The sequence below is a fragment of the Blennius ocellaris genome (genome assembly GCF_963422515.1).
Source record: "Blennius ocellaris genome assembly, chromosome: 2".
NCBI classification, from domain to species: Eukaryota; Metazoa; Chordata; class Actinopteri; order Blenniiformes; family Blenniidae; genus Blennius; species Blennius ocellaris.
The window spans coordinates 17,305,037-17,448,026 of record NC_137651.1 but is presented as its reverse complement, the minus strand read 5'-3'; the positions used below and the strand labels follow the sequence as shown (position 1 = coordinate 17,448,026).

The following is a 142,990-nucleotide window of genomic DNA, read 5'->3' as shown; positions in this document are numbered from 1 at the left end:
TCTCTCTCTCTCCTCTCTCTCCTCTCTCTCTCTCTCTCTCTCTCTCTCTCTCTCTCTCTCTCTCTCTCTCTCTCTCTCTCTCTCTCTCTCTCTCTCTCTCTCTCTCTCTCTCTCTCTCTCTCTCTCTCTCTCTCTCTCTCTCTCTCTCTCTCTCTCTCTCTCTCTCTCTCTCTCTGCCTAATGCGCCAGTCTTCCTGGCTGTTCACATGCATCAGATTTGACATGCTCATTCGTTGTCTGCAAGGACAGAACAACCGGGGACTACTTTTCAGGCTCATCCTCATCCCTGGAAAGTCATTTGTGCATCAACACAGTCGAGTGTGTGGGAGGACCGAGCAACATAGACAGGCAGGAAAGAAATTTGTGTGAAAAAGTGGCACAGAGAGTGGAACAACAAAAATGGCAAAATCGTTAAAACACGGCAATGCAAGACAAAGGAAAACGATGGCACAAGGAGGACAAGGATGAACACTGTGCCATGTAGGTCACGGTGAAGAGGGAGGGATAAGTTGGGCCTGTGTTTTGGAAGAATGACACCTGGGAGAGAGAGAGTGCAGAAGAATAGCACGAAGGAGAGAAAATGGCTCGAGGGCACCATACAAAAGAGGGACTAATAATGAAACTATGGAGAGATGCTGCACAGTCTTTTCTACAGGGAGTGATTCAGGCAGTTAACACACATTTACTGCGAGCCAAAGTGTGCCACACTGAGAGCTCACCTCGCACTACTGTGCGGATGTCTCATTCTGTCGTCCTAACTAAGCAGACAATGACTCTGCACTGGCTGGTACAAGTGGGACGCTGACCTAAAGCACGTAGTGTAAAAGGACGTTTTGGAGGTAGTCTGAGGAGGAAAACCACAAATTACAAATATTTTGTATGAAAGACTTTCCAAGCTATGGTACTTTTTTGATGATTTTACTCACCAGATTTATTTGATGTTTTTTTTCTCTTAACTGTAATTTATTACCCTGTGTGGAATGTCACTATTAAAAAATGTCCCTCTGTGATTATCAAATGTCTTTTCAATGAATATACTTTTCATTCGTCATAAGAAGAAATGTTTTTTTTTTTTTTTTACTGTGGTTTAACCTCTACGGATGACATTCAGAGACGTAAAAACACACGGAAGGGAGGTCAACCACAGAGAGAGGGCATTTAGCTGAGTGACTGAACTTCCTGAGTATCAAAATAAAATGTTGGTACACAGGCATGTGTTCTTATAGCCCTTGGAGGTCGCTTTATATCTGTTTACACATCCTCATTACATTTAATTTATTATCATATGTTTTCAAACAAGAGACAAGGTTTTTCAGTGATTTCTATGCAGTGCAGATTGATTACTCCCTGTGCATTTAGAAAGTGACAAAATAATAGACACAAGTTATACCACAGGTTCAATTAAGATCCGTGCTATTGCCACCTCTTAAGTAAGCTATTAAGCAGTTGACTTAATTCCTTATGTTCCTCCAGCCACTACATTTCCAGAGCACAAGTGTATAACTGCTCTCGACTTATTTTCCTTGAATTGGCTCTCTTCATTGCTTATGTTTGCACTTTACCCACAAAAGCTCCTGCTTGGGTTTGAAAAGAGGGGTGAATGGCAAGGGTTACACCACACCAGTAATTGATGAGCCGGTGAAGCATCAGAGCGGCATGATGTACAATTGGATAAAGATCAAGCCTTCTTTGCAAGTAAAACGAAACAAAGAGTCCAATCTGTCTCAGTCAGGTGAGAAATAGGTTTGTATTTCCCAGATGGAACTGCATCATTGATGGCGCTTGCAGGGTTACAAGTTCAAGCCTCAACTCTGCATCACGCGGTCTGAAGTGTCCTTGGATGAGACAATGAAGTTTAAATTGCTCCCACAGGTTACTGTAAAGCGCTTTGGTGAAAGCGCTGCAGAAATGTAGTCACTGGGAGATTTCCACCGGGAAAAGAGTTCAATAAAAAATTTATGTCTGTTTCAAACATAACTAAGTTTTAAAAAAAAATGCCAGAAAGAAATCATCTTATTATTTTATGGGTTTTTTTTCCTCTAGTTTTCATATTCAGATGGTATATCTCATCTTGTCAGGCTGTTGAGGGATTAATTAATTTCATTTGTGTGTGAAGTCTGCATGGTCTGTCATGGATTTAGCTTATTCCCATAGTATAAATGCATTTCTGTTCATTAAAGACAACTACACTTGTCGTACACCTCTCTGTATTTGATGAACTGTCGACTGAGCCAGAGATGAGGAAGATGGATGAATATAATAACAAAGTGGAGCCCGGTTCTCAGATCTGTAATTCAATTGACCCCCCCCCCCCAAAAAAAAAAAAAAACTAAACAAATTTAAGACATTTAAAGCCTTTAAAAGTCTGTCAATTTTGACTACACTAGTTACTGTAACTGAACACTGTAATACTGCAAGCAGTGAAATTGAACTTGAGAAAACCCCTCAAATAAAAAACAGCAAGTGTTTTAGCCCGACAGCAAGTTTATAAATTACCTATGGCTGTGAAAAGCCCTGGGCATATTTAATGCAGGAGAATCTGTCCCATTTTCACTTTGTTCCCCTCTGTTCTCTTTCTCTTTGCAGTATTCTCCTTTTTTTCACCCCTTTAGCAGCAAAACATCATCGAGTATCGAGCCCAGTTTATCTGCTCAAACTGACCATAGTGGGGGGGGTTTCCCAAAGAGGCAAAATGAAAGAGAAAGGCAGCAGAAGATTTCACTGAACTGCCATGAATCGGAGGTATAAACTGCATGTGATACACTGCTGAGGTATACACAGCTTTCAATCTTTTCTGAAAATACATCATGTTCAAGACTTTTGACCCTCGAAAGCTTTTAAAAAAACTCATAGGGAGAGAAATGATTTCTGGAGGCGCTCTCAGGTGGGTGGCTAACATTAGAGGTGGCCATTACAGGAAACCACGGATAACCCACTGAGTGTAACACTATGCAATTTCTAAAATTATATTCACGAAGAACTAGAAATTATCCACGGTGTATTATTGGATGCTGGTCAAGACGACTGAATGGACCACCACACACTCGTAGCTGCTCTCGGGGTCGTCATTATCTCACAGTGCGACACCCACCCTTTCGCCCTCTGGGTTCATCAAGTGCTGTAAGGTCATTTAGCCTCTGTGTGGATCAATTAACAATCAATTTCAAATTAGGGATGCAATGCCAGTGTGCCGCAGTGTACAGTTGGGAAAAAAAAAAATCCTATATATAGTCCTTGCTTTAGGACACACTTGTGTAAGGAGACTCTGACCCAAAATCCCCCACAGCTGAATCTCCATTCTTGATCCTCAGACTGATGTAAACGCAGATCCTCAAGTATGTCAGCACTTCCACCACCTGTCCGTCACCACGACCTGAGAGGGAAACTGCCCGATACCCCGAGGCAGATGTGCATTTTCTTTTTTTTTCCAGTTCTGCTCAGCATATTTGTGAAAGGTCAAAATAATACATCATCCTATATCAGAATCACTCCCGTCATACGGTAGGTCTTGATGTTACCTATAGCCAGTTAAAGGGGGGGTCTGGTTACTGTCAAGATAAATTCATCCACATTATTATGGTGTTGTGCTTTCACACAGTTATCGGGTGAATGAGAAAATGTCACAACAAACTAATGAATAACGTCCTGATATAAGAAGACATTCTATTGTTTAATGGAAATATCCAAAAACATCTGAGCAGCAGTTGAATCACAATTAAGGTTGGGACAAAAAACAAAAAACTGGAAACTGGTTTGACAAACATGAACCTGCTTCTATGAACTGAACCAAAGTGAACCCATAGTGGGATCTTGGGAGCCCACAGCTCGTAGTAATGACTTGAAACTGAAGTCATACAGTCTCAAATTGCGTACTTACACAATCACACAAGCCATTTTGAGTTCTGAAGTGTGCTCACGCTGTAAACAAGTCAACAGGCCCTGTGAGTACCTGGGTAGCAAAGAGAAAGGTCAGAAGGTTAAGTGGAAGTGAAGCAAGGCATGTTTCCTACACTCACCATCATGGTGACACGGAGGAGGCTAAGTTTACTGTGGCGCCACAGTAAACTCGTCACAGTACAGACACCGGTATTTAAATAAAGCAAAGTAAATAAGGCTGGACGATATTTATCTGATATTATCTATCAGACACCCATTAATAAGGAGAAAGTTCATGAACAGTGATCGAAGTATTTAAACAAAAGCTTCAAACCTTCTTCTCAGTTTGGTCTTGTGCTTTATAATGACATTCAACGAGATAGTTTATATGTTCCGTTTCAAATGTAGTTTTTTTTGGCTTAACTTTCCTTTGCCATTTTAAAATCCATCTTGTTTGAGCTGCACAAGTAATTTTTACTTTAGTTTTTAATTTCTTTTTTTCCCAATCATGTCTCAGATTTACTTATTACATATTTCTTTCTGACAACACTTGTGTCAAAGCCATGACACAAATATAGTCTGAATCTTTAACTTTCGATCCAGGCAGCCATAGGTTCAGGCATCGTATAGATAAGGGCACTAATATGTGGTCAATGTTGTGTAAGTTTATCAACTTAATCATAATGAATTACAGTTACTTGTGTTTTTTTGTTTTGTTATAATGTGCACACAATATGTTTTGCTGTGTTTTAGTTAATCAGTCATTATTTAAGTCCTATATTTTTAACCTCATCATATCCTTCCTTTTAAGAAACCGATTAACAAACTACTGAAAGTGAGAAGATGTCTCGAATGTTAATGTTAATAGTGTTACAGAAAAGCATCAATTTATAACATTATGTAATTATTGCCAACACTGTTAATATTATGGGATTGACAACTCCTAACTATAATCTGCACGTAAAACTAGCAGAAAAATCGACAGAATTAATAACTTATTAAAGCCCCACCTGTAAGAAATGTAACTGTTTCAGTTCAGCTGCAACAAAAAGTGAATAAATAATGTTTTTATAGGACAGTGAGGCTCTTGGAGCTGGCGTAAGCATATTATCCATGTAATCTTATTTGCTTTGCTTCATTTCCTCATTCTTACAATTTAATAATTTAAAACAGTATCCATCCAGCTTAATCAACAATACTTGAAATTTGATCTGAAACACATTGTAGTTCTTCACCTCTATCTACTGGCACCACTTCTAATGATTATGATTATACTTGATTGACGATACATGATTAAGCCAATGTCAACGGGAAATAGACATTATTGAAAGGTCAACAATAAGCAACTGGCGCCTACAAGGCTAATCTCAATGTACCTATGTAAACTGTTTTTTTTAAAACCACCCTGTTTCAGTTTATTTTAAAATGCATTTACAAATCTCTGCAAGTAGAAAGAAAATCAACATGCAAAGATGAAAACAAGCAAACAGAGGAGCTGGAATCCCCCCTTATGAAGCAACATTTGTGAGGAGATTTGTGATCGGTGGATCAAACTGAGAAGGATTGTACAGTCAAGGGGAAACTTTGCTGCTTTGGGACCAACTGTAATTTATTTGCCATGGGAATAAGAGGATCCGAGCACAAACACCCGGCCTGTTAGCGCACACCTGTGGGAATATGTGCACATGCAGGGGCATTTTCTTCTGCATTGATCTGAGCTCATAAAGGCTCACAATGATAAACATGGCAACTATTCTTGGTAATTCCACAGAGCAACTTAACGATCCTGAAGCATTCACCGAGTGGAAACCATCATATATCAGGAATGAAACATATCGGAGGGCTTTTCTCATTTGTAACTCAATCAATATTGATAGTGATGACATGAATGATGCAAAAAGGGCTTATTTTATGAAGGAAAAAGAAGTAACACAACGCGTTTTTTGAGAGACAAACTATTGCTTTGTTAAAATGTCGTTCTTTTTCCTTTAAATGTGTGGACGTAAATATTTACCATTGTTTAAAAACATGTTTGAAATTATATCTTAGTGATAAATGGCTGATATTGTACTATGTCAAAGCCTGCAGGGACACAATAGTTATTCTGTTCAATCACTTCCTGTGGAAAGCCCCTGTTCAAGGCTTGAGCTGGGTGCTGACTTTCACACATGACTTTACGTTGATTAAAATGTACTGAAGGGGCTTCTTTTTTTCCACTGCTTTCTTGAACAATCACAGACAACAAGTGACATCAAAAATGACGTCCGTGGAACAGTAAGTGCACTCATGAATGTGAAGGATTAATTTGTTGTACAAGTAGCGAGATCTATTCAAAAAAAGTTAATAAATGAATAAATTGTTACATGAATGGTGTTTTCTCATGTGCTCCGTCAGCGCAGGTCTCGGTCAAACCTCAAGAACCAGCAAAGCAAAACTGAGTGGATCTTCGGGGGTGCCAGGACATGAAGAAGACATCTGCTTTAAATATATATAAGCCCAGGCCTCGTCACACACACACTCGCACACACTCGCACGCACGCACTCGCACACACACACACACACACACACACACACACACACACACACACACACACACACACACACACACACACACACACACACACACACACACACACACACACACACACACACACACACACACACACACACACACACACACACACACACACACACAGGAAAGAGAGAGAGGAAAATCGAGCTAAAAGATACTCTCATTCAAACGTATCCAACCTGTCACAGTATGTTACAGAGGGAGATCCTGGTATATTCACCTTCAGCATGTAGAGTCAATTACGTTCTTTGGACTAGCCATGGATTTTTCTTTTAGCTTTGTGCATTATACCACAGCCTCTGCACCTGTTAATAAATGCACAAAGCACTATTGCGGGACTGTAATGAGTGATGTTGCCTTTCGTAGTTTCTGAACAAACATCCACTCTTGCAATCATGCAATTATCAAAGTGAAGACACAGAGGAATTATATACTGCTTCTTAAGGCACACTGAGATAAAGCTGGTTACTGTTCAAACCGCAGCGCAGACTTCTGGTTTGATTCACCGATAAAAGGTTTTTGAAATGCTTACAACTTGTAAAATTGCTTAAAATACTCCAGCTGCTCTTTGTTTGCATGGCGTGTTGTAGAAGTACTTCTCCTCTGAATGGAACCGGTGAGCAAAGCCAAGACAAAGCAAAGCGCTATAGATAAGCTCCTGTCTTAGACAAGCGACACCCTGTTTCTTCACCAAACCCAAACGATGTACCGACAGCATCACCCTCGTGACTCACTCATGTTTCTCTCATTTGCCACTCTGATTAAAGGTACAACCAAACCCCAAAAAACCTCAAAGCCCCAAACCTCCAAGCCCCCGAACCTCTGTGAACTGACCGCATCAGATGTTTGCCCCAGATGCTTGGCCAACTGCCGCGCAGCAGGGCAGCCTGTGTGGACTCTTTGGGGCCTGGTTTTAATGTGTGCTTAAGAGACCGAGGGACCAGGCAAATGTCTCTCTCTCTCTCTCTCTCTCTCTCTCTCCCTTGCTCTCTCTCTCTCCTCCAAATATCTGCCCATCATTTATTCATTTACACTCCCAGGATGGCCGCTGCTGCCATCATCTGAGGACCGCGTCGTCTGAAGTTCTCGCCGCCTCCGTCGCTCAAACCCACGAACACGGGCGCATGCACTTTGCGAGCGGTCCCAGAGGTCTTTTAATTTTTTTGAGGGGCTATATTTAGTATGAAAAATAATCGAGGTGGAAAGTTCCATCTGTCCGACACTCTTGTTCCAGCTGCTCCTTTTTAGCAGCAGGCGGAAAGAAGAGGGGGCAAAAAACAAAAAACAAATCGCTGCTTATCAGATGAGTCGAACACATGACGTGTTTTTTTTTTTGTTTTTTTTTTATCGTATGCATTCTGCATTAGCAGGAAGAGAGGAACAGTGGACTGAGTTAGATGACAAATGAACTGAGCAGGCAAAAAAAAACTTGTTTAAAAAAAAAAAAAAAAAAAGACAGATTCATCAGCAATGTGCCATTTTTGCATTTTTGTCTTTCAAATCGAATATCGAATTTATGTGCTGCAAAAGAAAGCAACTAAATGGGATTTCTGCTTTCAAGCAGACATTGAATTAACTGAAAATAAGCATAAATAAGTACTTGGTGTGGGCCTTTTCGTGTGGTCTAGCTTGCATTTTTGCCACACAGCAAGTAGATTCCCAGTGTGAGGGGGTTTCCATGTTCTTCCTGTGCGTGCATCGGTGATCAAATCATGTTCTCTTTGCAATCCTATCAATTGGTGACAGTAAATCAGCCCTAAGTGTGAGTGAGTGTGTGCGGTTGCTTGTCGTTCTGTATTTGCTGTGTTATGGACTGATGACCCGTCCATGTACCCTGCTTTTTACCCATTGTCAGCAGATCATTTCCACTATAAGAGATAGATGGATCACTTGGACAGGTTATTGTCACTTTCCCACATTGATGATGCAAGTTTTCATCCTGATAGTTGCATACGTTTTCCTCTGAAACCCGCAAAAAACATTCTAACACTATTGTATACCCAGTGTACTTCAAAGTGCTTGAGAGAATAAACATGCAAACGAGAAATACGTGAATGTAAATAACAGACAAACCAGGATTTCTCGGTAATTTCATACCAGGACTTTCAGCCGAGCCTCAAAGGTTAACACGCTCACAGGAAAAGTAGGGAGAAGAATTGGTCTAAGTTCAGCTTTGAAGCAGACATGAATGCCTTGAATGTCAATGAGCTTGAGGAACACTGCATGTTGTCCATTTTTTTTCCCCCCTCCTTTATGCTCGATTGCTCCTTGTTCTCACTGGACTCCTCATTCCAAAACACTCGGAGAGTGAGATTGAAGCCCGGAGGCTAATCTGAACATTTCTGCGTATGCAAATTGAAATGTTCTATAAGATGTGTTGTGCAGACAGCCAAAACAAACAAAAAGCGGTTGAAAAGTTCAGAGCAACCACTTCCGCTCAGATTTTTAATTCACTGAATTGATTGAACCTCCGGATCGCTGCCACACCCCTTGAGGGTTGTTCCGGGATCATTATACCGAGGCATCGCAAACAGAGCGGATCTATGTTGGTCTCACGAGGGCCGATCATTGTGACAGCAGTTGAACCAATCAGCTGATTAGCATAAAGCTTCCACTGTTTACACTTTCAACTTTTGGAAACTTTCTTTAAACAGTTTAAGTAACAGAAGATCAAAACAAACACATTTTTGATCACAGCAGTAGTAAAATGGCCACTTCAAACTGAGAAAAGCCATTAGGATATGTGCGTGTAACTCGGGAGCACTGATGAAAAACATGCCTTCTATGTCTGGCCTTTGTCGTCACATCTCGAGCCACAGTGTTACTGAAAGAAAAAATAGACCTGCAAAGGAAAAGAAATCACTTCAATCTCTCTGTATAACAACCTAAACCAGTCTGGTGTCTGTTAACATGGATCCAAACAGATCAATCGAGTCACAGTGTCTGACACGCAAAACGTGGAGGTCAGTTCACACAGCCAAAACAAGCAACCACAATCAATACCAACTTTGCTGCATTGAAACGTATTTTTAGTAACTCACAACCAAGATGGAAGGCGATGGGGTGCGATAAAGAAAAAACAATTGTGCCGCTTCCTTCTGAACAAGTTTGCTTGTTAACAGAGTTGCTGAACTCACACTCTTCCAGAAGTCATGTGAAGATGAACTTTCGACAAAAGCCAAACAAAGCTATACTCTTTTATACCAAACAACCATGTAGATACTCATTTGAGGAGAAACTCAGATGATGTGCTACCCCGTGTGTGTGTGTGTGTGTGTGTGTGTGTGTGTGTGTGTGTGTGTGTGTGTGTGTGTGTGTGTGTGTGTGTGTGTGTGTGTGTGTGTGTGTGTGTGTGTGTGTGTGTGTGTGTGTGTAACCTTGAGTAAACCTGACAAGACACCATGCATCCAATCTCTGCAGGGGTAATGGATTCAACTAAATAAGCAAGCAGCAGACTGAAACAGTGGGACAATCAGGAGGAAATTCAATCCCATACAATTGTTCTGTCTAAATTGACATGTCAACCCAGTGCATGTGTTTGTATGGTCCACTGGAGGTGTGCTGACATGAAGCTCCAGGGAGGGTGATGCTGTACTTGAGAGTTTTCCTTGCTCGCTATTTTGCAATCAGAATGTTTATCTCAGTGGCGGAAAGAAGTTAAAATACTATTTTGATTTAAAAGTGATTCTATTTGAGAGTGTTTGGAAATATATAGAAAAGAAACATTTAGTCTTATTCATTACTATGTACATTCAGCCAACCATTTGGCTTTAATTATTAATAAAATTGTTCCTGCTAATCTTATATATGGATTTTTATTTTTTTTTATAAAATCACATTACAAAACACAAAATGACTCGTTAAATTGTGTTTCCCACATTATCTGCAACATGCCAACAACAAAGTATTACAATCCACTAAACTTTCTTTCTTGGAAGGTTGGAAGAAATACAAACGCACCTGAGCAAAAGAGCAGTTTGAACGTTTTAAATACGGTAAAGAAAAAGATAAATAAGATACACACACAGTACTATCTCCGTGGAGTGAATTGTGGGAAAACACACCGGTTGTTATCCGTTCGCCTGTGCTGCCTGGTCATTACATTCGTTAATCGGACGGATTACAGACGCAGGCTCCCTCCAACGTCTGCTCCGTTTCTATTTCAAAAACACAGCCACTCCTCCGCCGCTTTACTATCTTCCAGCGCGTATCAGTGAAAGTAAAAACGGACAATGGACACATTTTACACCTTGTTTTGTGTAAAACGCGCGCAAACAAATCAAATCGCGTCAGCGCGCGTCGTGAATGTAATGCGCACAATCAAAAAGAAGTGATCTGGGCAGAGAAAAGACAAGGCGACGCGTAATGGGAGAAAAGCCATCCTAAATCAGTGCTGTGAGGTTTTTTCTTTCTTTTCTTTTGGGGGGGGGGGGGATGTCGGGGATTTGTCGGCCTGATCCAAACATGCAGTATTAAAGAAGGGTGGGATCAAATGGCTGTGGCACGCGCTCCTGGAGAGGTTGAGTCCGTGGTACAATTTAATTCCGGATACATCTGCTTTTGCATTACTGATGCAGATGTATTGTAACGATGACATGCCCACGTGACACAACATCCGTAAGCCGTTTGAAACGGTCTTTGGACTCCTATCATCAGTATCACTGTGAAGAACGCGTGTCGTACGCTGCTTGCTTGCAAGTTGGCGGAGGCAGCAACACAAGTTTTCAGGAGACATGAACTTACCCTCCATGCAGAACATGACCATCCAGGCTATCCATAGGTCTGAGTTGTGAAACTTCACCATGATTCCGAACTGTTCAGTGAGCAACTCTCACTTTCAGTCTTTTTTTTTTGTCCCCTTCTATCCAAGAACCTCAGCTCCACTCAGCTTCCGAAAAGTAAAGTGTCCCTCGTAATTGCGCGATAGTAGTAAAACAAACCCGAGACTTTACGCAGCACACATCGGCGGCATATTTCAACAAGAAAAGAAAAGAAAAAAACTACGTGAAATGTCCAGATGTCTCATGGGAAAAAACACACATCATGTCTATCCAGTGGGGGTTTGTGTCTCCTTCCAGCGCGTTGGAGCAAACTCCCTTATCCTCGTTCTTTGGGAGCTGCCGCTCACTCCAAGTCCAATTTCTTTCTCAGACCTCTCCAGACATTTTACGCACGCCTGAAATTAAAAAGTACGTCCACTGGCTGCTGTTCCAGAATCTGCACACTCTCACTGACAGTGACTTATAAACAGAACAGAAACTGGCACAATTTCCGTCCGCTTGGTGAGTCTCTCCGACGCGTCTTGTTGCGCTCCATGATTTCTCATCTGTTCTGCTGCAGCCGCGCGGACCTCAGGGCAAGTCAGACAGCACGGGGAGCGACGCCACTTCCTCATAGAGGTTTTCACGATAAAACAAATAAAATAATAAAGGAGAGAAAATGTGCAAACCGCGCAAATTTAATGTATGCGCGGTGCGTAAAAGTGGATAAAATGCGTGATGGTTGTGCAAGTGGGATGGCAACCAATTAAGCGGTTAATTGTCTCTTATAAACTCTGCATGAATGGAGCATGTGCAACGAAAAAAAATCCAAGAAACCCGCAAAAAATGTGCCAACATCACACCACAGCTTAGGAGGTCTATAGTGTTTTTTGGGCGATCAATCTATGGCTCGCTCTTATTTTTTATGCTTTGAATAACATAGATTTCCTACTTCAATCCCAATAGATCAAACAAGTACGCACTGAAGGGCCACAACAATTCACCCTTACTCTCAAATTCCAAAACGTGACCAGGTACATTTCGTAAAACTATTCGAGTTATAATCAATTAAAATGACAAACTGCACAACTCTAATTTTAATCAACGCGGTTGTATTTCATATTCAACACCTTGAAATAAATCCAGACTTGTACATATGTGGCTAAAATGAACATCATCCAGCCATCACCTGGGAAATCAAATATTTAATACGACACTGGCTTGCATGTGGTTCCACGTTCACGGGGGATTATTATAGTATGCTGTCATCCAGGAACGGGACGACAGGATTCGGCGAGTCTATATTTTCTCAGTAGGAGTCTACGTTTCCTGTTTGAGACTGTGTGGGTGTGTGCAGCTTGACGAAGCTCAGCAGCGGATGATTGAGGTGAGCTCGAGCCCGGCTGTTGCTGGGAGACCGCTGACGCCAGACGAGAGAGAGACGCGCGTGCCCTCCTGCGACGCGTGCACGGAACGACGGACAGGAATAGAATAGAATACCTGTGGATATTATTTATAGTACCAATATACAATATTAAATTCCAGGCATGCTCAAAGAAGCCTATAAATAATGCGAAACAACAACACAGCATGATAAATCACGAGGAGAACATGATCCTGGCATAAAACATTTTCTTTTTTCTGCAATAATGTCTGAAATCATCAGCCTCTTTGATGATTGCTGCTATATCAGGCCCCACATTCTGAGTCATGTTCAAAATTTGTAATGTAAACCTCAGCATGTCACGGCGGCAGAAATAGCTTACACTGGTATTTGCACACAGGTGAGTTACCAACTTCAAAACACATCATTGAAACAAGACAGGAATTTAAGAGAGAGAGAAAAAAGTCCTCCAGACAAGCCTAAGAGCTGTGTGCATGAGCCAAAAGTTATAACTCAGAAGATATAACAAGTGGCTTGTTAAATTGGGGGAGTGAAGTGTGGCTTTGTGAAGATGAAACTTGAAGTCAAGGATTTAGACAAAGAGCTGATTTTGGCTGTGATTGGAAGAATATACTGAAGAGGCAGCATCAAACAGCGAACATTGAATCTTCTGATCACACTTGGCTCACCTCAGCACTAAATAGCTGCTCTGTCTTTCTTACCTCAGGGGACTCGTGGTTTTAGCAAATATCTGCAGCCTTCCAACATCAAAAGAGCAACATTATGACTGAAATAGCTTCTTTTTTTTCTCATTTTATTTTTTTATTTTCCAAATAAAGGGAAAAAAAATCAAAGGCAAAGACAACATGGTGGCAGAACCTTAGTCATCCCCTCATCATTTCTTCTTCCACTGAGCGGAATTCAAACATTTAGCCATCACGGTAGACAAATAAGGTGCACGCTACAGGCTCATAAGAATTCCCCAAGGCTTTTCAATCACATCCTCCATTTATCCATTCTTCTGCTTGAACTTTAAACTTTTTTTTACACATGCACCCTTACTCCTCTCATTTAAAAAAAAGAAAAGAAAAGAAGGGATGATGATTTTGTTGTGGCTTTCATGCAAGTAACATGCAGGGAAACAAATTCCCGATGCTTTTGTGATGCAAGGCACTGATTATGCATTCTTGTAAATTAACTTTACATCATAGTTGCCTCTGAAGTTCGGCTTCAATTACGCTTTCCATGTAGAGTATACAATTTCATTTATTCAACCTATAGTTATAAAGCACATTTCATGTCATAACGTTCAACACAAAGTGATTTACTTGTTTGAAACAGAGGCCTTCCCTTCCCCCACAGACACACAGCAATATTTGAGTCTGTCTGTTGACAGACCATAATAAATGTGGCAAGAAAAGTGTCCCCCATACAGCTCAAGCAAAATCTAGAAATTGCTTTAGGTTGTTGGTTGAAGACCGATCAAAACATCCTTCAAATGACCATGCAGTCTGTTCAGGTGCTCACTTTTTACATGGGCTCTCACAGCAAGTCACAGCTCAGATTGTTTTTTTGTCAGATGCCCTGCCCACTATGAATGGGATTCAAACCTGCGGTTTCTCCTCACTCAAAGGACTGACTAAAGCCAATGCACCACCAAGGGGGATACACAAACAGCAAACCAAATAGTTACTCCATATAATGCAATACTCATCCAGACAAAGGTCAGAGTCCATCATCAGTCAAACATATGTCTGGACTGTGGGAGGAAGTCAGAAGAAAACCTTTGCAGGTACAAAAACAAACACCCTGGTCTAGAATGAACCCAGGTCTGAACTGTGACTCCAAACTGCTGGTGCAACATGCCTCACTGATTTGAAAAAAAAAAAGAAAAAAAAAAAGTGGATAACGAGTTCATATAGGTCCTAGTGGTCTTGATGTATGAAAGGTTCAGGACAAATGTGTGTGTAGATGATAAGCAGGACATGCTAGCTTAGAATATGAGGGATGAACACTCTTCCTCTCCCTCAGCATATAATCTGTTCCACACAGGCGGTATTTGAAGTCAAGCGACACTGTATCAGCCGCAGAAACATTGCCTCTTTCACTGAAGGTGCATAAAGCAAGACAGTGGATGAAAGGTGTTGCAAATGGTCCAGTGTGAATGCAACTCCGGGTCTATGTGGAAACGAACGCTTCAGACAGCTGTGGAGTTCGATGTGATCAGGAAAAACATAAGACCAAATAAGATACTGATTCAGCAGTATTGGATCATGTCTAATCTAATGCTCACAAAACATGTGATTTTTTTTTTTTTTTCAAATTCAGCAATAATTAGTTAGAGTTTAAAATCAGCTCAAAATGGCTTTCGAATTGTTTTTTTTTAAAGGAGGATTTGATGCAAACTAAATACAATTAAGAGAGTTCATGTGGGCAATTATGCAAAGCCGATGAGGTTGGAAATGATAAAGAGAAATAAAATCCCAATGTTATCATGACAAAGAACTCAATTCGCAGCAGAAATGTTTTTTTTTGTTCAGGGAATTGCTGAATATCATATACAAACTAATAATCAAAGCGAGCGTTCGGTCATCTCACTGTGTGCATTTTCATGGTGTGTGTAAATCACACTCTACAAAATACTATTTTAACCTCGTCAAAGATTTCAGTGCCATCCAGCATTGAATTAAAACAATCAGTGAGCCCGAAATCATTGAAGAGAAAGACTCAGCTCAGAAAAATCACACTTTCTCCCTCTGCTATAAAAACTACCTTTTCATTAGACTTTGGCAGTTCAACCTCGAATAAAAGTATTTTTTATTCTGAGGTTTTGGTCAAAATATGAGATATAATATATTACATATTAATCTATAGCCAGTAGTCATGGTTGAGACTCTATAGGAGCCTGATAAGGACCTGGACCCGTCTATGAGGTGTAACGACACTGAGGAATTTGCATGCAGGGCAGCTCCAAAACCAAGGTTAAACTATACAGGTGTGGAGAAATCCAGAATGACATGGCAGGGAACCTGACATAAACAAAACCTAAATCAACAACAGTAAGGAAATGAGGGATATGACAAAATATGCAAATATAATACATTTCTTCTCTGAATCTGCTCCTACATGCCAGATCAATACATCAGGACAAATGTTCATCTGATTTCGCTCTTCAATATTCCCTTCCAGCTTAAAATAAGACATGTTTCACCATGATGGATGGGTTAAATTGGGCTTCTTCAGCAGCCCCAGAAAGATGCATGCTTGATTTATTATTGATTCCTTTCTGAAACTGCTTCATTTTACTCCCCCCCCCTACATCTCTATAAAAGATTCAAAACACCTGAAGGAGATCCTCAATGCTAAACGTTGTAATTCTCCCCGCCTGGCAGTCCAGGATAGAGTTCACAAGTAACTTTAATATTGATAACAAATAAACGTCTGATCCTTTGTTTATGTATTCTTTGAGTTGTTGGGAACGTGACGTATTCGCCTTTGCCCCTGGTTATTTTCTGCTGGTTCAAGCCGAGTATATTTCATCTGTATCTCACTAAGAAGGAATTTATTCAGGCTACACATCACTGAGGAATAAACAGCATGACATGATTTACACATTTTCCGCACAGCATAAGGTAAATTAAAAGAAAATGAAAGTTAAATTTTTATTCTGAAAAAAAGGTAGAATGTAAATCAACACATTTTAATAGAATACATTTGATTGAATTGATCAGTGATGTTTATAATTTCAGATTAAAACATTTGACAAATGGACACAAAACAAAATTAATCATATATTGTGTGTGATAAGTCACAATTGACTTAACTGAGGGAATTTGCAGAAGGTTTTGTATTTATTTACTCAAAATGCTGCATGAGGAGAGTTTGACAATATAATTGGCAATAAACCACCACAGTGTCAGAGATTTTGAAAAACTTTAAATCAATTTGGGGCCTTGGTGTAACATTGTCCACAGTAAGACATGAACGGAAAGAAAGTTCAATCTCTGCATAGATTTATGTATTTCCACTTAAGAAAAAAAAATCCCATGTACCATAATACAGTCCTCATAGGTTCCTGGGTTATCCCTGCATAATCCTACCGTTTTTAGAATCAGGGTTCCTGCCTTCCTCAGTTGAAGAAACGGACTCTTGTGTTCCTGAAGATGGCAGTGTACTGCGAGGTTTCAGTCGTTCTCCGTTTCCACCCACCTGGTCTGAAGCTGGGATCATTATTCTGCAGAAAACCTGAAGAAGTCCTTAAGCAGGGTCAAGTCAAAACCACCCAGGAATGCACGTCGTTCCTCATGACATTTTTTTTTTTTTTTTTAGCATTTTTAATACATTTGTGGGTTTGAGCTGCACCCAATATGTTTAATAATCCAAATCTAATTCATTTCACACAATCCATCTCCATCTGCTGAGGAATATGGTGCTTTTAATATGTATGGCATCGTTACACAAGCCTCACTCTCATCTATAAAGCAAGGTTTTGTATTTCTTCAGGAGATAGAAAGCTTCTTAATTATGTTTTCTTTTCATCTGTAAAGCTTCTTTGAGCTGGGTAGAGATGCCCGACTAACAAAATGTTTTTTTAATTCGGTAATGATTCTATTTCAATCAAGTCCTTTATCTGTGCCTACAGTATCAAAATGCCTATTTTAAACATAACGGAACAACAATATGTATTTTAAGCTTTTTCATTAAAAAATAAAATAAAAGCCGGTTATTTCCCACTCCTGACGGTCACGTCGATTGAACTCTGAGGGAGACTGCTGCCATCTAGTGGTAGAAAAACGCAAAAGCCCTTTCAAGGATAAACAATACTGCAGGTACTTCATTTGTTTTCAAAACGTTTACTTCAGTTAAGGTCAACATTTTACACAAGACCACGACATTTCTGTGACAAAATAAAAGGACAGGAGGAAATGTTTCATACACATCCGTTTTTCCATTGCATCCAAGGTAGGACAGAATATTGGGAAAGTGAGAAACTCCAGGAGGCTTCAGTCCTGAAAAAAACCAAAAAACAAATAAACTACAATGCAGTTACAACCAAAAAGGACACATCACTGAACAAAGTGATTTGTATGTGGAAGAAGTAAATTCAGTTTTGAACTGAGTCTTTTTGCTGCACAGTGAGGGGCCAAAACAAGTGACTATGCAGATCTGCAGGAGAACAGTTTGACTAAATATAGTACAAACACACACAGCAGGGCATGTTGTGCCCAGTTTGACTGAAAGAAGTATTGCTGGTAAAACCTGCTGAGGAATCTCTGTTCAAACCGACTTTGTCTGCTTTTAAACCGAGGCGTGACAAGTATGCAACCTGTTGAGCTGCATTTCATGACGTCAGGCATTCACACTCCCGAAGACTGAGACACTCAAATCTGCACGAAAAAAAAACCCTCAAAATAAACCCAACAATAATCTAATGACACGGTGAAGTCGCTGAAGTAGCAGCAGAAGTGGACCTACCTCGTCACTGCTGGAGCACGAAGAGGAAGAGGAGGAGGAGGAGGAAGAAGAGCCTCCACCTCCATCTTTCTTCTCCCCCTTCTTCTCGTCTTTGCTCTTGGATTTGTCTTTGCCGTCCTTATGACTAGACTTGTCTTTGCCGTCCTTATGACTAGACTTGTCTTTGCCGTCCTTATGACCAGACTTGTCACCCTGAATATATATACACATATAAAACGTAAACAAATCATTGACCAACTGAGCAAATGTATAACTGCACAGGGGGGGGGGAGCCCAAATCGCTGATATAATGTCCTTTAAGTGTCTTTGTGAGATTGTATACAATGCAACGCTTTTGACCACCTACCTTCTTGTCTTTATCCCTATTCCAGGGGAAAGAAAATTCGTCTTTCGACGCCTTCTCTTTCGTTACTTGGTCTTCACCTCCACAAGCTACAAACAAACGAGACAGACATGCAAAGGCATTAACAAGTCAGGTTGCACACTGGAGGCAGGGAAAGCAAAACTCGTTTTCTACGTGTCAAAGTCGCTTCCCTGAGGTTTGAATCACTGACACACATTAAGCTTCAGAGAAAGGAACACGACACAATAACTGTGAGCATACCGTCGCCAAGATTGAACGACATCTTGTTGACTTGAGTCTTGCAGGTCCTCTCTCACAAGGGCAATCAGCAAACGCCACACCTGTCCGGTGTTTCGGATCACCTGGTGTCCCTTTTAACTGGTGACCGACTTCCTTTATCTTCCGCCGATGCTGCAAACGACTGCAAACGACCGCACACGTTCAAAGCGGGACATAAACCCGTAGTCGTCCAAACGAATGACGTTCAACCACATATACAACGATATTTAAATTGTCGGATCTTTTGTGTCAGATCGTGACTGACAGCTGAAGCCACGCCCCCTGGTACCACCCTCCTGATAGTTCACGCATGTGATAGGTCAACTGCATGGCTCATAAGTCTTAAGAAATGCAGCATGTAAGCTACAAAAAAATAAATAAACTAAATTCCATTAATAAATCCGACGCTCCTAAGATACTCAAACACATATTTAACAAGTCTATGATCATGGCTTAGTCAATTTGTTTTGCAAACTGAAGATCTCCCGCAAGTCCTCCACCCTGTTTCTTAAAAAATTTCTTTCCCTGTCGAAGGCCATGCACTTGGTCAGAACGTTCTCCACCGTCTCAGCTTCATGACAGGCGTCACACTCTCCAGATTGATGTTTTCCCATCAACTGCAGCATTATATTTAATCCTGTATGTCCTATTCTTAATCTTGTGAATATTGTTTCTTCCGTTCTGCATGGACTACCTGAACACTCCATCCCCACCTGGGGATTCACATGATAAAAGACCCTCCACTTAGTTCCTCCATCCCATTTACCCTGCCGTACCTTTTTCACATATTTCTTAATTAATGACTTAGCAATCTTACTGACGGAAGCGAGGCTGCCATCGGCCCCTCCAACCAACTGCCGTCAAGTGAGCCGGCACTCAATTTTAACTGCGCTTTTATTGACACCTTTACGGCAAAACACAGGCCAGCGTACGTAATTCTTAATAGGTTAATGCCTGATTCCACTTCAGTGCAATACTAGATATAGTCCTTTACCAGAACCAGTAATATCAAAGAATATTACTGTAGAAATTTGGAGAAAAGTAATGTCAAACTTGGATCTGTTGGTCGAAAATAATGGTCTCGCCTTCATTAATTTGCTCCAAGTTTAAAAGTATTTTTCTCCGAATTCCTACAGTGATATTCTTTGATGCTGCTTGTAGTAGTAAAGGAGTATGTCTAGTACTGCCTGAAGTGGAATCAGGCATTAACCTATTAAGAATTCCATTTTATTGCAATTTGAAAATAGATGAGACCATCATTTTCGATCAACACATCCACGTTTAAGAGTACTTTTCTCCAAATTTCTACAGTAATATTCTTTCATATTTCTTGTAGTAACAAAGGAGTATGCCTAGTATTGCACTGAAGTGAAATTGGGTGAAAACCTATGAAGGATTCCGTTTTATTGCATTTTGAAATCAGACCATCTGTCTTTCTGTCAGCATTGTGGCCGTACGCTGACCTGTGTTTTACCGTCAAGTGAGTGCCGGCTCACATGACGGCAGTTTAATAACGCGTGGCCACGACTTATTTATCTCGTTCCCACGCCTTAATAACGCGTGGCCACGCGTTATTACGCAGTAATATTTTTTTCACCAATGTCACCAGAGGGGCTCCGTAAGAGGGGCTCCGTACATACTGTACCTTTTAAACTTTTTTTTATAGCAGTCACAGCAAAAAATCATAAAATTAACCTTTAAAGGAAATTGAGTGATGTGCTGCAGATATACTTGAATCACACAATTTTGCAATTCAAGATTACACCACAAGATGGTGTCATGACTGACTCACCATTTGATATTGAATCCAATCTCGCCCACTGCTACTATCAACCAAGACCATTACATAACAATGCCAAAGACGAAAAGGCTACCACAAATATACACTGCAGTGACAAAAAAATACACTGAACAAAAATATAAACGAATCACTTTAGTTTTTGCTCCAATTATTCATGAGCTGAACTCAGAGACCTAAGCCTTTTTCAATATACACGTAAGGCCGAGTTCTGTAAGATGTTGTTCACAAATCTAAAAATCTCAATGGGTGTTGGTGAGCACTCCTCTTTTGCCGCGATAATCCATCCATCTCACTTGTTGTGTGGCATATCACAACGCTGATTAGACAGCAGGATTATTGCATTGGTGTGCCTCAGGTTGACCGAGATTGACCTCGACGAAGTGTTATAAAACAACCACAATAATAGACGGCCTACTAATACAGACACATAACAATAAAAACAGCACCCATCAGAGAAACTGAACATCTCAACAACAAAAAATCCAGTAATAAAAAAAGTTATCAGGTTTCAAAGACTGGTGGTGCAAATTCTTAATGTTTGTTTTTTCCATTCAACATTCTCTTTTTGTTTGTGAGAAGCATATCCTCCAAGAGAAATAAGTTGATAGAAAGTACTTTACATATTTAGTATATTGTAGACAACCGCAGCTATTGTTTACCAGATCCAGATTTAAGGTCCTTGTCATTTCTTTGGAGTGCCTGTTTCAGTCTTGAAAGGTCATAATTACTGTTGTCATGATATAAGAGTCTGATCTGGTACTTAAAACAATGAAATAAGATTTTTTTTTTTAAATCGATGTAAAATATGCAACATTCCATTATTCATATATATATATATATATATATATGCAGGTAGACAAGAAACAAATGAGGACAATTGGAATTTTATGTTTTATTCCCTTTGAGCAAACCTTTCATGCGATTTGACACCCCCCTCCATAAATGGACATGTCATTTAGAAAACTTTCAGGTTCATTCATCATATAATCATCTCCCTCATTAAGCACATTTTCATCAATACCCAGTAACCTCTCTGTTCCATCAGCAGCAACACAGAAAAAGTCCTTGTACCATCTCGCACTCAGTGAAAACAAGCTGTTTAAAAAGTTTCTTATCATAATTATTTTCAACTGTTTCCAATATCACAAACAAACCATTGTTTTTCTTTTGTTATATTTTTTCCAATCAGCAACTACTTTTTAAATGTGCACCCTCTCATTGCTGGTAGGGCCTGGGGCCTTTGAGCAGCTCACTGGACGAGAGGTGGCTGGAGGTGCGGCTCGTCGGCTCGCCGTACCTCTTCAGTGGGGTCCCCATCAGTTTTTCCATGGGGCTGGGAGGCCGGCGATTGAATTGCCTGTCGCCCATATTCAGCGAGGAGCTATAGAGGGTGTCGGCCTGAGGCGAGGCACTTGAGGAGTGAAATAAGGTACCAGATGGGAGAGATGAAGTACCTGAGGAAAGAGATGGAGTACCGGAGGAGAAAGATGAAGTACCTGAGGAAAGAGATGGAGTACCCGAAGAGAAAGATGATATTCCCGGGGAGAAAGACGATGTACCTGATGTCAGAGACGATTTACCCGGAGAGTATGATGAAGCGCCCGATAAGAAAGATGGAGTACCGGAGGGGAGAGAGGAAGAGCCCGAGTAAAGAGAGGATATACCCGAGGAGAAGGATGGAGAGCTCGGGGAGTATGACGAAATGCCGGAGGAGTACGACGAAGTGCCCGAAGAGAGGCTTGGAGTGCTCGAGGGATCCTGCTTTATGACGGGTTTGGAGGGGAGGGGTAAGATGGGGACGAGAGGAATTCCACCGGGCCTCGAGCTGCTGCTGCTACTGCTGCTAGCAGAGAGTCCGCCAGGTACGGAGCCTGAAACTTGCATTTCGGGCTCACTTTTTGGCTCTGCTTCAGACCGATCCTGCAACAAACACCAATTAAGACTGCACATTATGCATAGTGTACATGAAAAACAAGGTTAAGTCAAATCTTTACATAATGATGTATCACATAATGGATACTAGAATGAGACTTACACTCTTTGACTCCTTTTCAGTTTCACTTCCAGATGAGCCTGAATGCTAAAAAGATAAACATCAGAAAAACAGTTTTATTTTGTCTGGGGTTTTTTTCCCCCCCCCACCAGGGAACTCCTCCGATAAGAATCTTATCACATGATTAATTTACCTCTTTCTTTTTCTTGTCCTTCTCGTCTTTGTTCTCTTTGTCGCTGTCCCTGTCAGAGGAGCTTGAAGAACCTGAGTCCTGATAAAATGAAAAAACATGCAGACTCCATTAATCTGCTTTGTCCAACTATATCTTGAGCAAATATTGTGTTTGTCTTGATAACATGCTAAACTACCTTCTTTTTGTCCTTCTTCTTTTTCTTCTTCTTGTCTTTTTTCTTTTTCTTCTTCTTCTTGTCCTCGTCACTGCTAGAATCCGAGTCCTTGGACATAGATTCAAAAATTGTGTTACGACTTCATAGTTTCCCACTTTACTACAAAAGTAATGCATCTTAACTTAAAGTCTCACACCTTGTTTGCTATGCTACTTCCTGTCACTAAACACTGTTTCATGTCAACTGACAATTCATCATTACCTTTTTCTTGTCTTTCTTTTTCTTCTTTTTCTTCTTGTCATCATCGCTAGAGGAATCAGAAGAGGAGGAAGAGGAATCCTGAAAAGAAAGGGGGAAAATATTGTAAATAGCATGACACACAATCATAAAAACAAACAGAAGATAGGATTATATGTTTTCACCTTCTTTTTCTTCTTCTTCTCCTTTTTCTTCTTCTTTTTCTTCTTGTCATCATCACTGGATGAATCCGAAGAAGAAGACGAAGAAGAATCCTAGATAGAAAAAGAAATGGATGGACTTTCAAAGTACCGTATGTACACCTTTTAAGCTGTTAATTTAATTCTGATAGATTTTTTTGTACTTCTGAAGCATTATGTCCCTTTCAATAAATAAAAACTCATAAACTGACAGCATCAAACAAAATCCAGGAAATGAAAAAAACTGAAGGTTAATTTCTCACCTTTTTCTTCTTCTTCTTCTTCGTCTTCTTCTTCTTCTTCTTATCATCCTCACTTGAAGAATCACTGGATGAGGAGGAAGAACAATCCTGGACAATAAAAAAGACAAAAGCTCTTATTTCTGTAAAAGTTTTCTTTTTTCAACATTCATTTATAATAATCTCACAGCAGAAAACAAAAATCAGACCTTTTCATTTTCAGATTTTACCAGTGTTCGAGTGTTTTGAAGATTGAAACATTATGGACCACCTTCAAAAGTTACAACCAAATTGATGCAAAGAGGACCTGTCCCCACCTTCTTTTTCTTCTTCTTCTTTTCCTTCTTCTTCTTCTTCTTCTTGTCATCTTCACTGGAAGAATCGCTGGAGGAGGAACAAGAATCCTGTACAGAAAAAAGAAGGATTGCGAATTTGTTTAAGCTTCTTACTCACAAATCTCTCAAAACAGGAACGAACTCAAACGCAACAGCAGAATAAACTATTTGGTATTTGGCAGCAGAGATTGAACATCATTATCATGAGCACAACTCACGACAGAAATAAACTTTCCAACATTATACCATTTCATGCCAGGAAACATTGTCATAACAAATCATCTAATAAACACAAATGTCACTACTTTTTGTGCCCCTTTTACAACTAATCGGTGACGTCACCTTTTTCTTGTCTTTCTTTTTCTTCTTCTTCTTCTTATCGTCGTCACTTGAAGAATCGCTGGAGGATGAAGAAGAATCCTGCACAGAAAAAGAGGAATAGTAAATTTGTTTAAGTTTCTTACTCATTAATTCTTCACAACAGGAAAATGCAATTTTTATATATAAGAAATCGAAAGCAACAGCAGAGTAAACTAATAACACAATAATCGGTGACGTTACCTTTTTCTTGTCTTTCTTTTTCTTCTTCTTCTTCTTCTTATCGTCGTCACTTGAAGAATCGCTGGAGGATGAAGAAGAATCCTGCACAGAAAAAGAGGAATAGTAAATTTGTTTAAGTTTCTTACTCATTAATTCTTCACAACAGGAAAACGCAATTTTTATATATAAGAAATCGAAAGCAACAGCAGAGTAAACTAATAATACAATAATCGGTGACGTTACCTTTTTCTTGTCTTTCTTTTTCTTCTTCTTCTTCTTCTTATCGTCGTCACTTGAAGAATCGCTGGAAGATGAAGAAGAATCCTGCACAAAAAAAGAGGAATAGTAAATTTGTTTAAGTTTCTTACTCATTAATTCTTCACAACAGGAAAACGCAATTTTTATATATAAGAAATCGAAAGCAACAGCAGAATAAACTAATAATACAACTCATCAGTGACCGTCACCTTTTTCTTGTCTTTCTTTTTCTTCTTCTTCTTCTTCTTATCGTCGTCACTTGAAGAATCGCTGGAGGATGATGACGAGGAATCCTTGACAAAAATAATTATACAATGAGTATAATCAAAAATATTCATGTCATCCAAAACCATGGTGTTGATTTAAGGGATTAGTCTGTCTCACCTTTTTCTTCTTCTTTTTCTTTTTCTTCTTGTCATCATCACTTGAGGAATCACTGGAGGAGGAAGAAGAATCCTGGACAGAAAAAACAGAAAATATATTAAATGAAAACAAACTACAAAAAAACCCAAACCTTAAAAGTTAATAAGAAAGAAAATTTCCACCTTCTTCTTCTTCTTCTTTTTCTTCTTGTCATCATCACTTGAAGAATCACTGGAGGAGGAAGAAGAATCCTGGACAGAAAAAAAAGATAATATATATAATGAAAACGAACTACAAAAAAACAACAAAAAAAACCCACAAACCTTAAAAGTTACTAAGTAAGAAAATTCTCACCTTCTTCTTTTTCTTCTTCTTTTTCTTCTTGTCATCATCACTATCAGAGGAGGAAGAGCTGGAATCCTGTAAAAGAGGAGCACAAGAGATACTTTAATAACCATTCAATGCAAAAACAAAATTTTGTCTGCAAAATGTTTTTCAAATTGTTTGCAAACCTTCTTCTTTTTCTTCTTTTTCTTTTTGTCATCTTCACTGTCTGAGCTATCGGATGAAGAGGAGCCGGAGTCCTGAGAATCAAACCAAACACAGTGTGCCAGGCATGCTCATCATCATTTTATTTTCAAAACTTTTAACAACAATCAAACTCAAAGAACGAGTGATATGGTTGGGATGTATCTCCCCTTCAATCATTGGTTACCTTTTTGTCCTTCTTTTTCTTAAGCTTCTTCTTCTTCTTCTTCCCACTCTCTTCCCCTCCCTCCCCTTCATCATCAGTCAAGTTGCCATCCTCAATACCTTCGGGGTCCTCTGCTGCCCCTGCTGGCCAGAACGCCCCATGAACGCTGACGATAATCACAGTTTGATGCGTGCAAGTCTGAAAAGCTCATATACCTGAAAGTGTAGAGGAGACTTTGCCCTCTTCTGCTCCCTTGAGTACTTTTGCTTGTGCCTGCCGTGAGAAATTCAAAGAAATTACTTTACTTTGTGTCTGTGCATGGCATGCAAATGTGTGTATGTCTGTTTCATACCGTGTCGCTATCTTTCTTTGCATCGCCATCAGGAGTTGGTCCTGCAGCCTCACCACCTGCAGAAATTGAGACAGTTCAACAACACTTCACTGTGAAACACCAAACAAGTGTATGGCTGCAGCTCTGATGGCGTTTCCATGTGGTAATCTGCTTTTCCTTTTATTCAGAATGAAGAATCCAAAACATTTACCTGCCGCTACAAGTGTACAAATGTTACTGAGCTCCTCCTGTTCTTCATCCTGTGAAAAACACACACGGAATCCCAATCAAAATAAAAGAGGTGCTGAGACACAAAGGTCAGGTCTTTTTTTTTTTTGTGAAGGTACAATGAAAGAAATGACCGTAATGACATTTAATGTGACTACAAGTGGATTAATTTCTCCTTCAACCATCTTAAAGGAGGTGGAGCTGCACCAGAGCACAATAGAAATACTGATGACCAGTGTTTGATATCTTTGGAGCCTCCATCATCTTATGGAAATAGCGCATGCGCGCAACCTGGTTTAAGACTAATTTCTACTACATTTCTCATTTCTAGTCTAAGCTTTCCTGCCATTCTTTAACAGGCCCTGACAAGCGAACCAGTTCACACCCATCGTTTGCGGCTGGTGAGTGAACTGCTGTGGAATCTGTTTCTTGTAGAAATGAGCACAAGCCTCCCTATAGTCATGAGTTAGAAACAGTTTCACCCAGATAATGATCACACATGCTGCAAAACTTACTAACACAGATGCAAAATATATCTCAAATGCAGCTGTAAGATGAAGGCTCAATAAAAATTACTTTTCTTAGTTGTGTAAAAAAACTGCATTTCACCTTTTTCTTCTTCTTTTTCTTCTTCTTGTCTTTTTCACTGTCAGACGATGATGATGACGACGATGAAGATGATGAAGAGCTGGAGTCCTAGGAAAATCCAAAAATCTATTTTAATGTCAATCTAGGTAATCTTCTGTAACACAAGAATCCCTGGTTCTATAAAATATATTTATCTGGTTACATTTGTAATAAAGAAATGTGTATTTTCATGATCAACCCGACTTCTTCATTGTGGAACTGTCTATTCTTAAACAGATTCCCCAATTTTATACACATAGAAAATGATTAAAAAAAAAAAAAAACAGCTCCAGTTGCATTAAGATAAACGATTGTAGGGTTAGTTTGAAATATCCACCTTTTTCTTGTCCTTCTTTTTCTTCTTCTTTTTGTCTTTTTTCTTCCCACCATCGCTGTCGGATGAAGAAGATGATGAAGAAGAGGAGCTATCAGATGAAGAGGAGCTGGAATCCTGCAAAAAAAAAAGAAATCAGTTGGTATATTAGTCAAAACCACTGATATGAGAATAAGATGATTTAGATTCTTTTGTAATGATGTTTATCTGAACCAATTCTAAAAGTTAATATGTCAAAACCTTGTTTTTCATCCATATAAATACCTTAAAATAACAAGATACCATACCATGGTCTTTGCAAGTCAAATTAATGGTGAGAATATTTGAATTATGTGCGCTATAAAGCAAAGTACAGCATCCGTTATAAGACATCAAATAAAGTCGTCTTCAGACAGTTTACTAAATAAATTTTCCTCTGATCATAACCATAGTAAGAATATGTCTGACTTTCACCTTATTTTTATTACATAATGAGGTAAAAGTTGGGTTAAACAAATCCTACCTTCTTTTTCTTCTTCTTCTTGTCTTTCTTTTTCTTCTTCTTTTTCTTCTTCTCATCTTCACTGTCCGAGGAAGAACTATCAGATGAAGAGGAAGACGACTCCTGGGGAAGAGAGGAAGTGCATATGCAAAATCAACAATAAAAAGTGTCAATCACGTAGTTTACACTGGATCAGTCCATCTGTTGTTCAGGAACATGTGCCATACCTTTTTCTTCTTCTTTTCCTTTTTCTTCTTCTTTTTCTTCTTCTCATCTTCACTGTCCGAGGAAGAACTATCAGATGAAGAGGAAGACGACTCCTGGGGAAGAGAGGAAGTGCATATGCAAAATCAACAATAAAAAGTGTCAATCACGTAGTTTACACTGGATCAGTGCATCTGTTGTTCAGGAACATGTGCCATACTTTCTTCTTCTTCTTCTTCTTTTCCTTTTTCTTCTTCTTTTTCTTGTCACCCTCCTCATCTGATATGCTGTACTCCTGAAATACGTATTTTTAAACAATTAAACAAGTTTTACAACAGAAATATTGTGTGTTGGGTCATCTTGTCTCACCGAGTTCATCTGCTGACAGTCGGCAGGCAGACTTTCCTGTTGTTCATCAAGACCTGGGAACGTTTAGTAAAGTGATCCGTTGACATTAAAGCCACATTACAATCACAAGACAGTCAGGTGGGTTCATATGTCATCATTTCAGTTCATCAGTAACCATTGAAAGTTTTGAAATTGTTCATTGGAAGTCTGTCAATTTTCAATTTAAGTGAACATCATTACACCACATCAACTACATGGCTACATTTCATCAAAAAGCTTGAAAATAAAGCGATCTATTGATCAGCCATAATGTTATGAATGCCTACCCTGACCAGATTACATTTTGTGATCAAAGCAGATCCATGAAGGTGTGGATGTAACGAGACCTCTAAAGGTGTGCACTGCCATCACAAAATATGTTACTGTAATTTGCAAGATGGGAGCTCTATGGGATTTTGTGCATAAATGAGCTTCAGCTGCACAAGATTGTATCATTCATTTGCAACTTTTTCTTTTGATAGATATAATCCACTGTAGACTAGGAAAGCCACACAAGAGCTGCAGTTCTGGAGCAGCGCTGACATTTTCAACATGACCAAACCCATTGAAATCCTTATGTTTGCCTATTTTATCCAGTTTCCAATAAACGTGAGAACAAAATATCCACACACCGACCAATATCACTCACACACTTACTTCTGTCATGGTAAATACATACCTCAGGCCATTCACCTCACCTGACTATGGGTAATGTTACCTGATTTTGCATATCATATCAATTTGGACAATATTTGCCACACATGACTTTGTAATAAAGCCAGAAGCCATTTAAAAAAAACAAGCCATGAAGGTCTTTCTACATTACAAGTGGGAAACACTGTATTCCTCTTACCCTCTTGACATATGACGACATTGTTGTAGATGTACTCTTTGCCGTCAACCTTTTTCTTCTCCTTCTCATCCTTCTTCTTCTTCTTCTTTTTCTTCTTCTTTTTATCATCCTGCAGGAAAATATTCAAAAAGAACACTCAACTCTTCTATTATTTGTACAAATATGTGTGCAAGTGATAAAGTGACATACAGATGGATCTGCTGCCTCCCAGTTATGTGTGACCCTATTTTATTCTGTGAATAATCCTTCATCTACTGCGGACAAGCAGATAATACAAAACACACAAAGGTAATATATCATAGTGCAGTTACAGTTTTGCTGATGCAGGAGCAACAGCTGCTTTTTTTCAATGCAACCATGCATGCAAGTATGCATGCGCCCAAACCCACAGATACATTCGGGTGTATTATGACTTCAGGGGTGTTGTCACTGCAAACAAAGCAGCAAGAATAACTTGTGACTTCACACACACACACACACATTCTTACAGGGTGTGTTCCCTGCCGTCAGATACCGAGTGCTATCAGGGAATCAAGACATCAGCTCTACCGCCGCCGCCACCGCCTATTGCTCAGGGCAAAATGCATTCCTTTGCTTTTGGTGGTGTTCTTTTTTAATAGATCTAGTTTTCTTCTTTACAGCTACTTTACAACCAGTCAGTTGTGACTCCAACCCCAGAGAGGAGTCACTCACTTTCCTGATTATCCAACCACACCCCCAGAAAATGAAGACGCAGTGTCTTTTTATGAGTGCAGTCACATGAAGTCAGGTAATATAGAACTAGACAAAATTCTTTGTATGCTATATGACTTATTCAAATTCAAAGAATGAAGTTGTTGAACCAACATACTTCCCGAAAGCATAACCATCCCCAGTTGAAGCTAAAGAAATGACAAGGTGACTTTATTGGATTTTTTTTCCCCCCACCTTGATTCTATCAAAGCCTGACTGTGTTGTTACTGTATGTCCCCACATGACGTCTTCCTTACTTTCATAAGAGTTCAGGTAAATTGTGCTTGTAACCACGAACTAAATGTAGCATTTCTGGAGTAAAGATTCAGTGTGGACAAAACTACTATCTTTTTTGCCTAATTTCTAATGTATTGTTGGATCAAATACAAACAACAAGTGTGAGAGAGGTGCAATGAATAGATCTGAGGGATTAAAAGGTATGTGATATATGCAGCTCGTGTAACAACAACAACATGTAACAACAAGATCACACATCTTGGGAAGAAGTGTTTCATAATGCCATCGTGAGACAAAAAGGGTTCATATACCCATGGTGAAGAATTCAGTGGAAAACAGCTGAGTCCAACCAACTTATATGAACTAGTAAGTACTTCATCGTACTCATAATAGGACCAGTTAGTGCAGATTTTTTTTTTTAACTGTGTGTTCCATGAAAAAGCAAGTAAAACACAGGCAATTCCAGATAAGATGATAAAGATTAGTAACGTGTTTATTTCGAGAGTTATTTATAGGATGAAGCCATTTTATCTAGACCTCTGCCCTTTCAGATCTGCTGAGCTCTTAGTTCAGTGCAGTTTGGATGATTTGCTGAGTTTCTAAGAATAAGAGAGTTGAAAACTGTGATTTTATAAATCCAACAAATATTCAAATGATTAGCATTTTCATCGACAGAGCCAGGGGTGTCAAACTTAAGGCCCATGAGGGGCTCCTATCTGACCCATGAGATCACCAAAGAAATTACAAAAACAAACATTAATTTCATTTTAAAAATGCTTTACAGTAGCAGAGAAAACGTAGCACTGAGACCCGAGCTGAGAAATCATGAAAGCTGGCTACCTCGTTGCTCGAAACCGTGCTGTCAGGGTGAGTTTTTAAAAATGCCCATAATGCAACAGCTAAAGCAGATCTGTTTTGGACATCTCACTGTATTTTGCACCAGAAGGTGTCAATTAGCTTTATGTTGAGATTGTAAGTCATTTTTGGTTGTAGTATTTGTGAAAATGTTGACTTTAAAACTTTAAAGTTTAAATACAAGTCTGGTCCGAGACTAAAATCTGTTTGACACCCCTGATCCATACTTTAATGCAGGTTGTCTCAGCTGATGGGAGAATAGCAGAATGAATCCAAGGCAGGTTGCCTTTCAAACGCATGGCTAAAATAAAGCAATTAACCCAGTCAAACATGTGTGCCTTTGGACTGGAGGGAAAGAAAAGGCCTGCAGAAAACACTGTGATTGCACAGGGAAAACATGTAAACTCCACTATATTGTGGTGTTACCCTGTATTTTGGTGTCTCAAATAATTGCAGATTCATTCAGAACTGGTCGTCATTGCAAATGTATGGTGAAACTTAAGGTTGAACCTAAAACCCAGCTTTTCAACAGACCTGGAAGCCAAAGCACAGAGAAAAAGAAATAACGGCCTGTGGGATTGATGAGGCAAAGGTAATAAATCCCAGGTTTGTTCCACATTGACATGTCATGGGAGGGCTTAAGAGAGAAAGTGCACACATAAAAACCTATGAATTTGTTAGACTGGAGGAATTCTAGATGGTAAATAAGTCCAAAATTCTTTGCGAGCAGGTGTCTGAAATGGATAAAAAGAGGAACTCGGTGTTGTGTCTGTTGAGTCAGACAGAACCAGCTCTGACACAGAAGATGTATTTTGCTATTTCCCACTATTCAAGTAAATTTTCCGGATTGTAGATAAACACAATGTAGCTTCCCTTGTTGAACAAATACATATTTGCTTGCCCAAGAGAATATTCTTTTCAACTAGCATATGATGATGGGAGTCAAATACATGTGAACGTCCTACTTACCTCACTGTCACTATCTGAGGAGCTGCTTGATGAAGAGGAGGATGAAGATGAGGAGGAGGAGGAGGAGGAGCTTGAATCCTGTTCAAACACAGGGAGGGAAGTTATTGTTCACCTGCTTACACCTCACATGGGTTCACTTGTGCTCTCCTTTGTTGGCGAGAGTGGAAAATAAGAATCTAAGCGAATGAGTCACTCCTAACACACCAAACATCCAGTCATCTGCACCGAAACAAGGCAGCGGTAGGGAGGGAGGGGCTCCACAAACACTTAACACACAAAAGAAAACTACACACACACACACACACTCACACACATAGCCAAATGCACACCTTTTCCAGCAATGTCAGTGAAGCAATCACTTCTGAAACTGACAGTTGATCCACGTGATAACCAAATAATTCCCAGTTGCCTCTTGTTTGACTGGCGGTAGTTAGGCGGAGGCGGCCCTGCCCTGTCCTTCCCTGCCAGAGGTCAGCAGAGCAAAGCAGCCTCACATGCGTAGCTACAAATCCAGACCTATAGTAGCCATAGGGCCGGACAGATTGTATATTGGTGGCATTTCCTCTGATTGCTCACGGGGAAGGCTGCAGCTCGACTGAACCATTTATGATTATGATATTTACTTTTTTCTTCTTCTTCTTCTTTATCTTCTTCTTCTTCTTCTTCTTTTTCTTTTTCCCATCATCCTCATCGTCACTGTCCGGAGAGCTGTCAAAGGAATACATCTCCTGGTAGACCGAGAAAGCAAACGTTACTTCACCCGACTTCTTGCTGGGAAGGACTAAATACCTCTGAACTTATTTTGTAGGTATTTGGCAAGAGTGGATTCTGCTGCTCCAGGGGAACAGAGTATTAGTAATTTCTTTGAATAACAAAGACCAATACGGTCAGATGAGTTTAATGCTATGGGTCTTCTTCTCATCCTCACCATGTCTTGTGCTTTTCCTGCAGGTTTCTCAGACTCCCCTATTGGCTCTGCCTCTTCAGGAAGGGGCTGCAAACCACCGAGGGAAACTGCTCCTGGCAGCTGGACAGCTGCATGGTCCACTCCACCTGGAGCTAGACCTAAACAGTTCAAGGTGATGGTATTAAGTGGCCAACAAGCTCACACTACAAGGATGTCTCTCTTTTTATCTTTAAATTTAAATACAGACAGAGTATCTGCAAAGCAATGCCAGTAAAAAAAAAAAAGAAAAAAAAAAGGTTGTACTACCAACTTATACCCTGCATGTTAAAGAGAAACAAATGAGGCTGTTGCTGTGTGCCTACACTTCCTTACTTTCCCACTTCCTTAAATGAACAGCCTGAACCGCTCACACAGGGATTAAAAAGAACAAACACTAAGGGCGAAATCAACAAAACATTGCATGCAGTTTGGTTACTATCATGTACCTGGTAACAAATATAGAGGATATAACATTTAGAATTCAGAAAAGTGCCACACCCTCGAACGTAAATGAGGGGGGGTGAAAAACTGTCTAATCTGTGATCGGATTGGAGAAAGGTTTAAAACTGCATCAATGGCTTTCTCTCTGAAATCATTGCACTTTTGCCAATTTTGCAGCACAATTCGAAGTGTAGAAAGTTAGGCAAACCTGAGGAGATGATGGACGACATTTAGGTCCAGACTTCTCCTGTCCAGGAGGCCAGCGGTCCTCTGACAAACCCACCTGGACTGCTTTCCACTGAGGTGTGTGTGTTTCGGTGTGGGTGTGTGTGGACTGTGGAGCTTTGGGGTGGGGCGAGTGTGTCAGTGTCAAGGTGACGAAAAAGCAAAGACACTTCCATAGGTTTTCTTCCAAAACAAAACAAAACTTAAAAGGAAAAAATAAATAAATCAATGCGTAGAAAAATGACCCTCTAATCTCCCGATGCTTTTATATATGTGACTATTTTCAATGTGATCACTGATTTGGAGCTTTTTACGTTTAAACAGCCATATGATTTATTTTATTTTGAAATCATTTAGTTGGTTGGCACAACTTTCTGACTGGGGTGGTTTTCATAGTTCCTGTTTTACCTGCACCAACAGGTAATGCCTGTTTCGCTGCTTTTACAATGGCAGGATTGTGAGAATGTTTGAGTAAAACGTCTGTCAGCTCGATATCAGTCCAGCTTTTAAGTGTGCAGAAGAAAACCATGTGTTTATCGACAATGAAAATACCAGGATAGCAAATGTGGTTGGCTTCGTTTGTTGTGCATTAAAAGATATCCATTATGTTTGTAGTCATTATAAGAGATTTAGAAAATTGTATTCTGCTGATGTGTCGCCACTTAGAGGATACTCGCAGTTATATCACTGTATTTTGCAGCAGATGGTATCATCAAAATTGTCTTCATGTTGAGATTGTAGTTAATTTCTAAAGCAATTTTTTTGTTGTGTGAAAATATAGACATCACCTGTGCTCAGTACCATAATAAAGAAGTTTAAAGTTTAAATTCCCAGGTTATCGTGGATTTTGCCTCATCAAGAAAATCAATAAAATTGGATGTGTCTGTGTCCTGAACTAAAATGTGTTTGACACTCCTGCTCTGAAAGGCAATTAACCAATTTTGATTTTAATGTTAAACACTACAAAGGTGTATTCCCAATAGGAATATTATAGTAATTTCGGATAATATTTATCTCTTCTTTAGAGAAAAAAACCCATCTTAGTTGGAAATGGTTGTTTTTGTTAATAGAGCAGGTCAAATTTAGGCGTGTTTTTAATTTTCTTGCATTTTGTGTTTTCACGGCTTCCGTCGATAAACTTTTCTGTAAAGCTGGATGTGAATGCAAACCGGAAACGGAAATCAGATTCCCCTAAACAAACAAAAATGTGTTAATGTGCGTTACATCAGTGAGGACCAAAAAATAATTAAAATATGTATGAATATTTATACTTGTCTGTCGAATAAGTGACCAATGAAGTTGTTAAAAAATTTAATGATATTATACTCGCTAATAAATCCAAGTCTCATTGCTGTCGTATTATTCTGAAAGTCTTCATGTAGATGTTATATTTATAAAATGACTTCAACTTGAAAGTTTTGTGTGAGTTATGAAAAACGCTGTTACTTTTCTTTTTAAGAAAACAATCTAATATGTGGCGTTTTTGTCGTTCCGTTTCGCTTTATGACGCGTCGGAATAACGTCGTTTTGGCTCGTGGAGGAAAGCATGTCACTTTCGATGGACGTTTTGTGTTGTTAACATTATGAACGGTGGCGTCGTTCTTCTCCCGGGCTGCTGCTCTTTAATTAAAGTAGTGCCAGTTATTTTAATGTTGCTCCGTTCAGAATTGAATGACTGAGTGGTTATCGCCACCATGCCAGGCCGAGCGACGTCCCGGCGGGGGACGGTGGCTCTCACCAGGCCGGGTCCAGCCGCCTCCTGCCGGGGGACGGTGGCTCTCGTGGCCGCGCTGTGGCTCGCCCTGGTTCAGTGCGAGTCTCCGAGATGTGACAACGGAAAGGTGGGGGTATTTCTGTTGTGTGTTTTTATTGCTATGTGGGTTATAATCAGTTATTACAGAGGCATTTCGTCCTCGCCTGTGTGTGACAGCTGTACTTGGAGAAGGACCTGACTCCGGATGCTATCTCCTGGGACTGTGCAGAGTCTCCACAGGTACCAGACCTGCTGCCAGCATCACTCATCACCTACACACAGATGTTTGGGAAAAAAATTAAATAAATGAAGTACTTAGCTCACCCCCTTAATAACATCCTGACCTACATCCTTCACACGATGCCTGTTGTCCATTGTTGTGTCAATGATCTTACTGTCCTCCTTATCAGCAGAGACTTCCCAGCATTGACTCTGTTTACGATCCTGAGGTATGTAAGTGCTCTAGTTCACAATTTGCTATCTTTATTGAGCTTTCAGTGATCTTTGACTCCCTAAACTGCACTTAAAAAGGAAATGTGATAACCCACTGACATCAGCAAATGTGTAGTTGATCGTAGCGTTGGCTTGACTTGGGCGATGGAATCTTGTTTGATGATTTTATTTTTTCACTGCAGCCTGCCAGGCAAATATGCATGGATGAGCCAATCTTCTACAATCGCACTCTTCCAAGCAGGTGAGTAGACACACATCTGCGACAGAAGGCTCACTTTTCTATGAAGTGGTATAAAAGAGTCTAGCCTTGAGTTATGACACATTGGATTTGCTTACTTTGCAGTTGTGACCTTTGTTATCTTTTATGTTGTTGTTTTGCAGTGGAGCATACAGACCAGTAATGGCGGAGAGTGGGGAGTACTTGTATTGCCCTCCTCAGCGTTGGCTCAATAACCTGCATGTGAGTCACAAAAACAAATATGTTTATTCTACATCTGATTCCACTCTTGTGTGTTTTTCAACTTTTTTTTTTCTTTTTTTAAATCTTCTTAGCAAAATGGCACATTTGTGTTTCTTGAAATTTTGACATGGAGGTTTGTTTATAAGCGTGACAAACAGATGATAAGAACACACAGTTTATGTTGTAGCAAACGTTTAATTACTAAGTATTATAAATGTCGGTGAGACTTTGAGGATGGTGATCATTACATATATTTGTGTCCATCGTTTCCAGCATGGATCTACGGTTCTGCTCTATCACCCGTGTGCGCCACGTCGCGAGCGCCTCCTCCTGTCTGGACTGGCTCGCTCCTGTCTGCCAGACTTCATCATGACGCCACATCAGCACCTCAGTGAACGCACTGTGAGAAGCGCTCACGTTTTTTTTCTGCAAATTCTGCCAGAATGTTTTGTCACCTGTGGTTTTATTGGCTTTCAAAAGACGCAGTAAGACAATTAGTGCATGACGGAATGTTCTGTTAACATGAAATAACCTTGAGTTTACTCTTGAGAACATTTCAATTTGAAATAGATTTGGATCCGTATAAATAGATTCATCAACTTCAACTCTGAAACGAAGTCACGCAACTTAGGACGTAATGCAGTCCTCCAGAAATTGACCTTTTAGATACAGACTAAATTGGGTATCCGTTAATCTACCATTTAGGATGAAACACTTTGCATGTAGGTTTTAGTCCTGTTGCCGTTTATTATAGAATCACAGAAAACAACAGCAAGGTTCGGTTTTCATTGAGCATGCCGTTCAACAGGTAAACGTTTGCAAGTTGCAGTCCATCAGGATTTTCATTAATTTTTCATTTTTTAAAGCTTCTTTATCGTGACAAAACCGAACAAATTGAGGCTTAAAATCATGCTTGACTTTAAAATATCAAAAGTGATCACTTAAGACTCATAGAATAATTAGATCTATACTGTATGAGATACATTATTTAGTTTTTATTGAATTTAATTGTTTTCTTTCATCATTGACCTACTTTTTTGACACTGAGTCTTTGCACAGAGACTGTTAATACTCATTACATGGTTCGGTGTTGTTATCTGCATAAAGCAGTAGAAATACTGCTGCTTTTTGATTCCAGGATGAGTTTCTTGCCTCAGAGTTGTTCTGTTCACTATTTCTTCAGCCAATAGCCTTGGTGTCCTGGGGACGCACTCTGGAGCTTCCTACCGTCACCTCCTCGGGCGTCTGTGATTGGCTGGCGACGACACAGACAACGGGAAATGTGTTTGACGGTGCGGCGCAAAACATGAAGTACAACCTGTTTCTGACGTGGTCAGCCTCGCTGCACCGGCCCACAAAAAGAAAGGTGTGGAGACTTCGTAATTCATGATCACACCCATTGTGTTCATTCAAATAGTTCTTCCCAGGAATAATATACACTCGTTTCAGTCGGATATTTTGTTGTGAATCCATAGGAATCCCTTAAGGAATGCTGTGAAGAGACCATCTTGGCTCTGCTGCGCGGCTTTAAGAGTGAAGGCCTGAATCTAATGGAAGAAGGAAGCCGAAGCAGACTGAGAAGAGCTGCTGATGGAGAGAAGCTGGAGAGTGTTGAAGTGAAGGACAGTGAAGGATTCAACACAAGAAACTCCTCCAATGTTTTGACCAATAACTCTAGTGAGACTTCCTCTCAGAGGACGGGAGATACAAAGAACGATAGCAGCATGCCTGAACGTCTTTCAGATCTACACGGTCCAAGGAGAACCCCTCAGCAGAGAATCCAAAACAATAGCCAGAGTGTTATAGCCAGACCTGCTCCTCCTTTTTCATCAAACATATCTGCCACTACACTGAGAACTGGTTTGTCAGGGTTTGGGACTTTCCACTCTGAGGGAAATAAGTCTGCGGCCGTGCAGCCCGGTTCTGAACAGACTGACCTCAGGAAACCCGAAACCTCTGCTGGGATGCCTGCTCTCACAACGAGTGTGAAGAATGGACAAAACCAGACCGCCAGGCCTAAAACTCAGAGTGTCACTTCTAAACATGAAGGTACGGGTTCAATTAGACACAGAGGTAAAGACTCGAGTAAGCACGGTACGAAGCTCAATGACTCAAAAGAGAAAGTGTTCAATAAGGATCACACAGCGGGTCCTACCGCGAAGGATAATGAAGTAGTAGACGTCAGAGAAAGAGAAGCGGAGCATCGGCCAATCCACAGGCCTCCGCACTCCCATCGACAAGGTCAGAACACAGACTTTGATTCTCAGCCGCAGCAGCGTCCGCGGTCAGAAAGCCGCGGCCAGACGGGCAGCGGCGAATGCGACGGCTGCGGCGCCGGCGAGCCCTGCGACTGCACGCACGCCTCGGGGGTCACACGCCTGCAGAGGACCCCCAGGAACGACGAGGCCGTGTGGGCGGCGGCGGCCCTGGGCTTCCTGCTCATCCTCCTCACGCTCTCCGTGCTTCACACCCGCCTCTACCGCCACTGGAGGACCACGCCCAGCCTCTACTGGCGAGACCCCCGGCAGGACTATGACAGTGTCGCAGGTGGAGTCCTTTTTTTTTTCTTTTCTTTTTTTTTCGATCTATTGTGTTTGATTAGGTTCAACTGAGAGTCTTCGAGTTACCTTGGTCTTATTTCTGTAACAAGTTCCTCTCTTTGTTTTATCCCCATTCATCATCTCATTTTGCTTGAATGTGTGTTTTCGTAGATGTGATCCGCAGGAGGTTGCGGATAGCCAAGAGGAGGAGGAAGAGGAGCCGGAGACAGGAATGTGTTCTCCTGCCGAGCTCCTCAAGCTCAGATGAACATGCATAGGATGACATACTAAACCTTTATACGGCTGCCGGGAAAGAGCCTGGACCGTGCGGAGAAGCGTGTATCCAAAGCCGGAAAAAGAAGAGTAATTTATGTCAAAAGAACAGTGTTTGTCTTTATTTGACAAAGCTGGACAAGAAAAACTGAGATGCTGTGCTGATTTATCATGTGCTGTTGCAGCGAAGAGGTCTGTTACATTTTGTTGTTAGAATGCAAAGTAATCTGAGATTACCCCCCCCCCCCCCCAATATTGCTGCTCAATCAAGCTTTCTACTTGTAAATATCCATTTTTCCTCATTTGTTTTTTTTACAAGCGGTTTTATAGAAATGTCATGATTCTTGTGGAGGTTTAGTCTGTAAAAATGTAGGCTGCTGTTGTAGGCAACAAGGTATGCTTTTATGAATGAATGTGCGCAAGATTCTAGTAAAGAATGCAGATCAATTCACTGTGGGGTGACTTTTACATTTATATCATCGATACCGTTTACTGTGGGAGAAAACTAGATATTTTCTCACCGAGGTGGGAGTATCAACCACTTGAGTGCCATGTGGCCCTCGCTCCAGTAACAAACCTACAACATAAGCGTTGTGAAACGACAATGAAGAGCAAGTGTCTTCATACCGATCAGGAATGTGCCCATAAAGACATTCAAACCCCAAAAATATAACAGTCAATATGTAACATTTGCGTATCTATTGTAACCCTATTGTGATGCTGTCAACGTCTAATGGTTTGATAATATTAGGGAATGTGCGCGGTGCACCCAGGTCGTCTGATTTCAGGCCGGCATTGTACCATATTTAAAAAAAAAAGAGAGAAAAAAATCAGTTTCCACCCAGGTCAGAATAGAAGCAGTGTGTCTTCATATTTGCAGGCAAGTGATGTGAATGGTGTTTCAATTTGAAACGGATACAAAGTGCATCAAGAGAGGTGAACTAAAGCCACATAGAGTGTACACACACGCGCACGCACACACACACACACGGAATGGCAAACATTACAAGTTATAATAATCAACCACATGGAGACAGACCAAGGACAATTAAATTGTTTTATTATTTTATTACAAATGTACAGCTTATGAGTTTCCATTACGACTGACCTTTTTAAGTCATTGTTTTCTCTACTTTATACAGTTTTTAACGTCTTCTGTTAAAAGATAACTCTCCCGTCACCCATCTCCCAAAGTCTGAAGAGACACAGGAACAGCGACAGTACAGGCCACAGTGTACTGCCGTGGATAAGAATCAGAAGTGTGTATGCTTGTTATTTTGGCTGTAAGTTTGATGTTTGTACTTGTGCATGGCTTGGTCCGACTGATAAGTTCAAGGTGTGTGTGTGTGTGTGTGTATATATATATGCATATGTGTGTGTCTGATGTGCTAAATCCGGGACATATTTCGAGTGTAAAGTCTTTCGAGGGTGGGTAGAAGCATTAAACATTCACGCTAGAGGCACCCTACGTAGTGTCTACTACCTCGGGGAAGGGGGGCCGGGGCCGTGTGCGTTTGAGACCCCCCCCCCCCCCCCCCTCTCCCCGTCCTGCCACTTTGAGATGACTGTAGTGCTGAGCCAAAGTGTGCTTCAGACTGTTCTCCCAGTTTTACCTCCCCCATCCCAAATCAAATCCTGCATCCTGCCCATAATGTACTTTAGCTGAGGCCTTTGGAGAGAGTGCGGTTCGTAACAAAGATCCTACTTCACCTAGCTGGTGTTTGGAAATAGTGCAACTGAAACCACGCTGTCGAGTAACCACCTGGACTGATGGATTCCAGTAGGATCATTAATATGTACAATATGACCGCCTACATACGAAGGGAATACCACAGCGCAACCGTACTCCCGACACTTGAAAACTTCAACAAGTACATCGGGGGTCAGGACTTGAGAGCTGAATGAAGATTTGGTGAGCAGGCGAGCCTGAAGCCCAGTTCGGCCAACAAATCGACATAAATATCTTGCGAACATAACCTTAACATATAGCTTCAACATAGCATGAAAATATATGATCATATATGGCTCTATACTAAAAACTTGGGCTACCATGATTGAAGGGGCGAGCTTTTCTACTGGCCCATGCGTACGTCTGTGTGTGTATACAAGTGTGTGTATCAAGTATTTCAGCAGTCAAACAGGAGATGATGATGATGTGCAAAGGCATTCGATATCAAACCACGATACATTTCAAGAGTCTTCTAGACACAACTCCACGCACAATCCCAACTTTGTCCGCCCCACCCAATGGCGACGTGTGCAACTACGTGTAAAAACTGAGGACAAGCCGGAGAGCTCAAGCCGTGATCGGGGGCCAAAACATGGAGAAAGTGTCAAAGGTGGTCTTTTATCAGCACATAGTGAACTGTTGTGCTTCTTGCTCCAAAAAGAAAAGAAGAAAAAAGGCATTGAAAGAAGGCAAAAGACTGACATCCAACTGCTGTTTGTTCTCAACCTTCATCGGTAGTGTGTGCAGAAACCCTCCAAATACAATTACAGAATCAAATATTAAAGCCGCAAGAAGAAAAAACAGATTTAGAATTACGGGAGGAGCGAATTCAAACGAGAACGCATTAAGATTGCGCTCTGGGACAACGACAAGCTTGAAGTGTTCGGGAGGCGATAACTGCGCCAGCTTTTTAATAGAGACAAAAGCAACTTTGTTCCTGAAGCTGTCGAACGCTGGCAGAGGTTCGAGACTGAACTAGAAGTGGCGACTCGCTCTGAGGCCCAAGATCAGCAGGCCGTGAAGGAGAAGGGGGGGGGGGTAAAAAAAAAAAAAAAAAAGCACATTGGTTTGATTGTGCTTGCCAGACAAGCCTGAGAGGAGAAAGTGATGCATAACTCAAGCACACTCGAGGCGGCAAAAAAAAAAAAAATAATAATAATAATAAAGTGATGGGAATATTTGACCATGTTCCAGGTTGACAGGCCTGGTGTTTACCACAGATCCACTTGGTTCGGCTCAGTATCTGCGAGCATGCATGCAGTCAATAGCTAATAGTCATTAAACCACCCGAGTCACGTGAAGTACACATCACTCCTGAGCAAAGACTTGGGGAATTGAACCCTCCTCACAGCCACACTGGGAACTAAAGTTTGCATTATGTTGATTGGCACTATAAATCTGAGATGACTCCACTGGCTCTGATAAATGAGGCAAATGGTACGATAAATCAAGCGTTTAAAAGAAGAAAAGAAAAAGAAACAACTGAGGACTCACGTAGAGAGGATTTTGATCCGAGGGGGCTTCCGTTCAGACGGCAACAAATCCCCCACTTCCTTTTGGCAAACGATCAACCCCTTGGCCAGATGACATATCAAAACATGAAAAACAACTCCTTCACCAAGTGTTTGAGAAATGTCGAGGACCGCTTCACAGGTTGGCTTCGTGTGTAAATACGTGTGTGCACTTGAATCCCAGTAAGAGGTTGGCGCGTCGTCCCACCCGATTCCCTATTCTGCCAAATGAGAATCAGAGAATTTGCATCCCAACCACAATTGAAACAAACATCAACAGTTAAATCAACAGTCAGTAAAATTATCAATACAAAAAAAAAAAACAACTAAACAATTGGCATGATAAACAATAATAAATCACAATTATTCCAGTGTAAGTGTTTCGTTTGTTTTAAGTCAGTAAAAAAAAAAAAAAAAAAAAAAAAGTGTTTTCTGTCCTCAGGAGGTGCAAATCACACTGATCTACAGATTCAAAAAAAGAAGAAAAGAAAAGAGAAAACATGCCAGATCATGCTGTGTACCACCATTGACAGATTGGGGGGGGGGGGGGGGGGGGGGGGGGGTAGCCAGCTCAGAGGACAGAGGTGGGGTGCGTCCTGGATCCATGCAGGACAGAGGGATGGAGGGGATGTCGTGGTTGGTCTGACCTCTCTCGAAGCATACCCCCCTCCCCCAACCCTCACCCACTCTTTTCCTCTACGTGGTTAAATTAAAACAGGAAGGCTGTAAATAAATAGAGCAGGAACGGTTCAGGATCCAGTTGACTGTACATTGCCATCGTATCTGTTGTGCGCTTTGCCAAAGTCAGAGCGCCTTATTATACAAATCTGATTCCACCACTTTGGGCTGCAGTTCCCACGATGGATCCTCCCACTCGTCCTCCCCCTCGCTCTCTTTTCTCTGTAGTGTTTCCATCAAAACAATTACATTTTGTTTGCGTTCTGATTCTCTCCCATGCATATTCCAAACTTGTCTTTGTTTCTTCGTGGCAGGAGTCGTCACCCCCCCCCCCCCCCCCCCCCCCCCCCACCCCCGTTTCAGTCAGATGTTGTGTCCACATATCCCACCCCGGACTCTATCCCTCTTTCTCCGCACTCGCCCGTCTCATCGGTTGTAAACCCGGCCATGCACCTCTCTCCCTCCTCCCCCTCCAGAACTTCTCGTGTCACTGCTTCTTCTCACGAGTGGTGATGGTGACCAGCTGCTTGGCGGCCTTGGCGATGTCGTAGGCGCACTGGATGACCTGCTGCGTGAGGAGCTGGTAGTCCACTGCGGGGGCCCCGGGCTCCGAGGGCGCCGCCTTACGGCACTCCACCTGCAGCCGGGAGGCACTGGAGGCCAGCAGACGGAGGGAGCAGTGCACGGCGTCCAATGCTGGGCGCTGCAGAAACACAGAGGCGACCGCAGGTTACCGCGAGGAGCACGACTTCCGCCACACAGAAAAGAGGCGAGAGGTGCACAAAATGAGAAGGGAACTCTTACTTTGGGGAAGAGCGAGGCCATCTCGGTCACAGCAGAGTGGATCTTCTCAGAACATGGGACAAAGCTAAGAAGAGAAATCAAACCTTGCGTGAAAACCAGCACATGAAGGACATTCTGAATGGGGGCTTTGACGGTATTGAAGTAAAGCAGAGAGGTAGATTTCATATTTTGGAAGTCTGACTGACACAATAAAAACAAATCCGAGTTTCTTTTGAATGACAACGACTGGGAGGAAGTATTCAAAATACAGCCTTTTGAGGAAAAAAGTGACAAGATGAGAACATCTATTGTGCTGATCCTCTTTACCCAGCAACCTGCCTCCACATACTGCTTGTGTTGCAACATACATCAGTGACAAGAGATGGATGATGGCAATGGCCTTGATCTAATCAATAGATTTCCAACATTAAAGGTTCATTGTGAAATACACAAGAACCATTGTTTATTGAATTGAATAAACAAAGTAAACGGCTTACTATATTATCATCACGTTAGAAATAAATGATCTCCATAAGTGAATGCAAGCAGCTGATTTCATGGCAAAATATATCAAAATGATGTATTTGTTTGTTACATTATAGTCACATCATTGCTGTTTTCAACAACTGGTCCCAACTTTCATGGGAAACATTCAGAAGTTGTTTGATACAATAAACTAATTGAGTTTCCGGTTCCACTTAAAGAGAAAAAGCTGTAAATGTAACAATTCTAACCTCATTTCATTTACTGTTTTCTGAAGTACAATTTCAACTTATTTCTTTGTCGCTCTTACCCAACAGTTTAATAATAATTTATGATCATTATAGCTGTTCTATATTTCTGGGGTTTTGCAATTAGCAGAGTCATCACTAATAATATTATTGGTCATTCTTTTCTTTGAAAGAAATTGTCTCGGTGCTGGGCTCCACCTACCTGTCGTGTTTGAACTCCTGAGCGGCTCTGAGAAGCTCCTGGATGTTCTTGGTCACCTGCTCCGTCTTCAGGATGACATCTTCTGTGCACGGTAGGGTGGGGTCCGGCTCCCCCGGATCCCCACCCCCTCCATCCTCAGACTCTCCACGGCCCTCCTCCTCACTGCTGCGGCCCATACTGGAAGAGGCAAGACAGAAACAGTTTCATTAACACCTCGCATCAGATGCGACAGTCACAACTGGACTCACACTGTCTCGGCACTGCATGTGTTTAGCACTTTATGGAGTACCTGCTCACCTTTACTCTCTCATTAATAAGTGCGAAAGGAGATCAGTAACCTCCTTTGTTTTGAAGAGAAAAAAACTGATCGTATCACTGATCTGAAAATGAAATTCTTATTTAACATAAGCAGGAAATGGGCACGCTTGTGTGTTACCTTAGTGAAAAGTCGTACGTTTGTGTGTTGTCATAGTCACTGTCTGTGCCACTGCCGTGCTTCTCTGCTTTATGGCCCTGTAGAGAACAGCACAGCACCAATCAGTACAATGATCACACACCTGAAACAGCCTCATAGATACATACATCCAAAAAACATTTGTTTCCGGCCACATATACTCCTGGTTGAGAGCTGCTATGAGCATAGCAAACCTGTAGGGGCCAGTGTAACAGGAGGCGTGAAGCCATGATAGCCAATCAGAATCCTAGAAAAACTTACATTGTCAGTAATTGTGATGTAAATATCCTCCGACCCGTGTTAGACGCAAACAGGGACAGTTTTTCCAGATCTCTACTGTGGCCGGAGTTTTCAGGAATCATCGTTTATAATGACTCATAGCTGCATTTATGTGTAAACGCGAGGCCCAAATGCAGAGAAATATCAGTTTTTAAATACCAAAGAAAAAAACCTTGGTATGAGTAAATGTGGGCCGGCACTACTGCTGTTTTATAAAGCTCTGAACTATTAAGACAGAATATACAGTATTCTGTCTTAATATCACATCTTCTGGACTAAAATTTCTTTCCGTTCCCAGAGAATAATGTTGAAGCTCGTTTAGTTAGAAAGCTTGAAATAAAATAAAAAAATATAATATATTTTTATCTCTCCTTGTTTTTATTCACCTTCTACCTTTGTTGATGTTAAGTGTTATTGTTGTAAAGTGTTAATCATGGCATTGATGGAATGAATGAAGAAGTTTGTCCATATCAGGTTGTGGCAGAGAGAGCACGTGGTGCGAATCAGGTGACTGCCACACTTAAAAGTTTACCATGCAGGCACAGTTAAGAGTTAGATTTCTGAACTGTGAATACAGAAACCAAAAGATTGTATGCAGGATACGGGGTTATTGGGGGCTCTTCAGATTTTCTGCGACACTTTTTGACAAACATTGAAACAAATAATCTCAATTTCCCGAATGAACTTTATGAAAACCTGGAGCAGCTCACCATGTATCTGCCCATCTCGGTGGATCCGGACAGATGCTGACCACCATATGGCGCCGGACCACCCTTCCTTACCTGGGGGGGAAGGGATGGAGGAGGAAAAAGGCAGAGGATGGGGAAGTAGTTGTAACAGAAAGGGATGGATCATGAAATGATCAGGGAAATAACAAGAGAGTGGGGAACAAAGAGAAGAAATGCTTTGGTAAACTGCAGAAACAGAAGATGAACAAGCCAGTGAAGTGTTTCCAGTCTGACTCAGCAGGTCACCCATCATCCCATCAAGACTACACGCCTCTGGTCATCTTACAAGAAAACCAAGAAAACTGCCAACTAAACTATATGGAGATTACCTTGTAAATATTAAAGCAGCTAAAATAGTCACTACTCACAGACTTGACACTATTGCTGATCTGGTACACTACAGCGCATAGTAAGCAGGAGTGATCAAGTGTGGCAACATCGAAGCTGAAATGGCAATGCAATGACAGACAGAATGCTTACATCCAGAGGATGCACGGCTGCACTGCAGTGAGCAAAGGACGGACAGGTGAAGACACAGACGGAAAGAGAACAGACAAACGGGTAAATCTTTGAATGGAGATGAGTGACTGGACACTGAATCCTCTGCAGGAGGTCTTCATGATGTGTTTGGACACCGCAGCTCTACGTCCCTGCTGAAGGCTAAAACACAGCTGAACTGGCCACCTGGTTGTCTGCCATAAACGAAACCTTACTATAAAAACATGTTCATGTACATCCTATAGGTATGTGTGTGGGTGGAGGTGCATGCATGTGGGAGTGTGTGTTTCCAGCATCTCCAGAATAAGCAGCAATCCAGCAGAAGGGGAGCGAACTGGGAGGTCAAAAAAGGCTGAAAATGTCAACGGGTTAAAGGGTGCACGGCCGGCTAGGGAGCGGAGCATCGGAGATGTTGACAGGCAATAGAAGAGGTGAAACAATTGGTTGTTTTTCTCCATCTTTCTCCTTAAGGTCACACTTATGCATTCCATGTACGAAGCTAAAAGCACACTGAAAGGTCAAGCCACATTTGAACACACCACAAGATTTTTGACATTCAAATGAAGGATTGTGCAAAAGCGGACCTTTCACAGAGAAGGATCGGGAACTGAGATGCAGGGGGAGAGAAAGGGAAAATTTGAAGTCTCAGGATTGGACCATCATCCCTTAATCAAGCCAATCAAGGCCACTGAAAGAACAGTGGGTAGTGGAGAGGGGCCAAAAAGGATGGGGGGGGGGGTTCTAACTTACGCTGTGTGTGTTGAGGGGCTGCAGGCGGGCTTCCAGGGAGTCCAGGGCTGGGGGACCATGGGCCGTGGGGCCAGGGGCGGCCCCTGGTAGGTACATTGAGAAGGCCTGGCGTTCCCTCCGGTGGGGGTGAGTGTGGGGGCCAACTGAGGAGGGAACCGAGTGCCCCGGGGGATCAGCTCCTGGCCCAAACCCACCCCCTCCTCCTATTCCGACCCGCATCCCACCCTCCGGCCAGTGTCCTCCTCCACCACCAGGACCCCCAACCCCATGGCCAGCTGACCCCCCAGCCTGCTGGCCTCCCCGCAGCGCACTGTTCTCTGTCTGCATCCGGGTGATCTACAGGAGAGGAGCAAGGGAGCAGGAGGGGCAAGAGGATGGAGGGAAGAACATGGGGAGGTTGAAGGGAAAGGAGGGGAGGGCGGGTCAACGGAATGGTCATCAACACACATCCATAATTACAGGTTCTGTACATACAGGGCTTCACTCGCATAATTACTGGGGATGGAAGGATGGGATATGAGGTGGTTACACTTCAATAAGCAGAGATTAGTTCTGAGGCAAGGGACAGAAGCCAAAGTACATACCTGCACATATACACCTGCGATGCATTCAAGGGTCAACAAGGGGAAATGAAGCCTCGTCTGACCTGAGACAGTGTTTACTACCACCTAATTTGAAACTTGTTTAGTAGTGGTGTGTCCGTAAACCTTGTGCTGCTAAATGTTGACAAAATCATTTGCGTGGCGACAGGAAATGGGTCACATAAGCCGACAGTGATGGCCACTAATGAATACATTACACTAATGAGGGCAACTCAAGATGTGACGAGAAACAGATGAACACTATAAAAACTGGGCCTCAAATGGCAAAAAACCCAGAATAAGTTTCATATGAGGATGGCACTTGCTTTTAGATAACAATGGAAAGCTGTCACCAAATACATCTTCCAGTTGAATCAGTGGCGGAAAATGACACCCTGTCAGACAAAACAAACGTACTTGGAAAGATGTTAATATGTTCAATTGTCCCCCCACTATTCTGACATTCTTCACTCATCTTGTGTGTCATTTAATATGTCCCATCTTCCAGTCATTATCCTCTTTCTGATTATATATTCCAACACATTATATTAAGGCTATTATGTTTATCCTTCACAGAAACAGTTCCGGCAGCATCATCTCCTCTCGCTTCTCTCGCTCCCTGCTGCTTTCCATTATTATTAATAAGAATGAATAATTCAACGTGAATGTCATAACTCCTGCCGTCAGCTTTTTCCTCCACATTCCTCCTCTGCCGTTACTGAGAGTGTTAAACTTCAGCCTCGATTTGCACGACTCCTCATTGTCCGTCACTCTCTTCCCAGCTTCGTACCTCCTTCTGGAGCCGCCGGAGCTCCTCGCTCAGGTTGTTGTTGACCTTCATCAGCTGTTGCACTTTGGCTTCTGAAGAGGCCAGAGCCTTCTTCACCTCCAGATACTCCTGCAGGGTGATGGGGCCATCCGACAGGTCTGACGAGTCCATACTCTGGATCGATAAGACATGGGGCAGGTGGACAAAACACACAAAAACACAGACGAGATAATCATGGAATGAGGAAACTGATATAAGGAGGCTTGTGAATGGCTTCCTTCAAGTGTCATCGGTGCATCGTAATCGGGCTCACACGATCCGCTTCAAAATGAAGCCATTATGCAGTGAACAGTATGCAATCTGTGTTTGGATGTGGAGGTAATGTGAGGATTTACAGTATGAATCGATGCCTTTTTAAGAAGCTGTGTAAAAACAGAGCTTACAGCTGTGTGAGAGAAAGAGCTGGCTGGTACTCAGAATTACACACACAAACAGTGGAGCCTCAGTTCTTGCTGTGAATGCACCAGCCTCCCCCACTTCCTGTGACCCTCGTGCTCAAATTCAGCCGTCTACCACTCCCGAAAACCAAAACCATGAAAAGCATCTCTTCTACAATATTCTCTGTAGCTCTGTTCAAAATTCACCAACTTCAGATGCAAATCATTCCTTTTTCTCTCTTCTTACTACAACACCACATAATTTTTTGGTCTCACAAGCACTTTAATACAGAACACATAGATGGGAGAGGATCTTCAGATGTGTAGCTTCTCAGAGTTTTTCCCGGTGAACAAAACCAGTATACAAGAAAGAAATTGGAGTGTTGGTTTACCGATTGTTTACTTTTGCCATTTCTGCCACTCCAACATCATTTCTCTGCCCCTCACTCTGTCTCTTCCCTCCTATTACACACAGTCTTTCTCTGCAAGAACAATGCTTCTCTAATATGGACCCAGAATAGCTGATGAGGTCACCCATGAGCTATGTGGCAGCGCCGGCTGTGGCCGCTTCTCCCAAAGCATGCTGGGAGAGGAGGTGATTCAAGGGGTTTTTTGTAGAAAAGAAAAGATGTCACTAAATCAATCCATCTTCTGCAAATAATTAAAGAGGTGAACATTTAAGAACAAGTATCCAAACAGAGTATTGTCCGGTCATTACGAGCCTACCTTGGCACGGTTGCTGCGCTGTGTGTTGTTGTTGTTCTGGGCGGTCAGCTCACTGTCTGTGTCCTCATCGGACGCTACACTGTCGTAGTCATGCTGGTCGTCATCGATGCACGGGTCCAAAGCACCTGGAGAAGAAAGAAAATGATTCCAGTTTTATATTTTGGAAGAGGCTAATAACACTGATGAATGATTTCAACTACTTTCGTTCTTAATGTGCAAATCTTAATATTAATGTGGATGGGCTGGTGCAGATTTAACATCAACAATAAATCTTCGAAATACTTTCTCCCTCTGTGGAATAAATAGCTGGACAAGTTCCCTTCTGCAGCTATAATCGCATCCTCAAACGCTGTAAAGCTTCTTGTTGTACATAAAAATACAAGTATAAGTCAATAAATAGACTGCGGTACATCCATATCTGTTGTTAGAGTAAATGGCATAGCACTGCTATTTATGCTTTAAAGGCATTAGGCCTAATGTATCTCCTCCTTTCTCCTCGTCTCACCTGTCGGGCTGATGAGACCTTTTCCCTGCTGTCTCCTTTTGGCGTCACTGAGGATGTCGATGATGAGTGTGGCGAACTCCCGAGCATTGAAACGGGCAAGCTTCTGCCGGCCCTGGGAGAGAAACGAGTCGGGGAGGTAGGGCTTTGTGTTATTTAAACACGTGCGTGCAGCAGCATGACTGGCTCTAACAATTCAGCACGTTCTATCATGAGCTGTGTGGAGCACTGATACAATGCAGCCCACAGTCGGCGGCTCATTGCCTGTGTGACGACTGTGGTCAACTACCATGCGCTGTGGAAAAACACAGTCATACTTGAGACCCACAGACGGTGCTCACACTTGCATGTGCAGAATGAAATGTAAACTGTACAATTAAGTGAAAGTGCAGGCCTTTGTAAAGAAAATGAAAAAAAAAGAAAAAAGTACTTTGGACCTCAAAAGCCATCGTAGAATTACTTCACAAGCTGTTCTATTAATAACACACCATTCTCGAGGACAAATGAGGTAAAAGATTCAACCCCAGACGCGCGTTTGGGTTTCACTGTTTTCCACCATAAATAGATAGCTCCTGACCACAGAGAACAGACCAATCAGTGCAGAGCAAACGTGGCGATATGGGTCTTTTTCTTTTTTTCCTTCCGCGTGTGGAAGATTGAGTTAAACGTCACTGTTTACACCACTGAGCCACACAGATGAGGAGAAACTATGTGAGAGGACATGGGATTTCGCTCTCTCACACGAGAGCACAGGGAAAAAGGGGGGAGGCGTGAAAGGAGGCAGGATTAGGAGTTCTCACAGCTGAAGGAAATCCCATGTTAATTTCACACTCTTTCACAGCTTCCCCAGAAACAGACGGTCTCGGAGATCAAGTGGTTTCAGTTTATCTTGGAGAATGTTTTTGTTTCTCTCCACAAATAAAAACCATGCTAAATTTCACAGAGTGATGACATAAATGCATGTACAAATATGAAAGTGTGTGTGTGGTGTGTTTACCTGGTTGCGTGTGGCCGAGTATTCAGGATTGACCGGTAAGAAAGGGACTGCGCTGCGTTCTGTTACCAGAGTGCTGTGGTTCTGGGTTGTGAGCCACACTGGAGACAAAAACAGAGTGGAAAGAACAGATCTGTGAGTATTTGTGTGCGGGAGTGTATTTAAGCAACAAGGTCATTTTGACTAGAACATGCGCAGCCGCCCACATCCAGCAGCGTGTCCATGCACCTACAGATACACAGAGACATAAACAGTACAGCAAGAACTGTGCTATAAATAAGAAAATAGAAAAAAAAAAACCATTCATTTCATCTTCTAGTAGTCTTGTCTCCCCAAGTTGTCGCACTGTTTATCTCTGTTACTTACCTGCTGTGCTTCTGTCAAAAAGCACAATTTGACTGTTGCCGTTACCGAAGGAAAAGAAGGGAAGAAAAGGAAAAAAAAAGAAAAGAGAAAGAGTTGGAGAGGAGGAGGAGAGACTGAAGAATATGTGAGGCACTTCCTCACTTGGACTCTCCTCCTCCCTCACTCACAACATTCGGTCTTTGTTGCTCAGACTCTTTTTTTTTTCCTTTCCTTTTCCGTCCATCCTTCAAAACTCGCTCTCAATCACATTAATGCTTTATTTTGTCAGAGATTAAATTCTCTCTCTTTGTTCATGTTATTAATGTCAAATGAATGCTTTGTATTTAGTGCCAAGACAAGGTTGTTCTCCCCTATATGAGTGGACATGAGGATCACCTGCATCATTTTCCCGGCGATCCACTTCGTCATACACATCCATTGCCAGTTCCTCAAACAGCCGGTTGTTGAGCTGTAAAGCAAACAAGTACACTGAGCCTTGAAAACATCGACAGGTTTTATTTATCTACATAGATACACTTGACAGAAAAAACAAAGATCTGTATGAAAGAAAATGTGCTGTCACCCTGGTTAGAGATGTTTTAGAAATGTCTTGGTTCATTCTCCGATTCCCTATAAACACTCGATAGTCTTTACAAAAATGCTGTCAGGAATTAGGAGCAAAGCTCTTCAAACATTGATGAGTGATTATCGTATTCTGAATTATCCATACTGTATGGCGCAAAGCAGCCGGCCAGGGAAAAAGCAAGCACTACTTTAGTTTGGAACAAACAAATATGTCTGTTTCATCAACCAGTTTTAGTCCAATGCAATCTTGTTGAAACCAGTCACGTCTTTTCACTGGATGATTTCTAAGAACGCCGTCTCCTAAACGTTGTGCTTTGATGTTTACTGCCTGGAGATGACCGATGGGGTGTGTGGATCTCACCGCTTGGAGTTTCTTCTTGGCAGCCTTGGCTAACTCTGAGAGGTCCAGACTATTAAATGAAGCACAGAAGGTGACAGTCAGACAGGCAGCGCAGACAGACAGTCACACTGAGACACACAGGAGAAGGGTGGGAGGAAGAAATGGAGATAGAGACGACAGCGAGTGGTGAGGAGGAAGGGATAAGGGATGTTTTGGTAGGGAGAGGAGAGTGTGGCTATATTGAGGAGGGATGCACTGGGTGTCAGACCAAGACAGCTTGTTTGAATAATGACTGCTGGTGGTAACTAAAAATTGTGGAATATCAGCAAGTTATGCCTGTCAAAAACTTTGCTTTCTTTGCAATACGTTACACAAAACTCACACAAAACTTACACAAATAGAAAGAAAGTTCACCTACTGGTTTTAAACAACTACATTCCTTAGGTTTAAGTGAGGGGTATCGGCTGCATTTATATCCATTTTTAAAATTTTGAATAAGAGGTACTCATTAGTTCGATTTAAATATCCTTTTGAACTACGGCCATACGGCACAATTTTAACAGCACAATGCTAAAAGATAAAACAATATTCGATCAGTGTCACCACTCAAGAAAAAGAGGTGTGGTAAAGAGCAGCGAAACACACTAAACACTAGGTTGCAGGGAGAGACAGACAGAGAGAGGGAGATGTGTGAAATGGAGGAAGAGATTCTGGAAAAAAGGAACAAGGAAAGTAAAGATACCTCTGTGTCGGGCACTTAGGACGAGCTCTGGCTCCACCAAGCGCAGCGAAATGGAGAGAACAGAAAACGAGTGAGAGAAAGGAAGAAACAAGACAGAAAGAAGGGGAAGAGAAGCCACATCAAAACAGCTTTAGTTGTTATTTTCAAGAGGAACCATTCACCAGACCAGAGCAGACACGAGTGGCGTTAGATGGCGGCTCAGAAATAAGACCCGCTTTGACGTGCACTTGGTTGATCCACGCGGTGCAGAGATTTCAAAGTGGACTTTTTCGATCGACAGCTGACCCATCAAACAACTCAAGAGAAGATGTGCCAAGTCACGATATACCACATCCTGAGCGTGCACTACTGCATCTCTCCAATCCTGCAGTTCGGCATGGATAAACCAAGCACATTTCAAGTGTCTGACTCACTGCAGTTACCTGCGAGTTACCAGAATTTACAAGAAACAGCCAGATTTAAAAACAAAACTTCTTTATGAGTGGTGGCGGTGGGGGGGTGCTGCACCCTATGGCGCCACCCTGTGGTCTGAACACTATGCTACATCGGGACCACAGTATCCATGCCAGGGAGAGAGGGTGAAATGAAGAAGCCACAGAAGCATGGCAAAGTAGGGAGCTGCAACTACACTAATCCAGTTTCTTCATGCAATCGAATCACACCGTGCAAAACAACAATAGGCTGCTCAGAGTCAATTCAATACACAGAAATCACCACATTCTGCATACCTGTCTGCCATCTGAGGAATGATATAATGGCCATTCTTGTGGTCTGAGCAGAGGAGAGGAGAGCAGAGGAGGGAGTTTTCTTAATGCTCTTTACAGAGGTGAACTGTGACACTCCTGCACACAATACTGGTACCGAGGGTTACCTGGACGCCGCCCACACAAGTAGAACGCAAGCCGGTCTGTCAGCTCATACTGACACTCCACCAAGCGCTCCGCGAGCTCTATATGACCCGCCTGCCTGGAACACACAAATGAATAACATATTTGCGATGCGTTTGCCCATTTCACAATCTCGCCCACTTTGTCCCCAAAAGAATTCAATCTGCACAATCAATGGAGAGTACCTAGCATAATCCATAGGGGTGCGTCCGTTGATGTCAGGTGCTCCAGGGTCTGCACCGTACACGATGAGCAGCTCGGCCTGTAAGATCTGTCCCGCCTTGGCTGCCACATGTAGCGGTGTAGTGCCTTTCTCCTGGAGCATTCCGGTGTACACAGACACATGAACACCATTTCAAATAGCATAGCAAGTGTGAAGAGAATAATTGAACAGTGTGATATAATTTCCTTTTAAGCGACAAATTAATAGGGAAAGATGTTTTATTTTGCTGACGCATTTCGACTGCAGTCATAGTCAAAACACGCCACTAAGGTAAAACAGTTTTCTGTACCAATTTGTTGCTTCATAGGAAATGATATCATAAAGTTAAAACGATTAAATGAATGTAATTCAGCAGGGCTAATTGCTGGATGCAGTGAGTCAGCATGTAATATATATATATATATATATATATTTTTTTTTTTTTTTTTTTTTTACTGACCGGGTGGAAGAAGTTGGCCTGAGCGCCGAGGGACAGGAGCCGAAGACACGTCTCTAAACTCCCTGTTCGCACACTCGAATGAAGTTGCTAATGGAGAATAAACGGAGAGAGGAAGAAGGGGTGGGAAGATCATGGAGAGACAGAAACAAGCAGAAATCCCTTATTAGCCCCGTGTAGCTCCACAGCATTAGGGATCATTATTACATCCTGCTGCGTCATTCAGATCACTTCCTGCCAGGGGGGTTTTATGACTGAGAGTGCATGTGTGCCTGTAGGTGAGTGCACACACGTGTGTGTGTTTATGTGCAATGCTCTGACATTTAAAAGTGAAACAACCCTTGTGCTTGAATACGCTGCTGCGCTCTCTTGCTGTGCCTGTATAGGCCAATTAATCCCAGCTCATAACATTTTACACCTCAGCTGTGTACTATGGGGTTATATTTGGGCACAGAAATGAGAATATGTCTCCAGTTTTTTTGACAGCATAGCACTGAGGCACACTGCAACACACTGTCAAAGAGAATATGGGCAGAAATGTCGAGAAAAAGATGACAGATACACAGAGTATGAAATCCTGATCGGAAATAAGCAATTAGTTTTAATGCAGTAGCTAGTGCAGACTTTCCAATAATTGCACTGTCTTTATATAATGTATTTCTGAATGGAACCTGTGTGATTGCCAAACTTTGATTAATACTGCTGAGCGGGCCTGCACTAGAATGAAACATGGATTTGTTTAAGATGAGCAATATTCTCATGAATTTAGGAGTTAGTTTTACTCTTCTTGTGTAGAATACAAACACATTGTCCAAACATTTACAACATATTTTAAAGATACTCCAATAATACCAGAAATGATATCAACTCAGGTGAAAATAAAAACAGTTCACGAGGCAGCATTTATCCTGCTTTTATCCCTTGTGCTGCCACAGTGGATCACGTGATCTGCTTGATAGAATTAACAGAAGTTTTACACTGGATGCGCTTCATGACACATCCAGAGTAAGTGGATGTAAAGTGCCTTGGTCAGGGGCACACAATGGGATTTGAACCAGTGACTTCTGGTTTCAAGCTTGCTTCCCCAACCTTTATCCCACGACCATCTCAAAGAGAATTATAGTAGTTACACTGAATTCTACACTTATCTCAGGTTATATATTTTTAGATTACATTTCTCCCTGAAATTGAAGGAAATATCCTCACCATACTCACCTTACTGAGATCCTTTGTAGTGACGCCATCGTCATCGCGGCAGGGCAGCTTGTGCACAAATGCCAGCATCTGGTATTTGGCTCTGATGAACTCTGACTTAGTGGGGCTGCACAGGAGAATGTAAGATGCTTAGCAAAAAAATCCAGATCAACAGAAAATGGCCAAAACCCGCTACACTGTGCTGCTGTCCTCAATATGCACTGAGCCACCATTTCATGGGTACTCCAAACTGTACACAGGCATTCAGTTAACAAAAGCCCGAGTGGGATCTGAAACATGACACAAGAAGATGAGATGATTTGTCTTTTGAGAAAGGTTTTGTGCTTTGATTTCACTTCTCCTCAGTTGTTTGATCTGCTGTACCGAGTGAAAAATCACAAAAAAACAGCCCACCCACACTCTTATCTTCAGTAACTGGTTAGGCACAAACAGCAGTGCTCTTTATGAGTAAGGCGAGAATCTATTTGTTTCCCATTTTACTACATAATTACAGACACTGCTAAAGCCCCTCCCATCTGGTGAGAATGAATTGATGTCTACACTGAATGAGGAGTGATTTTGCTAGTTTATTACTATTTGTGTAATAAGACTTAAATATGATGAATAATGCAATGAGATTTACCAAGCGGAAGACAGTTTAGCTGCAGATTTGTGGTACCTATTCTGCATTTCCAATACTTGATCTTATGACCCTTTTATGGCTATATTTAAGCCCCTCGGTTCACTAACAACTTTTTGTGAAGCAAAGGCTTCTGAGAGAGCACAACACCATTCATGTGGTAGGTGATCCTCAATCCTAATAGAAAACTGTTTAGTTGGACTGAAGCAACCACCGGTTGCTTCACCGCTGAAAGCGCCCATTACGATTCGACAGCGACCATCATTTCTACGTCTATGTTAGTGTTGCTGTGTGTTGTGAGGCTGCAGGCAGGATACTTACTGGACCTTGTCCTGAGGGTTTGGTTTCCTTCGACCACTCTGCACCTGAGCGGGATCGAGGAGGCTGTGTTCCCATATGGAGTTGGCCCCGTTACTGGCCAAGGTCTGAACCATCTGAAGCGCGAGGACACAGAGACACACATGCACAGAGACAGTGACTAATGGTTTCTACTTGTGTTTGCAAGTATGTTTTGTTAAACAGGATTTCATCCGCTGTGTCTAAAGTCGAATCAAAATGGGCCATAAAATGACAAAAGCACCCACTCTCATTTTATACTTAAATGCAGGATCTGAGTCAACCCTGCAGTACTTCTCACAGTCACACGGTAACCCACTAATATTAAACCCTGTTGGCAGTGCAGGGTTAGTTTGAACATGTTTAACCAGCATGGGGAGTAAGGTCAGTTGATCCGTCTTATTTTCCAGAGTGGCAAGCAGGTCGGACTCTAGGATGCAGCTGTGTCAACAGCAGACACAATAAATGTCAACCCGACTCAGCAGTCCCAATTGTTTTTTTTGTTTTTTTTAATCTCCCTAAGTGGAGCCAGACACGAGCAACCTACCAGATCTGTGACTTGAACTTCATTCACCTCACTGTGTTCTGCTTAGTTATGAAGTGAGCAGAAGCAGTGGGAGGTGGGGACAGATGCAGCACATCACTTGTGGTTTGAACCTCAGTTGACCATTAATGTAAAACGCCTTAAAGCCTCTGTGACCTCAAAAATGTGTCTCAAAAGCTTAACAACACAGATGTACAATACAATATCATTAATACTAATCTACAACATCTAATGTTTTATCCAAAAGCCATCTCCTGCAGAAAATAAACAAACTGCAGATAAATATTGGCTGCTGAGTCAGAGTTCTGTTCTCCTGCTGCATTTGTGGATCTATCCTGGGCTTTGGGCACTATATTTGTGTTCTTCTATTATATCTGGTCTCCATTTCCCAGTCTTACCTGCAGTAGTGCGGGAGGCCATCCACTGTGCCTCAGGTGCTTGACTATGGAGATATGGCGGCCTAAGCTGCGGTGCACTGAACAGCATTCATCACAGATCAGGACGCCGCGGTTGATACTTGTCCAGCCCGGGTCTGAGAGACAAACAGGAACACATTGATGGGGTTACGGTTGTTATGGAAACATTATTATGTGCTATTGAAGAATTCTGTTCTTCTCTGTATCCTGGTAAAATGTTTTGATTTTTTCTCTGAGGGACTCCGGCCTTGTAATCTTATTTACGAACTCAGCGGACATGTTTTCCCTTTTACTTCAGTGTAGCTGTGTCAGGACGGTGAGAGCGGGAAAGGTTTGTCACCCACAGGCATAGGAACCACATGTGGGCTCTCACCCCTGTATTTCCGACTTCTCCGTCCTGGTGTAATCAGTATACTCACCCCCGCCTCCCTTAAAATGTTAGCTCGAAGGTTGAACTTTATTACAAGAGCAGTTACAAGAAGAAATCCACAACATAGCCAAGTTACTCAAATCTTCATCAAACCATTCAATTACATTGAGGATCCCCAATTAAAACGGACAATATCCATGTACATAGTACAATCCAGTACATAACTGTTACACCTGTGCAGCTCAGGCTACATTTAGTTCACAGCAAACACATGCTGCTTTTCTACATTAAACTGAAAGTAGCAGTGGAACTCTAAAAGGAAGACACAGCAGTGTAATGTGCCGGGGTTCAGGTCTGGGAGCTTGAGGGTCTTTCCATTTCCAATCAGGATATTCTTACTGTGTGTGCGTGGACAGACTTTCCCAGGCACTCAGATTTGATCCTACACAACAAAACATGCATCTGAAATCAATTCATGATGCTAAACTACCTGTAAATGTGAATCTGAGTGCTTGTCCCAGTGTTTGTGTGGTGATTGACTAGAGATCTGTCCTGGGTGTGTCATGCATTCATACATACTCAGCTGAGATTATTTGGATAAGGCACGACAGCCATGATATGCTGTTTTGCTCAACACTTAAAATAAAGAGTGTTCAATTAATCTCTGTATATATTCAGACAGCTTTGGAACCACTAAAGTGATATTATCAGGAGAATTCTGGAACAAATGTTGTCACTGTGAGAAATGGGGCAATTAGGGCAAATTAAATAAGGCAATAATAACTGACGATTCAATGGCAATCAATTCCACCATTAAGACATGAAAACTGTCAACAATAATGTGGATACAACATGATTGTATTTGAACAATATACACAAATTATCTCACCAAGATGTACATTTATATTAAGGCTTATAATTCAATCAAGCTCATCTGTTTTATTTTTTCTATCGAGAGAATCATATGAACTTAAAGTCGACTCACACAAAGTGTGAGTATGAATGACATGAGGATGAGAGTGGAAGCACAAAGGCCAATGTCAGTCTACTGCCACTGACCGACCAGGCAGAGAGTCTGGGTCATGTTTATGCCCTCAGGACACTGATGTGACGAGCGGCTCACAACCAACACAGTCTGCAATATCAAAACAAATATTTCCACGCGTCCTACAGGCAGAACGTTCACGCACAAACACGCACACATCTACTGTCGGTGTTACTCACTCCCGGGCTAGGATCAAACTGTCTGGGTTTATGGTATTAATGGAGCTAAAATAGTCTATCATCTGATGAACTGACATGCTTTAAGTCTTTTCTGCCAGCAGAATAAGCAACAGTGAATGCAAAATGGCTCTGACAAGAGCTATAGCCTAGTTTAGAACAGTAGCCCGTGGGCTGTAAAAGCTGGACTGCAGCAATTTAATTCCTTAATCTGTGTAATAAATATAAAAACTCCCACAGGCTAGGCTATCTGCAGGGCCCGCTGGATCAATATGAGGCTACACCATTAAGCTATTAGACCTGGATAGACTTTTAGCCATGCTGTATTGGCCAAATCCTTCAGTATGGCAGAATTTTGCCTGAAGTTGACCTAATTAAGTATTGACAACTGTTTGTATAAGTGTCACTTAAGGCTGCAACCAACTTGTGCAGTGATGAATAATCGCATCTAATGTCTGGAAAGCTCCAGCTGAAATAGCATCTAGTAGGTTCTCAGTTTACAAGAAGCCATGGGCAGCTCTTAAATGGTAATTTTGCATGTTCACTGATACACAGTTTTCCATTTTACTCAATGTGATACTCAGCTTCGGCCAAACACAAGCCGCCACATCAAGAAGCTTGCATGAACTACAAATTCGACACAATTTCTGTAAATGCTCGCATCTGCACTCAACACTGAGTTTATACTGATGACAAGATGATTCATTGTTGCTATAAACTGAGCAGATTGCCATAGTGTGACATGAAAGCCTCCAGAGGCTTGGCGAGGAGCGGAAGTATCAGTTGTCCTTTATAGCCATGCCATGGAGTTATCCCTTAGCATGACACAAAGCTGGGTGGTAGGGAGGTGGCCTGTCACCAGTGGCTAGGTCAGCATTTTGCAGTTCACACTGCGTGTGTGTGCATGTCGTCGTAAGGAGGGGCTGCATGTAGTGAGCTGGTGGTTGTAGAAGAAACGAACACAGCTAGAAGCAGGTATGCTGACACAAACATGGAAGCAAGACGTTAGAAAAAAAACAACTCTTTGTCTGCAGAGATTGGTGTGAGTAGACTAGTGTCTTAAAACTAAACCACAGAAATACTCTTTTGTTAGCTGGTTTTGGAAGAATGTAGTTAAGCCAGGGGATATTAAAACTGAAAAGGACATTAAAGAAAATAAGCAGCTGCTGAAATCTGAAAGTAAGACTACAGTGAGAGCAAAGGAGTGGGTTCAAATCCTAAATCACTGGTAAGGTTTTGAGCACCATCTTCAAACTGTGCGTGCAGAAACAGCTATTGGGGGGGGGGGGGGGGGGGGCAGCTGTGAAGAGAGAGCAGCTGTTGTTCTCCATGTACACATGAATGCACGTAGATCACCAATAATCATGGGCTTCAAACTAAACATGGGTTTATGTGAGGCTACATCTGCCACGGGGCAAGGGAGGTGAATCTAAGGTTGCTCTGACTTCACATCCTCCTTCCAAACTCATGGACAGAAAAAAACAAACTCACCCAGCTCAGTGGAGACAGTCAGACACAACCTGTACACAGTGTGGATCACACGTAACTCTTTTGTTGGCAGGTGGATTTTTTGCATTTTCTATCAACTTAAATTAAGATGACAACCCAATATCCTGCAGCACTAAGTGTGATTTCAATTGCAAAGCGTGTTCAGTGAAAATGTTGACATCTAGGTGAAATGTTTATTAAACCAGGTTTTCAACAAACAGCACACAATAAAGCCAAATGCAGGTAAAGCTACCGACTGGGTCTGTGATGAGCTAGCTGCCAATAACTTGGCGTTTAGCAAAACTTAGCTAGTGTGGCTAACGTTGTGGCTCAGCTAGCTCTGCTGTGTACACAAACTCCAAAAACGCACAGACAAGCGTTTTTATTACTTATTGCTCCTTCACTGAAATTGGGATATAGTATTTCGGGATGCTTGGCCTCGGCGAAAAGCTTTAAAAAATAGCCAGCTGCACAGTGAGCCACAATCGGCAGCCTGCTAGCCGAGCTAAGCTAACGTGTTAAGAAGTCTGTCCCGGGGACGAAAAATCAAAACAAACGTCTGGTGAAGTAGAAAAGCTGCATAAATCTGGCACAGATATCGGCCACTGCAGTAAACATACTTTAATTCATCACTGGTGGACCTGCTCAAACGAACACACACATGGATCTGCTCAATGACTTAACGCTGAGCAGCTGTTAGCTCCAGATATTCCCCGTTGTGGTAACACGCCTATTTTTCACTGTTTATTTGCGGCCTAAACGACGCCTGGCCGTTTTCCTGCTCTGCGAACCCGCTGACAGTGACACCCACCCCGGCCCCGATGTCCCACCACGCACGGAGCGCCTCCGCACGTATTGTTCCATCACAATAGTCTATTTTTTTGTTTGTTTTGTTTTTGTTTTTCCCCCTCCTCCTTACCTGGCGCACTGCAGTCGGCGCAGACTTCTGTCCTCTGTAGTTTCCTGGACATGTCGAAAGTGGCTGAAACGGCGAGGTGGATGTCGGCGAAAGATGTGATTATTCGCCCGTCTTTGCTCCACCGCGCTACCGACCGACGTCTACCGTCAACCGACGCGGCCCCTCAATCCCCGGAAGCCGGGCGGTGTGATCGGCTTTCCCGGCCAGCTGTCGGCTGAATGTCCCGTTTTGCTTCTTCTTTTTTTCCCCCCTGCGGTCTTTTCTTTTCGTCTATCGTCCACAAGTGAACTCCAAGTCTAAACGCAAGTTATGTGAACATGGCTAAACGGTGGATATGGATTTTCAGTGTGAGTGTCCGCTGCATTGCCTCCAATCCGCCGAGAGACGGCAGCTCTCCACCTGTCAGTCCGCACACACAGCACACATCGCCGCAGATACCGGAGAGACAGGGAGGGGGCAGCCCGGGGGGTCACATTGCTGCTTCATCATCATCATCATCATCAATCATCATCATCATCATCATCATCATCATCATCATCCTCATCCTCATCCTCATCCTCATCATCATAAATCCACTTGTGCCCATATTGTACTTTAACAGTTTATACTATAGGGTTGTCAGGCATAAGGTTCGTGGGCTTAAACTGGCCGGCAAGAAGCTCCAATACAGCCCATAAAACCACCAAGCAAATGCTTAAGATTTCAAAGAAAACATCGATATTATTTTTTTTTCTTTGCAAAATTCTTATGCTCAGTGGACACAACACAACACTGACCCGAGCTGAGACATCGGTGATGCTGCCGGGAAAACAGCAAACTTGCTTCAAAACTATGCTGCAGGGGAGTTTGTCAAAATATACAATGCAATAGCCATATAAGTTTTTTGTGGTGTACATTTATATGCATATGCATATATTGCACAAGGAAGTGTCAATAAAATTGTCTTTATATTGAGATCGTAGGCATTTTTGTTAGTATTTGTTGTGTGAAAATATGAGCATTTTCGTCAAGTATATTCTGGCTACAACAAAGAAGAACTTCAAAGTTGAAATGTAATGGTTATTATGGCACTATTTTACTGGCCTGGCCTTCCTAATATGAAATTCAGCTGTATGTGGCCTCTGAACTAAAATGTCATACTTTTGCATATTCACAAGCATAAAAGAATGTAGATATCATCTCAACAATGATTACATGGAAATGAAACACAATTTTGTGAATGCAACATTTACATATATATATGTATGTATGTATGTATGTATGTATGTATGTATGTATGTATGTATGTATGTATGTATGTATGTGCGTGCGTGCGTGCGTGCGTGTGTGTGTGTAATTTCTAGGTTATTATCTGACCTTATCCGTGTAAAGTAAATCAGGATATGTTTAAAGATTATTAGACATACAAAGAAGCAGATCAAAACTTAAACTGTGAAAAGATGCATGTGAAAAGTTACTAAACAGCGAATACTTTACTTTAAACCTTTATTCCCACATTATTACTTGCATATATTTTATTATTTTTCTCGGTGGGAGCCTCACATTTCTCCTGCATGATTGTAACTTGTGTGGTCGGTCAGTCCTTTTTGAACAGGTGTGTGTGTGTGTGTGTGTGTGTGTGTGTGTGTGTGTGTGTGTGTGTGTGTGTGTGTGTGTGTGTGTGTGTGTGTGTGTGTGTGTGTGTGTGTGTGTGTGTGTGTGTGTGTGTGTGTCAGGTTTTCTGCGTCTCTTTTTGGTCAGGCGTGTTGTTTTATCTGCGGATTGGCTGGATTTGCGCACATTTCTTTGCAGCTTGTCAACGCATCTTTCTCACTCGCCACAGGATGAGGAGGAGGAGGAGGAGGAGGAGGAGGAGGAGGAGGAGGAGGATAGATGTGTTAGAGTAGGCAGGGGGAAATAAAGAAAGCGAGAGAGCGAGAGAGATAGGCAGGAGGTGGAGGAATGGGTGGATAAGAAATGAAGGTGTAGCCCAAATCTAGTGAGACAATCAAACGAGAGACTTCTTTCTTTTTCTCTCCCTTTCTTGTCTCTCTCTCTCTCAATGATTTTTCCGTTCACCCAAAGCCGAGCGAGCAGGAACCATCCACCGCTCCTGACGCGTAAATCTGCCCCTACACGCCTTTGGGCATCACCGGCGAGGATTAAGGATGACAGGATCGATCATATAGCATAAATCCAATACAAAGTCTTGTTAGGATCCACGGCGAAAACGGGAGAAGGGGGCAAACTATGATGAGAGGATGATTTCTGCTAAGAAAACTCCGGAGAAGAGTCGTTATCCGATCCACTATTTGGTTTGGCACAACAAACACCGACAGCTGGAGAAGGAACTGGCTGCGAAGGAGCAGGTGAGACACCGGAGAGCCGTCAAATGTGTATTTCCTTACAGACAGGGGTGTGTTTTCTTCATCGCCAACATCCTTTGAATTGGTGTGTGTGTGCGTGTGCGTGTGCGTGTGCGTGTGCGTGTGCGTGTGCGTGTGTGTGTGTGCGTGTGCGTGTTTGTGTGTGTGTGTGTGTGTGTGTGTGTGTGTGTGTGTGTGTGTGTGTGTGTGTGTGTGTGTGTGTGTGTGTGTAAACGATGGTGGTGTTTTCGCTGTCCACGAAGCGCCTCATTCAGGAACCTGGTCAGTCATAGCGCAGTTAATTGTTATCTGTAGGGCGGAGGGAGACACTTGTAGACCACATCCACAGACTAGATTCACCCCCTAAGTTCACTGTTTTTCCTCCATCATTTCAAAACACATCATTTCAGGCTTCATTGAGGATGTGTAGTGCATTGCACGGGGATTGTAGTATCCATGCTTTCGTGTAATTTTGATTTGCATGGGAAGTTGTATAAGGAGTTTATGCCTCTCTCTCTCTCTCTCTCTCTCTCTCTCTCTCTCTCTCTCTCTCTCTCTCTCTCTCCGTGTGTGTGTGTAAGCAGCAGTATTGCTTCATCTACTCAAATCTGAAGGTTCCCCACCTTCCCAGCAGTAGCTACCTAAACGATTTGTGAGTGGGTGAGACAATGCGGATACTGAAGCATGTGGGCGAACACTTACCAACCAACCCAGTAAATACAGTAATATAATCATCAAGGTGTTATCTTATGTTTTTTTTTTTATTATTATTCTTTTTTCTGTAATAAGTAAAAGCATTAATGACAATTTCCTCATTTATTAAAATGGTTATACTTTAGCTCAAGGTGATGGATCAGATAATGCGATAAGAATAACACTATTAAATGTGTATAAAAGAAGAGATCTCACATCCTTGTGAATTCCATTTTTTTTTTTTTTTTGCTGAAGCACTTTCCTGGTGTACTTGTTTTATTTCAGCCACCAAGAAGATTGTTGTGTGCATGCATCATGATGTGCTTTCAAAATATTCCATCTCTACACATGTATACATGCACTTACCCACACACTTACGCTCACTTGCCTACGCATGCACACCCTTACCCTGTTGTGCTTATGAAATCACAACCCATGAAGCTGCTTTCTTTTTTTTTTTTAACACTAACATTGAGTGCAAGTACCCATCAGTTGGTTTACCGCAACCCATACAGTTACAGTAAAGGAGAGCAGTAGTGACATTTAGTTTTTAACCCTTGACCATAATTGCAGCGATTGGGAAAATGCGTGGCACACCTCACACTGAGGACACTCCGACTTGAGTCAGCGCCAGAGGTATTTGGAGATCCGTTTAATAGACGAGAGGAAGGGAGTGCTTTTCAAATAGCAATCTTTGCATATGCTGGTGCCCTGATAAGTAATACAAACAAATACATGAGTCATATACCGAGCAGAATTTATTTCTAGTCAGTGACGACACTGGTGTTGCGTCACCAACAACCACAGCATCAGTGGTCAGTTGATGTATCAGTGAAATACTTAGAAAGGCCTTGGCAAGTGTTAATTGGGTTTCCAATAACACTGACTCTACAGAGGTTCATGTTTCATAATGGATGTATCCTAATGTGAGTCCCTGTCCTATTCCTCTATGATTTCTTTAATATTACAGTGACTAATCACATAAACAGCTTCATTGTGGGAATAATGCAGACAAAATGTGGACATATTATCCATTTCACAAGAACTTCTTGGCCACATCGGTTACACCGTCGAGAACAGCGGCAGTACGGTCACTTATTTCCTCAAACAGATGACATATTGATGGTATGGAGACTGCAACACGTGAAGTCTAATGATGGATGCTGCTTATTAATACAACCCCATGCTGAGTTTCAAGATGGCCCCTCTAATCAAAGTATCAGGAATTAGATTCTGTAATTATACCCTTTAATCATTAATTAAGTACTCTTTTTGGTTCTCAAAAACAGCAGTGCTTAGCTAACAGAGAAATGTCCCTGAAATGTAACACAGTTGACTGTTTTGATCATTTCTACCTTATAGTCTAAAGAGTTCTTTGGTGATGAGAGTTTATTCAGCTCTCTTACATTTGTCTATGAAGTTCTCATAGTGAAAATCTTTGTCTCGTTGGGTTGATACAGATGGACTTAAAAAGAATAGCTTTCATATTTTCCCTGTCATACATTTTTTCGCAATCCTTGTGTCCATAAATGTTTATGATGCACATTTTATTTCCCTTCTGCCATCTATTTAAACCTAGAACTGATAATCATTCGTTGATCTTTTGATAAAATAAGCCCAATAATGTTTGATACAAAATGTTTGTGTTGTAACACAAATCTGTGAACATGATAAGCACTAATACACAGAAAATAAATGGGTTATTGCCCTGTTACCTTTTCTCAATGTAGACATCTAGATAGATGGTAGAACAGTTTCTACCATCCATCATAGCAAACAAATGTCCTGTTGATAAATCCTTTTATTGCCTGCCCACCAACGTCGTAAGCAAATACAACATGAGCACTGGGTGAAATTATATTCAGATTAAATTTGAAACTATTCTAATTCATCTATTTCGTAAAGCCTCCCACAGGCATCTTCCTTATATTGGATTTTGCATAGCATCTTTATCTCAAAGTGGCTTTAAGTTTGATATCACAAAACAGAAGGAGGTGAAGTAAGTCCGAAAATGTGACTTTTTCTGTTTTCTTTTCCTCAATCTTTCTGAACTCGTTCTGCAGCATTCTCCCACATAATCCGTTATCAACTAGCCGTGTTTGATAGTGGATCAGGGCACATTGTGAAGGAGATGGATAGTAAACTAGAGCAGAAAATGAAAGCATCCCTTCTCTTTCTCTTTTCAGTTTCTCTCATTTATTTCTGTCTTTGTTTCTCTTGGTGTGTGCACATATGCATGTCGGTTTGAAACGCACTCTAGAATTCTGCGTGCCATTCGCACAGTCAACAGTTTATACCATTCAGCCACTCTATCATCCTCCAAACTATTGACATTCAATCGGCGTGGATCTCCATAATTCATTTGACAAACAGCTTATGACACACCTCAAACATTAAACTTTGTCATGCTTCCTAAATCACAACAATACACATGTACACACGCACGCTTGCACACATTGTTATGCTCGGACTCGTGTTCAGATTGGGGACCTTACTCTAAACTCAGCTGTAACCACAACTTCCCTAACCCTCAATCTTACCCTATAACCTTAGTTTAACTTTTGATAAACTCTTTAACTATAAATTAATATCTCCATTTTTTTTTTTTTTTTTTTTTTTTTTTTTAACTCTTGTAAAATTATTTGTAATAGACAGTGTGCATTCAGGTTGATGTCCCCACCACTATAGAACAACATGTAAATTTTTACACGCACTCACAAACACAGTATTACTTTTGGGACCAAATTTGACTCAGACCCTATGACCAGAAGCCTAACCCAATCGTAACCTTAGTCCTAAAACTTCATCTTGACTCCTAAAAACATGCAAAACATTGAAGGATTCAGCCGTTTGGTCTCCATAAAGCAGTTCGGACCCTACAAATATCGTAAAATACACTATGTACAAATACACTGTACATACACAGGGGTCTGGTTCTGCGTCTGTCTGTCTCTGTGTGACTCTGATGACAGATGTTATACTATGTCACACCTATTGCTCTGGTCAGGTTAACACTTTCTGACAGCCCAGAGGACCCCCCCCTCCATTTTTTTTTAATAGTGGCACTGGAGTGATGGGATTTGAATAGTTTGCAGAAGTAATTTAAATATATAATGGCCATCTTTCTCAAGCTCATAAAATATCTGCTTGAGTAAATCAGGACGCCAGTATTACCTTGCCAAGTATGTCCCTGGACTACTCAGGCCTGCCTCAGTGCATAACCAGGACACTGTATGACATGCACTGACCCTGACTTAGTTTTTCATGCCCAGAATTGGAATATAGCAAACAGTGAAACATCAAGGCCATCAGCCTACATTTCTCACTGACCCACTGCTTCAACTTCCAGCTCGGCCAAGCAAATGATAGGAAATAAGAATGAGCCAAAGGTTTTTTGGTTTGTTTGGGTTTTTTTTAATGGAAAATGTTATATTTCTCTAGCTTAATTCAGGATGTTTGGATGAAACCACACACTGTGCATACATTCAAACCTAGCATTAGGTTAGGATATCTTTCTTGATTACAAAGGAAGGAAAACTTTTCTAAAAAATTATTTTGTTGTACTGGAACAATGACCATCATTCCTCTCCTTATATTGTAGCTCAAACAGACGGATGAGATGGTATTAAGGGTATTCTTGAGAGTGAGCTACTCTAGTTCTTGCAGATTTAGACTGTGCTGTGACTGTAATTCAACTAAGTTTTCTGATCCACTTTCAGAGAGACAGTAAAAAAAAAAAAAGTTAGAGTAAAATTTACATAAACAGAGATGAAGCAACATATTTTTACAATACACTTCATTGTGATGAGGCAATAGATGCCACATTAGGGCTGCACTGTTTCAGTCTCACAAAACACAAAGGCAGAATATTGCAAATGTTGTGTGATAATGTGTAAAAGTCCATATCTATGGACTCTGGGTTTAACCTCAGTAAAAGAACTGAACATTTCTATATGATTGCTTTTGAAAGTCTTCCCAGTCTTTTGAATTATAACTTATGCATGCGTCAAAGAGCCAGTGTGACATGACACTGAGAATAAATGGGACGTTTTGCGTGTCATTCCCCAGAAAGTGACGTTTTTATGAATATGTTTGTGGTAGTGAGTCAGGAAGGAGAATGAAATGTTGCCACGGGGATAGAGAAGAAAATGGAACAGGAGAGGAGGGTGAATGAAATGCAGTGACAGACAGCTAACCAAAGAAGTTCAAAAGAGAAAAAAAAAGACATGAGCGAACTAAAATAAAGAAAAGTAGTAGTGTGGGATAAAAACAGATGAAAGAGAATGAGACTTGCTGAGCTGAGATTTATGGTTGTTTTTACCAGCATCGTGTTAATGAGTGCTGATAGTCAAGAGGGTAAAGAGAGGCAGAATAGGAAAAGCGACGGAGCAGCTCTGACGGACTGAGCTGGAGAGCGGAGGCACAAACAAGGTAATGATTGTAGTAAAGACAGAGAGCAGCGAAGTGCAGAGGAGAGGAGGTGGGGAAGAAATAATGACAGACTTTGACCATGAACAGAGTCTGCCTGGATGGCGCACGGGCTTAAAAACACACTGTAATTGAAAAAGAACAGGGCCGCGTGAAGAGTGATGGTCTATCTCAGGACAGAGGCAGGAAATGACAGGAAGAGTTTTCTGTTGCTGTTCCTCGTCCTCTCTGCCTGACCCCCAGCTCTCATTTCCACTCACTGTGTGGTTTGATTATGATGCCAGCGGCAAGGTGCTAATGTTAAATCAGCATTATAAAATCTTATGCAGGGTTGCTGGCTTGAGAAAACGGAGCCGTAAATTATGGCTCATGGGTTCAGTACCTTCGCTCGACTCTGCTCGGCTCTCTACGCCAACCATCTGCTTTCTGCATCCACCTTTCCCTCATATTTCTCCCTTCTCTTTGTTTCATTTGCTATTATGTTCTTCTTCTCTTTTATTCTAGCTATGATATAGTTTTCCTCCTCCTATTTCCTTGCAGCCATCCATTCATTTTTATCTCCAGTCATCCATCCATCAACCCCATTCCATCCCCCTTAGCTTCCTCAGTGTAATAAAACCCTAGTTCAAACTGCAGCGTAGCAAAGCCACAAGCAATGCAATGAGGGCTGGGTCAGATTTAGTTAAGGTGCTGAGAGCTTTTGAGCCGAAGAAAGAGAGAAAGGATTACGCAGATTGATAGCAACAAGCAATAATTACCGGGAAACATGTATTTACGTGGCGCTCGTCAAAAAAGAGGTGTTAAAAGTCAATCACAGTATCTCAGCAAACAAGGCAGCCATCATTTTTGGTACATGATTATACTAACAGAGTTGTCTTCCATACAGCTGGAACCTGTAGGGAATAGCATGCTACTGGCGCTACTCTTTAGTGCAGAGCGTGTGCTACCTGGAGAATTGGCTAAACGTCCCTGCACGTAAATATTTCAGCCGCTGTGTTTGACTGCAGGATTTATGCACCGGTGTGTTAATCTTTCATGCGGTTTTGTGGCTCAGCCGGCATCTGCTAAGAGGTCATTATCACCCATACAGGACCCGACATAGGTGCACGAGTCCTGACCATGACACTGAGCAACTTGCATCAGATCCCATACCAGTTAATTACATCTTTAACGTCAGATGCACAAGACAAAGAGTGGGGAGGCTCACAACCTCTGTACGTGCTTGTAATGTTCAGGTGTGTTCATCAGTTGCTTGATGAAAGAAATATAAAAACAGAACTATTTTCTGCCTTCAAATATTTTTTTAAATATACACCTATAGCTTGCAAGTGTTTATTACACTAGTGGTTTTGTACTAAAGGTTGTGTTTGAGTTTTCATTTTTCTATAGAGCTCCTTAGTAATGTTGTATTAATATTAGTAGTAGTAGTTGTCATCATGGCATGTTGTCCTTAAGGTGAGAAGGTTACAGGTTCAAGTCCAGGCCTTTAAGTGTGAAGTTTGCACGTTCATCCTGTGTGCGCATAGCAGTGAAACAAGATGCTGTGCCATCTCAGAAAAGAACCCAGTGGCAGTAAGTAAAGTGAGAAAAGCAGGGGCCCTCAAATCGAGCCCTGTGGAATCCCATATGTTAAAAGTAGCAGAGGGGGATGCCCACCAGGTGCTGCAACCAGGATGTCAAGATATCATGATCCAATGTGTCAAATGCAGCAGTTCGGTCCAGCAGAACAAGAACCACGTTATTACCAGAATCCAGGAGGACGTCGTTATGGGATTTACTGTGGTAAATGAAATTGATTACTGAAGTGATCCTGATGAAATAGTTTAAAAAAACAAAAACAAAAAAACAACAGGTATTCATAATTCTGAGCCATCCTGCAGAAAGCCTGAAGAGATACATAGCATTGCCAGCCTCCAATATGTGGTTGCTGCTCATGTGTTTGTGCTGCAGCAACTAAGATGAGTATTTGTTGTTCTAACTATGAGACCATGCTTCCCTGGCGGAAATATGTGGCTTGTCCTATTAAGTCCAGGATGGTGAACAGCTGTCCCCGGGGAAGCCATGGAAGTATCTCACGAGAAAAGCTGATTGCATCTGCTATAGTAATATCAGCGTAATGGTGGGACAAAAGGAGCTGTGCCTTAAGGTGAGGCTGTTATTGGCCGATCACTTCATCTCCTACTCTGCACCTGTGGTCACAGGTAACTCCCTCAGGAGCAAGCATCCAAGTCTGGGTGCAAGTCAGCTGCCTTGCTTCCCCATATGTCATCAAAACTATTGGAAAAGGTTTGATTAAAGCTGTCTCACTGCTGTCTGTTTTTAAAATGTAATCGATAAATACTGTATATAGTAAAATCATAGTAAAAAATAAGTTTGGTATTTGCTTCTTGCCAGTAACTCTTGTTCTAATACAAATATAATGGCAACAAGTTATCACATTAAACAGTGAGGCGTTAACACATGAACTGCTCATCCCACAAGTGTCTGGGACTCTAACTTTCTGTCTGAGATATGAGATCTATTTGCTATGAGCAACATAACAAAGCAAAATAAGAGTAAAAAAAAAAAATCCGACATTCTTTTGTGCTCAGTTTATGATTATATCCCCTGAACTGTTTGTGTTTGGACTGTCTTCATCTGATAAACAGTTCACCCTAATGGCTGCGGTGCACCATGGTTTCAAGGTGAAATGTTACTTCGGCAGCAATCACTGATTTCTGCATAATTCTAGCTCCTTGAAGTTGACAAGTGTGACTTTAATTAAGTTGTACAATGTATCATATGGCATATGTGCATGCTACTATGCCTTTGCTTGCATTGAACCTGTCCAGTTCCTTGTCTTAAGATTCAAAATGTCCTTTTCTCAGACCAGTGGGTTCACCTGAGAGTGCTGCATAATTCAGAAGCTCTCTCTCTCTCTCTCTCTCTCTCTCTCTCTCTCTCTCTCTCTCTCTCTCTCTGTCTCTCTCTCTCCCTCTCTCCCTCCCACCAAAAGACAGCAGCAGCAGTGATTTCTCACATGAGTAACATTATGTGAATATGCATTTGCTCATACACCATTTGCCTCATTCAAACAAAATATTTGTGATGCGAATGCGCGTGCGGCTCATGCAATCAGTACTCTGTATTTCTCTTTCTTCCCCTCAGTCAGTCTCCATGCCTGTCTTTCTGGTGTTTCATCGAGCTGTGTTGGCTTAGTGCAACAAACAGGTGAAAGCAGCTTCGGGTGGCTATCAGAGTTCGCCTCTGTTGTCATTCTGACAGGTCCATCAGCATCCTACTCTGTTTGTACTCGTTCGCTTTCTGTCTCGAGTCTCTCACTCGGTGTGCAGCTCCATCTGTTTCGATTGGGCTTGACAGTAAACAGGAAGAAAGTGCAGTGAAACAGAGTGTCATTAAATATGCTAGAATGTGGGTCAGTGTTTTTTTTTGTTTTTTTTGTTTCGCTTTATGATTTGGTCTCATTTCGTCTGTTGACATTCAAAAGCCTTCAATGCACCTGCACAAGAGGAAGCAAATTGTGGCTGTTGTTCAGATAAGACTTTGTTTGAGCTTTTAGTTCCTCCTCGGGGGTCATCGGTGTCGCCTTCACTCTGTCGTCCGTGATGCAGGGTTTTTTTGTGCCGTCCTTTCATTTTGGAAGCACTGTCAAAATCAAAATGAATCTGGGTTTCATGGCAGTCTCGTGTTTGTCAAAGTCTTCACTGGCAGAAGAATCACAGGAGCGAGAAAGAAGGGCGGGGGGTGGGAAGAGGGAAGAAAAGTTATTTTTATACTCCTCCCTCCCATTGCCACCCTCTGCTACTGTGCTCCCTGTGCATAAACATTTTTTTTGGAAAGACGCTGTATGTGTATATGCACCATTGTGCGTTCGTGCGTTTGTGCGTGCGTGTCGGTGTTTATATGAAAGATTGATGTTGGCCTAAGTACCTGCCAAGCTACATCAAGCAAGGCACACACGGAGTGAGGGAAAGAGGGGGGGTGGGGGGGGGTGGGGGGGGGGGGGGTGTTGGAGGAGCGAGAGGGGGAGCAGATGCCACAGATAGAGATGCTTATCAATAATGTAACTTCCACTGACTTTTCTTGTGAGGGAAGGCAGGAACGGATAAAACTGAGGCAGGGTTGCCTAAAAAAGGACAGAAAAGCAGACACGGGTTACGGAGAGACGAAAGGGAGTCAGAGCTAAAGTAAGATGTGGACATTAAGAAGGTTTTAGTTTTGAGGCTTTAAGAAGTACAAACCGAAGACTGAGGCATTTAAGCGTGGAAGGAATCCAAATGTTTGCGTAAGAGAAAAAAAAACATGAACCCGGGGCTAACAAAAATAACTTTCACATCTCATGAATGCAAAATGTCATCATGATAACAGCAGTTTCTTATTATACTAAAACAGCTTGATATGTATGGAGATGATGGTGACAGTCTTTTACTTTATCACCACTTTTATAAGGAGATGTTAGGAATCACACCAAAGGAGTAACATGACATCACATCTTCTTCTTTTCCTTACGAGACAAAATGCTTTGTACTATCTGCACATTACAGACACTCATTTGTATTCCTTTCCTAAAGCAAAAGGTTAGTCTGCAGCTCCAAACCGATGAAAGACTTAGTTCCTGCAAACGCTCTCACTCTCTCTGCTGTAGCAGCCGCAGCAAAACATCTTTTTAATTGAGTAATCAATCTGTCTGGCATAGATTAGAAGTAAATACTTAAAGGAAATAATAAATTTCATTGTGTTTAACAGATACCACTCTGATCAACTATATATGTTGTGAATGTATTGTTCACTGAAGCGATGGATTTGCTGGTTATTATCAGACAGTAGTTGGATTTCTTTCCCTTTTGACAGATCCAGGTCAGTTGTTTCAAGCTGTTTTGCAACAGCTTAGTACGGATGTGAATAAAAAAGCATTTGGGATGAAAGGACCACACACACACACACACACACACACACACACACACACACACACACACACACACACACACACACACACACACACACACACACACACACAATTAGGTGACTGTTGGTAATGTTTTTGCAATACGTAGTAATTGAATCTAAAAATAGAAAAAAAAAATATCTGAAGATTGTTCAAGGAGGTGTACAGTCCCAGTTTGTTTTAATTGTTGTGAGAATGTTTCAAAAAGGGTTAGTGTTGAATTAAGAAACATTTTTAAACCACATATTGCATTTAGCTGATTCCTGTTACTCGGTGCTGCCTTAAACTTCTCACAGAGACATTTTAAATTTGTTGCAGCAATTAAACTGCAGTTGGGACTTATGATGTTGGCAAGACAGCCTTCATTTTCCAGGCTTTTGTTTTTATACGCTACCACAGGCCTTCTGTCAACAAATAACATTTGTTTAACCAGTGTGTTTCCTGCTATGCCAAAGTGTTTCCTCTGATGAAGAGCTGATGTTCATATTGCCGCACTGCCACTGCTTCATCGTGATCTAACACTGTCTTTATTTTTCTTGGTCATGTTCAAAACAAATCAACATGTGATGTGATTATCTGTAAATTTGTGGTTTTGAAAATAATTAAATAAACATTTGTCTGTTCGCCCATATTTTATTTAAAATATGAGACCATAAATTCTTTGACTAAATACCAAATGTAGAAGTTTTTCGGCTGGAGCCAGCATCAGCAGCATTTGGCATACACTTCTCATTAGTTACTGGCTGCTGTCTCTCTCAGTTCTGACCACTGCATTTGTCTTTAATGGTATCCAAAGCTATTCCTTTGACGGTCACTATTTCATTGAACCACATTTTGTTCACATTGTAAGTGTGGCATCATGTCTGCAGATCAGCATGTTGTGATTGGAGAGGGGGGGGCATCAGCGTGTATGAGGCATCTAAGGTGTGTGTATGAGTGCGTGCTTCATTGACATGCTTGGTGAAAATTTGACACAATTGTTTTCCTGCACTTGGCCTTCTCCATTTCCAATCAATGAAATCTGTGATCTCGAGTTCATCCTGAGTCCATGAATGAAGCTTCAGCTCTGCTGACTCTGACCACCGTCTGTCATCATTTTCCCCGACATCCCAACCGCTTCTGATGTAAATTGGAGAAAACAAACCAAAGCAAACCACAGAGGCCACAGTTTGAAACTGACGCTGTTTTCTGATTCTGCTTGAAGGTGTCATCACAACAGATTTCACATGTACTGACTCATATTTGGAAGATTTGACAAGGGTTAGATGTTGTACTGCCACATTAGTTAAAAAATTTTTTTTTATGAAGTAGTGCTCAGGCTGAAGATACTGCTGGACCAAAATAATAGTCTAAACCGGAGACGCCAGGGTCCTTTGAGACGTGTCTTTTACCTTTTACAAAGACATTAAAAGCTCCAAAAATGACACGTGGAGACTCCACGGTGAGAATATCTGAGCTGCATGTAATGTAGTTCATGATGCACAACAGGAGTAGACTTTACTAAATAAGATAAAAGTTCTGAAACAACAAAAGCTGAATATCATAGCAAAAACAAAAATCATCTTTCATGCCTTCATGAGAACTGATACAGTGACTTAATAGCTGTTGCAAGTTAAACAGCAATCCTTGCAGCATAATGCATCACATAGGCGTACTTGAAAACAATGTGAGTCAAGAAGACAGGTTAAGTGTTTTCTCCTCTTCTATTTTTAATTATTGCCTTACTAAGACTGGGGCCTCACGAGCTACAGTTTGGTGTGTTCCTCTGATGTTTTCCCGCCATCCCGGGGTTATATATTGTGCACAATGTTGTCTGGCAGCATCCTCCACTCCCTACAAGCTGTCTCCTTCTACATCCTCCTCTCCCTCTTCTTTGGCTGTCCTCTCCCTTTGTTTCCATCTCCCTCCAGTTATCATATCTCCCATTAGCACAGAAAAATTATGTTTTTTCCTCTTTTTTTTCCTCCTTCAGTCTTTCTTCACTGTTTTTTCTCTGACTTGAAGAATAAGGGAAATTCTTTTTTCCTATTTTATTTTGAACTTATTCTATTACTTATTTAACAGTACTTTATTTGGATTATGTTTGAAATAGTATTTAGCTTACAAATTAGACATTGAATCATTTGGGTCATGACATCCCAAAAAAATCAAGCAAACGGATACTATGATATATGTGAGTCCCATTTATAGTGTGGTTCCCCTGCAGCAGGCCACATGGCTCATGTAGCGGACAGGAAATAGCTCTTTACATGCATGAAGTGATAGAAACAACTGATGAAGCGAAAATCTGAGAACATCCTTCCCACCTTTTCATGTTTGTACAGCCATCGAGTCTCTCCACGGCGAGCTGACAACACACACAGTATAAATGACACACAGCCTGCTTTTATTGTGCTTTCATCAAAATATCAACCTGGAATACTGTTTTTTTTTTTTTTTGTCTCAATAAACATTATACTTATAGAATCAATATTTCTCAAAGCCTTCGAGTCCGCACATATAAAAATATTATCAACCTAAATTTCAGTTTAACTGTGATAATATGAGTAAATCAATTAAAAAAAAAAAAAAATGCTGCTTCTGTCTATTTTGCTTCTTGGAGCTGCTTGAAACCCCCTCACTCTCCCAGTTGGATTCTTATAGCTACACAGCTCTCATATAGATGTTTTGTAACTTTCCCACTCCCCCATTACTTTGAAAGGCACCGTCAGTGGCTCCATTGCTTCCTCCTGCCTCAAGATAGCAACATAGTAATGCACCTAAATGCAAACCCCTTCCTGATCAACACAAGGACATTTGAGCATATAAACCACTGCCCTTGGTACGCTCTGCATGGATTATATGAGCTCAGCTGTTTGGTTCACTTGGCTCCTCTCCTTTTCTGGTATTGGTTAAGTGATGGGCATGTTTCTCCAGGCTTTTTTTATATATATATATATATGTTTTTTGGTGGGGGGGGGGGGGTAGGAGGGGGGGTGACGTGACTTTGTCAGTTATTCACACTTTTGCCGCGTAAGCACAAGTCGTCTGCAGTGTCCTTCGAGCCGACGCTCGTGTGAAACACACACATACGCTCGCACTGCTTGGAAGTGGCACCGTCTGCTTGTTACACCTGCACCCTGTTTGTTATCCGGCACACACAGACAAAGCTGACTGCTGACTTTCTTTCTTCCAAGTTGCTCTGAGGCTCCATCCCTCGCTCCCTCCGTCGATTCCCCGGCCTGCAGGCCTCCCGAGAGACTCCCTCATTTTGTTGTCACCATCAGCTTCCCTCTCACTCGCCTCTTCTCTTTCCTCCGCCATTGTCTTTGTGAACTGTAACCATCACTCACAAGTACAATCATTGCTCTTTTTTTTCCTTTTTTTTTTTTTTTGCTCCCCCTTTTCACATTTGCCTGTCTGGCAAAAGGGACGTTTCTGCTGCCTGGGCTTTTTTCTAACAACAGAAATGTTGTCTCTTTTGGGATGCTTGTAGAAAAAACTGTGGGAAGCTGAGAGCTGTGAAATTTTAAGATTCTACAGTGACATTGCCCATTATTGAATTCCAGTCAGTACATATTAATACCTTTTAAAAGGGTAGGTGTCCTTGTGCATCCAAGTATTTGCGTGTGTGTTTCTGTGTCTCCATTTGCATTCATACAATCCTCCATGTTTGTGTGTCTCCCATGTGGTTTGCTTCATTTCCCTTGCAAATAGGAGAAACAATGGGCTGCAGTAACGGATTGATAATGTAACTGCTGAGTCTTTCAGTCTCTGCTCCAAATATGTGCTTCTTGGAAACAGGTGACCTATGTTAGACAGCTGCTACCAGTCAGTTTTTATTAGGATATTATACGCAGAGCGCAGTCGATATTCAAGGCAGGTACCTCAGACTGAGTTGCTTTTTTTCTTATTCCTTTGTGCTACTCTCTGTTGCTCAAAAATTCAACTTCAGTACATTTCCTATATCACCACTGCTAAGGGATCAATAAGGAGTCCTACCTAAAGTTTTTGCAGCTGCAGTTACCCAGTATTTATATTCAAATACAGTATAGATATTGGACTTGTTGATAAAATAACCGTACTTCAACACAACAATTCGACAACTACTTCACATGCAATACTTACCAAATTCCGAGAAATAATTTCCTGCAGCTTCTTTGAAGTCCTTATTGAATACACACTACGCTTACCTCCGAGAGTAATCCTTAATTAGAATTCAGGCCCACAATGGACTGACAGGACTGACCTTGGATCCACATACACTTTTGACAAAAGTGGCCGTCAGCAGCTCTGTTGAATTGTGGGGGAGATCTGAGATCATTGTGGTGAAAACTGCGGATTTTGAAAGAGCACATTGCAGAGAGAGGCAACACCAAGCAACGGTGCGTAGAACCTCTTGAGGGACTAACACTGGGCGGCTTGGACAGCAAAAGGTTAGATTAGTGTGTGACTTCAGATCAGGTGTACAAAACACACCTAAAGTATTCAGAAGCATGTTCCATGTCATATGTGCACTGTTTGACATGGTAACATACAATACATTATTACTGTTCCTGATCAATATCGACACGCTATCCTGCATAAGTCACAACTTGTCTCAAACTGCATCTGTACAAAGATCAATATTGGATAAACTTTAGCATATTAACCGACCAGACTTTATTTTCCCTACATTTTACAATTATACTTTAAAGTATTGGGTAGGTTTTGGATACTTTCCAGTTCAAAATATGAGACAATGATTGTAGAAAAAGGCTTTAAAGTATAACACAGAGCTGATGATTCAACCAGTGATTTTCAGCTGGTCTGACCTACGATATAAATGACTGAAAAGTCAGAATTTTTACATCAATAAATGTTCTTAGGTCTCATAATTCTTTCGACATTAGAAATGAACAAGAACACTCTCAATTAGTCACAATCAATAACATATGAATGGCATACCAGTACTTTGTATTTATTTTAGTTTAAACAAATGTTGGTATATGAATCAATACATTTCCAATGTTTGCTGTTTTAAATGTCGCTGTAGGAAAACCATTCACGTAAGTTCGGGTGTCTGCTCATGGCAACATGTTTTGCATTGAGGTCACACCAAAGACTTTGATTGCTTTGGTGAAATGTAAGTTATTTGTTTCATTTTTGGCATACAGCCATGCTCTTATCCACAATAATATCCCACATCTTTTTTTAAACTGAAGCTTTCAACCCACCATTTGCCGACAAATGTTCTGTCTACACAGGTTTGTTGTCTAATGTGCTTTCTCATCAGTATGATCGGCACACTGAGCTTCCTAGATGCAGAGAAATGTTCAGTGTTGGAGCTTAAAAAAGGCTTTAAAAAAATTTGTGATTTCAAGTGTCATTCTTACTATAATTAATTTTTATGTTGACAAAGGGTAACTGTGTCCTCCTACTTCTACGTTTCATGCTAAATTAAGGTAATTCAGGCTGCTAATTAATTAGATGACAAGTTTCATGTGCATGATACTGTCAGAAGTAGTTTCTAAAAAAATAAGTCATAATGCAGAGTGAGTCACATTTTCTTCTATCAATGTAAAAATGAACCTTAAAACCTTGCTATTCTTTCTCTCTAAATTTAGCAGGAGCTTTCTTCCCTCCTTCTTTTGATGCCCCACAGGTTATTTAGAAGCCCATGCAATGATTATTGTCATTTCAGTATTTCACAGGATTTGGATAATCGATGTAAGAGATCGTCGAGTCGACTTATTTGTCAATACAGAGCAGATGTGAGAGTCGGCGTGCAATGTCAAGACGTAATTATGGTCTTTAAAAGAGGCTGAAAAAGGTTTTAAGATGCTGTTGGTTGTATTTGCAGGGTGACACAGAACGCTGAGGAAAGTGCGGCTCTTTTCTGCAACGTACCTCTATTTCTTTGCCAAATTGGCAGCTTTGTCTGAACTTTGAACTTTATTCCAAGTTTTGTAGAGGAGTAGACAGAAGGCTGCAAAGAAATGTGCGAGCGTGGAAGCTTGTTTAACAGAGCAGATAATACTGATCTCAACACGTCCAACATGGGGAAAAATTCAGGGGTGTGTCGCGCGCCCATCTCAATGGCTCAATTATCACCTGTCACAGTCTGTTCCTACGTTTTCATCTCTGTCAGATTTCCCTGTTTCTACGCCTGAAAAGCACAACAGGAACCTGAATCCTCACACTCTTCTCCCTCCACAGCTGCTGGCTTTCAGATGTTTTTCTCCTCTTTCTCCTCCCCCGTGTTTTGAACACCTCCTCCATCTCTTCTTCTACTTTTATCCAGACTGATTTAGAGTCTCTGGACCCTCGGGGACGGACCCCTCTGCATCTGGCTGTCACACTGGGCCACCTGGACTGTGCCAGGGTCCTGCTGCAGCACGGAGCCGATGTGAGCAAGGAGAACCGCAATGGATGGACTGGTGAGTCTGCGCATGGGTTTTAAACTTCACCTCCACAATGTTCATGTAAGGTACCTACTGAGTGCAATGCTCAAATACTGTAACATGCTATGTCGTGCTGTCAGACAGGTCCCATTGTCATGGTCTTGTGACCAAAGACAAGCCGCGATAAAATTTAGAGAGTGTCAGAAATTGTGGGTGACTGCTGCTGTGATCTACGTCAACCAACTAACCAGCAGAAATGGCGTATGAAATGATCAACGCGACACTGGCGCTAAACCTCAAATAGATGCTTTGCAGCTATAACCACATCCCTATCTGGAACATTCACCAGGGCCTCTCAGCTGACCTGGTGATTAGTTACTGTAGTTCCCAAGTTAGATGGATCCATTTCTACTCTTTTTGCAGTTTTGTCTTTTGGTTGCTCTTACTTGTTACTTGCAGCCAATAAACTAAGAAGCATTTTCCTTGAGGGTCGCAGATGTGTTTTATCCTTTATTTCAAGGATGCATGCACTTTCCTGTAGATGTAGAAAGACAAAATCACAAATTATAAGATTGGGTTCTGACAGTCGTCATTGTTACAATAAACCTCTAATGATTTACAATGTGATATTAACTCCGGTATTTGCACAGGATTCTCCACCACGATTCCAATGCTTTCAGTTTCATTGGTTGTGGTTGTCTTTTGTGGCTGTGTCCTTCTTTGTTTGGTCTTGGATGTGTTTCGAAAAGAGAAACTGCTTGTAATGTTTTCACACAACTCCCGAAACTACTGCCAGACGTCTCATTTCTACTGCCACTGAGCAAATGTTGTGAAGAGACGTGGCGCTGGGTGCAAAATAGTATGAAATCCTTTTTTTTTGCCTTTCTCTTTTTATCCTTACATTCACTCAACGAGCACCCTTTCGAAAGTTGGCATCCTTTTTTACATTTCACACAAATGACTCACAAGCTATATGTTATATTGTCTTCCTTGTCTTTATTGAACATATATTGCAAACATTAATTGTGCTGGCAGAAACACTGTACTTGTTCCCACCATGCGCAATGAAATTCAACCCCTTGTGTATTCCTACACCTTTATGTTCGAAGTGGCTGCAACTTCTGCACAAATTTGAGTTTGTCTGTTGGATCCACTCAGCTTTTACTGCCGACATGCATCAGTGAGTTGTGTCGCCGTTTCACTGCTTCAGCTTCCTCACGCTGCCAACATCCCGCAAGAGCTGGAGATGTTCTGACCCCTTCGTCTGGCCGTCACAATTCGGCTCATGTCAAACTCGCTCAAATTTTTAAGCTTGCATATTTTTCTGTTTCTAACACCTGAATTGTTCCTGAGCTTACTGTAGATTTTTTAATTCACCTCAATATACCCTTTCCAACTAAAGAGAGGATTGTAATTATTTGTCTACAGATGTTTAACTTATCCGATCCCTTCCGTTAGGTCAATGCTTGATTTGAACCGTTCCCTGATCTGGACTTGCACTTTTTCAGTTGCTTTCCCAAAACTTTGAAGTGCCTTTTCCAGTCATATCTGGACGTCTGCCATATTGCATATTAAAATCTTTCCAAAATATCTGTTAATTCTCACTGGTCATTCCTGATTTGCTCTTTATACGGATAAGAGTCACTGGGTACCGGAGCAGTTCCCAACTGGCAATGAGCAGAGGCAACTCGAGGCTACTCTTACTGTTTTTGTAAATCATCTTGTCTTAATATCGTACACAGCGACCTGTGTGTGTGTGTGTGTGTGTGTGTGTGTGTGTGTGTGTGTGTGTGTGTGTGTGTGTGTGTGATTGGTCAAGTGCAGAACAGCTTGTAAGATTAACAGCAGAGTGGCGGGCTGACAAATGACGGGCGAGTCGCACTAATTGCTCGCACGAGCTTTTCCTCTGCCCTACTTCGGTTTGGGCAGTTCCCGCTGCCACCTTAAATTGCTCGTGCACATAAATTTTAGATGAGGCTTGAGTGATTGGCTCTGTTTTACTCTTCGTCGCACTCCTCGTCTTTTTCTCTTAGTTCTCCAGGAGGCGGTGAGCACCCGAGATCCGGAGCTGGTCCGTCTTGTGCTCCGTTACCGTGACTACCAGAGGACCGCCAAGAGACTGGCGGGCATCCCCGTTCTGCTGGAGCGGCTGCGCCAAGTGGGATATCACATGCACACACATGCATGTAGAAAACATTTAGGCACTTCAGTGGCCACACACATACATGTGTTCATGCTGCATAACAAGACAAGCACAGGCAAACTACAAACCGTAATCCAGAGGGGGCCTTGGCTGGGGGGTGCTGGTGAAAAGCAGCCATTTGAAATGTAGATTAATCTGTTTAATATTCAAATCTTTGTTTTGTAATCCAATATTCCTTTTGAAGATTTTCAGAACTTTGTTTACAATATAGCAAAGGGAAAGTGTCTTCATGTTGCTTTGTCGCTGGGTAAACTGAGTCATCGCTATTCCCCGAAGGGTTTTAAGTATAAGGAGCGACATGTTTCCAGGCACAGTAGTAAGTGATGGACAAGCCGAGGCTGGATGGTTCGGGGTGTAAAGAACAGCACAATGGCTTTGACACATTTAAGCTTCTCCAGAAAGCACTGTGGTGAATGCACAGACACACCCATACACACTATATTCTGTGCACCCAGCCACATGGGAGATGCCACACCCTCACACTTTGGAAATAAACACCAAGATGGCACTGGCACTCAAGCACCTTGTTGCTGTGCTACTCTCACCCACATGTTTGTCCATCATGTTTTATTTCCTATGCACGCACGCACGCACGCACACACACACACACACACACACACACACACACACACACACACACACACACACACACACACACACACACACACACACACACACACACACACACACACACACACACACACACACACACACACACACACACACACACACACACACACACACACACACACACACACTCTCTCTCTCTCATGCAGTGTATTCTGACCTTATGAAGTAGGGAAAGCCCCTCAGGCCTGCAATCCCAGATTTAGAACCGCCACAAAGAAACATATACAAAGACCCATGCTGTGTATTCCTTGCCTTCTTTGGACATTTCGTCGACTCACAATAATTACCTTCAAACGTACTCCTCCTTCAACCAAAACTAATCTCAGTCTGTGCGAAAAACATCCATCTAAAAATATAATGGTTGTCCTCATGGGACACTCTTTCTTTCAGACAATGAAGCACCATCACTGTTCACTCTCCTTCTTTTTCCTTCCTTCATAAATCAACCCAAACTCTATCACTATATCTTCCACTTTATCAATTCCTGTTGCTTTCTCATTTGTCTCCCTGCCTTTCCTTCCAGGCCCAGGACTTCTATGTGGAGATGAAATGGGAGTTTACCAGCTGGGGTGAGTTCAGTCTTTGTCTTTTCCCTGCAGTCAGTCCTGCAGGCCAAGTACCAGGCAGTCATAAATAATCACGTTAACGTCTTCCTCTGGGGCCAAAGATGTGAATGTCTTCCTGTTGTATTGAGCAATGATACTTAGAAACTTCCTGCCCTGCAGTTTTTTTTTTTCCTGATTTTGGTTTTATCCCTCAACAGCATTTTCAATTTATCAAGAGTGCTTCACAAAACCACAAGTAGATGGATTTTTTTCAATGGGTAATATTATTGCTTGTCTGTTTGTCCGCAGTGCCCTTGGTGTCTCGTATCTGTCCCAGTGACACGTACAGAGTGTGGAAGAGTGGCCAGTGTCTCCGTGTTGACACCACCCTGATGGGGTTTGAGCAGATGACCTGGCAGCGAGGAAACAGGAGCTTCATCTTCAGAGGACAAGGTGAGAAGTTTGTCCTGAATTGTTATAAAGTGGAATAAGGATGTAGTGCAGGGCTATTCAGTTCTGGAGCTGGATGGCCAGTGTCCTGCACACCCAGTTTCCGGCTTCATGCAAGTTCTCAATATCAAGCTGAATATAGCTTGATATTGAGCTTTCCACACACTTTTTTTTATATTCCCTTTGTGGACATCTTGTGCTCTATCAGTGTGTTGTTTTTGCTTCTCACTCGCTAAATTAATCATTGTTGTTCCCTTGCGTCTGCCCCTCCCGTCCTGTCAGACTCCAGTGCAGAGGTGATGGAGGTCGACCACGACCGACAGCTGGTGTTCTGTGAGACCTTGTGTGTCTCGTCCCTGACCGCGCTCTCTCCGGGCCGGCGGACCGGCGCTGCCTGCAGCAGCAACTCTGCCGGATTGGGCCTCCTCGGGGCCGTGCAGCCCAGTGATGAGCAGGTCGCAGCCAGGCTGTCTGCCCCGGTGGTGACGACTCAGCTCGACACCCGCAACATCGCCTTCGAGAGGTCAGACACTATGCTGACGCAGATGAATTATGCGCTGGATTTTAGCAGCTGGAGTCGCCTTGAGCTAGTGTCAGAACCCAAAACTACTATTCAGCTTCCAACAATGCTCACCACCATATATATATATGGTGTTATATATTAGAAAATCAATCAATAAATGAGCCAGTTTAACAAGCTTTAAAAGAGCATGATGCAATTTAGCCGCAAGGTGTTTTCTGTTCATGTCTTGTGCCTTTTCTTCTCGTTGTCTTTGTGGAGAAAAATCGCTATTTTGTTGTCACAGTTGAGTTTTAGTCAGTGTTTCTCTCTCGCTCCTACACGGCTCCCACAGCTGAGTGGAACAAGTTCAGGCATGCTTTCTGGTAGCTGTCAAAATGCTTTTCAGAAAATGAAGGAAAACACAAACAGAAGCCGCAGCGTTGGCAGCAAGTGGGAACACCAAAACACTCACTGAGAGCTAATTGTTGGTTGTCAATGAACTCTTCACTTTGAAGCTTCTGGCAGATGGCATGCTGTTTGTACAGATGTGGAGCTTCTGTCACACAGACAAAACTTTACAATTAACCAATTGAGATGTTGAGCAACACTTTTTCAGAGCCACATGGATGCATTGTAAGTGATGGTGGATGAGTCCAGCGTCTTAATAGCTACTGAAAATTATTTCTTCTTTACATTGGCAAGGTGCTTTTTGGAAAACTCACTCGGTACTAATACTAAAAAGCAACTAGGTATTTGGTAGTGTAACTTTTGCATTACTGGTTATGGCATTTCTCCTTTCTAAGGCCAGTGTTATTTACGTGTTCGGGTAGCTGTATTTTTCTGTGACACAAAAGCTGAGCTGTAAGCATCATTATCTTTTGGGAAGAATATACTCTGTGGTTATAAAACAAATAATAATAATAATAATAATAATAATGATAAAAATGATTTAAAAATTATACGTTAATAACACTGCGAAGAATAAGAAGCAATAAAGTTCAGGGATAAATGACCAACATACAAATAGCAACAGACACATACTGTAAAGGTAACCATGATTTCAGGCAGCTCATGCAACATAGCGACAGTGGTTATGGAAAAACATTGTAATTCCCCGTTGGACATTTTTCATACTGTCTGAAGGACTGAGTCAGTTCAGATTGATGAGGAGCTCCGCCTGCAGGAAGCAGAAGTTTAGTGAAATAGAAGCTGAGCTCTACGAATAGCATCCGATGAGGATAAAACTCTACAGTCAGCTCAGCGAGCAGCACAGAAAGAGACAGCAACGAACCACAACAGGTATAAGTTTCACAAACACTAAAGTTTTGGCTCATCAAATACATTGTGTTCCTCAGAAATACAGACATGTCATGTTCCGGTGCAAATTGATGCATAAACAAAAATTATAAATGAGGTGAAGTGGTAAACTCAGGTTTACTTTATTAGTAATAAATGGCTGTTTTGAGCTGCAAAGGTTGATGAAATCGCCACAAACCTGCAGGATTTAGCTTGGAGTGAGGGAACCACTGAGCTACAGGCACTGTGCATCCAGCGTCCGAAAAACTAAACGTGGCAAAGCGTGCCGAGATGAAGGAGCAGATAGCTGAACGAGAAGACGGCAGGTGACAAGGAGCGACACAGAGCTGGACGTGGAGGAAGTGGAAAGCCGGAGAAAAGGAAAGAAGAGAGAGACCATGCAGGGTCGCAGAGTGCAAAACTTATTTTATGCTGGTCACGTGGCGAGTTAAGACTCCCTGAACAGGGGATCTTTTGGACAGTGAAGGATATTGGGGAGAGACATTGTTAGAGAAAAGAATGAAAGAGGGAAAAAAAGATTGTAAGAAATTGGATGCATAGGGAGAAAGCAAGAACAGAGGGATGATGTGCAGTGAGAAAAAGATAAATGGGACACAATACAATTGGAGAGGGACGCAAAATAAGAAAGCCAAAAACAGGTGATGGCTTTTGGGGCATGACTTAAAAATAGTCAGACGGGAAATGTAATGATGAATATGAGAAGCACAAATAAGTGAATGTAAAGAAATGAAAAGTGAGTGAGAACCACTCTGGGGAAGGAGTGATGGTGGGTTAGGCAATCATCTCCCTGTCAGACTTGTACCTCGGTGTCACCTCACTGCATTTTCCCTCCATCAGCACTCTTGTCTACACGCCAATAATCTATTTAGGATGCTTTAGCCAACCACTTTGTCAAACACCCTTGGTCTGCCTCTTGACTTAAAACCCGTGTGTGCAGCCGAGCGCAGAATCTGCTTCAGGTTTACTGCTTTAGAGCCTGATTTAAGAACAAGGTTTTCTTTGGTGAGGATTTGGGATATCGTGTTTATGACAATATGGTTAAAATGCTAGAACACGTGGGTCAAGAATGATTCCAGTTGAGGGGCTCCAGTATATATGCTCCAAGCATAACCAGCAACTCTAACTTTGATTCTGTTAAATATTTTTGAAAATGTTGAAATTCATTGAATTAAAAAAAGAAAAAAATCTGGTTGGAACATCTTGAAATATCACTTTCAGACGAATGTGGGTTAAAAAAAGCCACTTCATCTGTTGTCTTTGGATCAGTGGTAAATCTTATTATTTATCACAATGCAACATTTCTGCAGCTTGGAGCCTGCATATTAGTTTCGTTTCGTTTCGTTTCGTTTCATTTAGTTTAGTCCCAATACTCACATTAAGTACAGTAGAGAGATACCGTTCATATTTAGTAGCGGGAGCTCTAACCACTGCAGCCCGAGATACATTATGGAATTATTAATTATTCATCAATCTTATACCAAGTCTGCAATCCTTTGCACACGATAGTGAAACTGGTATAATATAGCTTCTCCCTGTAATCTGATTTTCAGTCTAGGTGTGTGTGTGTGTGTGTGTGTGTGTGTGTGTGTGTGTGTGTGTGTGTGTGTGTGTGTGTGTGTGTGTGTGTGTGTGTGTGTGTGTGTGCGTGCGTGTGTGTGTCCGCGCGTGCATGGGAGTAAAAAAAAAAAAAGCACTTTCCCATACAAACCTTCCTGATGTGACTTTGCTTTTTGCTTTTCACTTGCAATTTGTTTTACGATGCCTGTGTGGGTCTGCTTTAAGTATTATGAGTTTCTTCAATAATCCCAACACATGCTTCCATTAGATCAATTTGTTGTTCTCGGTGTGCAACATGTGTATGTCCATGGAATGTTAGAACTGAGTGGTGAACAGCCTTGCAGAAGAGAGAAGAACTATGCAATGTGTGCAATACTTCAAGTAAACATGTACTTGAGCTGCCAAGTACACCTTAATATATGAGGGTATGTTGTCTGCCATGCATGTGCTGGATATGTGTCGATCTGCGTGTGTCCATATGTGTTACTCCTGCCGTAGACAGGCAGCCAGTCCAGGGTGTCCCCTTTAAATCTTTGTCAGCTTCTGTCCTACAAGGATTTCAGTGATGTAAATAGATCATGAAGATGTGGCATGCCTCACTAACTTCTGGGCAGACTTCCTTATTGCACACCCGATTGCTGATCTTCCCTGACAGAAGGACAAGTGACGCAATGTTTCCAGGCTACATACTGCGGAGAATAACACAGGTCTGATGACTTACAGTCTGCTGGGACCTGGCTGATTTCACTTTCCAGCCTGCAGCATTCATTATTGAGTATCACCTACTCAAAAGGGGCAGGTATCGGGGACCAAAGAGAACTGATCTTGTGTTTCTCTTGCAGAAATAAGACCGGCATCCTGGGCTGGAGGAGTGAGAAGACGGAGACAGTGAATGGATACGAAGCCAAGGTAGAGTGCAGAAAGTTAATTGATTCCTAAGGAAAACTCTCGAAGTGTGTGATATTCCCCTCTCCCGAACAGTTTAACTTTCAAAGTTGTCTGAACCTCACCTTTAAACTTAACCGTCAACCAGTGATTCGCCAGCAGATAAAACACCAGGTGGCTTCTCAAATGAACCTATAAGAAGACACAAGCATTACCTTCACCTCGTTTGTTTTCTTGACCCCCCCCCGGGAGGGATCGATGGGAGATACCCAGGACCATCTCTCACTGGTGGTTTTAAAAGCCCTTCAGACGGGCTCCGCACTGTCACAGCACCGCCTGAAGAGCAACTGTTTTCTGCTTCATCGATTCAGAGTATCAACAGTACACAGAAAACTCCTGTGCAGAAGCGATACTCCTGCACACTTTTTAGCTCTTCATTTCTCTCACTCCCATCTTCCAGCGTGCACTCAGAATGAGCCGGCTGCTCAATTTTTAAGAAGTGTTTCATCTTTCATGGTCTCTTGAAGAATCCTGTTGAAGAAATGCAGCGATGCACAGGCGCACTCAGAGTTGTAATGGTAGTGAAACAGTATGTGAGCAAAAAGAAAAGCAATGATTGATTTTTGTGAGGTCAATATTTTTTACGGTTGTGACGAAGTGAAGTCAAGGTTGTGTTGTTTCAGGTGTTCGCAGCATCCAATGTGGAGCTCATCACCAGGACCAGAACAGATCATCTGTCAGACCAGAACAAAAATAAGACGAAAGGTAAGTCACTTTTTCTTTTGTGGACAACTGCATGGTCACCTTTTTGGACAATTGAGGCGGTTTTTCTGTGTGTATGCCAGAGGTTGAGTTTTTTTTTCTTCCATTACATTATCACCTCTCTGTTGTCAGCCCTTCAGACAAAGTGCTACAACATGTCTAATAAACAATAAAAAAAAAAAGATTTGCTGATGAGTAATCCCCCTTCCCCTCACCTGAGCTCGATGAGCTCACCTCGAGGCTCACAGCCGCCAACGCTCGCTCGGTGGCTCCATCTCGTTTTCTGGTTCAGATCATAAATCAAACAGGATTAGCAGGTTTTCCTCACCGGACTGCCGCTTGTCAGCCAGGATCAACCATCACAGGCTCTTCTGAGAGATCCACCCTCCCAGGTCACAGTCCCCCCCACTGCACTCTGCTAATATGCAGCAGGAGAGTGCTCTGGGAAGTATTACACCGACTCCCGAATGACTCACTCCATTTGCTCTTCTCTTTTTGCTACTTTTCATCATTTTGTTAACGCTGTAAAAATCTTTAAGTGCTGTGTCTGTATATATACTTAGAGTGACACGGACAAGGTTTATCTTCAGTCCAGCAGCAGTTGATGATAGTTTAGATGGCCACAGATCAAAATTCTAGTGCTGGTTATAAAAACCCACACTGCAGTCCCTCTGATACTAATGATGAAACCTCTGCTCTGCTTTTAGTACTTATTCAACTGTAGGTATTATTGTTTGCTATAAATTCCTACAAAACTACTTTGTCTTTCAAAAATGTTTAATCATCTCGAGAGATGAATACACATTTTACCTTTAACTTTAATGAAATATTCAGTTATTAATATGCTCATTAGTTAGTACCATCCACAGCTAATTTTCAAGATTCTTAATATTTATTCAAGGCTGCCACAGAAAGGAAACAAATTGTCTATTTCAGACACTGACTGATTTCCACTGACCAGTTTTGGGTATTTAGGACTACAAAGAGCTACTGCAACCTGAGTGTTGCACAGATTTTTTTCCTCTTTTTTAATGAACTTCATTTATGAATTGATTGCAGGGATACCATTAAAAGTGCATAATATTTATTAATGAACAACAATGCCTGACTTGCCTTCTTGGCATTGCTTTCCACTCTCCATCACCTTACCAACCAAACCTCTTGTTCGAAACACAGAAATTATCCCATGAAATTACCTAAGCCACTTTACTGGGTTTAATGTTAGGCATTAGCCGCTGAAAGTTTGTCTACAATCTTAATCAGCTGCCTTATTGAAGCGCCTCACACTCGTATATCGTGACGCTTTGTTGGAGGTTAACAAACCTTCTAATTCCAGTTGATTTGTTTGTTGAGCACCAGTGTTTAGATAGGAGCGCAGGCATTTTCTATAAATGAATACCTAAGTTTGTTTCAATTCGATTAGACATAAACCTTACCTTGAGTTAAGTACATCCAAGTGTGAAGTATACTTTTCCTTTTACAAATCAGACTGGATTAGAGATAAAGAATCTGCAGAGTGAGGGCAAAGCCAAACAACTGGCAGAATAGAAACAAACTCAACACCACCAAAGTGCTGCTGAGGGAACCACAAATACAATCTGCCCAACGCTTTAGAGTTTAAGTGCTGAATGGACTGAATATGAAAAAAAAGGAAAGTCACGTGACACCATTGGAAGTGGAGCAGATGTTAAATGGTAACAATTATTAGAATTGGTATTGGTATTAGTATTGGTATTACCAGCATTTATTCGTTGTTTTGTTAGACCGTCGCAACATAGATCATCCACAACATGTTTCCACAGATGAACGACTATTAACATACTGAAAGTTCAGAAGTGCTCAGCTTGGAAATGATAATAATGATAAGTGACGAATGAGAACTCCTAGAATTATGGCTTTAATAGCTTTGCTCTTTTTGTATATCAGGAGGTTAATTTTGGGTGCTTGAAGTTGCGACGTATTAAGCAAGCGGTGACTCAATGTGGAAGAGGAAACATGGGAGCAAGATCACTGACCATAACCTCATTAAGTGTAGTTTTAATGTTAGGAGATCATCTGCAGAGCGGGGAACTGTTGGATAAGATAGATACGAGATAGACTGGTTCCTTTTGTTCATCTTTCATTCCTTATTATTCCTTGAATGATGTTTTCATATCACTACTGGAATAACTTTAACCAAGCCAACCGTTAAAGAGTAAAGTTATAGTCCAGATAAATGAAGTTGATATACATGATCTCCTGACTTCATGCTAAACAAGCATTAACTTCAATGGCTTTGGGAGACTCTTGTAATCTAAACACAATAACTCAAAGTAACAGGAAGGTTTAATACGACTTTTTTATGACTGTTGTACTGTTTTACCTTGTTGTTGCTGTGTCTCTGAACAGGCGGGAAAACTCCACTTCAGAATTTCCTGGGGATCGCTGAGCAGCACATTGGGCCTAACAATGGGGTGAGCGCACAACACAGGAGCTTACTATGTCGCTTCGATGATTTTCTATACTCTGTCTTGTACTTTTTACTTTTTATACCTACCTCTCTTGACTGCAATATAACATCGATATTTTAATGCTTCAGTGTATGCTATAGCTTCCATCCATCCATGGAAAAAAAAATAGCTCATGCAGCATTTAGCAACTAATTATAGTATCTGGCAATCTCGTGAAGAAGCTAATGAGTCAAAGTGAAAAAGTGACCAATCCAACCGCAGATTGGATGATTTACGCAGAAATGTTAATCAAAGTCAATACAAGCTTGGGGAAATCATATAACATACAAGTAACAACCCTGGATGCCACATAAATTCTGTGTGAACAGTTCAGAAAAAGGTGTGATTATTATTGCATCCCTCATCTACAATTATCACTGATAGGATGAGTATGAAAAATACAAATAAGAAAGCCTCTCAGAATGAAAGATAGACAAAAGTTTAGTATTCTGTTAAAAGCTATTCCTGAAATCTGTTCAATGATTCCTGTTTCCTACCAAGTTGAGAGGTGAAGAGCCATCTAACATGTTGTCTGATTGCTTGAGGATGGGAATGAGCAGAAAATAATTTTATACACTATTTCCCAATACTACTTACAGACTGCTTCCATCACCACATGGTTTTTAAAGAAGAGCTCATGTGCTTGACATGTCAGCAGTCCACACTTAACTGCCAGTCCAGTCACAGGGCAAACATAAAAATACAAACCAAACACATTTACACGCATGATTAGTTTAGCATCGATCCTAACAATCTTCACCACATGTCACATGAATCCAGGGAGACATTAATGTAATTTGCAGGGCTGCTGGTTCGTAGAGGGATACAAAGTAAAGCTGCAATTCTATATTCTGTTTTCATTTTCTGTTTTCATTTTCATTTTCCATTATAGTCACAAGATTTTTCTTTTTCTTTTTTTTCTTTTTTACCTGGTTCCACTGCTGAAATAGATTAAACTTGGTCATCATATTCATCACAGCCAGCTTGAGTGAAGTATTATTACAGGTACAGTCCCTTTCCGATCACCTCTTCTGTGACTGGACAAGCGGTGTGTGAATCTCAGCTGCTAAATCCCCTCGTGTCACCAGGAGAGCAGTCCAGTAGCATAAAACAGTCACTCAAGATGCTCCAACCCGCTGCCGGATATTGATCATGGTTAATAATTTGTTTTTGCTGGAGAACAGCTATGACTCACACCTCAGTCCTTCTACTCTCTCTGTATCCCGTCTTCTTATTCTCACCTCTTCTGTTTGGCACAACACCGTCTGTGAAACAAGAGAGGAACTTGATGTTTTCTTCGCAGAAATTTTGTGCAGGTGTTTGGTTTAGTAGAACAATGAAGCCCAAACATGCCTCTCCACCTCAACCTCCTCCAGTTCCCCCAAAGGTGCTCTCAGACCCACCAAAAGATATCATCTCCCCAGTGGGTCCAGAGCCGACCTCCTCGCTGTTGGATGTGCCTGGTGGACCTTTGAAGGCGTCGTAATCTGACGCCTGAACCTCCTGAGCTGGTTCCTCTCAGTGTGTTCCTCTCCACTTTGAGCCTCTCCTGGATGATCGAGCTCAGAGAGACGCCTGCCACCCTGTGGAGAAATCTCATTTCAGCTGCTTGTAGCCGTGAGACCATTCCTTCATTCGTGAGCCGCAGTTCACGACCACAAGTGAGAGAGTTTTGCTCCACCGCTCAGCCTGCTCCTCACCCACATGAACTGTGTGACTTAGCTCTCGCTCCCTATCTTAGGCAGGGATACCCTGCTTTTCTGAGAGAGACGCATGGGTTCAGACTTGAAGGCTCATTGGGTTTGATTATCAACTGCAACCTGCAGTATTTCTTTCATCCGGCTCCTCATGAACTCGGCAGCTTGTGACAGTAATGGCGTAATTCTCTTGACTGATATCCTAAAGTCAAACTCCTGAAATGACAATGAAATGGCCTCAATTTTTTGGGGAGGGTTGTAATAATGCATGACAAGTGTCATTGTGTCGATCAATCACCATGCGCATAAGTTAATACATCCATACAAAAATACTGTCATTTGATATTTGGATGATAATGCATTTCTTACTGACGAGTTCAAATTCAGAAGAGACTCACAATAAAATGAACAGCATAAAAAGTTAACAAGTGAATCATTTAGGATACATCATTAGAAAATCTTTAAAGGCTGCAGTTCTTGTAAAAACAAAAAACAAATCTGATTCACAAACAGATTTTAATTCGCCATTCAAGCTTAATCCGTGCAGCTTTTTCCAATACACTGCAAGATTTGTGCCGGCATAACAAGGTCAAACAATGCAAATTAGACATAGAAAAGCAAATGGGAAGCTGACGGAGAAAGCAGTTTGTCCTTTCAGATGAACACATATTAAAATCTTCATTGGTGATTCATTCCTTTTTCCATCGTCACAATTTTCCAATGTGTTGCCTTGACCGATGATAATCCCGTAATCAGCTTTTAATTGATAAATGCTACGTTATTATGTCAGTGACACTTGTTTCCCTACAGTTTGACGTTTGTTTCCAGCTGAAGTGTTTGCTAAGCCTCAGTTGATGAAAGGAGAACCTTGAAAACTGAGTAGATTTCTCCGAACACAAAACCGAAAAGCAAATTCAATTTGAAAAGCCAAATCTACTGGTTTGCAGAGCAATCTTTGAGTCATTCTTATTGACTCGTGGCCTTGTGTGGATTCTTGCACGCATGCTGTTTAGGCTCTCTACCTTTATAATGGTGACATCTGGATCTTTAATGCTGATTTCACTCATTGTCTGCCTTCTTCAGGCCCTGGTGACGCAGATGTCGGCCCCCGCAGTGACAAACCCAGCGGCGCTGACGGCCGAGGAATACTTCAACCCCGGCTCATCACCGACTCAGCGGGACATCGGTCACCCGTGCCAGCTCACCACCAAGACTCAGAGGTGACACAGAAAGATGGGGATGCGGGCAGCCCTGCACTCTTTGAATTCGCCCCTCTCGACGAACCGTTTCAGAGCGAGCAGAATGACTGACATAGGATAAGCAGGGTAAAATCAGCAGCTTTATGGCGTCTGATGCTCGGGATCCTCATGTGAAAGTCATTCAGATGTCAGTGAGGGACACACACTTGTCATTCTTTGTTTTTTTTTAACAAAGCGGAAGGACAGTCCTGCAGCAGAAAAGTCTGTCGCACTGCTGAGTGGATGACTCAGCTTCGTTCGAATATTTCTTTTTTGCAAATTCAGTGGAATCAAAACTAAATCAAATGAAAGAAACCTGCAGAGTCCCTTTGTGAATGTGAAAAATAAAGAAAATAATAACGTGGCACTTTAAACCCACTGTGTCTGAATTAAATGATTGGTCATATTCAGTGTCACAGGGGATGCCTTAAACAGTCGCTCACGTCCACCTGCCAACTAATGATCCGTCCCATCTTCCTCTACATAACTATTGATGTGTCTGCCATTTTCTGCCTTCACACTTAATGTTCCTAAGTGCCTGATGAGAAGTGACAGGCGATGGTGAGAATGAAGTCTTTGAGGCAGTGGCACTGTCCCTTCATCCCGTGTTCATTATCGGGCAAATTAGAACGTGGGAATTGATTGGCTTCGGTCTGAACGCCACACGGCAGCTTGTGGATCTTGGCTGGTGCAATCGATGTATTTGTGGACTGCAGGCCAAGGAACAAACTGTTTGAATGAAGACGAACTGTTGCGGTCTCAGGCTGACATGCAATCCCTAATGCTGTTTCTGATTTCTGGGTTTTTTTTTTTTTTTTTTGTCTGTGGTAGAATTACAGTATGGTCTGGACAGATTGGCCATTTTAACAGCTGCCCATTATCATCTAGGTTCCTGGGAAATCAATCAGTCAAACACTGTAATCATATAACGAAAGAACTGGTTGAGTTTAAAGACTGTCAGCTGTGTGAAAGTTTCTTGTTCTATTTCTGGAAGCATCTTCAGCGTCTGTTCCTGTGTTCTCGTTTCCAGGTTTAAAGCCAAGTTGTGGTTGTGCGAGTCACATCCTCTCTCCCTGGCAGAACAAGTGGTGCCTATCATCGACCTCATGGCCATCTCCAACGCTCTCTTCGCCAAGCTGCGGGACTTTATTACTCTGCGCTTGCCGCCTGGCTTCCCCGTCAAGATCGGTAAGCGCAAGGAGAGTGAGATGGATAGAAGGACGGGTGTGGTAAAATAATAAAATGATGACTGCTGCTTGAGTAAGGGGGGGGCGGCAGAAGAGTAATAAGTTAACCCATTGGAATGGACGGAAAGATGAAGACGGATGAAGAGAATGGGTAAAAAGATAGGCCGCGATTGAAAAGCTGATGAAAAGACGTGCATGATTGGGTGAAGGATGACAGTGACATGAAGAGTTGACAGATAACTTTCCGTCCAATTTCGGCAGAGATCCCTCTCTACCACATCCTGAACGCCAGGATTACGTTCAGCAACCTGAATGGCTGTGAGGAGGGAACTGGTGTCCGTGCTGACAACGAGGTGGCGATGGAGGGGGACGGACAGAGGGAACCCCCGCGGACAGACACGCCCTCCCCGGGCAGCGACTCCTCCAGTGTCTCCAGTTCCAGCTCCACCAGTAAGGAGCCTTCTCGGTCTGTTTTTTCTTTCTTTTTTTTCCTTTTTTTTTTAAACAAGCTATTTTATAAAATCCTCCAGTTAGTGCAGAACCTCGGCCGTACTTCACTCCACAAAGTGAGTTTACAGTCTCTCGATGGAGATATGAGGAGTATTTACCCCTGGCTCTAAATGCAAGGTTATCTTCGTTGTGTTGCGTGTTTGAGAATTTGGCTCACTTTCATCGTTCTATCGCTTCATCAGAATCTGAGCAGCTGCGTTTCAATCTGCAGCTGAGCAAAAAGGAGAGATGAAAATTTCTTGTGTGGTTGCTCAGAGGAGACCTCTTTCAAGATCTTTGACATTATTGTCGAGAAACGCACAATAAATCCACTCCGTTCAAATAGACACAGCCAGATTGAAGAATTGTTCATCAGCCTGTGCTGTAGATGGAGGAAATGATGACCTTGAATTTGTTCTGTGGTTCTTTTTATTAGGAGATCACCTTCCAGCACTCCTCTCCTTTACTTGCAGATAACTCTTTCCATTGCTTGCCCTTTGCCTCCTCACCCCTCCCACTGTGTTGCAGTGTCATGTCGAGCGGGAGAGATTCCCCCGTGTGTGTTCGAGCCCCCGCCAGGATACACCATGCTTGGAGGCAAGCAGAGAGACAGCATGAGGGAGGAGGAGGAAGACCTGCTGCAGTTTGCCATACAGCAGAGTCTGCTGGAGGCCGGATCCGAGTATGATCAGGTGGGTTGAATGGGAAATATCTTCTTCTGTTGAAAATTTGAACATGCACTATAAGGGTCCTCAGGAATCAAAGTAAGCTGCTCAAGATCCCTCATACTGATGTGTATTCAATACACTAATGAAATAATTTGACATACTGGGAGAGGCTGAATATACTAAAAGTAGGCATGCAACCTCAATATGTTGGTACTAACTGGTACTTTGGTGTGTTTTCTTGTGTGAATGCAGAATACTTCTGTAGTAGAACCTTTTGGGGATGGCTTCAACAATATGATTAGTATAAACCCTTTCAGAGGTTTTCACACCCTTGTCTGTTTTAAATGGCTGTCATGTGTGATGGTTCTCATCTTCTGTTCCACAATCATTGCGTTAATGCTTGCACCATTTTGAATTATTATAACTTTAATGCCTCCGACTCAGAGGGATCTTGCAAAGAGGGGCAAAACAATGCTTGTTAATGGATTACAAATGGAATGTAATTTTTGAATTTCTGATGAAAACCTTGGTGAAATTTGGCATTAAACATAGGACTACTATTTGGCATGAGACATCAGCATGTGTGGCATATCCAATATTTGTCAATCTCCTTTTGAAGGTAACAAACTCACTTCCTTGCTGTTATTTAATGTAAGCAAGTGATGATGATCGACTTACGAAATCCTAAATTTTAGGTGCATTTGCTGAATATGTTTGAAACGAAGCAACTAGTTGTATATTAGAAAATGATATTGAGCTATTGGGAAATGGAAAATACTGAAATACTCAGACATTGGAGCAATGCGTCACTTTGTGTGCATCTGTTACGTGTCTTCTTTTTCAGAGCTACCGGTACTTCATATTGTTGAGTTATCAGAGTTTAGTAGAGCTTGATGTCAAACCTTCAGCATCACCCCCTGACACACCTGTCATGTTAGTGATTGTTAAGTTATATGATTGGATTTGTAAGAGAGTAATTAAACAGTTCACTGCCATCTTTGCTTTCCATTACTATTTATCCTCGGTACATTTAACTGTACACTGGAGTACTAAAAAGAGCTCAAGATATCAACACTTATCATAAACTTGGCAGCTTTAGAGGTGTCACTGCTGCGACATATTTCACCAGAGCACTGGCCAGTGGACGCAGTGGAAACTTCCGGAATGCTGTACTGCTTTTAAACGTTTTGAGATTTGCCAGAATTCAGGAGGTAATTTTACGAGTGAGAAGACATCCGTTCCAAACCTGCCGAGTTGAATGGGTTTCAGTGAGCGACGCTTCTCTGAAGCTAACATCAAGGGAAGCGATGCACTGCACTGCTCGAAGCTTATATATTTTAAGATTTACTGAAGGAACAGTGTAAAGGCCTTCATTCCAGATGCGTACATCCAAAGGTGCCACTTCACCGCTCATCTGCTGTATGAAGGCATCGCTGCAATAACGACAGCAAATAATACAAACGCTATCTTTTAAAATAGTCGAAAATAGAAAACGGTTTTCAACAGTCAAGCAGTTATGCTGCTTTATCAACCGAGCTGGATGCATATTGGATATATTCCCTGTATGAAATACGCAGTGCAAATCACGGTAATAAATTCACCAATAAATCAAGCAAGAGCTGACAAATGTGCACACTGAAGTAGCAGAAAAGCAGCCAAGTTTAAAATAAAAACAATCAATACTGAAGTAAAATCAATGAGAAGAATAAATTGCCTCTGAAGTACGCAGCTTAGACCCATTATGTTTCAGCGCAGCCGCAGGATAGGTGCTGGTTTTGAAATCCCTCAGATGGTGGTTCTGGTGGTGTTTGGCCCTTTTCCAGTAGCACCGAGAGTAAAGCATAAATATTCAATCCGAGGCAATACAGAGAACATCCTCAGAGCTTTCTTGGCTCAGAAACGGCCGGGGAAGATGGAGGGGAGACAGGTGCAAGGCTGCAGCCGGGGGATTTGTGCTGCAGTTTAGTGCAATCATCTATAGCCGCCGCTCTGTTACACTGCTGCCTTAAACTGTGCAGAAAAAGGTGATGCCACTTTTAATTAAAGCTGTTTTACTGAAGCTAGACAGGTGTTAAAAGATCGCACAGCAGACACGCCACATTGCACGGCTTTAACCACTCAGCAAAATTATCTTTGTCCAAGCTTTTTAATTGTTAGGAGGCAAAAAAAAAGCAAAGAAAACCTTTCCTAATAAAATTTTACTTGTAGCTAAATTGAAAGTAGAAACAGGATCGAGTTAATGAAGTTGGCTGAGCACAAATCTGCCATGAACTGAAAACAGAGGTCAGATGACCTTAACAAAAATAATTGAGCTTTTCAGGTGGTAACAAGAATAAGAACAGGGACGAGGGGGATTTTTCCTTAAAATGGGACGTGTTTAATATGCTTCTCTTCTTGGTTGATTGGCCTCTGTATGTTAGAAGACATGTCGAGCTGCAGCTCAATCTCATCCTGCTGCTTGAAAGTAGAAACTGTTCTTAAGTCATTTTGATGTTTTAAAGGATCTTAGAATCCTGCCAGAGGGCGACAGTGAGAGAATTGTGTGGGGGTCCTTTATTATACAGCTGGACATCTTCAGTGCAGACTTCTGATTAATCTTTTTGATAATCTGCTCCGACTGCCACCCCGCCACCTGCTGTGGGTACTTTCTGCTCTTCACAATGTAGCAGGGTTTCAGGAGGCTGTGAGGAAGTGCTGTCTCTGCTAGTCCTTCTTCAGGATTTGTAGTCCAGATATTTTAACCCTCATGCACAAATCAAAGATTACTGTATATAAGTATTGTTTTTTTGATTAATGACAGAAAAACAAAACAAAGTAGACTTGACATATTTAGCTGCATGGGAGATCATACTAACTTCTACAAAGGTTTCTCCAAATTCAAGTGTTTTGAGATGCATAAGTGTAATGAATATTACTTGTATAATAAAAGCATACAAACTGCAGAAGCTAGTTAAAGATTGATGAGAATAAAAATGGATCAAGATTGAGTAAATGTGCATGAGCCAGCTAATGGCCTCTAATAAGCTTTTAAGTAGTCAGTGGTGCACATCTCCAACAAGTTTCACATTCATCAAAACTACCAATAATGAATTTCTTGCAGACAGCGCAGGATCTTGTGAACCTCTGGGGGCGTTTGACAGGATTTGGTGATTGAAGTAAATCTAAATAAGAGTGTATGTCAGGCTGTAGAAAATGAAGAGGAGTGATAAACATCACTCAATCTCAACATCAAAAGTATCTGCCATAATATTCTGGCACAACCAAAACTGCTTGTCAAAACAAGGAAAATCACCAGAATTTGGCAGGGATTGCTTAAAACCCTGGAAGTAGAGGAAGAGCTTACAAATTGAACTCTTTTTTCATGTTGTACATAAGATCAAGTCAACGAATATCTTCAAAATCAGTCAGTTTGAACTCTTTTGCATTTTCTTGAAGTGTTTTCCTTTTTTTTTCTTTTTTTAACGGCCGTTGCAGGTAAAGAACAATATGTGGCCAACAATGTCTAGTTTGTTGGTGCAACATTAAAATGACATCCACGTCAATTCCAGGCCTAAAGGCCCCCTAACAAAACAACGATAGAACTCCTGCAACGCCTCTGATGGCTTGACGTTGATGACTTCCCATCAGATCAAACTAAATCCTGTTCTGTGGTGCAGCTTGATTGCTCCTGTGCCTGATGTGGAGGTAGATTTGATAGTTTCACTCTGGGTGTCAGTGTCAATGGCAGGTTGGTGCCCACGACCCTGTTCCAAGTCAGGTGAATTGGTGGAAAGCAAGTGAAGATGACGTTTGTCAGTTCAAAGAAAATATTGTGACGTGCATCACAGATCTAGTTTTACAAATCGATCTTTATTAGTTGTGCAGAATAGTAATAATATATGTGTGTTTACTAATGCATCAGATCCGGGATGTGTGCCGGAGAGGAACTTTAACATATATTACTGGAAAATGAGAGTCTACTTCCTCTGCCCGCTCCCTGACCTCCCCTTTGTGTCCAGGTGACCATCTGGGAAGCACTGACCAACAGCAAGCCGGGAACGCACAACCTGTCCTGTGACCCGAGCCGTCTCGAGAGGTCAGCGTGACACTTTCTTCATCATTCACGAAACCCACCTGATTACACTGAGCTCCTCTGTTTTTGGGGGGGGGAATGACACAGGACTGTCTAGATAAACTCAATATATCCTGCTGAGCCTCAGACCGTATTGTCTCTCACTTCCTCTCGGTCCTGTTATGTGTTGTTCCTCTTCAGTGTCTCCAGCGCCTCCATTGTATTCCTATTTTTTTTTCCAACCCTGACTCACGTCCTGTATTCCTCCCTTTTTCTATTCTCTTATCCATCCAGTGGCTCCCTTCTCATCTCCTATCGGCTGTGCACTATTATGTGAGTGTGTTTGTAGAAAGAGAGCAGAAGTGGAGGATGAGGGAGTTTCCTGCTTTCACAGTCAACAGTGCCGCCGTTGACTTCAGCCTCTTATCTTTAGACACTGTTTCTCCTCGCGTCGTCTCCATTTGTAGACGAGTAGCTGAATATGCAGATTTCCTTGTTTTCTTCTTTTTAAATAGTCCTGTTTCTGCAGTGTTCCCCTCTGCGAGTTATAGTGTGCGAGTGAACTACTGCTATACGCTGCAAACAACCCAAAAATATCTTATCACCACCGCAACTGTTCTCCTTTTCTCCTCCGACCACAGTGAACTTCAGTAAAGTTGTGTTTCCAAAATAGTAATTTGGGAAAGACAGCAGCTCCACTAATCCAGTATTGACTACCCAAATACAAGAAATCCTCAGGAAAAGATAAAAAATTATTAAATAAACTACAGGGAGGGGCAAAATTACAACAAAGAATTAAGAAAACTATGAAAAGAGTGGCCTCAAAGAGACACCAAAATAATCCACCCTACAAACACGCAATCAACAAATGTGCTCCAAGAGAAGGAAAATGAAAATGTGGATACCCAAAAGAAAACCATAAGGACATACAACTATATAAAATTGAAAGAGTTACACAGAGAGAGGAGTGTTAAGTTGAAGTTTGAGCCTAAATTAGCACTTCTGAGATCATTATATCAGAGCATTTTGCTGAATCCTGAATGCTGTGATCAAAAAACCTGCTGTTCATCCATTTAAAGGAGGATTACGTCGTTCACAGGTACAATGAACAAATACTAGACCTGGGAAGCTGGCAAATGCTTCTATTTAAAAGATTCCTGCTGTTGCTTTCTGAGTGTGGGCGTGTCCACCAGCTTTTGGCTTCACTGGAATGTTGCAATTACTCATCAAACATCCCGTCGTAACCGTTTCATACCTGCTTCCGTTCCCTCGTCGCAGAACCCCCCAGCACAAGCCCCGCGCCCCCTCCAGCCTCTGCTCCACCCCCTCCAAGAAGCAGCCCGCCCCCTGCACCTACGACGAGCAGCTCCGCATCGCCATGGAGATCTCAGCCCGGGAGCTGGAGGAGGCGGAGCTCCGACGGCGGCGGGAGGAGGAGGAGCTGCAGCGCATCATCCAGCTGTCGCTTATGGAGAAATAAAAGTGAAGCGTCGACCGAGTGTGGAGAGAGAGGGGAGGGGTCTGGACCGAGGACACGTGGGGAGAAAAAGATGGGGGGGGGGGGGGGGATTGGCTTGATTTAAAGTTAGATGGAAATTTCCACTGAGATTTGTGATTTCATATGGTCAAAAACGCCTCCTCTCTTCTCTCGTCGCCTCCACCAGACCTTTTCCTTGAAGCCATACGGGGACGCCACGCTGTGCGGCCTTGGACAGTCTTGGAGAATCGTCCTCCCTCTGGTGCCACAATGGTCCTTTTTTTTTTTTTTGAGCAGTGCCAGTTTACAACGAAACAGCACATCCAATACGAAGTCAGAGGACTCGTGACTGCTCGCAGGCGTTTTCGTTAAAAAGAAACCAGCTCTCCGCACAGGGGCCAACCGATCACCTTCTGCTATGAAATCACCGTGCGTTAGGCCAACTTCTCACTTCACCGTCAAAACACACACACACACACACACACACACACACACACACACACACACACACACACACACACACACACACACACACACACACACACACACACACACACACACACACACACACACACACACACACGGTTGGTCTCGTTGAGTTGAATGTTGACAAACCATCTGAATTCCTTAGATTTAAAAGGAGATTTTTTTTTAAAGATATTGACTTGTACGTTCTTCTTTCTTTTCTTTTTTCCCCATTTGCACAAAATCCAGACGTACTGTACTTAGCTTGTGGGTGCATCACGCATATATATGACTGTTAGTGGCCGTTGACAATGGGTTTGAGCACAAAGTAAAGTTTTGCAGGAGCACAGATGTGATGGGACTATATAAGTTGTATGTGAAGATTTTGTGTGTAATAATACAAAGAGACCGTGCTCGTGGCTTGTGAGTGGGTCGTGGGTTAGACATGTTACTGAAAGTGATTGTAAATTAGCATCTTCTCACACGAGTGGGCAATCTTTCTGTATTTCTGTGTAGTCACGGTACGTTTATTGTGTACAAATATTTCAGCATGGCCTGCGCCAGTGTGTGTGTCTGTGGGGGGGGGGGGGTTATTTTGTCTGACTGAAGTCTGCAGTATCGGAGCGCTCGCTCGGAGGGGACATGCGCTGTGGAGGAATCACTGTAAAAGCTATCAAAACAAAGCAATTTGAGGTTTTATTGCACCCTAACAGCAGGTTTGTTTGGCCACGTGACACGCTGGAAAGAAAAGCAAGCATTAAAAAAAAAACAACTCCCCCCCTAAAAAAGAAAAAAACAAAACAAACGAATGTTGTCTCATAATTGTAAGGCGCTTTGAATTGCAGGGCTCAGGCCATGGCGAACACTGAGGGCTGTGTGTTGTTAAGGAGACCGCTTCTTTTGTTGTCTTTCTTTTAGCTCCCTTTTTTTTTTTTATGTTTTAAAGAAATGTACATTTCAGATATCAGCACAAACTGAGGAGGAAACGACTCCTCCACTCTTCTCTGTCATTCATAGTCTAGCTTGCCTGGTTGATAAGAAAAAAAAACAACTTGTTTTTTTACTTTTTAAAAAATGTTGCAGACATAGTGAGATGTTTTTGTGGCGTGTGCTGGGAACTGAACTGAGAAGATTCAAATAAAGAAACGTCTTTTTGGAGCAGCAACATATGGCTGGGATCCTTATTTCAATGGTTTGTGTGTTTATATGTTCATATCTATCGACCAGAAATGACTGATGGATCAAATAGTTCTTGAAGCAAAACTTAAGCTTTGAACATTTTTTGATAATTTTCAAGCAAATAGATTAAGAAACAAATCTAACTGACTAACTGACACACCATACACAGAGAAAGCTGAATGGCTTGGATTTCATACTTTCTGCTTTCATTACATTTTAAATACTTTATTTTGTTGAATATTAATCATTTCTGTACTTCTGATTTATTAATCAGCCCTTTCACATTTACATGCTGCTGAGACACCAGTGTGTCACTCTTAATATCTTAATGATGGTGATAGAATCAGTCACAAAGAACTTTAGCATTAGCTTTATCAGAAGCCGTGATCTTCAGTGAAAAGCCACTCTGTTACAATTTCACTAAACTCCTTTTTACTGGAGAAGTGCCTCAAGCTAGCTCCTTCTTCCTGAAACCAACATGAAAGATGCTCAGTAGACGTGTGATACATGAAGCAGCCTTCAATAAACATCAGCTTACCTTTAGCAGAACCTTGTGTTTTTATTGAGTTCATCTCAGCTTCTTCTCTTCATATTAAATTCCGAAACAACCAGACTGTCTCACAAAGAAGTCACGCCATGTCACAAAATCTAATGAGTGAGTTATGATATATTATTATTATATTTATTTATAAAATTATTATATTATATTAATATATTAAATAATATATTATAATAAATTATTTATTTTTATTATTATAATGTGACACACCAACACTACAAGAATGTACAAAATAATAATAAATATAATAATAATAATAATCCAAAATGACTCGACAAGCTTCTCCATACAGATGTGAATGCTGCTAAACGTTCTTCCACTTCACCTCGTTTATGCAGCATCTTTAAAAGGACTTGCAGGCATCTGTTTAAATATGATGCACATGTTCATTCCTCCTCAGAAACAGTCAAAGGTTTGTTCCATTTCTGTGAATGTAATATCTCTTGAGATGCGTCATTTAATGTTTGACGACATTTTTAAACCGTCTTCACTGGATATACAGTATTTTCTTAATCAGTCTCGAGTGACATTAATGCCAGCTACGACTTTACTGGTTGGCAGCAAAACAAACAAACAAAGCAAACATCCACCAGGCGGTAATTCTTTTTTTTTTTTTCCCCTCAAATCTTTTTTGAATTACCGACAGCTTTCAAATGCTCTAAATCCCCCCTGACCCCCCCCCCCCCCCGAGGTTTTTCAGCTGCAGCTTTCCACTGTCTCGGAAAGGACGGCCACAAAAGCCTTTCGTTTCTCACGAGATAGGGAATGCTGCGGTGTCAGTCAGCACCACAGAGGGCTGATCTGTTTTTAGCAGCTGCCACCGTCATCATCTTCACTGTGACATAGATTCCCAGAGTTTCACTCACATCCAAGGGGGAGGTGAGAGGTGGGAGGAGGGTTTTTTTGTCTGCAGTTATTTAAGGCATGACAGCAGCAGTGAATGGGTGTCGAAAATTTGGACTCAAGTACAACTATTGTAACGTGGCTTGAGTTGGAATAAATCACTTTGAAACTTTTGTTGTATGTTGTATTGCTAGACATTTGATTTCTAAAATAGTTTCTTATTTTTAACAACACTTCTGAGAGAACCTGCAATTTTCAGGCAAATGTGATAAGTTAAAGCTGAGAAGTTTGTTGATTTGACTCCCAGAAGGTTCCCCCTGTGTGTCCCTGAACAAGACTTCTATCCTCAAACGACACACGCTGCCTATATACTGCTGCTCTTATAGTGTATGCAGTCAACGTTAACTATTAATAGGATGAGTCGAACGCTGAGGAATCATTTATCCAAAGTGATAAGTAAAATACTTTAAAACTAAAACTGCAGTTAAGCTGAAAAGAAAAAAACTTAAAGCTAAAAGCAGGTCAAAAGGTTTTAACATGATTTCAAATTGTCATTTTACTTCAGTCACATGTTTCATAAACAGTCACTATGCCTCAGCTGAGCTTTGGGTGGCAGTGTTGAGTGACGAGTTGGTCCCTCACCGAACTATCTGGACTTTTGGCTGTTTGGCTTTCATATGTGGTCGTGGGTAAATTGTGTGAACCTGCTTATCACACTGAAAATACCACTGTGTTAGAGTCAGCAGATTCAGAAACTGTTGTTAACTATGCCACTTGCTGCCTCTGATTGACTCAATTCACCATCTTGTGGTTCAAACTGATACTGAGAGACAAAACAGGCCTGGAGCAAGTTGGAGTTTGGTTAGTTGTACCAGTAGCAAATTGCACAATTGCTCCTGAAATGACCTCAGCACTGTTGTTTTGTCTAATTCAGATAATTATTTGAAGGTTATATTGACTAATAACACCCCACAAAGGTAATATATTTCAATATGTTACTTCCCCTCCTGTCTTACTGGGAAGAGTCGCAGCCCAGAGACTGTAAAAAACCTTCAAAAAGATAAATAAACAGTTGGAGAAATAAAATAATATTATGTGGATCAGTAGCGCGCAGCAGCAACTTTCCTTCCTGCCCATTATTACAAATAGTACTGGGCCTGTGAAGCACTGGGCTGCAGGCGTGTGTGGAGTGAATGTGTAAATAGCTGCAGACATTAAACAAGGTGTGTGTCTGTCAGAGAGAGAGAAGCTGCAAGCATCAGTATGCAAAGTGGAACCGGGCCAATCTCAGCAATCCCACCCAGAAACACACTGACACACTGAATCCAGTTCATGCAATGTCTCCGCCACAGTCCCAAGGAAGTCCAATTTTTCTTTTGGGACAAAAAAATAAACCCATCATCTTCCTCTACTAAGGTGGACTTCATTACTGAACCATCGTCGCAAAGCTTTCTCCTTGATTTACACAAACAGTCGACGTAATATTTTCTACATTTCTTCACACGGCTCATGAGTTTTGATGTCTTAGCTTTCTCCAGATTTTGAAAGTGTGTTTTCATCCTCTGATGTCAATCTATTTGCTTGCGAGTGCCTCAGCAGGAGCCCCTGTGGCCTACATCTCAGAGTTTAATTAACCACATGAAACAGTAGGTAAAATGTCAGCCTGAAATAGGCTGTGCTGATGGAGAACCTTTCCTCCCCCCCGGGAGGTGGGACCGACACGTTCAAAGAGACGGTTGCTTGAAGGTAAAAGTCACACATACAAAACATGTCCATCAATTGTGGGGATAAGAGTTTCATTGTCACTCAGTGAAAGTGTGAAAATCCTATTGTGACTTTCAATCTTTTCGATCAAAAGTACCAAATAATGTTAATTGCAGAGTTCTTTACTCAGGTTTTCTCATTGACACTGTTTCTATATTAGTTTCAATCATAGATTTAAGGTTGGTGTTAGATCATGTTCTGATGAGGCACCATGTCATAGGAAGAACGCTTTATCTTTCACACATACAACCAAAGTGCACTAACAAAGTGGTTGAAAAGCTTTGCTAAAAAGGAGCCACAGTAAACCCTCAGCAGCATGTTTGAACACTAATACACTTCTTTCACCTCTGAGGTCATTAACGAACCAAACACCCTTCCCATACCGGGAGTCGAACCCGGGCCACCTGGGTGAAAACCAGGAATCCTGACCGCTAGACCATATGGGACTTTCCTACGAGATAATGATTCTAAAGAATGAATCAATACCAGTAATGAAGCATTTGTTGGAATCAGTGCAATGAGAGGCGGGCCTGCATTGGCATTGCTGTTGTTTTCACACATAGTAGATGTGTGTGGATTAAAATCGATTCTGATGTGATAGCTTAATTAGCTAAGCTTATTTAAGCAAGTTTAGGGCCGATGTTTAGAGTAGATGCAGACATGTTGTGACCCATGAAACAGGATAGATTCTAGAAGGGCTCAACCCCCACCCAAGGTGGACTTCCTGGTTAAAAGATACACCGTATTGGAACATGCTTACAAACTAAATTGAAGAACAGCGTCTTGCTCGACACTTCAATATGTTGACAGATCGGGACTCAAACCTGCAAGTTTCCGATTGAGAGAGGACTCACTCTGCCAGCCGAGCCACAACGTCATCACAACTCCCACTTGTGTGTCTTCTCATCCATTTCTCTCCTGCTGCTGGCAACACATGAAACTGGTAGCAATAGTAAGTCTAACAGTAATAGAGCTGTGCAGGATTTGAAATCTATTCAGTTTTGAATCAGGTGTGAGGAGATCTGAAAACGTCAAAAATATGCAGACGCACATGCTTAAATCTGCAGGTCAGCCTGACCAGCAGGTGGCAATAAATTCCAACAACGTACTAATTTCCCAGGGTAAGATACACTCAAGAGTAAACAAAATCAGAGTCACAGCAGTCAAAACAAACTCAACATATTTATTTGCTGCTAAAGCAATGAACCCCCCCCCCCCCCCCCAGCTTTGTCATGATTAAAAAAAACCCAACAAAAACAGACATGTCTACTGAGAACAGTGCAAAACAACCTCCCCCCCAGTTGTAAGAAAATGATTCCAAATAAAAGATCAACCATCTAAATTGTAAAGTGCATGTTCTGAGAAAAAGCCCCTCTGGATGTAGTTTTATAAACTCTTGAGCAGGCAGCGAGGGTCCCACACTGAAAACAAACGACTCTTTAAAAAAAAAAAAAAAAAAAAAGGACATATTGGAGTGCATACGCACTGGTTCAGTCTCGGTTTGGACATTCATATTACGTTACTGTACAGGCAAACCTGAACTCCAGTTCACACCCAGTAGTTTACATGCAGACACGTTCACCATTCAGACCTCACACTCACTATGCATACAGTAAAAGTTGTACAGTAGCTGCAGGTCACCTGCTACACATTCATACACGTCATGCAGCCTCCGTCACACGTACAGCTCCAGTCGGGTCCATTGCACTGAGGTTTCACATGGTATTGTATAGCACAGTGAAGACTCGCTGCTTTTTCTCAGCGGGTGCTTTACAGGAGCGTCTCGACGAGTGTCCCCTCCCCTGCTGGCGGGATGAGGACGCCGCCTTGCTGCTGCCTCCGTCGCCGCTGTCGCCGCCGCCGTCGTCGTCTGGCTCCTCTCTCTCGTACGTGTCCTCTTTAGGACAACTGTGGTTGTGGGAGGAGTCGTCACAAGGCAAGTCTGTCTTTTTCCCACAATTGTTCAGAGCCAGCACTTTCTGCTTCTTCCAGATGTCGTCTGGATGAGAAGGGTAAAGGGAGAACGAGTCCTGGGACTGTGATGAGGAGGATGATAATGAAGATGTCCTGTTGTGAGACCTCATGTCCAGGTCACTCAGGTCATTGGCTGAGAGTTCCAGACAATCAAGTTTAGCTAAAGAGGCAGATCGCTTCATTAGAGAAGGGGGGGTGAGGCCTGCTTGTCGTATACGAGCCTCGAGCTCCATGGCCCTGTGCCACCCAGTCTGCTCCAGGAAGCTCCTCCCCTCTTGTCTCCCTCTGAGCGGCTGCCCTACTTCCAGTCCTGGAGCGGTCTGCTCGCAACTTCCCCCTTTAGACTGTCCCGTCTCCGTGTTCATGGCGTCTCTGAGCCCGGGAGGCTGCCCCGGATCTTGCACTTGACCATCAGCCGCCTCCAGGCCGACGCCCTCATGAAGGAACGCCTGCAGCTCCCTGAGGGTCTGCTGAATCCGCTCGAGCTCCTGGCTGCCATGAGCCAGTCTGATGTGGGCGTCACAGCCAGGGCCGCAGCTCTCCGAGCTGCCCTGAGAACCGGCGCGCAGCCGGTCGTCTGTGTCTGACTCCTGCACGGTCACGCCGTCCACAGTCATTTGGTCTGGGGTCTGACACCGAGGGTTTTGGCTTTGGGACTGGGCTGAGGTATCTGAAGATAAATCCACTGACTGACTAGTAGAAGTCAGAAGTGGCGTTGTGGTATGGCTACCTGGTAATGGGTGCACAGTGGCGGGTACAGCACCACAGTCTTGGCTCGTATTTGATTCGGGGGGACTCGGGTGGTCAGAAAGGTCATCTGCGCCTGAGGACTCGAGTCTTTGAGGCTCAGTTCGGGACCCTGGGTGCTTCTCTTTGGAATTCATATGAACCGACACAGCCTCGTTCTCTCCCTGAGCGATGCTTTGTTCCGCGGCGTGCTGCGTGGGGCGGAGGGGGGGCTGTCCGGGGGCATCCGGGGAGCACGGGGACAGTGTGAGGGGCGGGTGCTCGGTGCTGGGGGAGTGCAGAGGAGACCGCTGGGATGCCGTGAGCTCCAGTTCCTGTTTCAGCTTCTTCTCCAGCTGCTTGGTGGCCCGCCGCACCGAGCCCGCCGGCCAGTCACACGGCAGCGTGGGGGAGGGGGACGGAGGGTGCGAGGGAGGAGCCGAAGAACCGTGCGCGAGCTCCGAGGAGTCCGTTTCCTCAGTATGTTCCAGTTGGACATGCGGAAGGCTGTGAGAGGACGGGAGCTGAGAGGCGGAAGATTGAGTCGGAGGAGAAGACGCCGGGTGCCATATTGACTCGATTTCTGTGACGATATGGCGGACCGATACTCCGTTGTCATGGTGAGACTGAGGAGACTGGTCGGTGCCGTCTTCAGACTGCAGCAATGCCTGGAAGACAGAGACAGAGACAAGTTTTAGTCACACTCTTGGTGAGGCAGGGAGACGTTTATTACAGATGATTGTACAGTGAGAATTATTTCTCTCATTTTCCAGCAGGTGTCACTATGATTAATTCTGATTCTTTAGTACTGTGAAAACAGACAGATATAAGTGTCTGTTCAGAATCTTTGGAGATTAATAAAAACCTACAACACAAAATAAAAACACCTCCTGTGCTGTGGCAACTCCTAATTTAGTTAGAGCAGGTTTAATTCCAACACAAATGGCAGATGTAGTAAATAATTGTTCTAACTCATTGAAGTTACCGACCTTCAGGAGAAAATATAGGATCATAATAAACCCCTTAAAAGAAAAAATAAAGCTGAACATTTTTTCATCAAAGTAATTTTCATAGTGCTTCAAAATCTTCCACATAAACCAAATCCATTTTAAATCATTTCTTTAATAAAAAATGTATGAACATGCAGTGAGAACGAATAGTCTCCTGATATGAAAATACATTTAAACGCCATTTGGAATGATGAGTTAAGGTTTATGACACTTATTTGCTGTAAATCACAGTATTTCATGTCCACTCGCATGGTACTGAAACATGAGCGTCATTCTCCTCAGTTGCACCGACAGAACTTCAAACACAGACAGATTAAAGAGATGTTTGAAATGGATTCTGCTTTTATTTGAGCTTTTGGGGTAATTATATTGGCGGTAAAAAGCAGAGTGAGCCTTTACCCGACTCATCCCGTCCGCTTGATACTCCTCCTCACTGGCCTCGGCTTCCCTGTCGGCAGGCGGGGGCGTCCTTTGTTGTGCCTGCTCCGAAAGCGTCCGAGTCCGGCCGTCCTGGGCCAGGCCCAGAAACTTCTCCCTGGCGCTGAAGAAGTCGATGCTGTCCGTGCTGTGGGTGGACGACCCGTCGGCCTCGCCGCGGCTGTCCAAAGCAGGGCCTAACTCACTGGGGTTGTTGTTGTCGTCGCTGGGGGCCAGAGGGAAGACCAGGGGGGAGGGCGTGGATGTGGCGGGGCTGAGGGGACTAGGTTTGTCATCTGTTAGATCCGATAACGACTGATTTATTAAATCTGAGTCACTGGATCCAAGAGCGAGCGGAGAGATTTCTTCGGAGCTGCTTCTCTTGGCTAAGTTGAGGGACAGCTCCTCTGGCTTGCACTTGTGTGCCGAGATGGAGAGCTGTGTGGGAGGACTTCTGTGGGCACGCTGGAGTTCGGGGGTCGGGGGCAGGATGTGGAGCGACGGAGGCGGATGTGGCAGTGCCACGGGAACGGTGACGGCCACGCTGGCTGCGTTGTCCAGCCGCTCCTCTGGGACCACGGTGGCTGCTCGGGGTCTGAGGGGCGGGAGCGGGGCGGGGTCGTCGCAGTCCGATTTGACCTCCTCCTGAACCGGCGGGTCGCCCACGCCGTTGGAGAGCGCGTGCGAGTCGGATTTGGCCGAGTCCTCGTGTGATGCTCCGAGCGCCTGCAGCACAGCCACGCCCAGGAAGTGATGTAAGGAGGGTGAGGAGGTGGTGGTGTTGTTGTTGTGCGAGTCGGAGCGGCCCAGGGACGGAGACGAAGCCTTACACATCGACTCTGGGCGATCTGATAGGTCGCTGTCCGAGTGGGAGCGCCACAGCTTGTTATGCCTTTGTTTGCTGAGGAAGAAAAGGAAAATTAAAGTGTTCATTAGCTCAGAAATTCCCCTTAAAGCTTCTGTTCATCTGTGGAAAATCTTCAAAAGCACACCTCGCCAGCAGAATTCCTTGATACTCCTCCAGCTGTTTCATGAAAGAAGGGTTCGGCTTGGTGACCGCACGTTTTTCTTTCACGTAGTCGAAGGCCGTGTCCAGGTCCCAGCCGTATTCCTTCATGGCGTAGGCGATCACCGTGGAGGCGGAGCGACTCACGCCCATCTTACAGTGGACCAGACACTTTGCGCCAGCTTTCCTACAGACAGCAGAGAGAGAGGGAAGCTCTGTTGTAGTAAGAGGACATGACTTTAGGGGAAAAAGGAGAACTTGAAGAATCCTACTTGGCCTTGGTGATGAACTTGTAAGTTTCATTCCAGTACTCCAGCAGGTTGGTGGCCTCCTCGTCGTACACTCTGATGTTGTGGTACTCAAACATGCCAGGGAAGAAGTTGTCGATCTCCCTGGTCACATTCAGGATGTAGCCCACTCTGTAGGAAATAAGAACATACAGGTTAACTCCTGTTAAACAACGAAAAAGATGAGGTCGTTTCTCAAACCGTTCAAATTCAGACTTTATGCACAAATTACATTGACATTACATTTACACCTGGTAATGGTACATTATATATATTCACCTGCGAAGCAGTTTGAATGGCTTTCAAACATGAACTTTTTCCCCCGTACATAAAGCATTTTTAAAGTCTTTCTATGTGCATAATCACAGTCAATGTGTGCTGGGCTTTGAACAGTGACCCACACTCACCCTGTCCCTCACAGTTGAGCTCTGGCTGCTGCAACTGTGCTAAATGTGCTAATCATGCTTAAAAAAGACACACAATCTTCAACACGGAAGCCTATTTTTTTGTTGATCTAATGATGCAGACCTGTAACGATGGGAATTCCATGTCAAACCTGTGTTCAAACGTTTGGTTTTATTTGCACAACACTACAGCTGTTATCTACACACGGTGCAGAGGCTATCAGGAATATAGTTTTCTCAGAGGGTCACATTGAGAAGTAGTTGTTGTATACAGACTGACAATAAAGTGTTCACCAATGAGGGATGCTTGAATCACTGAATTATGATCAATATGCTCTGGATTCATCCATATGTAGTTTAATTAGAGTAATGGCTTTACCGCCAACATGTCATTGATACACTGGTGTTGCCTGAACTGCGGACGGTTTTATTTGGGTTGCCAGAAAATACATTGTAAATATAATTTCTAAATTAAAACATAGATGACTCAAATAAGAGCATGCGTTTGACTCAGATTTGGCTGTCAAATTATCTTTTATTAAATCCGTTTTGTTTTGGCCTCGGGGAATCACCAGATTTCTGTTTTGGGTCTTAAGCTGAAGAAGTTTAGAAGCCAACGGTCAAAACAACATTCCATATTATATAACTGTGCCTGGCTTCTTTCAGTTCAGCTGATTAGGAAGAGATAATGTGGCTGTTTTTTTTTTGTTTTTTTAATGAAACGTTGCCAATTTCATCTTCATTACTACTTGCTTAAAATCTCGAGTCTTTGAATGAATCCAAATAGACGGTGAGCACTGGATTGTGTAAAATAAGGTATTTTAGGACTGCTAAAGAAGTGAAATTATTGTTGATGATCATACTCCTTTACGGATGTATTTGATACACACAGCCTTATCTCTTCATCTATTAAAATTCAGACAGTGATACCACTAAGTGGCTCTTCCAGTGAGTGTGGCTGGTACACTAATTAACTTGATCAGGGGTAGAGGAGTGACTCATTTCTTACCCACTATTCTGCAGCTCCTCAAGGTTGGAGGCGTTCCATTCAGAGCCCTGGAAACAAAACACATTCACTCAATAACACAGTAGATCTACAAGCACGTAACATTGAGTTTCTTGTGCCCCATCTGGTTTTGATAAAAAGTGACAACTCTGTGTCTTACCAGATAGACGTGTTCAAAGATTTCTGTAGGGCTGTCCATCTGTCCCAGGATGAGAATCATCTCATTGTCTATGAACTCTTTAAACTCCCTCAAGTTACACACCATCTGCATCTCCAGCTCTGTCCGGATCTAAAAAAAAGAAAAGAAAAGAAAAGAAAAAAAAAAAGGGAATTTCAACTTGAAGATGGACGAACTGCCAGAAATGCCAGAAAGGTGCATAAACAGGAGAAGCAGAACAGATGACATTTAGACTGCTCTTTACCTCCTTGCAGGTGACGTTCTCCAGGTCTTTCTGCATCATTATCTCTCTGAGACGCATTTTGATCAGCCTTTCTGTGCGCTCCCTTTCTGTGGGCCTGTTCATACACACACACACACACACACACACACACACACACACACACACACACACACACACACACACACACACACACACACACACACACACACACACACACACACACACACACACACACACACACAAAACACCTTCATTGGTAACATTTCACCATCACCTGAAAAAAACCTAAAATAAATGGATGCATGGACACAGTAAGATCCCGGATCTTCTGTCCATTGATTCATTTTTACTTTGGTCTGAATGAGATTGCTTGTTCTGTGGGAGAATCGCCACTTTGTCTGATTCTCAGAAACTGGAGAGGGAACAGAAAATCTGAGTGTGGCCTATCGGCGATCCACAACAAAGTCTCCTTGTGGAACACGCCTGTTGTTGTGCCTGGCTCTGTTTCTAACCACTCTGCTGGGGGACGCATTTAGCCTTTGGACGTCACGCTGATGATAGCAGCGAGTGGCCTAATTACCTCCCCGGAGAGAGGACAGCTCAGTTTGTCTCACTGCATCTCTTCCTCACATTGTCTAATTTTCTCTTGTTCGGTTTCTAACTGATCCGTCGATGTAACGACGCAAAGAAGGACGGGTCGGCAACTCACAAGGGACGACGCTGCGAACGCAACAGGCGAGTAAACGCAGACATAGAGGTGATCGTCTGTATTTTGAAAGGTGAAAGCCGACAGCTTGTTTATCTCAACTTGATCCCAAAGGGAATGAATCCACCGGGTTGAGCAAAACAGGCGTATTTCATCCTTCCAAATATAGAGCACTCATTGACATCCAGCAACCCTTTAACTTCACAGCAAGACTCAACTTGCCTGCAGATGGCCCGGAGGAGGGAAAGCCCGGCTTGGGATTGACGACAAAAAAAAAAGAAAAAAAAGAATGACGTGGCAATGGATCATACAAGCAATGGTGCTGATAAAGATTGGACATTTTCTCACTTCCTTGAATCACCACTGGATGATTAGCGTCATGGAATCCACCATAATCCCCATAAATCACACCAACATGAAAACATGCCAATGTTTCCAGCTTCCTGCTATCTCAGATTTTCACTGGGGAGTTATATGGGAGGGGGGGGTTTACTGCCAAGTCTACAAACACTCGCAGGTCATGCCGCTTCAGCAGCCACCCTGTGCGGGAATCCAAACAGGGACTTTATGTGTTTAGAGCCCATAAAGTGGATGAGGAATCTTGTTGGTAAGTGTACTCAAGGAGAGACACACCCCCCTCTGGAGGCAGACGGCGTTGTGTATTTCTGTTTCCAGGCAGGCCATATTTAAGTTTCTTAGTTGTCAAGTGACTTTCTATCTGCCCACGCTCCTCCATTCTTTCTATCCAGGGGGCATCGAGTGTACATATCCCCCCCCCTCCCCCCACACACACACAAATTGCCCCTTACCACCTCTTCTTCCATACTTGCCACCTGCTTTTGTCCCATAATTTTATCGATATGCCCATTTCTTTTTTTTTTTTTTTTTTTTACTAACAGTACAGTAAACCAGCTAAAGCTTCAGCTATTTAGGTCACTGAAGAGTGTCTGTGTGTGCGAGAGAGAGAGAGAGAGAGAGAGAGACATATTCCTGACAGGTATTGAGGAACGTGACCACACAGCAGGGACAGGAATTTCCCTGGTATTAGCAAAACCATAAATCCAGACGGCTGGGCCGTTCCCTCAACTTTCCGTGCTACCGCGAGGATTTGTTGACAACTCGGTGTCACAGGCTACAAAGTCCTGCATGTGTAAATGGTCGGGACCCTCTGAAGATATTCCATCCATGCCTGGGCTGCGTGTTGTTGTTGTTTTTTTGGTTTTTTCAAACAAGCCTGTTAATGGTTTTTTTCTTCTCTTAGTTATCCTGGAAGGTTAAACGGCAGCATGTGACTCTAGACCCATGCACCAACAGTTACGAAACAGTATTGGCTTTCGTTGAATCCGTGCTGAAAGCATGTGCCTGTCTGGGTACCCCCTATACGTTTATCCTTATGAGTGCGGCCCTGTTTTTCCTGAAGTGCGTATGCACATGTCCAGTCATTGGAAAAACCCCACTGTTGCAAGGCAACACTCCCCGACTTTCCAATAGCTTTCTATTATTGACATGCACCTCCTTCTCAAAGTATTAAATTCTGTCTCAGTTTGATATTTCAAAGTCAGAACTGGAGGGGGTGAAGGAAAGTCTCAGAAGCCGTGGCTCACTTTTTATGTCAATTGCTTTTTTAAATCAATTTGCACTTTGAAAAATATGTTTTTTTTAATGTGTATGTAATGTTTAATATATTTCTATGACATGAATGCAACACATATGTATTGTTTTATCTTGTAAAAATGTTAATGCATTCTCTTTTTTTCTTATGATTGTTTATTGGTTAAAATTAACCTTTATTGGTCCCAAATATAGGCAGAAAAATGTTTAAACACGAGAATGGAGACATTGAACTAGTGCATTATATAATAATAAACAGAATATGTGCTAGGAGTAAATTCAGACTATTAATAGAAAGAAAACAATGAATGAGAGTAGATTATAATGTTAGAATTGCTACTTTTTCCCCACTTGTAATATAACAATGTTTGTGAGATAATTTCAGAGTGAATATCGCTATTTCTGAAACACTTACTGTACATTTTGACAAAATCACAAAAACATGAGTACGGTAAGTACCACTTTGGCCGTGTGATTTGTGATTTTTGAATGCCAGTTCATGCATGGCATATTATTGAGTCATAAAGTTTGGCATCTCTGTGATTTGATATTCACATTAGAGGAATTTACCACCTTATAATACTCTGTAACGTACTGGATGAATTATTGTGAAAATGAGATCAAGTCAAATGACAACAAATGACAGTTTGTCTGAACTGTAGGCTTGAGGAATCGGCGTTTGTGTTTCGTTCCCGTCCGGTACTCACAGGTCTGTGAAGAGGACGGGTGAATTGGCACGGTGCGACTCGACATCCTGCATGGCGTTCCACTCATTGATACAGAACTGGTTGGATGAGACCCTGCTCTGGTAGTAGCTGACCCAGGTCAGGAACAGGCTGCCTGGGTAGTGGTTATGGCAGCGAGCCACTTCACAAGCCTTGTGGAGTGACTGGAGGGCAGACCTACGGCAGAAAAGAGTACAAGTAAGCAAGTAGGTCAAATAAAATTCTGATTTATGTTTGATCAGGATTTACTCGGAACAGAAGTCAAATGAATAAAGAACAAGGAGAAAAAGGTCAATTTGGAGGAAAGGAGGAAAAAAACACAAATGCGAGATATTAAGGAGAATAGGGTGAAAATGTTGAGAGAGAAAACATTAAGTACAGAGGAGAAATTAGCAATCGCATTACTAACGGAATACAATACTAACATACAACTGCAGATAAATGAAGGTATAAGGGACTTATTTAAAAAGAGGTTAAAGAGGAAACTACAGTAAAGAGATGACGAAAGAAAATCAGGAAATGAAGATGCAGCACTGGCATGTGACATAGATTAACAAGAGACAGGAAAGTAGAAAGATAATGATAAAAGAGCCTTTGGAAGCCGAGGAAAGATAAGAAAGAAAAAAAAGTGACGGAATTGAAAGGCTGGATGTCAAAGTTAAACTGGGCCTGAAATCAAAGCTGCTTACCACATGGCCTGGACAGAAACTGGCTTGAAGACATGAACCCTGTTCACCGTTGATACGCTGAAGCCACTGAGGACACAAAAAGGGGAGACGGATGCTGACCGAGAGCACAACTTAAAGACAAGATCAATGTGTGAAGGGGTCATCGGAGCAGGCAGCCGGCCGCCCAGGGGAGCAGTGAGAGGAAGTAGGAGTGGTGTCTTACCCGTCTCCATCCAAGTGGATCAGCGTGTCGCTCCACAGAGGTAGAACCAGACCCACAGTACAGCAGCTGGCAGAGAGATCAAGAAGGTGTGAATACCTCCAAACAAGATGCGGCGGTTTGGAAAACAAGGGTGACAGTCGCGGAGTAAACAATGAAAGAAGGAAGTACCGTTTACTTTACTATGCCTGCCCACACGACATTGTGCATTTCAAGGATATCGCGGCTTAAAAGTGACACCAAATACAATTTCAAAAGTGGAAAGTTTAATTGTTGTGAACTGTGCGTGTCGTTCGCCTCATGTGTGAACTTGACAAGAGAGTAGATTTAGAATGCTGCGGCACTGACCTGTCAGAGGAGACAAAGTCCATGCCGAGCACAATGCTCTCCTCTGTGTCCTGTCTGCCGTTGGTGGACACCACCACCATGTAGCGGGTTACCTGAGGATAGGCACTCTCCAGTCGTACAGCCTGCAAGTCATCAGAAAGACAGCCGAGGTAAGGACGTGTGGAAACCAGCTCCACGTCTTGTCTCCTCCGTTGCCTTCAAAAAACATGTTTCCCCCTGCATTTTATATTTACTTTGGTACAGATGTTGATTTTTTTTTTTTAAAGGGTCCCTGAAATAATTCTATTAAAATACACCAGTATTTAGCATTATTTTTCCCCCTTTCGAATGATATATGACACACCAATGACAATCACACCACTATCTTGCTCTTGAGCGCCGAACGTCTAAAAATGCCTTTAAATCTCCCGCCCTGTGAATCTGACCTAGTTTTCCCAACTTGCCGTAGTTTTGCGCTGTGACGTATGAGGAGTTATTTACTTCCGCCCACAACAGCTGATTGTAGTGTCTTGTTTACATGTGCTCTGCATTATCGCGTTATTTAGCAGTTTTTTAGAGTCATGCCTAAGCATTGTGTTGCGGCTGGGTGTTCCCAAATGCCCAGTCCGTCTGTCAGTGTCCATAAATTCCCAAAAGATGAAACTTTGAGGAGATTATGGACAAAACAAGTGCAGCGCACTCGCTCCAACTGGACACCAACAGAGGCCTCCTATCTCTGCAGTCAACATTTCACGGATGACTGTTACGAAACAGCACCCGCAATCCGAGAGTCACTTGGTTTTGATGTGAAGAGGAAACGTATCCTGGTTCTGTCCCCACCATTTTTAAACGGCTTTTTAACGGATTTTTAAACCCAACCTTCAGTAAGTCTTTTTAAAACCTGCTAAAACTTAAGACAAATAGACCAATAAACTTTGCAAAACACCCACTCTGACACAAGGGTAAATACCCGGTCACACACAATATGTGCACACGGGTAAATACCCGGTCACGCACAATATGTGTACACGGGTAAATACCCGGTCACGCACAATATGTGCACACGGGTAAATACCCGGTCACGCACAATATGTGTACACGGGTAAATACCCGGTCACGCACAATATGTACTCACGGCTCAAACATGTATGGTTGAACGCCTTGATTTTCTTCTAATTCTTCCTCCGATGATTCCTCTCCTTCATCTTCGTCCAAAACCAACGATACGTCACTTAAATCTTCGCTAACATCGCTCCTAGGTGCTTCTGTATCGCCAAACCCCTCCATTCTTCAATCAGCTGATGTTGTTTTGGTTGGGACATATAACCCCTCGTACGTCATATCCGGTCTAGCTCAGGCGGCTCACATTTATGGCCCGCAAATATACCGTCGTCTGCTGCATCATGTAAAGTCAATTAAAAGGGTCGGAATTCGGACTTTTATCTGGGAATGTTATATACCTTTCGAAAGCATATTTATTCTTCTTTCTAAAGATGAAATCTGAAAAACATTTCAGTTACCCTTTAAATCAGGAAGCTGGACACAGTGTTCGAGTAGTATTTACCCTTTTAAACTGCTTTTTCTCAAAGGAAAAAAAAAACGGGAACACTCACTGCTCCACTTCCTCTGATTACTGTGGGTTTCAGGTCAAAGCGCTGTTCTTGGTCACCATCAGAAAACTACTCTTTAAATCTAGTGCAGGTTTCACATCGCTTTGTTTGCAAACAAAGCGGTGAAACCAGGCACACCGCTCATAACGCCGCCTCGCAACCGACCTTTTGCTACTGTGCCTGTGTGCACGTGTGGTACTGACCAGGCGGATGGTGTCCTCCGGGCGCAGCACAGTGAACATGGTCTGAAGATGTTTCTGGAGGTCACCTGCACAAAAAAAACCATTCAAGGTTCAGTTTCCTCTGAACAATTAAGATGATATAACCGCTTAGATAGTGTGTCGTTTGTCCCTGTGGCGAGTTTCCACTGAATTCACACTGTAGTTTTCTTTACCTTGACCTACATCCAACATGACCCGTATTCTCCTGATATTAGCTTGGACAATATTTACAAGTCCTCATTTATCCGCAATGACCTTTTCCTTCTTCGTATTTCCCTTTCGCCCAATCACACTTTCTATTGTTATGGCCCATTTCCAGGACTGGGAGTCCAAAGAGGAAGAAGGAAGTGTGGGGAGATGTTACGGCTGTGAATTGCGTGGGGACTGTATGTACAAGTCTTTACCTGTGTGCTTGTTCCTGCGCTGGCTGATGCGAGGTGCAGAGTTCGGTGTGGGGCTGTTACCCATGGGAAGAAAGAGAGCTGCGCCTTTCACTGTGAGGAAACTCTCACTGATACTGAAACAGAGAAGGGGGGGGAAAAAAAGAAGAGACATGAATAGAAGCCTGAAATGCATGGATGTCTGCCATGATATCTAATCATATCTGATCGTTTTCGTACAGGTCGCAGCATTGTTAATTCACTTGCTCGCATATTCTGGATTAACCTTCTCACAATACGAACAAGACGGAGGGAGCTAGGAATAGACAAGGGTTGTTATGAACTTATGTCAGTGTCACAATGCTCCATTCAGCTGGCCTTCAATCTGTAGGCTCCCCCAAATCATTGCTGATCGCTGCTGACAGACGAGATGCAAGCAAAACAAGATCGTAAGCCCCAATGTGAACCCAGAACACAATGTTCTCGGCTCCTCCACACAGCTGGATCTCACACACACACACACAGACCAGCAGCTGCCAGTTGGGAGGAGATGAGGCGGGTTGGGAGGAGACCAGAGGTCCGAGAAAGAGGACTGAGCGAGTCCCCTCCTCCACAGTGTTTGAGCAGTGATAAGAGCTGTCCAGCACGCAGCAATCCACACTGCAGCGGGTCGCATTGAACAGAGTTCTGTTTCCCCCTCTGAGACACTTAATCTTATTAAACGTGGCTGAGGTCACTCGCTTTGACGAGAACACATAATAAACAGAGGTCAGTGTTTCAGTTGGATGTCAAATAGTGTTTAAATGAATGACTTGGGAGTTTGTTCACACACACACACACACACACACACACACACACACACACACACACACACACACACACACACACACACACACACACACACACACACACACACACACACACACACACACACACACACACACACACACACACACACACACACACACACACACACACACACACACACACACACACAAGACCCTGAAAGAACAATAAAAACATTCATCTGGTTTGGTTCAGTTTCACACTGAACATTTCAAAGCAGACCAAACTGTTTTGACGGAGTTCTCGCTGCTTGTTTAGGACGCTTTTGCCGCAAACAAAAACTTATTAGGAACTAAAAAAAAAAAGACAAGGTAGAAGAGAATCTGGCTCAATGATTGGTCAGGACTGAAAATGGAAACATGTTCCATTCACACAACTCCGGAAAAACACATACAACAAACAATTGGTCAGATTATACACAACATTCTTGTTGGTGACTGATATTATTTAGTCATCTGACATTGGACCAATAAGAGCCATCACACCTTCCTAACAGACATTTTAGCTGCGTATTGATCAAACACTCAACTTTGCATCAATTTGTTAGACTTGATTCCTGTCAAAAGTAATTTTGTTTAAACCTGTATTCAAAATGTAGCTCGCATTGATCTTTATATAACAAATATGGTTATTCAAATTATTCATTTTTAGAAACACTATACTCAAATGTTTCTGAGCTTTTATTCAATACTTCAAAGAACATAAGATCTACACAGAAACAATGAAGTTGACTTGTAGTTTGTTCTTGAAAATTGAATGAATAACACAGCTACAATTATTTATCAAGGAAAAACGAGTGAGGAAGTCGGCCAACTGGTTCTGCTAGATATTAAGATCAGTTTCATCGCCTCTGGGCCAAAAGATATGACAAGGAGCTCATGACACATATACACAATGAAAATTACCTGGATAAAAAAAAAAGGGGGAGTTGGCAGTTTTGGAAACAATGCAAACATTTGCATAATACGGTATGTGTATTTTGATGCTGCAATGCGATGTTGGATTATCTATCTCATACTTGGCAGGAGACCTCAAGTCTACACTCAATGAACTCGACTCCAACGGTTCATCAGGTTATACACTTCTACAGTTTCACATAAAAGAAAAAAAAATCTGGTGCAGTCTGGCAGTGAGGCTTCCTGTCATTCACTTTTTGTGTGTAACTTCATCCCTCTACCCTCGCAGTCATTCAAATGTCCTTCCTGAGTTTTGCCGAGAGCATGGATGCAGAGAACCAGTAGAAACTGACAACGGAGACATAGGAAGGAGGGAAAAAAAAAAAAAAATGCAGTCATGTGCTGAGCTCATTTCCCATAACCCGGTCACCCTTGACCCAGCTGTTTCCTCCACCTCTCCCCCTCTGTCGCTTCCTCTTTTCCGCATTTCTCAAAACACCGTCCCACTTTTAATTTCCGTCTTACTCCCCAATTTGTCCTGAACTGCGTCCCGCTGCCCTCGCAGGCAGACACTGTACTTGGCAATGACCATGTATAGCAGTGCTACTGTACAATGTCACATGTAATGCAATACGGCTACTCTCCCTGAAAACCTCGCCGGTGCATGTGCACCCTTGCAAACATGCACTTTCCTGCATGCATGCAGACACAGTAAGAGTCATGAAAACCTAAGCGAGTAAACGGTGGGGGGCTGTGAACACCTCTCAAATACACTTTCTAAAAATACGGTAGTCCTTTAAAAGTCTCGGCTATTGATAGACAGAATTCACAGGAGCGCGGTTAACTTACTGTACTGACACTGAGAAGCTTCTCTTTGACAGCAGCAGTGAAATCATACTGTAGAGGTTTAACTGTGTACACTCCGATTTGGGAGTTTCACACATGTATACGCTCGGCTGCAGGTACGCATATGTCGAGAGATACCCTGACACACATTCTGCACACAATGTCATGACTATCAGGACCATAGAACAGTCCAACAATGATCGAGTTCAATGCAAAAAAGAAAACATTCCGCGATTGTCGAATATGAGCCGATGATGATTTCAATCTTCTAACAGTTTTCGATCACCAACTTGGTTTGTGAAAAACCTTATCAGACAATATTTCTTCTAAAAAAAAATCTCATAGAAAATGTTTCATCAGTTACTCATGAGCTTACCGAGAAAAAGCAACAATAAATATGACTTAGTAGCCACATTATGTCACTGAAACAACTCACTCTCTTAATATATATATCTCCCTCTCATGACATGAGCAGTTTGGACTTGTGCTATCAGGCTGCCTGTGATTTTTGTAGACACATTTGTAATGTGATAGGACATTAATTAAGACCCATTGCAAGTTGGAATCTCCCCTGTACAAGGAAGTTACGCAAGTGTTGAGATTACTGTTACAAAACGTTGTCAAACCAACTGGAAATGTGCACTTTCAAGCTGACACATTCATAGAGAAAGGCTAAATGAGGGCAATAAGTTCAGTTAAATCTGACTCCAGAGTGTGTGAATGAGGAATGGGCTGTGGACGATGAGAGATTAAAGAAAGAGTGTGAAGCAAAGACTGGGGTGGGTCATCTTTAAGCATTCAGCCACCCCGGGCTCGGCGCTGCGGAGAAGCTGTAGCTACTTGTTAGGGCAACAGTCACAGACACAATCATCACTATGTAAGGACCACTCCACAGTGGGCAGATAACTGGGTGACCCCCTCCTCCAGCCCGTGTCCATATTAGTCACTCTCAGGAGGAGCATTGGGATAAATATAGGCCATGGCTGTATGCAAGGGCAGGCCATGCTGAGGCCTTGTGAATTTGCACCTGCGACAGATAGAGCTCACAGGCAAAAAGAGCAGTTTAGCTGGTATGCATGTACGAGTGTGTGTGCGTGTGCCGACGTGTATACAGGTGTACGTTAAGACCTGCTGTGAGAAGATGCAGCCATTATTTGTGGGACTGATGATGAGAAGAGACTAAAAGAAAAACGTGTGGATTTGTGTTGGGAGGTCCAGTAGAACCCACAAACCTTAATGTCCTTGTTGGAGACCGACTTTTCCAAACAAAGTTGGGAAAAAGTGACAAAGCCTCAGACAAAAGTTGGTGGAGGAGAGGAGGGTAGGGCTGATAAACAGAAAGGGAGAAACCGGGACAGATTATACATAGACTTTTGTTACGCAAGGATCCTGGTCAACCTGCTGCAAAGATTCTTTGATCTCTTGCGGGAATTATAAACTGAACTTTTAACAACAGGTACTTTGATAGTTTCGTGTGTGGGCTATGGTCTGAGCAGCAGCCACATTAGAGAGCTAAATGGACCTGGGCCAGACATGCACTACTATTTCAAGACAGGTTTTCAAGTAACAGATGAGGAAATCTACAAGCAGATAAAAGTCGGGAGTTAATCAAAGAACACTGTTTAATAATGACACTAAAACAGAGATGAAGATAGAGTTTTGCTACGACGGCCAGAATTGTAGATTTGATCTTTTACAGCTTGGAGCAATAAAAGTCTATAACACCTGTGTCATTTATTCCATGTCAGACCTGAACACACAAACACACACACCCTTATTAGCCACATGAAAACAAACAAGACTGACTGTGACGTGCAAACACACCTCATCCGAGCTCATAGACCATACCAAAGCCAATTATACAAACTTCAAGTAGGTCAATTGAATTTCACCAGCAGACAGAGGCATCCATACACTGCCTTTACTGGAGGTGGTGACCTATGTATATCCAGCTGCCCGCATCCCAGCTCAGCTGCCAAGGACGCTCACACACCTAAACGTACACTTCACAAAGTCACGTTTCAGTCTTATCTGTTTTCCCTTGTGAAGAAAAACACCAACACGTAGAGCGGAAGAGAGGAGCTGATCGGCACTTCTGAAACTGGTGCCATAACAATAGGGTTTTCGATGGCACCGAGCCACAGGTAATACTTAAACACCGGCAACAGCCTCCAGGCTTGTAATTACTTCGAGGAGCACAGGTTAAACATTATACATTTGCGACGTGCAGGAGGGATCAAACAAATACATAAGCGGTCAAAAAAGAAAGAAAAAAAGAAATGAAACGCACACACGTGTGTTTAACATCAAAAAGGTGTTAAGACACCTGCTGAAGGGTAAATATGGCAGTGGAGATAAAAACAATCATCCAAAAAAAAAAAAGGTAACATGACTTGCCAAACTACTTTGATTTAGTGTACAAGCGACTTTTATTACACATGATAAACCTTCCTCTTTCAAACTTGCACCGGTCATGTGTGGAATCACCTGAAAAATAATACAGTCTATGACTCACTATGTTGTAAACCACAACACAACCTGGAACAGAAAAGCCCCTTCACAGGAACTATAAAAGAAGGGTAAATGTGATATTACTAGCTTTAAAACAAGTAATTTGAACATATATTTTGACTAATCCCTAAATTAGTAAAGGTCATTAAGCCATATCGCAATTTTAGCAGACAGGACGATTTCTCCAAACTTGTCTTCAAGTAATTTCTTCACATCACACAAGCAAAAGGCTACATTAATGCTAACTGGGTGACTTTAGACGACCTTTATATTATTAGCCTTTTTTAATCTATGCTGGCCAGCTGACCTGAAAAGCACAGAGCCAACGTTACTTAGTTTGTGTGTTTAAGGGGGAACAAAGATAGTGGCAGTTGTGCAAAGAATATTTAGGGCAGAGTAGCACTGAGTTATGAGAAGGCTTAAGTGTCATGGTCACAACAGAATACTTTAAAATGACATTTAATTGCACAATTCCAGAAGTAAGAGTCAAGAGCCAGGTGGAAGGAGGCCAATTTGGGTCCTTCTGCAGAAAGCATTACCTTACAGTGAGTTACAGTCTCCTGAAATGAGGATGAAGTCTGTCACGATTTCACACAACAAACCCACGTTTCACTTAAATTGTGATTTTACTGGTTATCATTATTATTCATATGCTGCTAATCAATGTTAGTTTAAAACATCTCCTCTTGCCATCCAAGAACAGAGACTGAAACACGGAGGGACTATTCATGATATATCCTGATATGGCACCCAGGTGTACGTTTGACTCAGTAAAGTCAAGTGGCATCTCCAAGCATCAGACCATTGTCTGAACTTGAAAGTGGAAGTAGGCAAGATGATTCACGCATCATACAGAGCGTGATGCCTTAGTAAGGTCAAAAAAGTTGAACAGTGATGAGTAAGTCACTGCTACGTCACCAGGAAATACATTCATCTGTGATGCTGCACAAGTGTTGCAAAAGGATCCACTTACTCACAGTTAGTGTGAAACAGTTAACGTAAATCACGACAATCAATGTAACCCAAGTAATGCAAAGTTTGATTTCCCATCATTTCAATCAATTGTCTAAGCCGATTCCTCTTAAGAGGAGAAATCAGGTGTATTATGTCTCCACGGCTTTACTGCACTGTTACAGTCTGTGTATTGCCTTGTCATAATACAAAAGAATCAAGCTGCATCTTATTGCAGTCTGCTTACAGTATACACACAGGTTGACTTTTTTTTTTACTTACAGCTGGTTGATCTGATTTTTTGATACCACTGCGTCGTCGCCGAAGTGTGGACCCATCTCGGCCCCGCAGCAGGAGCAGAAGCTGACCGCCGACGAGCTGTCGGAGGCGGACACCGTGCCGAGGGTCATGTCGGTGCTGGAGCGGGGGTCAGGTGCTCTCGGTCCGAAGGGGGGGAAACTTTTTTTTTTTTTTTTTTTTTAATTACTCCACTCCTACAGTCATTCGCTTCGGCATTACACACAAGTCAAGTTGATTCGATATGATACGATTGTGAAAGAGTGGATGGTGACTAAATATCACGCAAAGCACGCGCTGATGCACGAGATGTATTCCAGTTTATATTCAATATTACGCACGTAAATTAAGCAGCTACATCTGACAGCGCGCGCTCTCCGCAGCGCCGCGCGGCTGTCCACGAGCCCCAGTCAAACTCATTACAAGACGACTTCTAAGCACGCTTCATCCGCGGCGTTTAAACAAAAGCTAATATCCTTCACCGAGTACCGGACTGAGACATATGACTTCGGTCAAACTCTCTCCCGAGGAGTCGTCGGAGGGCGGAGCTGGAGCCACGTGCTTGGTGGGGAAACGGAGGAGCCAATGACGGAGAGAGGGAAGTCCGGACGGGACGCACGAGCGTGTGCGCGAGGGTGTCCGTGTGCGTTTCCACCAGCTGAGGGTGTGCTTATCAGGAATCCATGGTGTTTAGTTAAAAAACTGGACGGACCAACTTCTTGGCACAACGCGGTACGTGTTTATAACGTCTTACATAACAAAGTAGGTTCAAGTCCAATGTGTTTGATGAACCTCACAAGTTAAAACATCTGAAGCCAACACAGATCCAGCACCCAATTGGGTGGTACTGGGATATGAGGGTCAACACTGGATGTGCCCATAATTCAACTAATGTAATCGAGACAATCACAACCACATGAGCTTTTGGTTTTTCTAAGAAAGCAAAGTCTCCACTCCACCCATTCCTCCAGACACAGACCCTGTGGTCGGGTTACATAAGGAAGAAGAACAGATGAAAAACATGCTGGGGTTCTTGCTGGCTGCAGGCAGCAGCTGGAGTCTGGAGGCCGAGCAGAGATACACTGGAGCCCGCCTTGTCAGGACAGTCTGCCACCCCTTGCATGGAGCTCAATGGAGGATATCGGGTGTGAACCGAGATGCCCTTCCATGTCGGACAGGCGCAGTGTTGTGGTTCATTTTCAGAGCCAATTGCACATTTTATGGCCAATTGGCATGCTCGCATGCAGGTTCCTATGTAAGCTGACAGCGATTTGAAAAACATCATAAAACTGCAGGCCTCCTCCTCATGATCACACCGGTGTGCACCAAGTATCTTAAACAAAACCATCTGTGGCCCATGCAGGACCCGGCCGTCCATGTACATCTATGCAGCTTTGTTAAACTGTAGATGTTTTTTTTCCTTATAGCTTATAGTGCTATTACAATGTTATGTTATTTCAGAGGGTGGTTTAGGCCTGCACTTGGATCCCAGGTTTGTGACATCTATAGATCCACTCCACGACACGAAAGACGCTCTAGCCCGGCCAGAACACGGTAAGTAATTACAATGGGCAGGAGGAAATCAAAACATCTCCCCAGAAACTATAATCTGATGACAGTTGATTGCAAAATTACAAAAGGCATATTATGTGTTATTCTAGGACGCAGTAGGAACTTAAGTTATTGTAGGTTGCCTGCATGGTGCAATTAGTTTAATACTGCATTATAAAATTAAAAAACTGACAGCATGGCCACAAACATTGCCAAGGGCTGAAACGCAGATGACTCAGCTGAGCACAAGATAGAGAAATACAATACATTGAACATCTGTATTTACACATTTTAATAACCCGCCATTCATAGAGGATCTCTTTTATATAGCGAACCTGCACCAGGTCTAACTTGGCAAGGACGGAACTGTGATGTTGAACTGAGAAAGAACGTGGCCAATATGACACACGGTTGTTTCAAGGATTACAAGCTCACCTACATTTAAATGAGCGACTGGAGGGAACTCATAATACTGCAAGTTCATAATCTCAACCATTCATGCAACATGTTCATTTTCCATCTTTTTTGTTTTTACATTTCTCATGTATAGTTTATTGGTCCACAATTGTTAGTTTTACAACTCCTGTATAGCTCTATGTCGATGCCATTGAAGTGTTTGTAATGCTTGTATTGTATTTGATTTCAATATTGAACTTATTTTTTATTGAATTATCTACAATTTCGCATTTCAGTCTCCCTCCCTTGGTAATGTGTATACACATGATGTTTCTGATGATTTTAGTGTACATAATGTTAGCAGTACATTATTTTTATAGTCTATACTTTACATCAGATTAGCTAAGAATTTGAATTTCCCCCCGTTTCTACTCATCTTCTATTTCGCTTTATTCAACTAAAGGGTGACGTGGGGGCGGAGTCAATGAAAAAATGACTATTAGCCAGGTAGCTCAGGGACAGATTGACAGTTCAACACAGGGCAAACACAGCCAGATTTACATCTTGGGGCAATTTATAGTCACCAATTATTCCCAAGAGCATGTTTTTGGTGTGCAGGAGGAAATTAGAATACCCAGACAGCATGGGAACTGGGAATCTTCTGGCTGTGAGGCACGACATCTGTTGGTTTAAAGAATTTGAGCGGGTGTAAAAGTAAGAAAGAACAAACGAAAGGATGAAAGGCACATTACAAACAGCATTGGATTCACAAAAAGAGAACGACATTCACAATTAAATCTTCCTCTCCTGACAAGTCATACTTGACCAATTAAACCATTACCTTTCATTTTTGAATCAGACACAGAAAAGAGATCTGAAAGAGCTTCTCTTTTAACCGACAAAAGTAAATCTGATTTTCCCCTTGGATGTAATATGTTACCTCATTCTTACAAAAATGAATGCTGGGAACTTGTCAGATTTCCAAAAGCAGTTTTCTGGCCAGCGGTGTTGTGAATACAGAGAGTTGACCTGAGCCTCGCAGCTATCCTCTATTCTTCCTCGGTGAAACCACTCATAATAATGTGGTTAGAGGAGTGGTTGGGATAAGTTCCTTGATCTTTTGGATATTTTACACTGACCTCTGAAATACCTATGAGTATTTCTTTGTGATTCAACGGGAGAGAAAAGCAGTGTGTGAATTGTGTGGCCCAGCATCATCTTGCTTCTCTTGCAATGTAAGGTGTTGAAAACAACAGCTGCCATTTGCACAACTCCTCGAGCAAGGCACCAGACAGCACTTCAAATATTTATATCACATACATTCTCAAAACGATAACAGATATATGGCACCAAGTCATGGTGTTTTCTAACTTGTGCTCACGGCCGACACTCGAAACACCTGCAGCTTGAGCCTCTTCCCGAAAAAAAACATCTTTCTATTGCATCACGAGACAGTTGACTGTTTAGCGTCATCAAATCCGTCTCAGACTTGGTGGAAACATATTTCTCTGTGGGGCTGGTAACATGAGACCATGTTGTGGTGATTCGCTGAGCCCTGAAGAAGTTGCACAATTGTGTCTTCTGCCGGTTTGTCAACAGACGGGAATGGGCAGAAACACGACGGTCAAAAGGTGCATGTGGGAGGCCTTCTGATCTGTTTAATTCACCATTCCCACAGCTGGAAAATGGGGCTACTGTTACCACACTGTGGTGCAATAAAAGGATAAACTGGTCAACTCTCTGCTTCACCTGCGGGGCTTTATTGCTTAAACCACAACGGAATCCATTTCCAATTCCATCTGAAAATGGCAATTATTTTCTGACGGTAGTAAAGTGTGCCTGAAGGGTTACAGTGGGCGAAATAAAACACACAAATACGTTTCAAGATGGAAAACAAAGGGCAGCCTGAGCTACAACACCTTTCGGGTTCAAATATTTGTCGACTACTCAGCCCACTCAGTTGGGAGAGGAGCACTTAACCTTGGAAAAAAAAACCCCCAAAAAACAGAGCCAGATAAGAAGAACAAAGACTGACTTGTTAACAAAAACAAGTCAGTGGAGGAGAAACACATTGTTTGGTTAAGAACCACTCACCGGAAATATGAGTGTTGGTAAAGTAAAACTCATTTTTGTGGATCTAAGTTTTTATAAAATCCTCCACATTTCAAGGTGTTATGTGGCGCATGGAGGACTTCATAACTACTGCAATGCAGAGACGTGGGCAGAACTGAGGCATGAAAAAAGCATTTACACGACACAAAATCGAAATTGCGTCGTCACATTTCCTGCACACACCATTTAACACATTTTATGCATCCTGGACGGGACGTGGTTGATGTTTAAACAGTGGGACTACTGCGGGAAAAACGGAGGGCAGGTGTGCAATCTGCCGTTGCGTGTAAATGACAGGGAACAGCTTATAAAAATCCAGGAGGCATGTCATCACACGAAAAAAGGTGAAGCTTGTCCTTGGCTTGGTGTTCGCTACTGCATCTTGACCTACTTGATCTGCAAAGTCATTAAATGCTTGATGAACCTGCTCTGCATGCGTGCACCTGGGACGGAGCTGCAGTTCGAATCCACAATCTGGAAATTAAACTGTACGCATCGAGACATGTGGAGCAAAATTAATATGGCTGGTCGATTGTCAGGACTTGTTAGCTTGCGCTCATTGAGTCAAGCCAACCCCCCCCCCAGAGATGACAAAATGAACTCGATAGCCTGTGAAAGCAAGCCAAACCAACACAAGTTTCAATTGTTATCGCTGTGAAACCGATCAAACAACCCAGTCACGTGTTCAGCAAAAGAAAACTCTTTACAACGTGAACACAATGGGTGGATAAGGTCAGATCTTCCTCCTCTTCTGCCCACTGGCTTCTGACAACCGCAAATAGATAAGGAGGCAGAAGCATTGCCACACGTGACATTTTATGAGCGTCACACCAAGCAATTAGAAAGAGCCGACAGTGCATGGCATTTCGAGTCAGACAATACAGGTGTGATTTGTCACAGCTGGATTCTTCTAGTGACACATGCAACATTACGCAGGCGTTAAGCTCTTTAACTCGTTCAGCGGTCGACGAGGCATGCAAACTGAATATTACTGCGGAAATGTTGCCCGGATTTAGTTCTGCCCCTGCTGTGTCACATCGACCGCGAGGCCAGAGAGCTCTCTCGTATGCTGGGTTTAGAGTGAGAAAATACAAATTGATCAAGTGCATGAGCAAAAGAACAACAAAAAAAAAAAAAACACGCAGAAAAAAACAAATCTGGCTATGTAACCAAGTGAGTTTCAGTGGTGTGGTCCACCTCTAAGAGGTGTGGCATGCCACCCGATATCCCTGCAGTGGAAGCGCCCCAGTTGGTGGTGCAGTGGCCCACAGCAGAAAAAACTCCTGTCAGTCTCATTTATCGAACCTTTGGAAAATCTACTTTAGAATCAAGCAAAACCTTCAGATGCTGGTTTTGTAACTCTGAATAGTGCAGGGAGAAATATAAAGTTTTTCAAACACTGTCCTTGACAGTCTGTGTCAGTCTGAGGCGGCAGTGTGCGGGAGCGATCCATTATTGCACTGCAGCAACGTTATACTTCATTAGTGTGGAGCAGCTGTTTGTGTGGGTCTCTGTGAAAGAGAGGTTGACACCGTGTGAGCGAGAGAGGAGAATAGGAGGGTCAGATAAAGTGTGAGTCAGTGAAAAAGTAGACCGAATGAGTGAAAGGAAAAAAAAAAGAGACTGAATTTCAGCAGATGAGCGAGAAATGGAGATGGAGCAGAAATATCACTGCAGTGCAGGAGCTGCAGCTCCTTTCAGTCGGACCGACACACGATCATTGGCCCGCTCTGCTACTCCCATCCACTTGTCGGTTTGTGGGGAAACACACAGTTAATTGGACCTCTACTCTTATGTAATGTGCATCAGAGGTCACTCGGCAAGGGCTTTGGCTGCACCCCGCATGTCAGCAGGCTTAAAAAGACAACTCGGCAACCGAGACAAATTGCGAAACATAACAATGTTAGCCGGATGAGCGAATAAGCTCGATGTATGTGTGTACATGTGTGCGCTCTCACATCTGTGGGTATGACTTCACCCAGCTGCCGCCGCTATGAGATATTACCTAACAGATAATTGGGACCACATGTCCGTCCATTGGCCATCGGGGTGTGTTGAAGGCGCGGGTGATGTCACCGCGTCTCAGTTTTCAAATAAATGTGACAGTCAGAAATCTCTTCAAACATGGTCCACGTCGAGATAACATCCACCCTGTTCTGGTGTTAAGACGACGTGCTACACATGAAACACTGGACTTATCACGGATCAGATATGATCGTAAACTCAATTACAGTTTTCATGACAATAAAGAACAGCTTGCAGCGGCAGCACTGCCATTGGTAAATGTTTGTGTAAGCTCCTATGTTTAGTTTGCAAAAAATGTGCTCCTAATACCAGTGGGGCAGCAGTTTATATGCACGGTCATATCTATCCCATTCACGTCAACACAAGTGTGCTGGTGGAGTATGCGGGGCCGTCCAGGAACAAGGACTTTGGTTTAGCCTTTGTCAGCCTGAGATATGAGGAAGTCGGTGAAATGGTGGGAAAAAGGCAGGGAGAGCAGCAAATGGGCGGTGCCTCTACTGGACTGAGAAAGCTGAACACACAGACTGCCTGTGTGGTCCATCCTATAGACAAACGTATGGATTGATAAAGGGGATTTCCTTTTAAGTCAAAAGAGGGACAGCTGTCTTTGATGCTTCTGCTATACCACCCTATCCAACTTCGGTTCGCGGAAGGCTGGAATGGATCGCAGCTGATACGCCAGGCCATCACAGGGGAAATCCACATTCACACCTATGATCAACAGAGTGACGCCGGTTCACCTGAAACACGTTGACACGACAATGGCGCGCAGAGAAGGGCTTGAAAGATTACGAGTGGGATTACCCAAAACACACAAAGAAGCTAGAAGTTCACTGGAGCAAAGCAAGAGCTTTTCAAACCCAGAGCACTTCTTGTTTTTCAAAATCACAGAATCTGACCTCTGTAGTATATACACACACACACACACACACACACACACACACACACACACACACACACACACACACACACACACACACACACACACACACACACACACACACACACACACACACACACACACACACACACACACACACACTAAAGCTCAATGCTTCATTCTTTATTGTTTGTTGAAGCTGGTTCATGGATCATGGCAAAGTTAAACAAGTGATTCTTACATGGTTGGTGTGGGCATTTATTACTGCCACATTTCTGGAATTGTTTGTCTATAGTTTAATAAGTAACACGTTGAAGAAAAAAAAAAAAAAAAAAAGAAAAGCCAAAACATTTTGGAGGGAAAGTCCATCCACGCGGGTTGTAGGCCGTTTATTAAAACCATTTTAATGTTGTATAATGGGACCTAAAAAATGGTGTTATACAACTCGTGTTTTCATTCTGTGTTATGAAAGAGTGTGCTCAACATTAGCACATGACGTGACCCAGCATTACGTATCCCTACTCCAGCAGAATGTCATGAGATTGTGACCTGAACTGCAATGTACAGTTGGCCGACTCTCTTAGGCAGTGCCTGTATGGATGTTTAAAAAGGAAAAGAAAAAAAAGAAAAAAATCAATCAAGACAGTTTTAATGTACATGACCCTGCTGTTTGAATGAACTCAGGCCCTTAAAACTCTGACCTTCCTGCAGACTGCAGACCAGTGGGAGCCTCAGCAGCTCTCTTCAGATCCATTTGATTTTGCCAAGCCAGCTCTCACTTGGGGCTGTGCAGTGTGATGTGGGGGGGGGGGGGGGGGTCACCCAAGACACGCAGAACTGAAATCCGAGAGTGATACTGAGCCGATGCCAAAGCTAAAAGGTGAGGAACAAGAAAGCGACGCAGCAGTGGAGCTCGGCCCGAGTCTGATGAAACGGATCCTTGCTGCAGTGCTTCTCGCCAGCACTGGTCTGAGCTACACCCACATTGGTGCAAAGAGGCAGGGGACTTTTCTTCAGTCTGTCATCTCCCGGTGCCATATTCGTCATTTCTATCAAATGTTCTGCAGTTGGTGTCGAGCTTCCAATTTATGTCTGTAATGCTTAAACCTCCTGACAGGATGGGAACTTTTCTGACCGGTCATTCCGTCTCCGCAGCGCTCACCGGACGAGATATGAGCCGTCAAGTGTCTGGACAAGCTCATTACAGCTAGAGTACATCTGTCATGTTGGACAAAGAGTCTCTGCCTTTATTACACTGCACATTCAACAGAATTAAGTGGTAGTTATAAAAAAAAACAAAAAACAACGAAATCTTCCTTTACACATTAAACTAATATTTCAAAAAAGTGTGTATCACCTTTCATAATCCAAGCTGTTATCAGCTGCATAGGAATGATATTTGACATGATAAAAGGACTGGAGGAGACTGAGGTCGTCTTCTGTGCAGTGCGGCTGGTTGTCGGCCAGATACAACACATAGGAAGTGTTTTGAACTCGTAAAGCTTGACTACATTGTTCCACTCCTGAAGACGACTTTGGCCCCGGACAATACACAATGACGGATCGACGCGAGTCGTCCAAACAGTAGCACAATAACAGCGGTGACGTCCGTGTCTTTTACACAGATAAGCAGGTCAAAAGCAGATTGTTTGACTCCACCCTGATGCAGATCAACTGCCGCCTGTTACATCAGAATCAAATATTGACAGAAGGACTTCACAAAGTTTGTTTTCTGTCAAAGGAACAGACAACTATTTAAATCTCACTCTGGCGCAAGCAAAACACATTGTGTAACTCATTGTATGTAAAGTGAATGCATTTCACAACACTGTGTACACAGGCTTTTCATTGTTTTGACGGGTCACTTTTTCCACATAGTGACTTACAATCACATGACGTCGTCAGTGCCAGTCCAAACAGGAAATGCAGCTCATGCATCAACATGTAAAGCAGCAACATGAGAACATCTGTATATTCTTGTAGTGGTTTCCCTATGTTGATCTTTAATAGATCAAAAAGTGTGCATACATCACTCATAACATAATGCAGCAGCTTCAGGAAGTGACACCAGAAAAAATGTGCTGATGAGCCCCTCAATGTAGGGTGATGTGCAGTCTCCCTCTAGTGGCCTGGGTCTGAACATACAGAGGATGACAGAACAGAAATCAGGAGATGGACAGAAGAGCCCTTACCTCCTGGGTTGGGAGCGACGGTCATCCTCACCACTGCCCGACTCCTGGAGAGGAAGAAAAACATTGTCATGACTGAAGGCAACATCACACAGGAAGAGGGGGGGGGGGGGGGTGTATCAAAGAGACCCGGGTGGCTCTTGGCATCACGTGTCGAGTCAAACTTAATTAATGGAGCGTTAAACTGGCAGACTGAAAGGGACATCTACACACAGCTTTTCATCAGTGACTTCAGCCCCACAGACCGCACCACCCGCGCCGGGTGGTGCAGGGAGGCTCAGAGCGGGGCCCACGGATAAGGCTGAACCAGACTGTACACCCACGACCCCCACCACCACCACCACCACCACCACACCCTCCATCTCTCTTCCTACAAAATGCAATCATCCTCCCCCACCACTGTGACCGGCACAGCTCCATACACACACACACACACACTTTTAATCCCAGCCTGTTTCAGTAATCCCTCCCAAACTCCGGGGAGGGAACTTTCTCTTTGGCATCAGTCCCCCAATGCCGATCCACCAAACACACACAGACAAGACACGCAAATGCTGAACAGTGTCGAATATGCCAATGGTGGCGGTGATGAATGGGAGATAGGAGGCGAGGACGATGAAGGTGAAGGCCGGCTCCTGGAGGTGGGCTCAGGAGCGTCAGGAGAAGGATTGTGTTCTCGTGTGTTCCGGCTGAGATGTGATTAGGCCTGGAGAGGCAGCCGGCTGAATGATGCTCTCAGCATCAGCTCACTAACAGCCTGCCTCCAACACAAAATTACTGTGACACAGGAGAAATAGGAGTCAGTGCTTGTGCACACACACCCGCACGCACGCACACGCACACACAGCTGATAAACTGCTTGCCCGACAGATTTCAAAGGCAAATGCTAAACTAGTCTAGCATGACACCTCTGCAGAGCAGCTGCCGTATGGCTGAAACGCGCATGGGGTTGTCCACCTATAATATGCGTTTAAAACCGCATGGCGTAATGAGCTCGGGTGTAGCAGGGTACGAGCCCATCTCCATGGTTACCATGTCATTGCATGGATATGTAGGGAGTGGTCGTATAGCCAATGAGAGGAGGGCAGTGGGTGTGCTGCTAGGCAGATTATTGTACACTTCCACAGCAGGGAAGCCATCCCCCCCACCGAGCTGAGGGAAAACAACGCTGGTTGTCTCAGCAGTGGGTCAAAAATCTGAAAATCTGATTAATCTTACCAAAGTTTGGGAGCAGCTGGAGGAAAGCTTATCGAATCTGTGCCGAAGTGACAGTCGTGCTCCAGCTGTGAACCTCACGATTCATCCCTATTTTGGGCGCTTAATCCCTGCTCTTTCCTCCACGCATTGCCGCGTTGTGCCGTCCCTTTTTCTCAGGTTCTCGTCCTGCTCCCGCTCTCAGCTGAAGAAAGGTTACCAGGGCACTCGCATGGCTGATTCACATCAGAAACGGGTCTCATGATAAGCAGCTGGTAAAACTTCTCACCCTCAGAGCCTTCCACTGTCTGAACGGAGCAAACCCACACTCCTGGGGTCAATCAGTCAGAAACAGTTGGGTTTCCGTTCATTGAATGCAAACCGGTTAAGATTTCTGTTGTAATGTGCAGCCACTTTCAACCAATTCATACCTTTTGCACATCAAACTCCTCAGTGTTTTCTGTCGGGGATCTTTCTAATGCTGCATGAGCATCATGCAAGTCATCCTTGTAATGGGTGAAGGTCTTATCTATGGAAGCCACACCATCACCCTTCCTGGATGTGTGTCAGGGGCTGGAGGCCAGGCATGGTGATGAGCCTCAGGGTGTCAGGGTGGATAACAGCACTGTCCCTCTCTCTCCTCCAGGGTGTGACAGCTCGGTCACAGGAGCTGCTTTTCCTCTCGCGATCACTGTCACTGACAACTTGTGATCTGAAGAAGCAACGCTGAATAAACCATATAATGATTCTTTTTTTCTTTTACTCTTAGTTCAAGTTGTTTTACTTAGAAAGACTTGATTTCTCTGGGAAGAAGTGTTAGCACACGCGAGCTCTACCTGCTAACACACAAGGTTTGAGTTGCTCTGTTGAAAAGAAAAAAAAGTTACATATATTTAAAACAGATTGCGTTCATGAAGCTACAAGAACTGGGGGAGAAAAAGAAAGTGCAATGACAAGTTTGATCCCGTCCCCGGCAGAGGTTTAGAGTAAGACGCTAGAAGCTAGTGGAGCTAGCCTCCCGTCCCTCCAGACCCACTGAGCCCAGATGTCGACCCCGGTTCACGGACACTCACAGACACGCAGGGGCTGGAGGTGGTGCTCGGTGTGGGCGACCGCTGGACGGTGACCAGCGCCATCCCGGCTGCAGCTGCTCAGACCTCGGTCACCTCCGGGAGAGAAACGCCGAGACGGCCGGCATTATTTTTTTCGGGGGAGGGGGGGGAGAGGCAGAGACACCAGTGAGCGGATCTCCCGAGGTTATTTCTTAGGCGGTTGCTTAGTTTCCCCCGGTCGTGTCACGCGACGGGAGGTGCGTCAACATATCCGGTTTGTTCTCTTCAAAATAAAGGTGGTAGTGCAATGGCTGACTTTCTTAAATGTTTCACTTTCCAAGATTAGCAACGACTTGAATTGTACTGTCCACAGGCCCATAATCTTTAAGGGTTGGACTCATTATTTTGGTCGAATCCAGGTTGGCCCATAGTCCATAGACCTTATTCAGGTCACTTCGGTGCATTTCCAGACTTTCCTGCCTTTATGTTGGCAGACACTTCCTGTTAATTCTTGCCTTAATCTCATCACTTTAACTAATGTGACGCTACCTCGCCTATTTGACGCGCATGCGCAGTGATAACTAACTGTCAAGTCTTTGATGAACATTTACACTCACACTCACCCTGAGGTCACTCCCTACTGATCAAGTAAACTGAGAATAATATGAATCAATACGTGTGTGTGTGTGTGTGTGTGTGTGTGTGTGTGTGTGTGTGTGTGTGTGTGTGTGTGTGTGTGTGTGTGTGTGTGTGTGTGTGTGTGTGTGTGTGTGTGTGTGTGTGTGTGTGGTAAAGATTGAGATAGGTGACATATAACATCATGAATACTGCATGATGTGGCTGTTCTTCGTGTTGATGCTCAGAATCCGCTGCAGATGAAGACCTGACCTCACGTCTCGGCGTTTCCTCTGGGAGGGGGGGCGGGGTAGTGTTGGGGGAGGTTGGGCTCTGAGGTGGGGTGTGAAACCTTGTGAGTGAAAAAGAGTCAGGTCAGGATCAGGGCCATGAGGAGAGGAGGAGATAGATAAGAGAAGACACGAGGCAGTAACTCATCTCCACATCTCAGAGATCCTTGAAAACCTTGATGTGAAGTGTCAAATCGGAAAAAGCAGCGAGTCCCCCCCACCCCACCCCCCGAAACACCTTCTGTGGTCTTTGTATTTTTGATTGAATGGACACAGGTGATCTTTAGGTTTGCCGTGTCCATGGATGGAGAGAATAATGGTGGCGAAGGGGTGAGGCCTGGATATGGGTGTGAAGCTGTAGGTCTCTCCAAGAACAGGAGCCTCCTTTTGATTCACTTCATTGTGTTATCTAGGTCATTACCTCCTCCTCCTCCTCCTCCTCTTCCTCCTCCTCCACTTCTCCCTGTCCTCCTGTGTTCCTTCCCCTCCTCCATCTTTTTTCCTCCCTTTTCCATTGATCATTCAATAATCCTTGGTGCTAAAAGCACAGAAGATGGGAAATAGAGAGAGAGAAGAGAAAAGAGGGAGGCGAAACATGACAAAATCTAATACGATAGACTTGGTCTTCCAGTAATGGAGAGAGGGGGAAGAAAATCAGCAACTGTATTATACTTGAAGGGCTTAAAAATAAAAAATAAAAAAGCCAAAGAAAGAGCAGTGGAAGTGTGAGGAAATAGAAAGGAGGAGATGGAAATAGGAAGAGCACATGAAAGAAATGATTGCAAATAAAGGAGAAACAGTTTGATTGATGACCCTGTCCTTCCCACATCCTCCCCCTTTTCTACTGGGCCTGCATTGTGGGTGTCGCCCATCAGGCTTTATGCTTTATGAGAGAGAGAGAGGGGGGGGGGGGGGGGGGGGGGGGCTGTGTTTGTGAAGCTTCTTCAGCAAATTAGTCAGCAGTTTGCTTTAAATTCTCATGATTTTTTTTTTTTTTTTTAATCCCTGGAATGTTGCAGGGTTTAACGTGTCTTTATAACAGAGCAGCAAGCAGACTGAACCTGAGGAGTGAAGATGAAGCCAGAGACACAGGTAGATCCTCAGCAGTCCAACACCGCAGGCTCAGAGGCTGAGTGTGTGTTGGAGGAAAACAAGATTAGGATTAGAGGAGAGGATGATTCTACCTGAGGGACTTACCGTCAACACGGAGACAATGACATTAAAGACAATCCTCCTTGTAATTAAAGTGCTGCTCCACAAAAAAAAAAAAAATTGGATCAGAAACAAGTGTGAGTGACAAAAGCATGTGTTTTTTGTAGTCATTTCCAATGATTGTTTTTCTTCGTGTGGATAAACAAGTAAGAAGTCACAGATAGAATTCAGTTTTTGCATTTATACTTTAGAAGTATGACTGCTTCACCATGCAGGTATGTATTCATTCATTCAAGGTCTGGGTTCATCGGATCATGATCCAATCCTGCTTTTTTTTTGCAAGAAAAGAACTTCATCAGAAATTCAATATGAGGTACAGGCAACAAACAAGTGAATAAATAAACAAACCAATTCATCAGATTACAGTTCTGTCCAGCCACTCTGTGGCTGATGCAGACATGTCTGGCTCTAATTTTCCTTAAGAAGTTTACTAGTGTACTACATATTCTTTTTAATGTTGGTGCATTTCATTCACTTTAAAAAACAAACAAAAAACAGGACCATATGAAATGAAGGCTTTCTGCTTCTTTCTGGCTCCCACTTATATCATTTATATTAAAAAATATATATTTTTTTTTTGAGCAGTAAAAAAATGAAGATGTTCTGACTTGCATAAAAGCCTTGATTTTTACTCTTCATCGCCACATGGAGCTCGAGCCCTTCTCTCTTCCCTCCAGCTTATAATAAGCACCTCCCATCCTGATGCCTTCATACTCTTTAAAACCAACAGGGGGGGATGTGACCCCGTTAAAAAAAAAAAAACCTAATGCTTTCACAGGAGGGGGTCGAGACTGAAAGCCTCAAGGAGAAGAAAAAAATAAAATCAGCTCTCATGAGCGTGTAATTCACACAATGCTGCACATATCTCATCATCTGTTTACTTGCCTACTAGTTTTGTGCTTGAAACTTTCACACATGCAGAAGAAAACAGTGGTTTGAGCAAAGCAAGGCAGTATCTCTGTGTACATCACATTAGATGAGCCAGAACAAATATAATCTCCTCCGCAATCTTACAGGCAGCCTCTCACCTTCAGGTCATTAATTTCACCCAAACATCAAACTCAACCTGGCAACACTGCTAATATCAGGTTTTTCTCTCTCTTCTTTCTCCCGTATTATTGCTTGTAATAACTCTCCATGAACTACCTGTTATTAATCATATCAGTCACAGCGGGGCTGCTGCTCCAAGCTGTGATTTGCATATTCTTCCACTTTGAACAGTATCAGCCAGCGTAGTGGAGTTGTTTTTTTTTTTTTTGGTCAATATTGTGCAGTAAGTGGAGTAATGTGTTAAAAAAAAAAAAAAAAAAAAAAAGAGGGTGTGGAAGCTGAATATTAAAAGACCAACATCAAACAAAATTTTAATGGGAAACTAAAATAGCCTTCAAAATTACGAATTTAATTAAACTCATGTTTCTTCAGGGTTGTATGCTTGCTTGATGCTCTATTTTAAAGGCAGTGAAGAGAAACAGTTGTATTTTTCTTTTTTATTCCCAAATGGAAAAGTGCTCAAGATGAACAAAGAGAGGTTTTCATATGCACTCCGGTGCAAGTTACTTTGTGACAAAGTCATTTCTCATTTCGTAATTGTGATTTTATATATATGTATAGTATATACATATATGTGTGTGTGTG

The 142,990-nt window shown here is 42.5% G+C and overlaps 7 protein-coding genes across 19 annotated transcripts in view; 2 read left to right on the top strand and 5 right to left on the bottom strand.

Moving 5' to 3' along the window:
- The window catches only part of igsf11 (immunoglobulin superfamily member 11), a 109,566-nt gene extending 97,859 nt beyond the window's left edge, over positions 1-11,707 (bottom strand). Inside the window, exon 1 of the mRNA XM_080508061.1 lies at positions 11,192-11,707. Coding sequence (XP_080364187.1) covers positions 11,192-11,252 — 61 coding nt within the window. The 5' untranslated portion in view covers positions 11,253-11,707. The remainder of the gene's footprint in view (positions 1-11,191) is intronic.
- Positions 11,708-17,429: 5,722 nt separating this feature from the next.
- Positions 17,430-18,863, bottom strand: LOC308138814 (uncharacterized protein). The gene is made up of 4 exons (XM_080508071.1): positions 18,672-18,863; positions 18,414-18,499; positions 18,068-18,259; positions 17,430-17,601 (listed from the first exon to the last, which is right to left on the bottom strand). Exons 1-4 carry the CDS (start codon positions 18,691-18,693, stop codon positions 17,596-17,598), a joined length of 306 nt encoding a protein of 101 aa, XP_080364197.1. The 5' UTR covers positions 18,694-18,863; the 3' UTR covers positions 17,430-17,595.
- A 2,527-nt stretch (positions 18,864-21,390) lies between these two features.
- On the bottom strand, positions 21,391-33,649 carry LOC308138719 (uncharacterized protein). 5 transcript variants are annotated; one of them, XM_080507942.1, is made up of 31 exons: positions 33,530-33,649; positions 32,863-32,999; positions 32,558-32,662; positions 31,935-32,012; positions 29,142-29,250; positions 28,271-28,323; positions 28,122-28,196; positions 27,925-28,017; positions 27,719-27,820; positions 27,220-27,333; positions 26,865-26,951; positions 26,239-26,287; positions 26,049-26,104; positions 25,912-25,969; positions 25,718-25,839; positions 25,515-25,586; positions 25,357-25,422; positions 25,185-25,253; positions 25,024-25,095; positions 24,849-24,932; positions 24,625-24,705; positions 24,403-24,483; positions 24,184-24,261; positions 23,824-23,910; positions 23,531-23,617; positions 23,253-23,342; positions 23,092-23,169; positions 22,852-22,938; positions 22,677-22,754; positions 22,526-22,570; positions 21,391-22,410 (listed from the first exon to the last, which is right to left on the bottom strand). In XM_080507942.1, the coding sequence occupies exons 1-31, from the start codon at positions 33,549-33,551 to the stop codon at positions 21,706-21,708; spliced, it is 3,120 nt and encodes a 1,039-aa protein (XP_080364068.1). In that variant the 5' UTR covers positions 33,552-33,649; the 3' UTR covers positions 21,391-21,705. The 5 variants fall into 5 exon arrangements, with proteins under 5 accessions (XP_080364068.1, XP_080364069.1, XP_080364070.1 ...); XM_080507943.1 differs by having other exon boundaries at positions 25,024-25,097; positions 25,190-25,253; XM_080507944.1 differs by lacking the exon at positions 24,403-24,483.
- A 1,332-nt stretch (positions 33,650-34,981) lies between these two features.
- On the top strand, positions 34,982-39,594 carry tp53i13 (tumor protein p53 inducible protein 13). 2 transcript variants are annotated; one of them, XM_080508042.1, is made up of 9 exons: positions 34,982-35,387; positions 35,477-35,539; positions 35,713-35,748; positions 35,935-35,993; positions 36,134-36,212; positions 36,486-36,614; positions 37,396-37,578; positions 37,688-38,759; positions 38,924-39,594. In XM_080508042.1, the coding sequence occupies exons 1-9, from the start codon at positions 35,241-35,243 to the stop codon at positions 39,028-39,030; spliced, it is 1,875 nt and encodes a 624-aa protein (XP_080364168.1). In that variant the 5' UTR covers positions 34,982-35,240; the 3' UTR covers positions 39,031-39,594. The 2 variants fall into 2 exon arrangements, with proteins under 2 accessions (XP_080364168.1, XP_080364167.1); XM_080508041.1 differs by having other exon boundaries at positions 35,710-35,748.
- Positions 39,595-43,360: 3,766 nt separating this feature from the next.
- On the bottom strand, positions 43,361-62,414 carry git1 (G protein-coupled receptor kinase interacting ArfGAP 1). 6 transcript variants are annotated; one of them, XM_080507987.1, is made up of 21 exons: positions 62,064-62,414; positions 58,048-58,181; positions 57,091-57,203; positions 56,151-56,256; positions 54,939-55,025; positions 54,462-54,592; positions 54,261-54,355; positions 54,118-54,160; positions 53,390-53,416; positions 52,669-52,717; positions 52,119-52,191; positions 51,381-51,478; positions 50,387-50,528; positions 49,882-50,006; positions 48,740-48,892; positions 47,369-47,704; positions 46,103-46,174; positions 45,096-45,172; positions 44,660-44,836; positions 43,748-43,811; positions 43,361-43,646 (listed from the first exon to the last, which is right to left on the bottom strand). In XM_080507987.1, exons 1-21 carry the CDS (start codon positions 62,113-62,115, stop codon positions 43,431-43,433), a joined length of 2,370 nt encoding a protein of 789 aa, XP_080364113.1. In that variant the 5' UTR covers positions 62,116-62,414; the 3' UTR covers positions 43,361-43,430. The 6 variants fall into 6 exon arrangements, with proteins under 6 accessions (XP_080364113.1, XP_080364114.1, XP_080364116.1 ...); XM_080507988.1 differs by having other exon boundaries at positions 45,114-45,172; XM_080507990.1 differs by having other exon boundaries at positions 50,387-50,498.
- A 1,599-nt stretch (positions 62,415-64,013) lies between these two features.
- On the top strand, positions 64,014-103,004 carry ankrd13b (ankyrin repeat domain 13B). Its single transcript, XM_080512458.1, has 15 exons — positions 64,014-64,411; positions 80,737-80,872; positions 82,870-82,994; positions 84,193-84,238; positions 84,524-84,667; positions 84,947-85,187; positions 88,883-88,949; positions 89,609-89,690; positions 92,076-92,140; positions 94,957-95,093; positions 96,142-96,299; positions 96,560-96,748; positions 97,316-97,479; positions 101,454-101,530; positions 102,785-103,004. The coding sequence occupies exons 1-15, from the start codon at positions 64,304-64,306 to the stop codon at positions 102,984-102,986; spliced, it is 1,941 nt and encodes a 646-aa protein (XP_080368584.1). The 5' UTR covers positions 64,014-64,303; the 3' UTR covers positions 102,987-103,004.
- Positions 103,005-109,065: 6,061 nt separating this feature from the next.
- Positions 109,066-139,390, bottom strand: ssh2a (slingshot protein phosphatase 2a). Of its 3 annotated transcripts, none has more exons than XM_080506852.1 (15): positions 139,260-139,390; positions 136,996-137,039; positions 121,517-121,629; positions 121,095-121,159; positions 119,303-119,424; positions 118,958-119,023; positions 118,756-118,821; positions 118,049-118,243; positions 115,046-115,139; positions 114,784-114,912; positions 114,627-114,673; positions 113,199-113,345; positions 112,913-113,113; positions 111,903-112,821; positions 109,066-111,161 (listed from the first exon to the last, which is right to left on the bottom strand). In XM_080506852.1, exons 1-15 carry the CDS (start codon positions 139,320-139,322, stop codon positions 109,509-109,511), a joined length of 3,924 nt encoding a protein of 1,307 aa, XP_080362978.1. In that variant the 5' UTR covers positions 139,323-139,390; the 3' UTR covers positions 109,066-109,508. The 3 variants fall into 3 exon arrangements, with proteins under 3 accessions (XP_080362978.1, XP_080362979.1, XP_080362977.1); XM_080506853.1 differs by lacking the exon at positions 139,260-139,390 and adding an exon at positions 138,618-139,062; XM_080506851.1 differs by lacking the exons at positions 136,996-137,039; positions 139,260-139,390 and adding an exon at positions 127,825-128,319.
- Positions 139,391-142,990: the final 3,600 nt, after the last annotated feature.

What these genes read in the sequence shown, in the direction of transcription:
- LOC308138814 (XM_080508071.1), bottom strand. Translation starts at nt 18,693, where the DNA reads ATGTCGTTCAATCTTGGCGACG. An exon ending in GTCGTTCAATCTTGGCGACG is followed by an intron (nt 18,500 to 18,671) that starts GTATGCTCACAG and finishes GTTTGTTTGTAG; the next exon opens with CTTGTGGAGGTGAAGACCAA. An exon ending in ATAGGGATAAAGACAAGAAG is followed by an intron (nt 18,260 to 18,413) that starts GTAGGTGGTCAA and finishes ATATATATTCAG; the next exon opens with GGTGACAAGTCTGGTCATAA.
- LOC308138719 (XM_080507942.1), bottom strand. Translation starts at nt 33,551, where the DNA reads ATGTCGTCCATCATCTCCTCAG. An exon ending in AGAAGAAGAAGAAGAAAAAA is followed by an intron (nt 32,013 to 32,557) that starts GTAAATATCATA and finishes GTGTTTGAACAG; the next exon opens with GATTCAAGCTCCTCCTCCTC. An exon ending in TGTCGTCATATGTCAAGAGG is followed by an intron (nt 28,324 to 29,141) that starts GTAAGAGGAATA and finishes AAACGTTCCCAG; the next exon opens with GTCTTGATGAACAACAGGAA.
- tp53i13 (XM_080508041.1), top strand. Translation starts at nt 35,241, where the DNA reads ATGCCAGGCCGAGCGACGTCCCGGCGGGGGACGGTGGCTCTCACCAGG. An exon ending in ACCGGCCCACAAAAAGAAAG is followed by an intron (nt 37,579 to 37,687) that starts GTGTGGAGACTT and finishes GTGAATCCATAG; the next exon opens with GAATCCCTTAAGGAATGCTG. An exon ending in GGACTATGACAGTGTCGCAG is followed by an intron (nt 38,760 to 38,923) that starts GTGGAGTCCTTT and finishes GTGTTTTCGTAG; the next exon opens with ATGTGATCCGCAGGAGGTTG.
- git1 (XM_080507987.1), bottom strand. Translation starts at nt 62,115, where the DNA reads ATGTCCAGGAAACTACAGAGGACAGAAGTCTGCGCCGACTGCAGTGCG. An exon ending in AGGTCTCATCAGCCCGACAG is followed by an intron (nt 50,007 to 50,386) that starts GTGAGACGAGGA and finishes TTTCTTCTCCAG; the next exon opens with GTGCTTTGGACCCGTGCATC. An exon ending in TGGCCTCGCTCTTCCCCAAA is followed by an intron (nt 43,647 to 43,747) that starts GTAAGAGTTCCC and finishes GTGTTTCTGCAG; the next exon opens with CGCCCAGCATTGGACGCCGT.
- ankrd13b (XM_080512458.1), top strand. Translation starts at nt 64,304, where the DNA reads ATGATTTCTGCTAAGAAAACTCCGGAGAAGAGTCGTTATCCGATCCAC. An exon ending in ATGGGAGTTTACCAGCTGGG is followed by an intron (nt 84,239 to 84,523) that starts GTGAGTTCAGTC and finishes GTTTGTCCGCAG; the next exon opens with TGCCCTTGGTGTCTCGTATC. An exon ending in CCGGATCCGAGTATGATCAG is followed by an intron (nt 97,480 to 101,453) that starts GTGGGTTGAATG and finishes CTTTGTGTCCAG; the next exon opens with GTGACCATCTGGGAAGCACT.
- ssh2a (XM_080506851.1), bottom strand. Translation starts at nt 127,952, where the DNA reads ATGACCCTCGGCACGGTGTCCGCCTCCGACAGCTCGTCGGCGGTCAGC. An exon ending in CGGAGGACACCATCCGCCTG is followed by an intron (nt 119,425 to 121,094) that starts GTCAGTACCACA and finishes GATGACTTGCAG; the next exon opens with GCTGTACGACTGGAGAGTGC. An exon ending in AAGCGGACGGGATGAGTCGG is followed by an intron (nt 111,162 to 111,902) that starts GTAAAGGCTCAC and finishes TCTGTCTTCCAG; the next exon opens with GCATTGCTGCAGTCTGAAGA.